Genomic DNA, 104,641 nt, shown 5'->3' with positions numbered 1-104,641 from the left:
TGATAGAAGTACTAATACTTATTTCACTGGACAAGTTGTAAAAACAGTTTTATTTATTTATTTTGGTTTTTTTTTAATTTTTTTAGTTTTTATTTTTTTGAGACGGAGTTTCACTCTGGTTGCCCAGGCTGGAGTGCAATGGCGCGATCTCGGCTCACTGCAACCTCCGCCTCCCACCTCCTGGGTTCAAGCAATTCTCCTGCCTCAGCCTCCCTAGTAGCTGGGATTACAGGCGCCTGCCACCACACCCGGCTAATTTTTTCTATTTTTAGTAGAGACAGGGTTTCACCATGTTGGCCAGGCTGGTCTTGAACTCCTGACCTCAGGTGATCTGCCCACCTCAGCTTCCCAAAGTGCTGGGATTACAGGCATGACCCACAGCGCCCGGCCTATTTATTTATTTATTTATTTTTCAGACAGAGTTTCACTCTTGTTGCCCAGGCTGGAGTGCAATGGTACAATCTCGACTCACTGCAACCTCTGCCTCCCAGATTCAAGTGATTCTCCTGCCTCAGCCTCTCAAGTAGCTGGGATTACAGGCATGTGCCACCACACCCAGCTAATTTTGTATTTTTAGTAAAGGTGGTGTTTCATTATGTTGGCCAAGCTGGTCTTGAACTCCAGACCTCAGGTGATCCACCCTCCTCGACCTCCCAAAGTGTTGGGATTACAGGCATGAGCCATGGCGTCTGGCCATAAAACAGTTTTTTGTTTTTTTTGGTTTTTTTGAGATAGAATGTCCCTCTGTTGTCCAGGCTGGAGTGCAATGGCATGATCTCAGCTCACTGCAACGTGTGCATCCCAGATTCAAGTGATTCTTCTGCCTCAGCTTCCCAAGTTGCTGGGATTACAGGCAACTGCCACCATGCCTGGCTAATATTTATATTTTTAGTAGAGATGGGGTTTCACCATGTTGGCCAGGCTGGTCTCAAACTCCTGACCTCAGGCGATCCTCCTGCCTTGGCCTCCCAAAGTGTTGGGATTACAGGCGTGAGCCACCGCGGCTGGCCAGTTTTTAAAAAAGGATTGCAGATACAATAACATTAGGCAAAGCTAACTGAATTGACTAGATTGCCTTGGTCCAAGGTGTAGCAGATTGATGACAATCAGATCCACTTCCAGTAGAAGATGGAAGTTGACCCCTTATGAAATAAATAGTCACTGGAAAGGCCTATGCACCTAATAATAGAATGTCTTGTATCTTCTGCTACTAAATACTGATATGACTAAATGCTACAAGGTTTTAATGCATTATGCCAAAGTGTATTTTCACCAGGTTAAAAAAAAACTTTCATAGTCCACTGACTGAGGACAATCAAACCTTTCACAATCTAGAACCTGGAGATCGATTGGGTCTTCTGAGGGCAACATCACAGAAAAACTGCCCTTGGCACCCACAATGCAGCAAAACTTTGAGATCCTGAACCTTGGTCTCATAATCTCACAACTCAGAAGGGCCCCCTCCAGACTCTTGGAACTGTATACTGATTGGAAACCTTAAGGTAAAGCTAACCAGGGAAGTTTCTCTCCAGAAGCAGATGGCATCCCAGATGTAGACAGCTTTTTCTCAAGATCATGGATCAAGATTGTACTATCATGATACTCTTCTCTCTCAAATTTTTTCTTGCTTGTGCCTGTATGAACAATAGAACTGAAAAAGGGATCTCATGTGTGTACTCATGGGGTATACTTTTATTTGTAGAGGATTTTGCAGCCACATGGACAGTCTTACACTTTGATAGATAGAAGATAAAAGGCCAGTGTCAGGGGAAAAAGAAAGAAAATTCTTAGAAGCACTTTATTAAGCACTTAATTTATCCCTTTTTTTTTTTTTTTTTTTTTCTGAGACAGTGTCTTACTCTGTCACCCAGGCTGGAGTGCAGTGGTGCAATCACGGCTCACTACAGCCTCTACCTCCTGGGCTCTGGCGATCCTCCCACTTCAGCCTCCCAAGTAGCTGAGACTACAGGCATGTGCCACCATGCCTGGCTAATTTTTGTATCTTTTGTAGAGACAGGGTTTCACCATGCTGCCTAGGCTAGTCTCAAACTCCTGGACTCAAGCAATCTGCCCACCTCAGCCTTCCAGAGTGCTAGGATTACAGGCATGAGCCACTGTGCCTGACCTTAATTTATCTTTAGCACCAGGATACACTAAACTTTCTGGAGCTAGGAAACAAAAGACTATTAGCTAGAAGGAAAGGAAAATTGGAATATAGTGAGTTTCTGTCCAGTTCATTAATATCTTAAGGGAATGCCTAATCAATTCTTTGAACGTAAGCTTCTTGAAGGCAAGCAGCCTACTCTGTTTTGTTTCCAAGTGTCTAGATTAATGGTTGGCACACTATACATCCTCAATAAATAATTGTTGATCAATAAACAACCACAGGAACAATTTATGAACTATAATTCTCATCCTAGGCTTTTTTTATTACTTTATGTTATTATCTAAAAACAGTACACAACCTTGAAACTAATTCACTGTACATTTTATAAGTGATAAAGACAAAATACCTAGCATATTCAAAGCCACGTGTTAGCTTATATTAATTGTGATCCAAATTTGCACACTGAGTTCAGCTCACCAATCCAGTTAATCAAAACAGATCAAAAGTCGATCAGGGAAGGCAGAGGAAAATGAAATGCAGACAGGTCCTATCTTTATTTAAAATTTTTTTTTCATCATGGCCTCTTTTTGGCATTAATTCTGACTTTTAAAAATATTGAGTTTTGGAGTGCCCCCTTAAATTTTGCACACCAAACAAGTGCCTCACTTGCCCCACAGCAGAGGCCTCAGACAACCCCACAATAAGCACCAGAGGAGGAATGCTCCTTCCGAGTCATACCAAATTAAGGTCAGAGGGCCAGGCCATTATAGCCTTGAATGACCAGCCATTGGACATAGACTGGTTTTGGCAAGGAGGCAACACCTTGTGAGAGCCAACTCGTATCTGCTGAAGGCAAAATCTGTGGAGAGGAACTTGGCTGTGAGCTATCAGCATCCAACACCCTTTCCAGCTGGGAGACATTCCTGACAGTTTGGTCCTTAAGGGGCAATATGGGAGGCACAACAACTTTTTAGTTCTGCTATTATTATTATTATTATTTTGAGACAGAGTCTCGCTCTGTTGCCCAGGCTGGAGTGCAATGACACGATCTCGGCTCACTGCAACCTCCACCTCCTGGGTTCAAGCAATTCTCCTGCCTCAGCCTCCTGAGTAGCTGGAATTATAGGCATGAGCCACCTCGCCCAGCTAATTTTTGTATTTTTAGTAGAGAGGGGTTTCACCATGTTGTCCAGGCTGGTCTCAAACTCCTGACCTCAGGTGATCCACCTGCCTTGGCCTCCCAAAGTGCTGGGATTACAGGCATGAGCCACTGCGCCCGGCCAACTTTAGACATTTCTCTACTGTTAAATTACTACAAGTGTATCAACTTTGTAATTCAACTCATTAACATATTGAGTCTCTAAACAACAACAAAGACTGGGATATGAGGTCCTGTGGACCACAGTTTTACATCCTACTGAGGTAGGAGATGACCTTTCTGAAACCCCAATCCAGCCAGTCATTTATTCCAGCTTCTATCCTATAAAAGTCCTCTCCCACCCTACAGACTGGTGAGCCTATCCCAGGGAACACAGCGCTTAGGCTGCAGATGGTGAGGGTAAGCGCCCCTCCCTCAGGTCTCTTAGGCAAAAGGGGAGTTGGTATTTAGGGTCAATGAGAGTAAAGGGCTGTTGATGAGTGTAGGAGGGTGGCTCAGACATCTCAGTTTAGAACCCCAGGCTGACTCGTTCTCATTCTTACCCTTTCTCCCTTTCCTGGGCAGGTCCTCAGATCCCTGACCCCCTAGGTGAAGTGGAGACAGCCCAAGGCAGCAACCTCTGGCCGGCATGCCTCCCAAGTGCTGCCGTGTCATCTGCACCAAGAAGGGTAAGTGGGGGTCCAGGCCGTGGGGAAACGGGCCCTGTCTTAAGTCAGCTCCGCTGCCACAACACAATACCATAGAGTGGCTGAGTTAAACAACGGAAATGATCTCTCACAGTTCTGGAGTCTGGAAGTCCAGGATCAAGGTGTTGATGGATTCAGTGTCTGGTGTGGGCCTAACTTCTGGTTCACAGACAGCGTCCTCCCTGCTGTATCCACCTGATCCATCTGCTTCTCAGTCTACATCTTGCCTGAGGTCTTCTTGAGGGACTAGGACAGAGAGCTGTGTCCTGCTCTCTGTGCTCTAGTGTTCCAGAAAGAATGGAGTCTGGCTGCTTGTTCTCACAGTCCAATAACAAGATGCAGACAGACTGGGAAAGAAGGGAGTTTATTATTTTTATTTATTTATTTTTTGAGACAGCATCTCGCGCTATTGCCTGGGCTAGAGTGCAGTAGCACGACCTCAGCTCACTGCAACCTCTGCCTCCCGGGTTCAAGCGATTCTCCAGCCTCAGCCTCCCGAGTAGCTGGGATTACAGGCACCCACCATCACGCTCGGCTAATATTTTGTATTTTTAGTAGAGACAGGGTTTCACTATGTTGGCCAGGCTGGTCTCAAACCCCTGACCTCATGATCTGCCCACCTTGGCCTCCCAAAGTGCTGGGATTACAGGCATGAGCCACCGTGCCCAGCTAATTATGCCTAAATCTTAGCAGAATCCAGAGCCCTCTCATTATTCTAACCTTGTGGGCTTTTATCAGTTTTACAAAGGCAGTTTAGTTCTGGGAAGGGCTATTATTATTCTTGCTTTAAGATTAAACTATAAACTAACTTTCTCCCAAAGTTGGCTTGGAATGACCAAGGACAGCTTGGATGTTAGAAGCAAGATGGAGTCAACTATATCAGATTTTTCTTACAGTCATAATTTTGGAAAGGTGGTTTTATCTGAAGGTAATCAGTATCTTTATCCTTCTCTGAAAATATAGGGATCTTACAATATTTCAAAAGTTCACCCTCTCATTTGAGCCCCAGAGTTCAAGGCTGCAGTGAGGTATGATCACGCCACTGCACTCAGCTTTGGTCAACAGAGCAGAACCCCATCTCTAAAAAAGGAAGAAAAACCTCTTGGCTGAGATTCTTTTGCCTCAGAAGTTAGATATCATTATACATATTGCTTTATTTATTTATTTGTTTGTTTGTTTGTTTGTTTGTTTTCTCGAGACAGAGTCTCATTCTGTTGCCCAGGCTGGAGTACAGTGGCACAATCTTGGCTCACTGCAGCCTCTGCCTCCTGAGTTCAAGTGATTCTCGTGCCTCAGCCTCCCTGAGTAGCTGAGATTACAGGCAAGCGCCTCCATGCTTGGCTAATGTTTTTGTATTTTTTTGTATTTTTAGTAAAGACAGGTTTTCACCATGTTGGTCAGGCTGGTCTCGAACTCCTGACCTCAAGGGATCCTCCCGCCACAGCCTCTCAAAGTGCTGGGATTACAGGCCCATTACATGCCCGACCTGATATCATTATACATTTTTTTATATATATAACCAATGTGTGTTTAGATTTAGCCATCCATTTACTGTTTTCTTCGCTTACCATTCATTCCTGCATGTCAGGCCTCTCTAGGTTCATGGTTTCCTTTTTCCTAAAATACATCTTTTACATGAGTATTAATGAAAATCAGTTTGTAAATTATTTCAACTTTTGATTTTTAAAAAATGTTTTAATTTTTATCCTCATTCTTGGAGTATACATCAGCTAAGCATATACTTACAGGTTGGTATTTCTTTTCTATCGCCACTTTGGAGATGTTATTTAAAAGACAAGACAGGGCCTGGCGCAGTGGCTCACACCTGTAATCCAGCACTTTGGGAGGCTTAGGCAGGCGGATCACTTGAGGCCAGGAGTTCGACACCAGCCTCGCTAACATGGTGAAACCCTGTCTCTACTAAAAATACAAAAATTAGGCCAGGTGTGGTGGTGTGTGCCTGTAATCCCAGCTACTCGGGAGGCTGAGGCAGGAGAATGACTTGAATCTGGGAGGCAGAGGTTGCAGTGAGCCGAGATGGCACCATTGCACTCCAGCCTGGGCAAAAAGAGCAAAACCCCACTCAAAAAAAAAAAACAAAAGCCAAGTGTGGTGGTATAAGGCCCAGACCCAGACCCAGATCTGAGTTGCAGCCACCCTCACCATGCTGCCCACTGCCTGCGCTCCACCACCTGCCTCTGTGGCCAGTCATGTTGGAGCATATGAGCTTGCTGCCCATACGAATAGATTACAAGGGACAAAAGCTAGTTGAACAAATGTTTCAGAGAATTATTATTTTTTCTTCAGTCATTGGATTTATCTACGGTTTTGTGGCTGAACATTGCAGATGAACTGTCTATATAGTTATAGCTGGATTTGCTTTTTCACATTTGCTGACACTTCACCCGTGGCCCATCCATCAGTGGCATCCCCTCAAGAGGTTACTTGTCCAAGACTCATCACAGACAACCAACAAGAAGCTGGGGATAGAAAAATTAAGAGGCATGCTAAAAATACTCTATTGGGGTTTTCCTGGTTTGGCTTTGCTATAGCACCTGTTTTTGTTTCATGTGAAATGGATCCAAAACATCAGATAAAAGCCACTCATGCAGGCTGGGCGCGGTGGCTCACACCTGTAATCCCAGCACTTCAGGAGGCCAAAGCGGACGGATCAAAAGGTCAGGAGATCGAGACCATCCTGGCTAACACGGTGAAACCCCATCTCTACTAAGAATACAAAAAATTAGCTGGGTGTGGTGACACACGCTTATGGTCCCAGCTACTCGGGAGGCTGAGACAGGAGAATCACTTTAACCTGGGAGGCAGAGGTTGCAGTGAGCTGAGATCGTGCCACTGCACTCCAGCCTGGGTGGCAGAGAGAGACTCCGTGCCCCCCAACCCCACCAAAAAAAACACTTCATACATCCAGGCATGGTGGCTCATGCCTCTAATCCCAGCACTCTGGATCACCTGAGGCCAGGAGTTCGAGACCAGCCTTGCCAACATGGTGAGAACCCCCCCCTCCCATCTCTACAAAAATACAAAAAAGTTTAGCCAGGCATGATGGTGGGTGCCTGTAATCCCAGCTACTAGAGAGGCTGAGATGGGAAAATTGCTTGAACCTGGGAGGCGGAGGTTGCAGTGAGCCAAGATCATACCACTGCACTCCAGCCTGGACCACAGAGACTCTGTCTTAAAAAAAAAAAAAAAAAAAAGCCACGAATGCTTTCTGGCACAGCTGTATGTAGATCTGGTTTTCTATATTTCATTTTTAATCCCATTGGGTTTTGATTTATAAATATTTTAGAGCCTCTCTTTATTATCTTGCTCTGAAATGGAGAATAGAAAATACAAGTATGCAACATTTTTTCAGGTTTTTATAAAGTTTTCATAATGAAGAATAGATGGCTTACAAATTATAATACAATTTAACTATCGAAGTGTGTGCATGTGTGTGTGTGAGACAGGGTCTGGCTCTGTTGCCCAGGCTGTAGCACAGTGGCAAGATCTTGGCTCATGTAGCCTCGACCTCCCAGGCTCAAGCGATCCTCCCACCTCAGCCTCCCTCCCTGTAGCTGGGACCACAGGTTTTGTATTTTTAGTAGATACAGGGTTTCACCATGTTGCCCAGGCTGGTGTTGAACTCCTGGGCTCAAGGGATCCACCCACCTCAGCCTCCCAAAGTGCTGGGATTACAGGGATGAGCCACTGTGCCTAGCCATTAACTATCAAAGTTTTATAATTCACTATAAGTAAACTGTTTAATATTTTCAATTAAAACTGATAGCCTCCTGAGTAGCTGGGATTACAGGCGCCTGCCACCACGCCCAGCTAATTTTTGTATTTTTAGTAGAGACGGAGTTTCACCATGTTGGCCACGCTGGTCTCGAACTCCTGACCTCAAGTGATCTGCCCACCTCAGCCTCCCAAAGTGCTGGGATTATAGATGTGAGCCACCACACCTGGCTGGCAAATTTTTAAATTTTTTTGTAGAGACAGGACTCACTATTTTACCCAGGCTGGTCTTGTACTTCTGAGCTCAAATGATCCTACCACCTTGGCCTGCCAAAGTGCTGAGATTACAGGTGTGACCCACCATGCCTGACCACACTTGCAAATTTAAAAACATACCTCTGTAAAACTCACCTCAACCTCCTGGGCTCAGTCAGTCCTCCCACTTCAGCCTCCCACGTAGCTAGGACTACAGGCACACACCATACAATGCCTGGCTAAATAATATCATTTTTATAAAGCACAAACACAGGCAAAACCAACGTATATATTGTTTAGAGCTACATATACATTTGGAAATACTTTTCTTAAAAAAAAAAACAAGAGAATGGGCCAGACGTGGTGGCTCACACATGTAATCCCAGCACTTTGGGAAGCCGAGGCGGGTGGATCACGAGGTCAAGAGTTCAAGACCAGCCTGGCCAACATGGTGAAACCTCGTCTCTACTAAAAATACAAAAATTAGCTGGGCAAGGTAGTGTGCGCCTGTAATCCCAGCTACTCAGGAGGCTGAGGCAGGAGAATTGCTTGAACCCAGGAAGCGGAGGTTGCAGTGAGCCGAGATCATGCCACTGCACTCCAGCCTGGATGACAAAGCAAGAATCCATCTCAAATAAAAAAGAAAAAAAAAAAGAGAATATCAACACAGTAGTAACCTAGGGATGGGAGAAAGGCAGGGGGGTGCCGGAACTGGCATCTGGGAGAATCACACAGGGGCTTCCAAACCATGGCAGTGTTCTGGCCCACAAATTGCACAGTAAATTCACATTTTAAAAATTGTTCTTGGCCGGGCATGGTGGCTCATGTCTGTAATCTCAGCACTTTGGGAGGCCAAGGCAGGTGGATCACCTGAGGTCAGGAGTTTGAGACCAGCCTGGCCAACATGGCAAAACCCCATCTCTACTAAAAATACAAAAGTTAGCCAGGCATGGTGGTGCATGCCTGTAATCCCAGCTACTCGGGAGGCTGAGGCAGGAGAATCACTTGAACCTGGAAGATGGAGGTTGCAGTGAGCCGAGATGGCACCATTGCACTCCAGCCTGGGCGACAGTGAGATTTCGTCTCCAGAAAAAAAAAAAAATTGTTCTTCTGCATCAATTTTTTTTGTTTTGAAGACAGAGTCTCACCCTATTGCCCAGGCTGGAGTGCAGTGGTGCAATGTCAGCTCACTGCAACCTCTGCCTCCTGGGTTAAATTAATTCTCCCTGCCTCATTCTCCTGAGTAGCTGGGATTACAGGCACCCGCCACCACACTCAGCTAATTTTTGTATTTTTAGTAGGGATGGGGTTTGGCCATGTTGGCCAGGCTGGTCTCGAACTCCTGACCTCAGATGATCTGCCCGCCTCGGCCTCCCAAAGTGCTGGGATTACAGGCATGAGCCATCACACCCGGCCGCATCAAAATATATGAGGATGTTACATCTACTCCTGTGCCAGTATCTAATAATTTTTAAAAATTGTAAGCAAATCCTGCTCAGTAAAATGTCTTAGACTAACCATCGTGTTTCTCTATGGTCCCAGCTTAGAACCTGGAGCAGTTCCCCTTATTTTCAGAGCCAGTGGCTTCACATTGAGCCTGACATTTGCCTCTTAAACTCCTGCTTCCACACATAGAAAGGCTCTGAGTTAGTCTTTACCTAGATGCTTGAGGGTCTTTGTGATTCATGGGGAAGCCATGCTGAGAAAATAAGGGACGAAGGAAAGAGAGAGGAAATAGAAGCCAAGGCAGTCTTCATAGGTTGAAAAATACTCCAGAGATTTAGAAATGTCCTTCCCAGAGACCAAGTTGTGGCCTCTCTGTGTCAGGCCCCAATCTGTCAATCTTCTTTCATGACCTTGCCTCCCAGTAGTGCCAGAAGGGTGGCTGTGGGGGTCAAGGAGCCCAAGAGGTGAACTGTAGCGACCATGTGTCACCTGGCGCCTGTCCTGAATTTAGGTCCCTTTTCTAACTGCTGCTTGATTACTTTTCAGGAGTTATATCTCCTCCAATGAATGTAATTTTTAGTGAGCAGGCAAATTTAGGTGCCTGCCTCCCATCATGGAATCTGAAGGGGACAGATCCTTCCAGTTCTGAACCAGTAAAGCTAGAAGATGGGCCTGGGACCTATGCTGGACCAGTCGAGAAGACGCGCCCTGGCTGCTAACTCATGAGGGAGTAAAGATGGTTCATCATAGCCTTAGACAGGCCTTTGCAAAAGCTTGCAAAGCTGCTCTGGTTCTAAGGGAGGAGACCACCCCTCATATTGTCTTGTGCCCAATTTCTGCCTCCAAAGAAAGAAGAAGTAAAAACTAAAAGGCAGAAATGAAATCCACAAGCAGACAGCCCAGCGCCACACCCTGGGCCTGGCAGTTAAAGATCGACCCCTGACCTAATCGGTTATTTGCATAAAAAAGGCACTGTGAAGATCCCCGTCCTGGTCGGTTCCTTTCTAATTACCGGTGTATGCAGCCCCCAGTCACATACCCGCTGCTTGCTCAATCCATCACGACCCTCTCACGTGGACCCTCTTAGAGCTGTGAGCCCTTAAAAGGGACAGGAATTGCTCACTTGGGAGCTCGGCTCTTGAGACATGAGTCTTGCTGATGCTCCCGGCCAAATAAACCCCTTCGTTCTTTAACTCGGTGTCTGAGGGGTTTTGTCTGCGGCTTGTCCTGACACATTTCTTGGTTCCCTGACCGGGAAGCGAAGTGACTGGCAGATGGTCAAGGCAGCTCCTTAGGCAGCTTTAGCCTGCCCTGTGGAACATCCCTGCGGGGGACTCCGACCAGCCCGAGCGACGCAGATTCTGAGAGCGCTCCTGGGTAGGCATTTGTCCCGGTGGGACGCCTTGCCAGAGCAGTGTGTGGCAGGCCCCCACAGAGGATCAATGCAGTGGCTGAACACCGAGAAGGAACTGGCACTTGGAGTCCGGACATCTAAAACTTGGTAAGACTAGTCTTTGGAACTTGCCCACTCCATTTGAGTGGAAGCGTGGCCTGATCACCCATGGCATGCCTTTATTGGCACTTTGGTTTTGGTTTTGACTTGGTTTGAATTGCTTGACAGGACCGGTCTTAGGAACTTGCCTCCTCCATTTAAGTGGAAGCGTGGCCTGATCATGACGTGCCTGTACCGGCACTTCGTTTTTTGTTTTTGACTTGACTTGGATTGCTTGATACTTTGGTTTTGGTTTTGACCTGGCGTGGATTTCTTGATACTCTGATTTTGGTTTTGACTCTGGTTTGGCGTAAACTGTAGAAGTGTGTGTGTGCCCTTTTTACCTGTTCTTTGTTTTGTGTGTGCGTGTGGTGTGAGCGTGGTGTTTTCTCTCGAGGAAACATGGGTGAGGCACAAAGTAAGCCCACCCCACCCACTATGTTGAAAAATTTCAACAAGGGATTTAAGGGAGACTATGGCGTACTATGACACCAGGAAAACTTAAAACTTTGTGTAAGATAGACTGGCCAGCATTAGAGGTGGGTTGGCCATCAGAAGGAAGCCTGGACAGGTCCCTTGTTTCAAAGGTATGGCACAAAGTAACCTGTAAGCCAAGGCACCCAGACCACTTCCTGTACATAGATGCTTGGTTACAGCTGGTTTTAGATCCCTCCACAGTGGTTGAAAGAACTGCAGCATAAGCGGCTGGCAGAGGCAGAGAGAGAGAGAGGCAGAGGGGAGAGAGAGAGAGGAAGAGAGGAGAGAGAGAGAGAGACAGAGAAGACAGAGAGAGAGACAGAGAGGAGAGAGGGGCAGAGAGGGGTGCAGAGGCAGAGAGTGGCCAAATGAGGCCACTGACAACCTGTAGCCTTCTATCAAAAATCCTTAACTCAGTAATCCACAGATGGCCCAGATACATTCAACCTGTAGTGGCAACTGCTTTGCTAACAGAAAAAAGTAGAAAAGTAACTTTTAGAGGAAACCTCATTGTGAGCACACCTCGTGAAGTTCAGTTCAGAACTATCCTAAATCAAAAAAAAAAAAAAGCAAAAAAAAAAAAAAAAAAGGCTATTAAAGGAAATTTATGCAAGAAATTGTTGTATAATTTAAAAGCAATTAGTTCTCCTAAATGTAAAACTATTAAAGGAACAGTTTATGTGCAAGGTATATAAGGAAAGTAAAATAAACTTTTGATAGAGGAATTATAAGGAGACATAACAATGTAAAGTTTTACCTACATTAAAAGGTTAAAAATATGTATATTTTGTTTTAAAGGTTTAATCAAGTTTTAAAATGTTAATTGGAAAGAAAATTCTGTGTGTAAACATTGGCTAAAGTTAAAGAGGTATCATCCAATTTTTCTGTAAACTGGACATTAAAATAAAAGCAGCATACCAAGGTGCAAATTCCTGATTAAAATGGATCAAATATTCCATCTGCACATTAAATAAAAGCAATTATTATGCCTGTGCACATGGCAGGCCAGAGACCCAGATTGTCCCCTTTCCACTAAGGTGGTCCTCCAGTCAACCAGGCGTAGGCTGCATGGTAGCTCTTTTCCAGGATTCTACAGCCTGGAGTAATAAGTTGTGCCAAGCTCTCTCTGCTCTATCCCAAAGTCTGGCACCCTGCGGGTCAGCCCCTGAGGGCCATCCAGCTTCCGTCTCCCAACACTAAGTTCACTTCGTGTCTCTCATGATAGGAAGGAAACTTAGCATTGCTTGGAGACCTGAAGGGATGTGATGAGCTTAAGAATTTGCAAGAGCTTATCAGTCAGCCCTTGTTCATCCCCGAGCGGATGTGTGATGGTATTGTGGACCTTTACTGGGCACTCTGCCGAATAACTGGAGTGGCACTTCTGCTTTAGTCCATTTGGCTATCTCTTTCACCCTGGCATTTCATCAACCAGAGGGAGAAAAAATAAGACATCATAAAGCAAGAGAAGCCCCTTATGGGTCTTTCAACTCTCACATCTATTTAGATGCAATTGGAGCCCCACAAGGAACACCAGATCAATTTAAAGTCCAAAATCAAATAGCTACAGGATTTAAGTCAATATTTTGATGGGTGACAGTTAATAAAAATGTAGACTGGATAAACTACATCTATTACAACCAACAGCAATGAGCTTTTCATGAGTTAAAAAAAAAAACAAAACTCATCTTGGCCCCAGCCCTGGGGCTACCTGACCTGACAAAACCTTTTACACTCTATGTGTCAGAAAGAGAAAAAATGGCAGTTGGAGTTTTAACCCAGACTGTGAGGCCCTGGCCAAGGCCAGTGGCCTATCTCTCAAAATAGGCCAGGGTTTCCAAAGGCTGGCCCCCATGTCTAAGGGCCCTGGCAGCAATGGCCTTGTTAGCACAAGAAGCAGATAAGCTAACTCTTGGGCAAAACCTAAACATAAAGCCTCCCATGCTGTGGTGACTTTAGTAAATACCAAAAGACACCGTTAGCTAACAAATGCTAGCTAACTGGATACCAAAGCTTGCTCTGAAAATCCCTGCATAACCATTGAAGTTTACAACACCCTAAACCCCACCACCTTGCTCCAGGTGTCAGAGAGCCCAGTTGAATATAACTGTGTAGAGGTATTGGACTCAGTTTATTCTAGTGGGCACAACCTTCAAGACCATCCTTAAACATCAGTAGACTGGGAGCTGTATGTGGATGGGAGCAGCTTCGCCAGCCCTTGCAAAGTGACTCTGAAGAAGACGACAAGCCCTGTTCCAGTCACACCCGGAAGCTGACTGGTCCATGCACGGCCGAAGCATGAGGAAACTCATTGCGAGACTCATTTTCCTTAAAACTTGCACTTGTATAGTAAGAACTTCAACTGACCTTCCTCAGACAGAGGACCGTTCCCAGTATATACATCAAGTCACTGAGGTAGGACAAAAGATTGCTACAGTCCTATTATTTTGTGGTTATTATAAGTGTACCAGGACTCTAAAAGAAACTTGTTTGTATAATGCTATTCTATCCAAGGTATGTAGCCCAGGAAATAACCAACCTGATGTGTGTTATGACCCATTTTAAGCCTCCCATGATCACAGTTTTTAAAATAAAATTAAGGACTGGTCATTTTCTAGGCAACACAAGTAAAGTAATAGCTAGGACAGAAGAAAGAGGGGTCCCCAAGCATATAACCCTAAAATTTAATGCTTGTGCCACTATCAATAGCAATCGGCATGGAATAGGATGCAGTTCTTTAAATCAGAAAAAAAAAAAAGTTACACAGCAGGAAATAATTATATCTGCCATGAATTAGGCTCATGTGCAAATGTGTGTAATTACTGGTCTTGTGTCATCTGGACTACTTGGAAAAAGGATGAAAAAGATCCTGTTTAGCTCCAAAAAGGAGAAGACAGCCCCTCCTGTACGAGTGGAAGCTGCAACCCCTTGAAATTAGTAATTACAAATCCCTTAAACCCCAGGTGGGAAAAAGGAGAACACGTATCTCTGGGCATCGATGGAAAAGGACTGGATCCTAAAGTAAATATCTTAGTAAAAGGAGAGGTTTGTAAACTCCGGAACCAGTATTTCAGACTTTCTATGATGAACTAAATGTGCCAGTACCAGAGACTCCAGGAAAAACCAGAAATTTGTTTTTGCAATTAGCCGAGCATGTAGCCCAGTCTCTCAATGTCACTTCATGTTATGTATGTGGAGGAACTGTAATGGGAGATCAATGGCCATGGAAAGCCCGAGAATTAGTGCCTACAGACCCAGTTCCTGATGAATTCCCAGCCCAAAAGAATCACCCTGATAATTTCTGGGTCCTAAAAGCCTCAATTATTGGACAGTATTGCATAGCTAGAGAAGGAAAAGAATTCACTCACCCCATAGGATGACTTAGTTGTCTGGGACAGAAACTGTGTCATGGTACCAAAAAACAGTCACTTGATGGAGTTCAAATCACACAGAGAGGAATCCATTTAGTAAATTCCCAAAGTTGCAAACTATGTGGACCCACCCAGAGTCCCACCAGGACTGGACAGCCCCCACTGGATTATACTGGATATGTGGGCATAGATCTTACGCCAAATTACCTGACCAGTGGGCAGGTAGTTGTGTTATTGGCACTATTAAACCATCTTTCTCCCTACTGCCCATAAAGACAGGTGAACTCCTGGACTTCCCTGTCTATGCTTCCCACGAAAAGAGAAGCATAGCTATAGGAAATTGGAAAGGTGATAAATGGCCCCCTGAGAGAATTATACAATACTATGGGCCTGCCACTTGGGCACAAGACGGCTCATGGGGATACCGGACCCCCATTTACATGCTCAACCGAATCGTACGGTTGCAAGCTGTCTTGGAGATCATCGCTAATAAAACCGGTAAAGCCTTGACTATTCTGGCCCAGCAAGAAACTCAGATGAGAAATGCTATCTATCAAAATAGATTGGCTCTCGACTACTTGCTAGCAGTTGAAGGAGGGGTCTGTGGGAAATTTAACCTTACCAATTGCTGCCTGCACATAGACAATCAGGGGCAAGTAGTTGAAGATATAAAGACATGACAAAACTGGCACATGTGCCTGTACAAGTGTGGCACGGATGTGACCCTGAGGCCATGTTTGAAAATGGTTCCCAGTGCTAGAAGGATTTAAAACTCTTTTAATAGAAATTATAGTAGTAACAGGAACCTGCTTACTGATCCCTTGTTTACTACCTGTACTCATTCAAATGGTAAAAGGTTTCATTGCTACTCTAGTTCACCAGAATGCTTCAGCACAAGTGTACTACAGAAATCACTATGGATCTGTCATGCAGGAAGACATAGGTAGTGAGGATGAAGGTGAGAACTCCCACTAATAAAATGAGTCAGAGTCTCAAAGCGGGGGAATAAGGGAGGAGACCACCCCTCGTATTGTCTTATGCCCAATTTCTGCCTCCAAAGAAAGAAGAAGTAAAAACTAAAAGGCAGAAATGAAATCCACAAGCAGACAGCCCAGCGCCACACCCTGGGCCTGGTAGTTAAAGATCGACCCCTGACCTAATTGATTATTTGCATAAAAAAGGCACTGTGAAGATCCTGTCCTGTTCAGTTCCTTTCTAATTACTGGTGTATGCAGCCCCCAGTCACGTACCCCCTGCTTGCTCAATCCATCACGACCCTCTCACATGGACCCCCTTAGAGTTGTGAGCCCTTAAAAGGGACAGGAATTGCTCACTCGGGGAGCTCGGCTCTTGAGACAGGAGTCTTGCCGATGCTCCCGGCCGAATAAACCCCTTCCTTCTTTAACTCGGTGTCTGAGGGGTTTTGTCTGTGGCTCTTACTGCTACAGTTCCTGCCTACTGATTCTGTGAGTCTGATCTTCCAGTTCTAGTTGTTGATTTTTTGAGGCACTAGTATTTTTCCAATACATATTTCCTTCCTCCTAAATTAGCCAGGATTCGTTTTCTAGATGTTCATAGCAGATAAACAATACAGTAACAGAAATTCCATACTCTAAAAGTTGGAAGTTGCCTCTTTAGGAAAATCACTATTATCAGTTTGATTTATACATTTACAAATTTTTTTTTCTGTGCACTATACATGCAGATGGGCTAAATCTCTCTTTTTTTTTTTGAGACGGAGTCTTGCTCTGTCACCCAGGCTGGAGTGCAGTGGCGCAGTCTCAGCTCACTGCAAGCTCCGCCTCCCAGGTTCACGCCATTCTCCTGCCTCAGCCTCCCAAGTAGCTGGGACTACAGGCATCCGCCACCATGCCCGGCTAATTTTTTGTATTTTTAGTAGAGACAGGGTTTCACTGTGTTAGCCAGGATGGTCTTGATCTCCTGACCTTGTGATCCACCCGCCTCTGCCTCCCAAAGTGCTGGGATTACAGGCATGAGCCACTGCTCCTGGCCAGATGGACTAAATCTCTAGATAATTTGGGGTTATGGGGAACAAAGGGATTTTTAACAAAAAATGGGTTATGTTATATATATTCTTTTTTTTGTTTGTTTGAGATGGAGTCTTGCTCTGTTGCTCAGGCTGGAGTGCAGTGGCATGATCAGCTCACTGCAGCCTCTGCCTCCCAGGTTCAAGTGATTCTCCTCCTGCCTTAGCCTCCCCAGTAGCTGGGGTCACAGGCATGCACCACCACACCCGGCTAATGTTTGTATTTTTAGTAGACACCATATTGGCCAGGCTAGCGTCAAACTCCTGATCTCAGGTGATCTGCCCACCTCAGCCTCTGAAAGTACTAGGATTACCGGCATGAGCCACCGTGCCCGGGCAAGCCACTGTGCCCAGCCTACAGTTTTGTTTTTTTGTTTTGTGTTTTTACATTTACATCTCTCCCAGACCTGGACTTTTTTTTCACATGATGATTTAAGTATTTTTTTCCTCAGGTGGTGATATGATTTGAATGCATGTGTCCCTCCAAAATTCCTATGTTGGAACTCAAACCCCAAGCTATTAAGAGGTGGGGCCTTTGGGAGGTGATTAGGCCATGCGGGCTTAGCCCTCACGGATAGGATTAATGGCACTATAAAGAAGCTCAGAGGGCTGTCTAGTTCTTCCATCTCTTCTGCCATGTGAGGACAGCGTTCGTCTCCTGAGGGACGCAGCAACAAGATGCCATCTTGGAAGCACAGAGCAGTTCTTACCAGATAGTGACCCTGCTGGCACCTCAATCATGAACTTCCCAGCTCCCAAAACTATGAGGAATACATTTGTTATTTATAAATTACCTGGTCTGTGGTATTTTGTTATAGTAGCAGGAAAAGACTAAAACAAGGGGATAGCCAACTTTACTGACTAATCTATTTTTTTCATGGATTTGAAATGCTAACTTCAAAATATACCAAGGGGGCCAGGCGTGCTGGTTCATGCCTGTAATCCCAACGCTTTGGGAGGCCAGATCACCTGAGGTCAGGGGTTCGAGACCAGCCTGGCCAACGTGGCAAAACCCTGTCTCTACTAAAAATACAAAAATTAGCTGGGCATGGTGGTGCGTGCCTGTAATCTCAGCTACTCAGGAGGCTGAGGCAGGAGAACAGCTTGAACCTGGTAGGCGGAGGTTGCAGTGAGCTGAGATCACACCATTGCACTCCAGCCTGGGAGAGTGAGACTCTAGCTCAAAAAAATAAAAATAAAAATAAAATATACCAAGGAATAGACTCTCCCTAGAAGGGTCACAAGAGGCCTCAATCAGTGCGTGTCTCCCCGTAGTAACTGCACTCCAAAGGAGGTTATTCAGTTAGCACTTCATGGACTCCTTGGGATTCTGCTAAAGACAGAAATTTTGAGGTTGAATTTAATAATGTTCAGAAGCCTGAACTCCACCGAAATAAAGGATCAGGAAGGCCACCCAAGTTGCCCTACTCAGGGCACATACCTACTGAGGGATGTGTTCTTGAAAAAGCATACCCAATCTGAAAATGTGTATACCACAAGCTATTTTTTTCCAAAGTAATAAGGGCAAAGGAAGAGGTTAAGAGAACTCCGTCACACTGAACTTCCTAGGAAAATACAGGGCATATGCATATAAGATGGGATATATTTAACTATGAAGGGTGGCTGGAGTTACTAGAGAGTTTCACAAGTGTTAAGAGGCTTATCTGGGCTGGATGCATGGCTCACACTTATAATCCCAGCACTTTGGGAGGCTGAGGCAGGATTGCTTGAGCCCAGGAGTTTGAGACCAGCCTGGGCAACATAGCCAGACCCTGTCCTTAAACAAACAAAAACAGCCAGGCACGATGGCATGCATCTGTGGTCCAGATACTCAGGAGGTTGAAGCAGGAAGATTGCTTGAGGTCAAGGCTACCGTGAGCTATGTTTGTGCCACTGCACTCCAGCTGGGGCAACAGCAAGAGCAAGACACTGTCTCCAAAATAAAAAATAAAATAAAATAAGGCTTATCTGCATTATTAGCATTAACTAACTGAGCTAACCGGCTTCAGTTGCATTAAATGAATACTGTGTCGGTATAGGTATAGGCTGAGAACCAGCGAGATCAACCTCAAGGAGCAGGAATACACCAGCTACTTAAGATGTGCTGCCATCTGCTGGCTAACCTTGTGTTGCAGTCAAACCAAAAGTACTTACAGCAAAAAATGACAGCCACACAAGCTGGACATGGTATGATAACAAAAAACAAACCAAAGCAAACGCACCTCGTGCTGCACGCTGACCTTCCCTGGTGACTAGAAGTGGTGCCTGTCTCTTGGCGGTGGCCCATGGTGGTGCCTGTCAGGCACTGCTGAGCAAGCAAATCTCAGCACTGGGGTGAGCCTAAATAGAAAATGCAAAATACACTACATGCAGATAGGCCAGCGTAAGATTATGTGCCCAGTTCCCTCACCATGTATTATAATAGAGTAGCTAGGCTCATATATGAACTCACAATGCTGCAGGTTCGTGCTTAAAAGAAGCTGGAAAAAAGCATGTCACCCAGGATAGGCTCTGGAAGATACATGACTATCATCTCACCCCTTTTCTCCACTATCCTATCTCCCATTCCCTTGCCCCCCCCTTCAGTAGTGATGATGTAAAGTACCCAGAGGCCAAGAGCCATGGTGGCTGGGGAGGGCCCCTGATGGGAGAGGAACATGTTCCATCCATCTCTCCTAAGACAAACCGAAAGACATCTGACTGAAGGTCACCAGTGGAAATGGAATGGATTAGGGAACGTCCTGTTACTATGGGTAGTGAGGTAAGGGAAAACCAAAACCAAACAGATAGAAACCTAAAACGTTAATGTGATCTTTATTATACAGCACATCTGGTATTTGTGTATCCCAACAAGTATACAGAATACTCTATAAAACCAAACCCAACCCTTCAATATTACACTAATGAAGATTAACCCAGAGTCGCATCTCTTCAAAATGCACACAATTAAGACGGTCCTGCTGTAACAATATTATGGAAAGAGCCAGGTAGCACAAGAAAGGAGAGAGGATAAAGACTGAAGTGTGTGCCAAAGTCATTGTCTTTTGTTATTGCACTTTTATTCTACACACTTAGTATCTTACACTTTTATTTAACACTGTAATAAACATTAGTCCTTTAAAACAAAGAAAAAACATTACATGAAGACAAAAGACAACAGGCTGCCCAGACCAATTTTCTTTTCAACTATCTGGGCAAGGTGGCCTCCCCAGTGCTAGATGTCCTGATGCACCTCTGAGATCACCTCAATTGGACTGGATGTTAACAAAACAGATGAAGTTAAAAATGAAACCCTTTTAGGAACAGTAGTGCTACTGGAAACCTCCAGGAGAGTTTGGAATACAAGTGTCTCAAGGCCACTCCCTCCTTACCCACTTTAACATCAAACAAGCTCTATTCATCCCACCTCCATAACTGAAGGATTAACCTTCTTTTTCTTTTTCTTTTTTTTTTTTGAGATGGAGTCTTGCTCTGCTGCCCAGGCTGGAGTGCAGTGGTGTGATCTTGGCTCAATGCAGCCTCTGTCTCCTGGGTTCAAGCAATTCTCCTACCTCAGCCTCCTGAGTAGCTGGGACTATAGGTGCCCACCACCATGCCTGGCTAATTTTATCTATTTTTAATAGAGACGGGGTTTCACCATGTTACCAGGCTGGTCTCGAACTCCTGACCTCAGGTTTTACAAAGTGGGTTACTTGATCCAGAAAATCCAAAAGCTTTGGAAATTCCAGGAAAGCAACTACTCTTTTGGCAGTGGACTCTTCCAGGGTTGTTAATCCCACTCTGACGCAATATGGATGGACTAGGGAGGCTTCCTGATTATCCAAATGGAATACCAAGCATGCCATCATCTCTCCAAAGCAAGCCCAAAGGGGGCTTTAACTTCCCAAAGTACTACTGTAATCACCAATTCCCCTGGGCCTCCCAGTGCTAAATAATAAGCCAAAGCCAAAAAATAAAGTGTCATTCAGTGCAGTTGTCACTTTGCAGCCCTGCAACCCCGAGGCACTTCTTCCATGAGGAAGAACACTTTGTGACCCTTCTTTGGCAGCTCAAGCAAAGACACAAGAATGCATTTGAGAGCTGACAGGTACTAGTCGAGAGTTCTATGAGTCCCCTATTTCTATCTGTGGTAGTAATGCATTCTTTCCTCCACTGCTTCCTTGAATTTTAGTGTTAAAAATTAGGAGAAGCTGCTGCCTAGGCTCTGTCCCCTTGAAGTTGATGGAGTCAAAAGTGACTCTCTTTGGTCTGGGAACAACCAGCACAGTCCTCCTGAAGTGCTTGCTCAGTCAATGAGCTACTCTTTGCAGAGGATCAGGGAACTAAGGTATGCCTGGGGAAACCCCACCCAAATGAGCCATGCCAGACAGCCCTTGTCATCAGCTCTCTAGGCACAGGGTCAGCCATTCCAGGGCCCCAGGCTCCACCATTTCTCCTGACTGCTCTGCAGGAAGGCCTCTCACTCATTTCTGAAACAAAATGAGAGACCAGACTTCAAGCTCTGGCCATTAAAAATGGCCAGGTCATCATTTTCATGTTGGGGTAAGCTGCCCTAATTATGTTGATTAGAAGGACAGACCACAATAAGGGTCATTCTTTCATGCCATCCTTTTTCTTCCTCCAGCCACAATCTCACCTCACCACTTGGGAACACATACAACCAAAGCTGGGAGGTAAAATCTTTAGGACTTTGGTCATGCTGAGCCCTCTATAACCCAAGTGCTGCCAGACTTCTTTGAAAACCTAGTGTCCTCCCAAGTAATATACAATACAGTACATTTCATGGCATTCCATCACTTATAATAAGAATGGATGCCAAAGAACAAAGCCAAAATTAGCTGACAATGTTATAAAACAAAAGCAAAGTATACACACTCTATACACACGTATACCTGCACTCAGCCTGCTGAGTATTTAAATAACATCCCCAAATATCCATATGTGGACTTTGGCTGGCCTAGAGACTTTCAAGAATATTTTGCACCTTTTCTCAAAATACTTTTTTTTAAAGAAAATGAACTGTAACACAACTACTCATCTCCTTACTTATATCAGTCCCTCCCTTCCACCCTCCCCACTGGGGAAAAAACTGTTGGGGAATCTGCTAGAGAACTGGTATCTGACAGCAAACTAAGCCGTGGGGTAAACTAAAAAGGGACTCTGGGTAGAGGAAAAAAATCTAACCTCCCATATGTGAATGAGAGTATGAGCTAATACTTCCCAAGAATGCTAGGAATGTGACCTTCATAATGGAAGCACAGACTTATGATTATAGTTAGAGTCAAAAGAAAACAGTCTGGAAAGGGAACTATATAAGACTTTTCCTAAAATTTCATACACAATAGACTTACAATGATTTTCCAGCAAGTAGAGAGTACTTGCCCCTCCTTTCTTGACACCTGACTCCCTTGAAGCCCCATCATAGTTCCCAGAAGGACAGTAAGTTAGTGCAGAGAATAGAGTACTTGAAGTATAGCTAAATAGGTGGTAAAAATTCTGAGAATATACTGAACATCCTACCAAAACAAGGCTAAAGCCTGCAGAGCCCAAAGACACTGAGTCAGTGACTTTATCATTTGCAAGTAAAAAGGTTATTAGCACTACATGGAATTTCTGAAAGGCTCCAAGAGTTTAGGGAGCGACTATGCTCAAACATATCATGATCAGAGCCCAGGACAGCCAAAGAGTTAAAAGTTATATGAAAGACCCATTATAGACTCCATTTATACTCCATTAATATTTAAAAGATGGTCATTCTGTCATAGACAACCCTAGAAAATCCCAGCAGCAGATGTGCGACTCATCTTTGTTTTTTGTTTTTTGGTTTTTTTTGAGATAGAGTCTCGCTCTGTTGCCCAGGCTGGAGTGCAGTGGCGTGATCTTGGCTCACCACGACCTCTGCCTCCCGGGTTCGAGTGATTCTCCTGCCTCAGCCTCCCAAGTAGCTGGGATTACTGGTGCACGCCACCATGCCCGGCTAATTTGCAACTCATCTCATACACCTACCTGGGGACCTGTTTTACAAACTCTGGGGCTGAACACAGGGGCCAGACCACAGTTATTGGGGATTAGGCAGATGGAGGGAGACTACTCACTTCCACTGTCTACTTCCTCGTCTACTTGTTTTTCGGAATCTAATGGACCAGTTTGGTTGAGGAAGGCTTGAAGTCAAGTGCATCTGAGATGCACCAATATTTAAATTGTTCCCCTTCCTCTGCCTAGAATCAGAATTTCTTTCCTCAAGCACACTTCATGAGGAACCCTCCAAAAGACCACCCACCCGCCTCCCACCTTTCAGGGAAACTTCCCAGACACTAGCACACAGGGGTGAGGGGCACACACAGAACTACCAGAGGAGGGTTTTTCTCTTTCGTCTGCTTCTTTTTTTCTTCTAACAGATTTTTAAAAAGGTAAAAAGAAGGAACAAATTGCGGGAGAAACCGTGGTTAAAAGCTCATTGATCAAGTTTTCCAAACGTCAGTGTGTTAGATTCAAACACAAAAAGAAAAATTTCTGATTGTGTTAAGTTTTAAAAACAAGCTGGTTTTCTTCCAGTATGTTTGTACATAGGCCATGGCCTCCAATCATCTCCCACCTCTCAGTTCTCACCCAAATACTTCGCATTGGGTTGGTTTTGCTTAGACACTCACTCCTAAGTACCATGTTATCTGGAGCTTTCCCCCTTTGAGATGAAAAGAGGCAAACAAAAGAAAAGACTCAAAGGTAAAAGAACAGATTCTGTTCTGGGGTTAGCAGTAACTCTAAATCCAATAACTTCTGTGTGTATGTCTATATAGATAGAGATATAGACACACACACATATATACATATACACACAAATATATGCATACACATTCTATTTTTTTTTTTTTTTTTTGAGACAGAGTCTCACTCTGTCGCCCAGGCTGGAGTGCAATGGCATGATCTCAGCTCACTGCAACCTCCGCCTCCCAGGTTCAAGCGATTCTCCTGCCTCAGCCTCCTGAGTAGCTCGGATTACAGGCATGCACCACCACGCCCGGCTAATTTTTTGTATCTTTAGTAGAGACGGGGTTTCACCATGTTGGCCAGGCTGCTCTTGAACTCTGGACCTTGTGATCCGCCCGCCTCAGCCTCCCAAAGTGCTGAGATTACAGGCGTGAGCCACCATGCCTGGCCTCTTTTTTTTTTTTTTTTCCTCTTTTCAGGGCCTCTTGGTGATGTAACAGTGAAACCCTCCCCCAGAAACCAGGGATATGTGGTCCTATAAATGTAAACACACTGGCACTATGAGGAACAGATAGCTCTGTTTCTAGCTCCCTCACTGGGACTTCTGACCATTGCAACCTGAGATCCCTGGCTGCAGACAGCAGGAACCAGACATCCACAAGTTATTGTTTTTGTCCCCATGTTTTCATAATCCCAGAACTAAGCTCAAATTTTCTGAGTCCTGACTAAACTATTCCTAGCTAGAGCCAAAAATCATGAGAATGAGATTTTTTAACACTATTGCCACTGCAGTGTCCCGCTTGCTGTCTTAGAAGTATATACAGTGAAAAGACAATGGTAACATCTGCCTCCTTTTCATTTGTGAAGCCAGAACACCACATTCCTCAGCTTTTACACATCTGAGACACTTTTTTGCTAAAGGGATAGCTTGGCGCTTCAGTGAGCTGCTGAATATGCTCAGTCATTCAACTCTTCACTGTCCAGCAGTCATCCCTGCCTGGGAAGGTTCCAAGTTTCCCAGCAAGCACCAGTTCCCTTGGGAGTGTGTCCTATAGTGAATAAATGTCAAATTCTCCCCATGGCCAAAAGGTGAGGGGGAAGGAAATAACTAGAGAGTGAAAGAGAAAGGTCTTTGCTTTCAAGTAGAATCATCTAGTCCTCTGTTTGGCTGCTCAGAATTGGACTTGCAGAGCCGATCCATGATGCCCTGGAGCATGGGCTGGACAATGCCCAAGAGAGGCCTCTTCAAGGGGTCGCCATCCCAACAGGCTTCCATCAACTGCCAGCACTCCTCATCAAACACAGGAAGACGTTCTGGGCGAGCCCCTAGAGAAAGGAGCATGGAAACAAGATCACAGTGAGAGGGACCCAGCACAACAAAGAGGCATACCAGCTCAAAGGCTGACTTCCCAGTGGGGCTCAGAATACTAAGAATGCAAGGAGTTTTGACTTGGATTGCAAACATCTAGGTTAGAACCTAACAGTAAGAGTAATTAAAAAAAAAAAAAAAAGAAAGAAAGAGAAAAGAAAAACTGGAACACATTAGCATATGAAGTTGAAGAATCGGACATTTTTTAAAAAAGACTTTTTGAGATAGTTCAATAGAGAGTTGACTTGAAGCAAAGGTTGACTTAAATATCTTTTCTGGATTCATGACAGTTTAAACGTATCTACGGCCCTGCTATGGAGTGGCCAGATGGGATGACAGGAGGCCCGGTGACATTGCCTGGGCTCAGTCTGCGCTAGCCAGGGGGACAAGGTAGTACTTGTGGCTCTTACCCCTCCGCACATTGTTCCAGAGATGGTCTTTGCTAGCACACCTCTCAAATGCCTCAGGGAGCTTGACAGAGCCTGAGCAGATATACCAGAAAAGAATTCCAAAAGCGTAGACATCCACGGAATTATCGTACTTCCCTGATGGCAAGAAAGGATGAAACGTAATGAGCCGCGGAGAGTCAGGCAGCAGCATCTACACCACCTTGCCTCGGTAGAGGGTTGGCTTTTTCCAAAGCTTTTAACATCTATTATCTCTCAATAACAACCCTGCCAGGTAGGCAGGGTACATTTATAATGCCCATTTTACAATACAATCAACTAAGACATTGGGAGGTCACAGCTCAATACTAAGAGAGCCAAGCCTAGAACTTGACAAAGGAGAAGGAAAATAAGGCCTTTCATTCTGCTAGGACAGTCAAAAAGATTAATCACAAAAGGTCATATTAGGGAAATAAAGTTGGAAATACAGGTGGGTAGGTATGTTGGAACCAGAATATAATAATTTTTAAAGTCAGGTAGAAGAGTCTGGATTCAGTGAGAAGCAGTAGGTCATTTATGTTTTAGAGTAGGAGGTGACATGAAGAATATAATATTTTAGAAAGATGATTCCGACAGCAATAGGGTGGACTGTAATAGAAACAATAAAAGAAATTTAAGTATGAAGTAGCCAAAATAGAATAATAGCAGTGGAATTAGAAAGTGTTTTTTTTTTTTTTTTTTTTTGAGATGGAGTTTGACTCTTATTGCCCAGGCTGGAGTGCAGTGGCATGATCTCGGCTCACCACAACTTCTGCCTCCTGGGCTCAAGCGATTCTCCTGCCTCAGCCTCCTGAGTAGCTGGGATTACAGGCATGTGCCACCACGCCCGGCCTATTTTGTATTTTTAGTAGAGATGGGGTTTCTCCATGTTGGTCAGGGTAGTCTTGAACTCCTGACCTCAGGCGATCCACCTGCCTTGGCTTCCCAAAGTGCTGGGATTACGACGTGAGCCACCGCACCTGGCCGAAAGTTTTTTTTTTTTTTAAGTAAATCAAGAGAAAGAAAAATGATGACTATCTACTTGGTTCAGATGTTGAGTATGACTACAGCTGTCTCACTAACACCTAATCCTTACATGTATCACCCAGTGAATGGCTGGGGGAAGACTCGTACATGAAATGAAAGAAATTTAAATATATTGCTAATTTTAACTCTTACCAATACTAATGACTGACCAGGGACTACCTTTCTATCTTCGCTGGCAATGGAACAATCATTCGCATCACTTGGGCTCAAAACCTTGGAGTCATCTTTTAGTCATTCTTTTCTGTTCACTAACCATATCAAGTTAGCACCAAAATTTTGTTCATTCTTCCTCTGAATTAATCTCAAATTTCTCACGTTTGTTTGTTTTAGCACTAACACCAGCTTAATCATGGAGGCAACCATAGAAGACCAGCTATCTAGTCTTACCTTGGTTCTTCCCAAATCATCTTTACCTAGTGTTGCTAAAGCTCATCTTCTATCAACATTTTCCTCTGTCCCCTACTCAAAAGCTCAGTAGCTCCTTAAGTCTTGCACAACAAGCCTTGATTCTTCTGTGGGAATTTCAAACTCAATGTATTTTATCTCCAACCTTGTTTGCTACTATTCCCCAAATGGATTTCTTTCCTGTCATGCTTATTTCTATTCTGTGATTTTCTTCATTATTTCCCCTTCTTTAGCCTCCAGAATTTTCTCTCCTTCATGCTACAGGGTTATACTATGGAGACAGAAAGTCCTAGACTTAAATCATAGCTCCATTACCTTTTAGCTCAATGTTTTTGGGAGTAGGTTTCTTCATCAATCTGGTCTCAATTTTATCCATTGAATGGACATAAAAATACATCATCATCACAGAATTAAACAAAATATGTGAAAAACCTACCCATACTGCTTAGGTCAAGGTATATACTTAATAAATGAGTTCCCTTCTCACCTACCAATTTCCCAAATCTGACTCAAGTTCTATTCAAAATCTCACCTCCATCACAAAACCACCAAACATTTCCACCTTCATTTATTCCTTCTCTAAACACCAACAGTACATTATATAGCACTTAATTTAGCACTTAATCATACGTTGTGTTGTACTGCTTCCTATTTTACCTCTTAATATATCTCTATGTCAACAGTAAGTTCTTTAATGATAGAGGACAACTCCTATCACACAGGAGTTATTCAATCAATACTTTATGATTAAATAATTGGCTGATTATGGCAATTATGGCACTAATAACCGAGAGAGATGTCCAAATGGTGATTCCCATTTGCACTTTTTCTTTCTTACTCCTTTACCTCTTCACTTTCCCTGCTACTTGCCTTAGGTAGGTCTCCCCTCATCTGGTTTCTCCCTTGCCTGTGCCAGACCTGCCAGTAGTGATTGTGGAAACGAGCTCAAGGGGTAGCACTCAGGATTAAAGTAGTACGCCCTGCCCAGACCCACTGCCTGCCCTCCAGCCTTACCTGTGAAAAGTTCAGGGGCCATATGGATTGGTGTCCCCACAATGCTGCCTGACATCATGGCCTCTGGCTTGCAGAATCCTAAGTCAGTGATCTTGGCACGGTTCTGCTTATCCAGCTGCCAACAAAGCAGGGCAAGAGTCACCTTGTTTCTGATCCTGCACACAGCACTGCTGCGTACCTAAGCTCAAAGGTAGGTACCTCAAGGTAGTGTCACTGGATAGGATTATGCTCTGAAAATGAGTTGTCAGGTGATTTCATCCTTGTACAAACACCAGACTGTGCTTACACCAACCCAGATGGTATACCTGCTACACACCTAGTATGGTCTTTTGCTACTAGGCTATAAACCTGTACAGCGTATTACTGTACTGAATACCATAGGCAACTGTAACACAATGGTATTTGTGTATCTAAACATACTTAAACATAGAAAAGGTACAGTAAGAATACGGTATAAAAGATAAAAAATGGTATACATGTAGAGGGCATTTACAATGAATGGAGCTCGCAGAAGTGGAAGTTGCTCTGGGTGAGTCAGTGAGTGAGTGGTGAGTGAATGTGAAGGCCTAGGACGTTACTATACACCACTGTAGGCTTTATAAACACTGTATATTTAGGCTACACTAAATTTATTTTTAAAAGCTTTTCTTCAATAATAAATCAACCTCTACTTACTGTAGTTTTACTTTATAAACTTTTTAATTTTTTAAGCTTTTTGTTTGACTCTTTTATAATAAACATTTAGCTTACAACACACATTGTATAGCTGTACAAAAATAGTGGCTTTTTGTTGTTGTTTTAAAGAGACAGGGTTGTGCTCTGTCGTCCAGGCTGGAGTGCAGTGGCACAATCATAGCTCAAGGCAGCCTTGAACTTCTAGGCTCTTCCTATCTCGGCTTCCTGACAGCTAAGACTATAGTTGTATGCCACCATGCCTGGCTAATTTTTTGATTTTTAGTAGAGATTGGGGTCTTTCTCTGTTGTCCAGGCTGGTTATAGGCTTTCTTTTTTTTTTTTTTTTTAACTTTTAAAACTTTTTTGTTAAGAACTAAAACACAGACATATTAGCCTAGGCCTGCATGGGGTCAGGATCATCTATATCACTGTCTTCCACCTCCACATTCTGTCCCACTGGAAGGTCTTCAGGGACAATAACACACATGGAGCTATAACAGCAACACCTTCTTCTGGAATTTGTCCTAAGGTCCTGCCCAAGGCTGTCCTTACTGGTTTATATATTTACTATATTATACTTTTTATTGTTAGAGTATCTAAAAGGTATGAAAAGATAAAAAGTATAGTACAGTAAATATATAAACCAGTAACAGAGCTGCTTATTATCAAATATTCTATACTGTACATAATTGTGCTATACTTTTATATCAGTAGGTTTACACGAGCATCACATGTGTATTGCACTGTGCTGCAACATTACAACAGCTATGATGTCACTAGACAATAGGAATTTTTTAGTCCATTATACTTTTTTGTTTGTTTTTGTTTTTTGAGAAGGAGTTTCGCTCTTGTTGCCCAGGCTGGAGTGCAATGGCATGATCTCGGCTCACCGCAACCTCTGCCTCCCGGGTTCAAGCGATTCTCCTGCCTCAGCCTCCCGAGCAGCTGGGATTACAGGCATGCGCCACCACACCCAGCTAATTTTGTATTTTTAGTATAGACAGGGTTTCTCCACGTTGGTCAGGTTGGTCTCGAACTCCCAACCTCAGGTGATCAGCCTGCCTCGGCCTCCCAAAGTGCTGGGATTACAGGCGTAAGCCACCGCGCCTGGCCAGTCCATTATAATCTTATCGGACTACATCGTATATGTGGTCTCACTGACCAAACTGTCATTACGCAGTGCATGACTGTACTTCATAAATCCTGCCGCCAACCTTCCTGTCTCCAGGTTCATTTCCATTACAGGTTGAGTATCCCTTATCTGAAAGGCTTGGAACCAGAAGTGTTTTGAATTTCATTTTTTTTTTCAGATTTTGGAATGTATCTATTATATTTGCTGATTCAGCACCTCTAATTAAAAATCCAAAATGCTCCAGTGAGCATTCCCTTTGAGGGTCATGTCAGTGCTCAGAAACTTTTGGATTTTGGAGCATTTTGGATTTGTAATTTTTGGATTAGGAATACTCAACCGGTACTGTCTTCCTCCCCATACTATGAGCAGCATGAGGGCAGGGATTGCTGTTTTCATCTTTGCATCCCCAGTGCTTAGCACAGTGCTTAGCCTGGTACATATGAAGATCCTAAAAAACCCTGGAAGAATGAGGAAGTACAGGTCCATGGAAGGACACCAGGGAAACACTTCAGTGCCTGACTCTCCTCCTGACCCCAGGGCAGAAAGTTGAGGTCCTCCGGTCAGCTAAGGAGAGTTTCCTAAAGTCCCTGTAGTTTCCTTTCCTAAAGGTCGAAGAGAATAAGTCTGTCTAATTTGGCTATTGATCAGCCTTTTAGGTTTCAGCTGTCAATTTTAGGGAGATCGTTCCCTTCCCCTAAATTGCTGTCATCTTTATAAATCATTTAAGTATTGTCAGAAACAACTTAATGATATGCCAGTATACTTTCAAGAGGAGTAGGTCGAAAGATTCTTTACAATTCAAATTACAGGACTGGAGGGTTCATGACCATCTCACCATTTAAGGTACACTTACCCATCTCAGCCTTCATCCTACATCTCTGATCAAACCTTAAGCAATAACAAGGCTCAGACTCCTCAAAGGCAGAAAGACTATTCTAGATTAAAGGAGACTAAAGAAACATGATAACAAAATATACTATATATTTCCTGGATTGGATCCTGTATCAAACAAACAAACATACCATATTTAGGGCAACTGAACATATTTGGGACAACTGAAAAATGTTAATATAGATTACATATTAAATAATAGTATTGTATCAATGTTAAATTTCTTGGGTATGATAATGACACTTTGATTATGTAGAACAATGTCCTTTTTCTTAGGAGATACTTAGGAATAAAATGTTTTCTGTAACTTACTTTCTTTTTGTGTGTGTGTGTGTGGCAGGGTCTCACTCTGTCACCAGGCTCCAGCCTGGTGCAGTGGTGCGATCTCGGCTTACTGCAACCTCTGCCTCCGGGGTTCAAGCGATTCTCCTGCCTCAGCCTCCTAAGTAGCTGGGACTACAGGCATGCACACGCCTGGCTAACTTTTTTTTTTTTTTTTTGTATTTCTGGTAGAGACAGGGTTTTACCATGTTGGCCAGGCTGGTCTCGAACTCCTGACCTCAGGTGATTCACCCACCTTGGCCTCCCAAAGTGCTCGGATTACAGGCATAAGCCACTGTGCCTGGCCTTGTAACTTAATTTCATATAGCTCAGTAAAAAAGTATGCACACGTGTGTGTGTGTGTGTGTGTGTGTGTGTGTGTGTGTGTGCATGTATAGAGAGAAAGAGAGAGCGTACATTTTGGAGAAAAGAATATGAATTTGGGTGAAGGGTATATGGGTCTTCATTGTACCACTCTTCCATAAGTTTAACATTTTTCAAAACAGTGTAGGGGGAAAAAACCTTACACAACATCAGCTAAGTCTATGATGAAACTCCTCCCTAAGCTTTAAGTCTCACACACCATCTTTCACCATGCTGTCAACTCTACTACTTTCTGATATGATTTGTCCCCATCCAAATTTCATCTTGAATTGTAACTCCCATAATCCCCACATGTCGTGGGAGGGACCTGATGGGAGGTAAGGGGCTTTTCCCCCCCTTCTGATCGGCACTTCTCCTTGCTGCCACCATGTGAAGAAGGACATGTTTGCTTCTTCCCCTTCCACTATGATGGTAAGCTTCCTGAGGCCTCTCCAGCCTTGCGGAACTGTGAGTCAATTAACCATTTTTCCTGTAAAAGGTACCCAGTCTCAGGTATGTCTTTATTAGCAGTGTGAGAATGGACTAACACAGTAAATTGTACCAAGAGTAGGCTGCTGCTGTACGGATACATGAAATTGTGGAAGCGACTTTGGAACTGAGTAACAGACAGAGGCTGGAACAGTTTGGAGGGCTCAGAAGAAGACAGGAAAATGTGGGAAAGTTTGGAACTTCCTAGAGACTTGTTGAATGGCTTTGACCAAAATGCTGATAGTGATATGGACAATGATGTCCAGGCTAAGGTGGTCTCAGATGGAAATGAAGAACTTGTTGGGAACTGGAATAAAGGTCACTATTGCTATGCAAGGAGACTGGAGGCATTTTGCCCCTGCCCTAGAGATCCGTGGAACTTGAACTTGAGAGAGATGACTCAGGGTATCTGGTGGAAGAAATTTATTTATTTATTTATTTAGAGACAGAGTCTCACTCTGTCACCCAGGCTGGAGTGCAGTGGCGCAATCTCAGCTCACTGCAACCTCTGCCTCCCAGGTTCAAGCAATTCTCCTGCCTCAGCCTCCCAAGTAGCTGGGACTACAGGTGTGTGCCACCACACCCAGCTAATTTTTTATTTTTAGTAGAGACAGGGTTTCACCATGTTGGCCAGGCTGGCCTCAAACTCCTGACTTTAGGTGATCCACCCACCTTGGCCTCCCAAAGTGCTGGGATTACAGGTGTGAGCCACCATACCCACCCCGGAAGAAATTTCTAAGCAGCAAAGTGTTGAAGAGGAGGCAGAGCATAATAGTTTGAAAAATTTGCAGTCTGACAATGTGATAGAAAAGAAAACCTATTTTCTCGCTGGGTGCAGTGCCTCACGCCTAAAATCCCAGCACTTTGGGAGGCCAAGGTGGGCGGATCACTTGAGGTCAGGAGTTGGAGACCAGCCTGGCCAACATGGCAAAACCCTGTCTCTACTAAAAATACAAAAATTAGCCTGGCTGCCTGTAATCCCAGCTACTTGGGAGGCTGAGGCAGGAGAATCGCTTGAACCCGGGAGGTGGAGGTTACAGTGAGTTGAGATTGCACCACTGCACTCCAGCCTGGGCAACAGAGCGAGACTCCATCTCAAAAAAATTTAAAAAAAAAGAAAAGAAAAAAAAAGAAAACCTATTTTCTGGGGAGAAATTCAAGCCTGCTGCAGAAATTTTCGTAAGTAATGAGGAGCTGAATATTAACCAGCAAGACAATGGTAAAATTTCTCCAGGGCATGTCAGAGACCTTAACAGCAGCCCCTCCTATGACAGGCCTGGAGGTCTAGGAGGGAAAAATGGTTCTGTGGGCTGGGCCCAGGGCCCCCCTGCTCTATGCAGCCTTCGAACATGGTGCCCTGCATCCCAGCTGCTTCAGTTCCAGCTGTGGCTAAAAGGGGCCACCATATAGCTCAGGCCATTGCTTCAGAGGGTGCAAGCCCCAAATCTTGGCAGCTTACATGTGGTGTTGGGCCTGCAGGTGCATAGAAATCAAGAATTGTGGTTTGGGAACCTCCACCTAGATTTCAGAGGATGTATGGAAATGCCTGGATATCCAGGCAGAAGTTTGCTGCAGGGGTGGAGCCCCCATGGAGAACCTTTGCTAGGGCAATGCAGAAGGGATATGTGGGGTTGGAGCCCCCACAGAAAGTCCCCACTGGGACACTGCCTAGTGGAGCTGTGAGAGGAAGGCCACTGTCTTCCAGAACCCAGAAGGGTAGATCCACACACAACTTGCACCGTGTGCCTAGAAAAGCCACAGACACTCAACACCAGCCCACGAAAGCAGCCAGGAGGTAGGCTGTATCCTGCAAAGCCACAGGTGTGAAGATGCCCAATGCCATGGGAGACCACCTCTTGCATGAGTGTGCCCTGGATGTAAGACATGGAGTCAAAGAAGATGATTTTGGAACTGCAGGGTTTAATGACTGCCCTATTGGATTTCAGACTTGCATGCGCCCTGTAGCACCTTTGTTTTGGCCAATTTCTCTCATTTGGAATGGGTGTATTTACCCAATGCCTGTACCCTCATAGTATGTAGAAAGTAACTAACTTGCTTTTGATTTTACAGGCTCACAGGCAGAAGGGACTTGCGTTGTCTCAGATAAAACTTTGGACTTGGACTTTTGGATTAATGCTAGAATGAGTTAAGACTTTGGGGAACTGTTGGAAAGGCATGATTGTGTTTTGAAATGTGAGGACATGAGATCTAGGAGGGGCCAGGGGCAGAATGATATGGTTTGGCTGTGTCCCCACCCAAATCTCATCTTGAATTGTAGTTCCCATAATCTGCATGTGTTGTGGGAGGGACCCAGTGAGAGGTAATTTAATCATGGGGACAGTCACCCTCATGCTTTTCTCATGACAGTGAGTTCTAATGAGATCTGATGGTTTTGTAAGGGGCTTTACCCCCTTTTGTTCAGTACTTCTCCTTGCTGCTGCCATGTGAAGAAGAATGTGTTTATTTCCCCTTCCACCATAACTAAGTTTCCTGAGGCCTCTCCAACCCTGTGGAACTGTGAGTCAATTAAACCTCTTTCTTTATAAATTACCCAGTCTTAGGTATGTCTTTACTAGCAGCGTGAGAATGGACTAATACACTTTCTGTGAGGACTTTTCTTAGGATCTAACTTACATTTACATGTACCCTCCAAAATCACTCAGCCACAGAGGTAGGGTATAATCTTGGGGAAACAGCTTTTACTTACCAGCACATTTTTCAGTTTGATATCACGATGGACAAGTCCCTGGCTGTGCAGGAAGCGGATTCCCTCCACCACATCTAGTGCTATCTGCAAACGTGTCTCCAGGGTCAGCCCAGCCTTGGGGAGACAAAAGAGCTTACTTGTCATGATAAGGCAACTCCTCAATTCAACTGACTATACTAGGGCACATGAGGACAGAAAAGTGATTTTTAAAAAGGGGAAGAGCCGGGCACAGTGGCTCATGCCTGTAACCCCAGCACTTAGGGAGGCCAAGGTCAAGAATTTCAAGACCAGCCTGGCAAACATGGTGAAATCCTGTCTCTACTAAAAATGCAAAAAAGAATTAGCTGGATGTGGTGGCAGGTGCCTGTAATCCCAGCTACCTGGGAGGCTGAGGCCAGAGAATCACTTGAACCCAGGAGGCAGAGCTTGCAGTGAGTTGAGATGGTGCCACTGCACTTCAGCCTGGGTGACAGAGCAAGACTCTGTCTCCAAAAAAAAAAAAAAAAAAAAAAGGTGGGGGGAGAAAAAGCAGTTAGGAGAGGGAAGTAGAGGAAAAGCAAGGAAGAGCAAGTTGTAAAGGAGACAAAGCCAGATAAAATCCCTTGCAGGCTGCAGTTAAGCCAAACAGATAACTTCAAATGTGACTAGCAGATAGAACCAAACAACTAAGGCATGAGCTCATTTCTAACACTTGAAAAAATTCTGGAACTGCCCTTGAGGCTCAAAGTGACTATTTCTAGGTCCCTCAGGAAGATTTATTTCCATTGCTTTACAGGCCTGGTTAGCCCAGGTTTGGTTTTATGGATTCAAATACCAAAGTCACTCATATTACTTCAATTCAGGGTCTCCTGAATACTGGAAAATGTCACATCACTCATTCAAAAGCTCAAAGGACATTCTCTAGCTCACTTGTGGAAATGCATCAGACAATGCTTAACTCCTCTGAAATGAAGAGGGAAAGCTGCTTGGAGAGTCATTTTCTTCATCATATTGATTCCTCATGACTCTGAGAAGCATTTCTAAGGTTTCCTCTGCCCTACTTCTGGAAGCCTCCATATAAACTGGTCCAAGAGGAATCTGTGAGAAGGGATCTACTCGGAGACTCTGAGGTCAGCTTTTCTCTCCTTCTACTCAGCTCCTACATAGGGAACAGACAAAAGAAACCTCTCTAATTCCCTCTTGGTGGTTTAGATAAGGGAAACTCAACATCCAACTGAGGGTTTCACCTTCACTCAAATAAAATCCTTTAGTAGCTTCTCACAGTCTATAACAGAATTCGAATTCTATGGAAATTCTTAACATTTTGGGTCTTATATAATTTGTTCCCAACATCTCTTTGCACATGATGTCTCCTGATTCCCAAAATGAACCAGCTGCTCCAATGTGCCCAGTGTCCTTACCGGCCTTCGAATGCTCTAGGCATTAAGCTGTTCCTTCCCCTTGCTATGGCCTCTTCCTTCCACTGCCCAAATTCTACCCATCATGGTATATTTGTCAAACTCAAACGCCACATCTTCCTGAAATGGTTGCTGACTACAATTCTCTTAATAGTGCCTGTCAATTATACCTTCTGATATCCTCTAATGGTGCTTAATGCTGGACCTTGTACAAAGCAGTCACTAATAAATATCTGTTGACTAAACAACAAAAACTAGCTTTATCCTCTTACAGCAAAAATGAGAAAGAAGAGCAGAGTTACAGGAAGCTATACTGCTCTTCTAAGGAGTTTAGATTTTTACTACCACCACAGGGGTCTGAGTGGTGATGACAGTATTCTGGGCATATAATGGGGTGAAAATAGGTTCTGATAAATCTTTAAAATTTATTTTTATTTTTATTTTTAGAGATAGGGTCTTGCTCTGTCACCCAGGCTAGGGTGCAGTGGCATGATCATAGCTCATTGCAGTCTCAACCTCCTAAGCGCAAGAGATCCTCCCAGCTCAGCACCCTCAAGTAGCTGGGACTACAGGTATGAGCCACCATACTCAGCTAACTTTTAATTTTTTATAGAGACGAAGTCTCCCTCTATTGCCCAGACTCGTCTCAAACTCCTGGACTCAAGTGATCCTCCCACCTTGGCCTCCCCACGTGCTGGGATTACAGGGGTGAGCCACCATGCCCAGCTGAGAAATCTTTAAGGGTTTTTGGAAATAAGTGAAATAAACCCTAATTACTCCAACAATCTCTGATGAAAGCTAAAAGCTCTTAATAAACAGGAGAGGATGAGTGGCCAGAAAGGAATCCGTGGATTTGGCTGCCAGCTGGATCTTGCTCTCTCCTTACCTTCAGCCCTGTGTAGAGATCCCGGTGTAGCCGCTCCATAATGAGGAGCACAGCAATGCTGGAGCCACCACCATAGTTGTAGTCAATGACTGAACCATGGAGATCCACCAATCGCTCATGCTTCGGCAGAGACCTGGAGGTAAGGAGAGAGATCTGGGCTACAAGGCTTGGGCTCTAATCCTGCATGCCATGCCACAATGTATGAGACAATAATTTCCAGACCATGCTTAGGACAGGTCCAGAGGTAATGGCCCTCAGTGCAGACAGAGCCCTCAGTACAGACAGAGCATGGCCTCTTCAACAAGGATGAAGAATCCTGGATTCTAAAAACTGATAAGGCTTAAGGACTAAAGAAGAAAGTTAAATGGAATGATGAGTCTGAGAAATTAGGATGGTGGGGAAAGAGCAAGCAAAGACAGTAAAGGCCTGAAAGGGAGCACATGTCTGTTAGACACAGAAAACTAAATATAGAGAGGCCATGCTGTAGCTCTTGGTACAAAATCTAAACTTCTAGATTCTTCTCTGGATTTTTCTCATAGAGATGAATGAGACCAGGACCCACCTCATATAGTGAAATTCCAAAGCCAGATCATTCCAGTGCTTCTCATCTGGAGGGACAACTGATTTGAGGGCACAAGGGAAGTGTCCTCCCCAGTTGTCACACAGGTATACCACACCATACTGGCCCCGGCCCAGTTCCTGTCCCAGTTTAGGTTTACCTATAAGGTACAGAGACAGAGATAAGGCAGGAGGAATGGGAACTTCATGGGCAACCTCTGTAAGATTCTTTTTTTTTTTTTTTGAGACAGAGTCTTGTTCTGTCACCCAAGCAGGAGCGCAGTGGCATGATCTCTGCTCACTGCAACCTCTGCCTCCTGGGTTCAAGCGATTATTCTGCCTCAGGCTCCCAAGTAGTTGGGATTACAGGCATACGCCACCACGCACAGCTAATTTTTACAGTTTTATTAGAGACGGGGTTTTGCCACATTGCCCAGGGTGGTCCCGAACTCCTGGGCTCAAGTGATCCACCCACCGTGGCCTCCCAAAGTACTGGGATTACAGGCATAAGCCACCATGCTGGCCCTGTAACATTCTTCATTGTGAACCTGCCTTTAGGGTCAGGAAGCTGTAATCAAGCCCAGGGATAAAATTCTAGTGTCATTCTAACCCAGTAGAAAGTAATCTAACTGGTTTAATTCAAATAAACTGTGGTTATGTGGTTTTTTGTTTTTTGTTTTTTTTTTTTTGGAGACAGAGTCTTGCTCTGTCACCCAGGCTGCAGTGCAGTGGTATGATCTTGGCTCACTGCAACCTCTACCTCCTGGGTTCAAGTGAATCTTCTGCCTGAGCCTCCTGAGGAGCTGGGGTTGCAAAGTGCCACCACGCCCAGCTAATTTTTTTAGTAGAGATGGGGTCTTGCCATATCGCCTAGGCTGGTCTTGAACTTCTGAGCTCAGGCAATCCACCCACCTCAGCCTCCCAAAGTACTAAGATTACAGGTGTGAGCCACCACACCTGGCCTGGTCATGTTATTTGAACTATATAAATAGCAGGAAGAGACTTTAGGAATTCAAAAACATCAGTAAGGGTTTAGGCAGCTTTGCAAAGAAGCAGCTTTAGACACTAGGATTCTCTGAGGCTGGACATAAGAATGTCAGGTATCCTGAACCATCCTCCAGTTTATCTAGAAGAAAACCAGACTCACGATGAAGCAAGACATCCTGTAAAGAACGGCTTTCCAGAGAAAGGCGGGCCAGGCGGGGAGCATGATCTTTCCGAACCCTCAGCCATAGATCTTCCGTTTTCTCTAACCGGCCTGAGTGGCCAGCTTCCAGCTGGGAGAGAAACAGAAAAAGTACATATGACTTAAGCCCCTAGCTTCAGCTTCCTCACCTGTTATACAGGGATAATAACATCTACTTCATATAGATAATTGTGAGAATTAAACAAGATACATGTAACATGTTTAGCACAGAGACTGGCACAGAGTAGACTCTCAATAAATAATAACTTTTCCTCCTGGATGCATACTCACATCTATCCACTCTCTGCCTGGACACACCCACTCCCCGCCAGTGGACAATCAGATGTCAAACAATTATGAAATAATATAGAAGTTGGAAAGTCATGTCCTTCTGTCATTTGTTCCTAAAATACTATATAAACATATAAAATTCCTACTCCTATTATCTTTCCTCACTCTGAAATGGGCAGGAATTAACTGAGCTCACTCCATTCTCCCGAGAGTTAGGAAAATATCCACATGAAAAATTTATTGAAAAAACTTCCTATAACAATCTAGAAAGAAAATATACTGATGATTTTAATATACATATGTGTGTGTGTGTATATATATGTGTATATATATGTATACACACACACACAGACACACACACACACATATATATATGAAGAGCGGAGAGCAAAATATTCCCATCTGGATGAGGCTCTTCTCTGCTTGATCCAGCTGTATCTCTTTTCCTACATACCAACCTGCCGCAAGGAGGCTGCAAAAGCCTCGTGGGAACTATTGAGCCGAGTCCGGAATTGGCTGCAAATGCTCTTAGCCAATTTGGAGGCGCTGAGGCTCTCAATGGCTTCCTGGGCCACCTTCCTCTTCCATTCCAGAGTGATGGCAGGTGGGCTCACCCATGTGATGCGCTGGATGATCTACCAGGATGAAGACAGCGAGATCACCGAGGAATGAGAGACAAGAACCACTACAAAGATCCAGTGTCCTTCCTTTTCTGGGTTACCCATTCATTAAGAGCAGGCTCATAAGATGGGAGCCATACGAAGTCCAAAGTTCCTTTCCAATTCCATCTACCACAAAATCAGGTCCTAGCCCAGAGAAAAGCATCAAAGAACACCAGGCCTAGTCTACATGCTCACAAACCCTCAATATATTACATTCAGTGCCAGGGAGTGCCTGATAATCTTTCTGAAGTCAGTAAATAACTCTACATAAGAGCCAGATCAAATTCCAGAACAGAAACCACATTCACAGCCTCTGGCAACAACAAAGCCTAGTTCTGAGAAAAGATTTAGGCTGGGAAAAAGAAATATGAAGAAGCTAGTGTGGTAGAGTCTTATGGCTCCATGAAATATCATTTATCTTTTTTTTCTATTTTTCCATTGTCCACAAAGAGCACCCAACATAAAAATCATTTAAACCCAAAACTTCTGAGAGTTCAAGGGAACAATGTTAATAATTATTTAAGAATAGGCATAAACCAGAATTCTCCCAGGCAGGCAAACCAGAACAAATGGTCACCCTACCTTAACAGAAGATCCTAGATATCTGTTTCCTACTGGGGTCACTATGATTCATTTGAGCCAACTAGGGGCTTTGAAATCTTTCTCTAAGTAATAATCCCTACCTGTTTGATTTGCTCCCATAGCATCCTTGTAACTGACGACCCTGAGTGAAACGTGACTTCAACATGATAGGCAGCATTTAAGATCTGAAAGAGACAACGCCAAAGAAAACATGCCCTCAGTAGTGTGGCTATTTCAAAAATGCAATAAATGATACTTATTTCAAGAACACAGTCCAGACTCGGGGTTTCCAAACTTACCCCTCAATATATATGCAGAGTCAACTTAAGCTGATTATTTATTTTGTGACTATCTAGCCCCTTCTACCTCATCTTTATATTCATCAACTTATTTTTTTATTTATTTTTTATTTTTTAGACAGAGTTTCGCTCTTGTCCCCCAGGCTGAAGTGCAATGGCGTGATCTTGGCTCACCGAAACCTCTGCCTCCCAGGTTCAAGCGATTCTCCTGCCTCAGCCTCCCAAGTAGCTGGGATTACAGGCATGCGCCACCACGCCCAGCTAATTTTGTATTTTTAGTAGAGATGGGATTTCTCCATGTTGGTCAGGCTGGTCTCCAACTCCCAACCTAAGGTTATCCGCCCACCTCAGCCTCCCAAAGTGCTGGGATTACAGGCGTGAGCCACTGTGCCTGGCCTATATTCATCAACTTAACTGCAGTTTTACAGCTCACCAACATCTCCCACAGGCAGTGGTCATGTGACAGGAAAACAAAATAAAATTCAAACAAGATTCGCAAGAAGCTGAAAGGGAAATTCTTGCCTAATTTGAAGTGTGGACTTGTGCAGATTTTTCATGTGCTATCTATGACATGATGTCTTAAAAATCATTCTTTGTCTACCTGTTTGAGATAATTACTGGTGATGTGAACTGAGACATCCTGAGACTTCTCCAGGCTCTGCAGACATCGTTCCAGGGTTCCGACGAAGCTTTCCCTCAGGTAATCCACTGAGCTGATCAGCTTATTAGCCACTGCCTGATTAAGTCGGGAGATGATGAGTTCCTGGATCTGTCGGATGCAGCATTTGATTTCTCTGGTGCCTACTGGTTCTCCATTCTCAGGGACAATGACGTCTATGGAGGCAGAGAAATAAGCTGAATAGTTGTGAGGAAGAAGGGGCAGACACACTAAATAAAGTCATCTCCCAAATCAGAACCATGGAACTACCGTGATGATGATGGCTGCAAAAAGACATGATTCGTTGATGATGTCTAACTCTCACAATGATCAGGGGTCACATAACCCTCAACTACTAAAGGCAGCTAAGATCCTGAGAAGAAGCAATTAAGTCCAGGTGCAGTGATTCACGCCTGTAATTCCAGCACTTTGGGAGGCTGAGGCAGGAGGATTGCTTGAGCCCAGGAGTTCAAGATGAGCTTGGGTCACAGTGAGACCTCATCTCTACAAAAAGTAAAAAGATGAGGCAGGCGGGAGGATGGCTTGAACCTAGGAAGTAGAGGCTACAATGAGCGGTGATTGTGCCACTGCACTCCTGCCTGGGTGATGGGAGTGAGACCCCGTCTCAAAAAAAAAAATAAATAAGAAGCAATAAGTCTAGAATGAGACTGTTGATTTTGTTAGCTTTTTTTTTTTTTGAGACGGAGTCTCGCTCTGTCGCCCAGGCTGGAGTGGAGTGGTGCAATCTCGGCTCACTGCAAGCTCCGCCTCCCGGGTTCAAGCCATTCTCCTGCCTCAGCCTCCCGAGTAGCTGCGACTACAGGCACCCGCCACCACGCCTGGCTGATTTTTTGTATTTTTAGTAGAGATGGGGTTTCACCATGTTGGCCAGGATGGTCTCGATCTCCTGACCTCGTGATCTGCCCACCTCGGCTTCCCAAAGTTCTGGGATTACAGGTGTGAGCCACCGTGCCCGGCAATTTTGTTAGCTTTTATGTCACATTTATAGGAGGGGAGGAACAACATTTATGAAGTGCAAACTATTTGAAAGGCACTAAAATAAGGATTTTACACATGTAATCTAATTTCATCTTCACAATAACTTTGTTAGATGGGTATTATAGATCAGGAAACAGCCTCAAAGAGAGAACAAAGTAGACATGGGAAGGGAATAGTACAGTTAGGAAGTAATACAGCCAGCTTTTGAACCCAGTGCTCATTATTCCAAATCCTATGATCTTTGCAAAATTACACACCCTAGCATATTAATGAGAAAAACCCAAGAGTCAGGAATTGTATTCTATGTTTTGTTTTGTTTTGTTTTTTTTGAGACTGAGTTTAGCTCTATCGCCTAGGCTGGAGTGCAGTGGCACGATCTCGGCTCACTGCAACCTCCGCCTTCTGGGTTCAAGTGATCTTGTGCCGCAGCCTCCCAAGTACCTAGGATTACAGGCACCCACCACCACGCCAGACTAATTTTTGTATTTAGTAGAGATGGGGTTTCACCATGTTGGCCAGGCTGGTCTTGAACTCCTGACCTCAGGTGATCCGCTCACCTTGGCCTCCCAAAGTGCTGAGATTACAGGCATGAGCCATTGCCGCCGGCCAGGAATTTTATTCTAATCAATTACTAGATAAATAAAAAGTAAAACTCAATTGTCCCCACCATGCTACACTATCTCTTAGGATTAGAACATCTATTAATATTGTAAATCAGAGGACAGAAGAACTTGAGAGAAGTCAAACTACTTGCAAAAAGATGTGCTCCTGAAAAGGCACTCTCATGTCTACTGGTGGAAACTTAAATGGGTGCCACTTCTTCAGAGGAAATTTGGCAATATCTATTAAAATGTTCAACCAACCAAGAAAAATCTACATACCCTTTGATCTAACTATTTTGCTTCTAGGAATTCTTTTTCTTGAGATATACCCTTACAAGTCCCAAGGTGTATATGTACAATGATGATTAATGCAGTACATTTTGTATTAGCGAAAGAGAAAATAAAAAATAAACAAATAAGCCTGGCCAACATGGTGAAACCCTGTCTCTACTAAATACAGGTATGATGGTGTGATGGTGCACACCTTTAGACCCAGGTGTGATGGTGCACACCTTTAGACCCAGCTACTAGGGAGGCTGAGGTGGGAGGATTCCTTGAACCCAGGAGGCGGAGGTTGTAGTGAGACTAGACCAGGCCTCTGCACTCCAGCCTGGGCGACAGAACAAGATCCTGTCTCAAAAAAAAATAAATAAAAATAAAAAACAAAAACAAACAGCTTAAATGTCCACCAATGAGAGAATAGTTCAATAAATTCAGGCATATCCATTAGAAGAAGACAAATTTGTATGAATATTTATGGAATGCCCTCTAAGATACATATTAAATGAAAAAGACAAGTGCAGAAGAACATACGGAGAAGAACTGGGTGGCTGGGGGATGGTGTCTTTATAACTCTGAGTTAAGTACTATACATATAGGTTTTATCTTAAAAATAAATTTTATAAAGTGTGAATATCATGATACCTAGCACATATGCATTGTCTTTATTTAAAAACAAACAGTAATAGTAATCTGGCTCAACGCTGGGCACGATGGCTCATACCTGTAATCCTAGCACTTTCTGGGGGCTGAAACAGGAGGATCGCTACAGGCCTGGGCAACACAGCAAGACCTCGTCTTTACAAAAAAAAAAAAAATCTGGCTCCATAGAATATGTGCTAGCTTGCTTCTAAATCTTCTTATTGTTTCAAGGATACTCAGAAAGCACTTAGAACAAGGTAAGAACAATCGAATACTTTACTGTCTGCCCAACCTAGCTGTCCTGACCTCCATTCTGTGTAATATGATGCCGGCAGTGATGCTCTGGTGTCTTTAATCAAATATTGAGAAGACTTCCTAAGATTTCCACTGCAAGTAACACTTCTCAACAACTCCTCTCGCAGTGGGGAATTAACCAAAGAGGTATCTCTGTTCATCTTTAGAATGACTATAAGAAATCAGGCAACCTATGTTTGCTAAAGTCAACCATACTTCCTTTGTATTTATAAGTGTAACTTAAACTAGATACCATCATTCACGCACTCATTGATTCTCCAAAGACGTACTGTATACAAGAGTCTGTGTTATTTGCTGCAAGGAATATGATGATGAATAAGACCCAGATCCTACCCTCTTTCAACTCTAGGATTTTAGGAAGTAGTCCGCAGTACATAAATAACTATAATAAAAGATAGAAAGTGAAATATGCCAGAAATAAGTTACAGATGGAATGCTATGGGATTTCAAATGACTGCAATTGTTATTAGCTAAGAAAATTAAAGCAGAGCTAGGTGTGGTGGCTCATGCCTATAATCCCAGCACTTTTTAGGAGGCCGAGGTGGGAGGATTGCTTGAGACCAGGAGTTCAAGACCAGCTTGGCCAACATGGTGAAACCCCTGTCTCTAAAAAAAAATACAAAAAGTTAGCTGGTGTGGTGGCATGTGCCTGTAGTCCCAGGTGTGCAGGGGGCTGAGGCAGGAGGATTGCTTGAGCCCAGGAGATTGGGGCTGCAGTGAGCCATGACTGCACTACTGCACTCCAGTCTGGATGGCAGAGCAAGAACCTGTCCCAAAAATAAAAAAAGAAGGAGAAAATTAAAGAAGACTTCATGAAAAATGGCATTTGGGAGACAGGCCCTGATGGGTAGGTAGGATTTGGAAGTTCACAGACAAATCAAAGACATTCCAGGTTTAAGGCAGGGTGTTAGCAAAGAAAAAGTAAAGGGAGCGTATGGAGGACAGAAAGAAGTTAAGACCAACTGACATAGAAAATACAGGAAAGTGCATAGTGAGGAAATAAGACTGGAAAAGTTGGTAAGGGCTAGGCTTTGGGAGGTCTTTAATACTAGGTGTAGGAGTTAAACTTAGTCTGTAGAAGTAGGGAGCCAGTAAAGGTGAACTGGAGAAAGAAGTCAGGGAGATCAGTTAGATAACAATAGTTCAGTTAGACTTAAGACAGAATAGAAAAGCACAGATAGGTATCGAATATGTAAGAAGATTAATCGAGGCCAGGTGTGGTGGCTCACGCCACCCAGCACTTCGGGAGGCCGAGGCGGGTAGATTACGAGGTCAAGAACATCCTGGCCAACATGATGAAACCCCGTCTCTACTAAAATACAAAAAAAAATTTAGCCGGGAACGGTGGCACACGCCTGTAATCCCAGTTACTCGGGAGGCTGAGGCAGGGGAATTGCTTGAACCCAGGAGGCGGAGGTTGCAGTGAGTCGAGATCACGCCACTGCACTCCAGCCTGGGCGACAGAGCAAGACTTAATCTCAAAAAAAAGAAAGATTAATCAGTACTTGGCAACTGATTAGCCAAGGGAAGACCATTCAAGACCATGCTGAGGTTTTGAAGGTGGGTACCAGGAAGAAGGTGGCATCAGTAACTGGAAACAGATTAAGAAGCAGTAATGGATGGAAATTAAGAATATGGGCTCAGGAATCAGACTGTCTGGATTCAAATCCTGCCTCTAATATTTACTAGCTGTGTGACCCTGGGCAAATTACTTACTCTTTCTAAGCCTTAGTCCCTCATCTAGAAAAAGGAAATAAGCAGAATCTACCTAGGGAGGTTATTTTTTAAAAATACTGATGCTGGGTCCCATGTCAGAAATCGTGAATAAGTCTGCAGTCATCTTTAGTGGTCTTGAGCATCTGTATTTTCAGAAAGCCTCCCGAGGGATTAGGATACTCACAACTGAGACTCTAAAGGGTAACTTGCAAACCATGTCATTTTAATCTTGCATGGAGGTTTATACAGAAGTCAGTATACAAAATCAGCAGCATCTCAGACACCCAAAGACCTGACCAATCACTTTCACCCAATTTATTAGTAGCCATTTGTGAAGAATAGGACTGTCAAAAGGCTAAAAACACAACTTTGGGAAATCCTCCTGATGTGGGCTTCAGAAGCAGCCTGAAAGGAAATTAGACCATGAGACAAAAAGAACCAATAAAGAGGCATGAGCCATACTGCAGGAGCAAAGGTTAAAGCACAATTTACTAACATTCTCCAAGCAGCTCTTCTCCAGCTCCATTAGGGGTTGAGGGGGTACAGGCAGAAAGTGGAGATTACAGAGCTATTAGGATGAATTTACCAAAAGTTGAGCTAATGTTCTTGGGAAGGAATGAGGGTGGAATCTTCCACAATGATCTTTGACAGCAAGAGAGGCCACCTTGGCTAAATAGTGGGCTCCTGCTGGTAACAGTGGGGTGGATGAAGTTACCCTGAGATTCCTTTAACCTTAGGAATTAACGTTCTTAATTTCCGGCTAGAAAATGGTTAGAGACTCCTCCCGTGCCAGCACCCCAACAAGCTCTCTGGGACCTACCTTTAAACTCCATGTTAGTAGCATCATCCAGAAGTTCCTCCTTCATGGTATTAAGTGTCTCAACAATCATATCCTTCATTTCCTCCTGCTTTCGGTTGGCAATATTCATCAATGATTCATACAACTCATTCTCCTTTTTTCGAGTATATTCCAGACGTTTGGGAGTGATCTGCAGGTCCCGTTGCATGTCAAATGCCTGGTTAATAAAGATGTCAAGGCAGTGGCAGTGCACCAGGTTCAGGGCCTTGGCTGCATCCACCAGGCGAGTCTGTAACACCTGGTGAGAAAATGTGCTCAAGTGTCTCAGCTTTTCACTCTGTTCCACCAACATGCTCTGAGCTTTAGTATCCTGGCCAGGAGCCCCACAGTTCCAGTGACTGCTGCTCAGATAGCCCAGGTCAATTAGCTGGCGATAAAGCGGTGATCTTTCGCTCTCCATTCTCTTGGTTGAGGAGTCTATTATCTCCGAGCCCAGTTTCGGCACTTTGAAAAAGAATACAGGAAAGGAGAAATACTTTCGGATTTCCTGAAGCTCTTGCTCATCCCTCTCAGAGAGTTCATCTTTGTGGAGTGCATAGGTTATCACAGGCAAGAAATCATTCACCAAGTCACCCAGAACATCCACTGTGGGCCGGAGGCCTTGGCATGGTGCTACCACAACGTCCACTTCCTGGAAGGGGAAGGGGGTCATATATCAGCGCCTCAGGGTCAGAACCAATCCCTGTCTCCCCAAAGTCCCACACTGAGACCAAAATCCTGATCTACAATGGAACAATTGGACTTCGGTACCCCAGCCATTGATCCACCTCCTTCCTCGGTTACCAACACTCCCTGGTGCAGCCTATGAAGGCAGGCACTCATCTAGAGAGAGTGAAAAAACAAAGAAGTAGAAAGGATGGCAACCCCTTTAGCCATCAGATTAAAAAAAAATTTTGGTCTCTGCCTTCCTTTATTGCTTAGACATTCCCACTGATTCCCTCTGATGAAGAATTAAGACAAATAATGGAAGAAAAAGGAATTGTAATGGAAATTATCAGACTGGGACTGAGTCGACCTGGGGCACTCCTCCCCCTCTTGCTCTCCTCTGACACCTCCATCCCTGCCATTCTGACCTGGCTAACTCCTAAGCATCCTTTAAGTTTCAATGTATATGTTATGACATATCCTTATAGAGCCTTTCCTATCACACAGTCCCAACCAAGCACACTTTACTTCCCTCTTCTTAAGGTTCAACATATTTATAATCCACTTCTTTAAAACCTTTCTTTCCCCCATGGGTCTGTAAACTCTTTGAGGGCAGGGACTGGGTCTATTTTGCTTACTATTGTAGCTCCAGTGCCTAGCATGTGGTAAGTCCTAAATACTGTTGAATTAATCAATTAAGCAGGAAACGAAAAGCCAGGTTCACCAAACATTATTACTGTCCTGTTCTGAGTCTGTAGATATCCCAAAGTCTTAGCAACCTAAGTCTAAGAAATACCTTTAGGAATATGATCGATCACTTGGTATGGCAGAGACCAAGGTTTGCCTATCCAGTATCTAGTCTCCATGTTATAAGGGAAGGCAATGTCCTTTACAGATAGGGGTATCCAATAAGTGGGTGGGGTTTCCAGGAAAGCCCTTTAGGGTACAGGGGGTGGATTCTACCAGGAAATATGTCCTTTGGCCTTGTCCTTCTTCCTGCTTGGAGCACAGATATGACAGCTAGAACAGCAGCGATCACTCAGCAGCCCTAAGGCAAACCTGATGGTGGAAGCCAGCACTAAAGATGATGACACCAAAAGAAAGAGGGAGCTTAGGTCTCTGGTGATCACAGAACTGCCACGCCAGCTCTCAGTTACCTAGCTTCAGACTTCTTTCATGTAAGGAAAAAAAAAAAAAACCCAAAAACTCTATCTTTAAGTTCCTGAGTTTTGGTTTTTTTGTTTGTTTGTTTGTTTGTTTGATGATCTGTTACAACTGAACCTAATCCTAACTGAAATACCCAAGTTTGCTAAAGTGAGTTTCGAGAATGATCTTTAAGCTCGGCACAGTGGCTCACGCCTGTAATCCCACCCCTTGGGAGTCCAACGCAGGAGGATCGCTTGAGGTCAGGAGTTTGAGATCAGCCTGGCCAAGATGGCAAAACCCCATCTGTACTAAAAATACAAAAATTATCCGGGTGTGGTGGTGGGCGCCTGTAGCCCCAGCTACTCCAGAGACTGAGGCAGGAGAATGGCTTGAACCCAGGAGGCGGAGGTTGCAGTGAGCTGAGATCGCCCCACTGCACTCCAGCTTGGGCGACAAAGCAAGACTCTGTCTCAATTTAAAAAAAAAAAAAAAAAAAAAGATCTTTGAGGTTTGAGGTTTAGAAACAAACCTTCCACAGGTCCTTTGCCTAGTCTGCACTTTCCACTTTGTGTTCTACTTCTTTCCTGTGAAGGTTCCAAACACACAAGAGCATATGTCCATCTACTGCATTTCCATCCATTGCACAGGTTGTTCCTCTGTGTCTCTAACATTGTCTACTTTGCCTGGCATTCCAAGTGTAAACGGTTAACTAGGGACTCACACATATTAATATATTACCATTGTAGGTACACAGACTCCTGATGTCTTCAAGGGTCTGCAAACTCAGAATTAATCCTCCCCAGAATTCTAGCATATTTTAGAGTTATAAAAGAACTCAACACAAATATGCTCAAGTTTGTGTCCTTAACAGTTATCAGATGTTGAATATTTACTTTGTCTGAAGTCTAAAAGATACACAATTTTGTTTCTTTCAGATGATTATGCTGTTTTTATTTCTTACCCTATCTGAGCAGCAGGTTTATTGATTGATTGATTGAGATGCAGTCTCACTCTGTCACCCATGCTGGAGTGCAATGGCACAAGCTCGGCTCACTGCAACCTCTGCCTCCTGGGTTCAAGTGAATTCTCCTGCCTCAGCCTCCCGAGTAACTGGGATTACAGGCACGCACCACCACGCCCGGCTAATTTTTGTATTTTTAGTAGAGATGGGGTTTCACCACGTTGGCCGGGCTGGTCTTGAACTGCTGACCTCAAGTGATCCACCTGCCTCAGACTCCCAAAGTGCTGGGATTACAGGTGTGAGTCACCACACCCAGCATGAGCAGTAGGTATTTTTGATAAAAGTTTTTCTGTTTGTTTGTGGTTTTTTTTTTTTGAGACAAGGTCTTGTGCTGTTGCCCAGCCTGGAGTGCAGTGGTGCAATTAAGGTTCACTGTAGTCTCAACCTCCCAGGCTCAAGTGGTCCTCCCACCTCAGCCAGCCAAGTAGCTGATACTACAGGTGTTAGCCACTACGCCCAGCTAATTTTCATTCTTTTTTGGGTTTTTTTTTTTGGTAGAGATGGGGTTTTGCCATGTTGCCCAGGTTGGTCTTGAACTCCTGAGCTCAAGCGATCTGCGCCTCAGCCTCCCAAAGTGCTGAGATTACAGGTGTGAACCACTGTGCCCAGCCTTGTTTGAGTTTTTAAAATCTTTTTTATTTCCAACAAAGCACAAATATCTCACTTTCTTTTCTCACAAAGAACTATGCTATATTCTCAGATAGGTCACATAACTTTAATTTGCCTGGCCACTTTGAACTCCCTAAAGCTCAAAGTGCTTTTAGCATCTCACCATTTGTCATTTTAGCAAACACTACATAAGTCAATCTACCCTTTATCCAACCCCAAGCCAAGAAGAAATTTGCTGTTTCATCTGTGTCTCAAGTTGCATGGAATGTTTTCTGGTTGGAAGACTAGTCTGATGCTCATCTTGCTATTCAAAACAAACCCCCTTTCACTACCCTGAGTCACACATGCTACAGTATGAATCATTTCAGTCAGGCATATTCAAAAAGTTGGTAAGTAACAAATTTTAAGGTTTAAAATAGAACATACAACTGCATAAATGACAACATTATAATCAAATATAACAATGAGATAAAGACTAAAAGGAAAGGAAAACAGTTACATTAGGCTGGGTGTGGTGGCTCACACTTGTAATCCCAGCACTTTGGGAGGCTGGGGTGGGCAGATCGTTTGAGGTCAGGAGTTCAAGACCAGCCTGGCCAATATGGGGAGACCCTGTCTCTACTGAAAATACAAAAATTAGCCGGACATGCTGGTGCACACCTATAATTCCAGCTACTCAGGAGGCTGAGGCAGGAGAATTGCTTGAACCGAGGAGACGGAGGCTGCAGTGAACTGAGATCCATGCACTCCAACCTGGGTGACAGAATGAGACTGTCTCAAAAAAAACAAAAAAAAAAAAAAAAGAAAAGAAAACAGTTACATTAAAGTAAAGAATTATAGGTGGAAATATTTTTTATATTACAAAGCTGCCCTAAAGACATATTTTTTAAAAGATATAAATCAACCAATCAAATTTATGAAAGGAAAGCCTAAATATTCAAAACCAAAGTATTGTTTAGAAATTTCAGGAAGAATTTTGTTTGTTTTTTCTGATGGATTATCTTAAAATTCTAGAATAAATTTTCAGGTTTTCCTTAAAGGACCATTTTGTGTGCACAACAGAAACATCAGCCAAAGCTGCCAAGTCCATTTGTAAGACAAATACGGTTGTTTTTTTTTTGGGGGGGGGATGGAGTTTCGCTCTTGTCACCCAGGCTGGAGCGCAGTGGTGCGATCTTGGCTCACTGCAACCTCTGCCTCCTGGGTTCAAGTGATTCTCCTGCCTCAGCTTCCTGAGTAGCTGGGATTACAAGGCATGTGCCACCGTGCCCAGCTAATTTTTGTATTTTTTGGTAGAGATGGGTTTTGCCATGTTAGCAAGGCTGATCTTGAACTCCTAACCTCAGGTGATCTGCCTGCCCCAGCCTCCCAAAGTGCTGGGATTATAGGCGTGAGCCACCATGCCTGGCCCAATACTGTTTTTAAGAGACCAGTTGACTTTATTTGCTCATAGGTGTAAATTCATTATTAAAGAAATGAATTTTGGAAGTCAGGCACAGTGGCTCATGCCTGTAATCCCAGCACTCTGGGAGGTTGAGGTGGGCAGATTGCTTGAGGCCAGGAGTTCGGGACCAGCCTGGCCAACATGGCCAAAACCAGTCTCTATTAAAAATACAAAAATTAGGCTGGGCACAGTGGCTCACACCTGTAATCCCAGCACTTTGGGAGGCCGAGGCAGGTGAATCACGAAGTCAGGAGTTCAAGATCAGCTTGGCCAATATGGTGAAACCCCGTCTCTACTAAAAATACAAAAATTAGCCGGGTGTGGTGGCACAAGCCTATAGTCCCAGCTACTCAGGAGGCTGAGGCAGAAGAATCACTTGAACCCAGAAGGAGGAGGTTGCAGTGAGCCGAGATCATGCCATTGTACTCCAGAATGGGTGACAGAGTGAGACTCCATCTCAAAACAAAACAAAAAAAAATTAGCTGGGCATGGTGGCATATGCCTGTAGTCTCAGCTACTTGGGAGGCTGAGGAATGAGAATCACTTGAACCTGGGAGGTGGAGGTTGCAGTGAGCTGAGATCACACCACTGCACTCTAGCCTGGGCAACAGAGTGAGATACTGTCCAAAAAAAAAATTAATTAATTAATTAATTTAAAAAAAGGGATTTCAGGCTTTATTTTTAATTTCTTTTTTTTTTTTGAGACGGAGTTTCACTCTTGTTGCCCAGGCTGGAGTGCAATGGCACAATCTTGGCTCACTGCAACCTCCGCCTCCCAGGTTCAAGCGGTTCTCCTGCCTCAGCCTCTCGAGTAGCTGGGATTACAGGCATGCGCCACCACGCCGGGCTAATTTTTTCAGTAGAGATGGGATTTCTCCATGTTGGTCAGGCTGGTCTCAAACTCCCAACCTCAGGTGATCCACTCACCTTGGTCTCCCAAAGTGCAGGGATTACAGGCACCAGCCACCGTGCCCTGCCATGGATTTCGGGCTTTCTAATGGTAGAGTATGGCCTGATATATTGGCACCCACAAAGAAGCTGCCCTTTTTTTTTTTTTTTTTTTGAGACGGAGTCTCGCTCTGTTGCCCAGGCTGGAGTGCAGTGGCGCGATCTTGGCTCATGCAAGCTCCGCCTCCCAGGTTCACGCCATTCTCCTGCCTCAGCCTCCCATGTTGCTGGGACTACAGGCGCACGCCTGGCAATTTTTTTGTATTTTTAGTGGAGTCAGGGTTTCACCACGTTATCCAGGATGGTCTCGATCTCCTGACCTCGTGATCCGCCTGCCTCAGCCTCCCAAAGTGCTGGGATTACAGGCGTGAGCCACCGTGCCCAGCCAGAAGCTGCCTATTCCTAAATATACCTTGTACTAAACAAAAATGGATAGAAAACAGATATCATGCTCTGTCTTCTCCCTTCCCCAGTTAACCAACATGTGCAGTTGGTCTCACTGCTCTGAGTATCATGATTGTCAGAAGATAGGCAAAGAGCTGCTGGCAGAGACCCTGGCAGCAGTACGAATTAGGCTGGAATGTGATATGCGATTCTGCAATACTCAGTGAAGGGATGACTCATGCTTGACGGTTATAAACAAAAAAGGACGCCAACACTGTTTCCTGGAGACAGGGAGTGAAAAAAAAAAAATTAATATAAAGAGGATGAGCCAGAGCTGTTATGGGCCTTAGCATGGCCACCTGAGAGGGAAGTCTGACCTCAGACTGTTTCATGGATGGCTATATACCTTCTTAGCACCTAGAACAGTGCCTGGCACTTAGTAAGCATCCAATAAATAAACATAGAATGAATTAATGAAGAAATGATGCTCAAAGCCACTTTCAATCGGCATATGTAAACTCTTCTATCTTTCAACTCCCATCCCACACATTTTATCCCACACATTTATCTGAAATTGCATTTGCCTCTACTCCAAGAATAAAGCAATGAGTAAGCATTTTGCTCCTAACTCAATCAAGTAAAAAGAATCTCAAGGAATCATGACAGTAACCCATAATTCCTATATTGAGTCACAGTGAATTCCTAAAGAGATTTCTCTTGTAGAATGCATTCTGCATAAATCTGTGGAGTTTACAGAAGTTGATCTGTTACCACCCATTTTCTTGGCATGATTAAGAAATGCAATAGAGGCCGGGTGCAGTGATTCACGCCTGTAATCCCAGCATTTAGGGAGGCCGAGACAGGCGGATCACCTGAGGTTGGGAGTTCAAGACCAGCCTGATCAACATGGAGAAACCCCATCTCTGCTGAAAACACAAAATTAGCCGGGGTGGTGGCGTATGCCTGTAATCCCAGCTACTCGGGAGGCTGAGGCAGGAGAATTGCTTGAACCCAGGAGGCGGAGGTTGCGGTGAGCCGAGATCATGCCATAGCACTCCAGCCTGGGCAACAAGAGTGAAACTCCCTCTTAAAAAAAAAAAAGAAATGCAATAGAAAGGAGCTTGCTACTCTACAAACACCAGAATATACTTCTTTGGTTTTGTTTTGGGTATAAAGTGTAAAATGACAGTATTTTATTTATTTTTAAATTTTTTGTAGAGACAAAGTCTCACTAAGTTGCCCAGGCTGGTCTTAAAACTCCTGAGCTCAAGCGATCCTCCTGCCTCTGCCTCCCAAAGTGCTAGGATTATAGGCATGTGCCACTGTGCCCAGCCAGTGACGCTATTTTAAATGCCAAGAGGTAATCACTCAATCACTGACGAAGGCTGACCCCTTCCTAAGAATACTGACTCTTATAGGTAAAGAATCCTTACTCTGTAGCTCATGGCACATTACTAAAACTCTATTATAACAAAGGATGATTATACTAACTGATAATTCAAACAGAAAACAGTGGCCTGACACAGTGTCTCACGCCTGTAATCCCAGCACTTTGGAAGGCTGAGGCTGGAAGATCCCCTTGAGCCCAGGAGTTCGAGACCAGCCTGGGCAATATGGCGAGACTCCATCTCTACAAAAAATAAAATAAATTAGCCGGGTATGGTGACATCCACCTATAGTCCCAGCTACTCAGGAGGCTGAGGCAGGAAGATCCCTTGAGCCTAGGAAGTTGAGGTTACAGTGAGCCGTGATCACGTCACTGCACTCTAGCCTGAACAACAGAGTGAGACCCTATTTCTAAAATATAAACAAACATACAAACAAAAAGCCAGAAAACAGTTATGTACGCAGGCTAAAGTTGGTAGGTAGCAGATGTCTTTGCTTTCTCTAGAGTTCTGAAGCCTCAGGTTCACACACAACTATATATTAGTAATCGTCCTGCCCTTGGACAGCCTTGACCTCTATCCTTGTCCCCATATTCTAGCTACTTTACTTCCAATTCTCCTCTCGTGACATTCTCATGGGGCATTTGAAAGGTTTCTCCTGTTTGTTTTCACACAGGGCTGATTCTTTTTCATTTCTAAATAGTTCCCTGAACCATCACTCTTAAATATTAATTACATATTAAGTAAAATACCTCCCTATTTTTGTTATTGTATAGAAAATACCTTGACTTGGCTGGGTGTGGTGGCTCATGCCTGTAATCCCAGCACTTTGGGAGGCCAAGGCGGGTGAATCACTTAAGGTCAGGAGTTTGAGACCAGCCTGGCCAACATACTGAAACCTTATCTCTACTAAAAATACAAAAATTAGCCAGGCATGGTGGCAGGCACTTGTAATCCCAGTTACTCAGGAGGCTGAGGCAGGAGAATCGCTTGAACCCAGGAGGCGGAGGTTGCAGTGAGCCAAGATCGTGCCACTGCACTCCAGCCTGGGCGACAGAGCGAGACTTCATCTCAAAAAAAAAAAAAAAGAAAAAGAAAATACCTTGACTCTTGTTGGTACATATACTTTCCAAGGGGGACCTGCAACCAAACAGGCTATAACATGTTTCTAGGTTATAATATGCCTCAAAGAAACTGGGATCAATGTGAAGGCAAACCAGAGTTTTATCCCAGTAGTCAACATTGAATGGATACGAGCTCATCTCTCTACCTAGTAAAAGCGTCAGTGTGTAACTCAGGCCAGATATAAGACTTAGAAAAAACAGAATCACAGTCATAGCCCTCAGTAGCCATAGAAAGCATGAGACCATCATGCTAAAAGTAGAAGAATATTTATAATCCCAAACACCCCAAAGGAAAGGCTTTAGCTCTGATTCTCAACTCATAAGCATGAAGACTTTAAGGATCTCAACTCTCTTCTATCTCAAATGACAATGGATTAGGTAACCGACAAGTTGATAAGAATATATTGAATGGTCTCTATGCATTCTACCTAATGGACAGTCAAACACCCAGGTATCTACTGATGCAGATAACAGTAGAAATCTGAATTTTATTCTCTTGCCACTTACTAGATTGAGAGAGAGAGACAAAATATTTTGTCTAGAATGGAGAAGAGGGAAATAGAAAGGAGGGAAAACTTTACCTTTCAACTTTTATATACTTCTGTATTATTAACCTTTTATAACAGCTTTCTCCTTTCATTTTATTACAAAAATAAGCCATAATGAATTATGAAGAACGTTCTCTCTAATAAGAGTAGAAGAATAACTATAAGTAAGTTGGAACAAGAAGCCTTAAGTTTTGAGAGGAGTTCCAATGTGGATGATTGTCAGGGAAAGGATGGGTGACTGAGAGAGCAGGAAATCTTCTCAAGGACACTGATTTATTCAAAAGCAGGAGGAAATGGGCTTACTATGTGCCAGACACTGTGATAGGTGCTTTCAACACATTCTCTCACTTTAGCCTCATACCAATTCTAAAAGATAGGAATTATAGGCCGGGCACACTGACTCATGTTTGTAATCCCAGCACTTTGGGAGGCTGACGCAGGCAGACTGCTTCAGCCTAGAAGACCAGCCTGGGCAACATGGCAAAACCCCATTTCTACAAAAAAATACAAATATTAGCCAGGCATAGTAGCATGCACCTGTAGTCCCAGGCACTCAGGGGCTGAGGTGAGAGGATCACTTGAGCCTGGGAGGTTGAGGCTGCAGTGAGCCAAGATCTTGCTACCGCACTCCAGCCTGGGCGACAAAGTGAGACACTGTCTCAAAAAAAAAAAAAAAAAAAAGACAGGAATTATAGCCCCATCTTACAAATGAGAGAACAAAGTGACACAGCTAAGTGACAAAACCAGGATATAAATCCAGGTCCATGTAGCTACAAAGACAATGTTTAAACAGTCATTGAAGGCCCACTGTGTGTCAAGCACTGTCTGATTTGGTGTTTGGGAAGTTATGAAAGTAGAATAAAAGATAGACTAGATGCGGCCGGGCGTGGTGGCTCATGCCTGTACTCCCAGCACTTTGGGAGGCCGATGTGGGTGGATCTTGAGGTCAGGAGATCACGAGCATCCTGGCTAACGCGGTTAAATCCCATCTCTACTAAAAATACAAAAAAATTAGCCGGGCGTGGTGGTGGGCACCTGTAGTCCCAGCTATTTGGGAGGCTGAGGCAGGAGAATGGTGTGAACCCGGGAGGCAGAGCTTGCAGTGAGCCGAGATCGCGCCACTGCACTCCAGCCTGGGCGACAGAGTGAGAGTCCGTCTCAAAAAAAAAAAAAAGATAGACTAGATGCTTTCAGGGGTCCTAACAATTCTAGCTAGGGTTCTGTATTAAGAAGTATATGCTGGTTACAAAGTAAAGGCTTTGTTATCAAACAAGATAATATCCTCTATGGATTGGCTGAGACATCACAATAGCAGTCAAAAAGAAAATATTGTTAATAGTCCTAACAACAGTTTCTGCCCGTTGACAATACTTTTCAATCTCTGAGTCTCTGAATTAGGGAAGATTCCCTACCCCATCCATCCTCTACTCAGAAGGAAACAAACAAATATCTGAGATAGTAAAAACAGAAAGGAAGCCATTTGGTGCAGGAAAGAGGTAGAATCCTAGCAAAGGCAGAAGACAAAAGAAGAAGATTAAGACTGTGACTGCTGTCAGATTTTTGCCTCAAGAGCTAACCCTGGAAGGCCAGAGATGAATCACTGACAGTGAATTGAGAAAATACAGCCTCAGCTTCAGGATGTTATTTTGTTTTGTTTTTTTTTCACTTTAAGTTCTGGGATACATGTGGGGAACGTGCAGGTTTGTTACATAGGTATGGTTTGCTGCACCTATCAACCCGTCATCTAGGTTTCAAGCTCCACCTGAATTAGGTATTTGTCCTAATACTCTCCCTCCCCTTTCCCCCCAGGCCCCGACAGGCCCCCGTGTGTGATGCTCCCCTCCTTGTGTCCATGTGTTCTCATTGTTCAACTCCCACTTATGAGTGAGAACATGCAGTGTTTGGTTTTCTGTTCCTGTGTTAGTTTGCTAAGAATGATGGCTTCCAGCTTCATCCATGTCCCTGCAAAGGACATGAACTCATTCTTTTTTATGGCCACACAGGATGTTTTTATTTAGTTAGTTATTTTTTGAGACAGAGACCCAGGCTGGAATGCAATGGCGTGGTCTCAGCTTACCGCAACCTCCACTTCCCAGGCTCAAGTGGTCTTCCTGCCTCAGCCTCCCGAGTAGCTGGGACTACAGGCATGTGCTACCACACCCAGCTAATTTTTGTATTTTTTATAGAAAGAGGTTTTGCCTTGTTGCCCAGGCTGGTCTCAAACTCCTGAACTCAAGCGCTCTGCCTGCCTCGGCCTCCCAAAGTGCTGGCATTACAGGCGTGAGCCACTGTGCCCAGCCAGGCTGTTCTTTCAAGAGATATCAAGGTTACTATAGTGAGCATAGGGATTAAAAAAAATTATTGCCTCTGAATCACACATATCCTTCATAGGTATATTAGCCTATAACAGGAACTCCCAGGTTTTTTGGTAAAGAGCAATGTATGCAGGATGGTTAGATTTTACTATGTATGCTAGTGCATGCTAGGGTAAAGGTGAGAGAGATATTAAAAACAAAATAGGATTACTGCCATAAAGAATTTATAATTTAGCATTTACCTGAACTTTCCACATCCTTTTTAAATATATCACTTCAGTTTCCTTTTTTTGCCACATAAAATAAGAGTTTTTAAAATTTTAATTATACCTCTAGAATATCATTTCTTGTTTCTCTGTCCTGTACATATAAATGATCCTTGTTTCTTTTCCCTTGGAGTTGACCATTTTTTGGCCCAATTCCATAGACTCCCTCCTCCAACAGTATCTTCTTGCCCTGAGGATCTCACTCAGCAGTCTTTCCTACCTTTTACCTATCAACTTTTATCTTTTAACCTAGATATACTCAAGAGACAATATGGTATCTAACTAAAGGTAAGTAATATATAACAAATGTTGGGTTTGTTTTTTTTGAGACAGAGTTTCACTCTTGTTGCCCAGGCTGGAGTGCAGTGGCATGATCTCGGCTCACTGCAACCTCTGCCTCCCTGGTTCAAGTGATTCTCCTGCCTCAGCCTCCTGAGTAGCTGGGATTACAGGTGCCTGCCACCATGCCCAGCTAATTTTTGTATTTTTAATAGTGACAGGGTTTTACCATGTTGGCCAGGCTGGTCTCAAACTTCTGACCTCAGGCGATCCGCCCACCTCAGCCTCCCAAAGTGCTGGGACCACAGATGTGAGCCACAGATGTTGGGGTTTGTGTGTGTGTGTGTGTGTGTGTGGCGGGGCGGGGGTGTGGTTTTTTTTGAGATAGGGTCTCACTCTGTCACCCAAGATGCAATGCAGCCTCGACCTCCTGGGCTCAAGTGATCCTCCTGCCTCTGCCTCCTATGTAGCTTGGACAGGTGTACACCTCCACACCTGGCTAATTTTTTGTAGAGACGAGGTCTCACTTTGTTGCCCAGTCTGGTCTTGAAATGCCAATACCTAGACAAGAATTGAGAGAAGCCAGTTTTCTAGCAACAAACAGTGTTTAGTAAATTTGGGGTTAAAATTTTATGTAAACTTGTCATTTTAAGATCCTTTATAATGCTTATGAGTTGTAAAAGCATTAATTACTGAAAAATTTAAAATACCAATACCTGTTTATTAAAAACAGGTTAGCAAAACAGACGAACAAACAAACAAAAACAATTAGTGGCCAGGCGTGGTGGCTCATCCCTGTAATCCCAGCACTTTGGGAGGCCGAGGCAGGCGGATTGCTTGAGCTCAAGTGTTCGGGACCAGCCTGGTCAACACGGTGAAACCCTGTCTCTACAAAAAACACAAAAATTAGTCAGGCATGGTGACGCACGCCTGTAGTCCCAGCTACTTGGGAGGAGGCAGGACAATCACTTGAGCCAGAGGTTGCAGTGAGCCAAGGTCGTACCACTGTACCCCCAGCCTGGACAACAGAGTGAGACCCTGTCTCAAAAATTAAAAAGCCAAAACAAACCAAAACAAAAAAACAGATTAGCTATTAGTTGAGGACTATAAAGATAAAACTTTACTACTCCCATTGGTTAGAGTTAAAAACGGTTAAAAAAAAAAAAAAAAAAAAAGGCCAGGCGCTGTGGGCTGTGGCTCACGCCTGTAATCCCGGCACTTTGGGAGGCCGAGGTGGGCGGATCACCTGAGGTCAGGAGTTCGAGACCAGCCTGGCCAACATGGCGAAACCCCATCTCTACCAAAAGTACAAAAATTAGCCAGGCATGGTGGCAGGCACCTGTGATCCCAGCTACTCGGGAGGCTGAGGCAGGAGAATCGCTTGAACCTGGGAGGCAGAGGTTGCAGTGAGCCGAGATCGCGCCATTGCATTCCAGCCCGGGTGACAAGAGTAAGACTCTGTCTCAAAAAAAAAAAAAAGTTCCCCGAAGTAAACCCCAACAGATAACACCATGAGCCAAAAACCAAGTCAGTATGTGGAAGCCCAAAGGGCCAAAAGCACCTGGTGGGGATAAACAGGCTACTGATCAGAGCAGATCAACTGAAGCTATGTAACTGCCACAGTAAATGAAACGCCACCTCCAGGCTGCAGGAATCCCATCTTAGGCTGAGCAAGTTTAATCACTTCTGCTGCTGCTTCTTCCTTTTCTTATAGGTGTTCACAGGAAGAAAAAAAAAAAAAAAAAACCACACACACACACACACAGAGATATATGAGATTGAGCAACTCTAAGGCAGACAACTGTTCCATCAGATTTGTAAGAAGAAAGAAAAAGAAAAGGAGGTGTCAGATATACATGCTTGAAGGAAAGGCAGGAGGGTGGGGAAGGGGGAGTACTTTTGTATACAAAGACACAACTAGTGAATATGGTGAATGGTGAAATGTGCTGCCAATTGGAAAGTGACTATATTTGAACACTAAATGAGGTTTCAGATACTAATGGCTTGACGGTCTTCCTCTATTCTTGAATTATGAACTGAGAATCTCAGGGGATCCAGAATTAAAAAGGTGGAATACCAAGCAGTGTGGGTCCATGTGAGTTGGCCTATTCTGGAACAAACTGAAAATGGCTAATTTATGAGGACTTTAAAATAACGTATTAGAAGAATGACCATTGTATAAGAGGGCAGGGGAAATTCTGCTTTGATAATTTGACAGTTCAAAATGAACATTGCATTTCCCCTAATTCAATCTTGATTTCCTTTAGCTAAATGTTTCCTTTCTTTACTATCCTCTTCACAAATCAGATGGAAGGGCTGTTTAGAGCTAACTCACTGGTCCTAAAAATAACTGGAGCTAAACAAAAAGCTCATTCTTGCTGGCATGAACAGTCTTCCAGGTAGCTGCTGTACAATGCCCCCAGCAGTAAGCTGAGCATTGCTGATGTATCTAACAGAGACAGGAGCCGGGCTGCAGTGAGAGGGCAGTGCTTGGATTCCACAAAGGTTGCAAGACCCTCTGAGACTCAACATCAAAGGGTTCTAAACTTAGAACTACAGGGATCTGGTATGAGGCCTACATCAAAACCACTGGAGAATAAAGCAGATCTTGAGAAACACTGGCCAAGGAAGCCTCACAAACCACATGAAACAACATGAGAGGCTAGAGAATTCCTCAAGAAAAGAGAAGAGAGAATATATTTTTTTAACTATGCTGAGAGAAAGCTGATTTGGTAACTCAACATCCCATCCAAGTAGTCTCCTCAGTTGTTTCCTCTGTCTGCATGCTTAGCACACACCAGGAGCAGGCCCTGGGAGCTCTCAGTGGGAAGACACATGCTCAGATACGTGCTTGGGGGGATGGCTCATACTTTCCTTTTTGTGACTTTCTTATATCACCTCAATTTATGGAACAAAAGTAAATGAGCATTAGAAATTAAAAAAAAAATTTAGGGCCAGGCATAGTGGCTCACGCCTGTAATCCCAGCACTTTGGGAGGGTGAGGGGGGCGGATCACTTGAGGTCAGTAGTTCCAGACCAGCTGGCCAACATAGTGAAACTCCATCTCTACTAAAAATATAAAAATTAGTCGAGTGTGGTGGCAGGCGCCTATAATCCCAGCTACTTGGGAGGCTAAGGAAAGAGAATCGCTTGAACCCGGGAGGCAGAGGCTGCAGTGAGTCAAAATCACTCCACTGCACTCCAGCCTAGGCAACAGAGTGAGACTCCATCTCAAAAACACAAACAAACAAAAAAGCCCACAAAGTAATGAAGAGAAAGATCTTTAAAAAAATTTTTTTGAGACAGGGTCTCATTCTATTGCCCAAGTGTTGTACAGTGCTACGATCACAGCTGACCACTGCCTCCACTGGTTGAAGGATCACTTGATCCCCCAACCCCAGCCTTTCAAGTGGCTCAGACCACAGGTGTGTACACAGGATCTCACTAGGTTGCCCAGGCTGGTGTTGAATGTTTGGGCTCAAGCTATCCTCCTCCCTCAGTCTCCCAAAGTGTTGGGATTACAGGCACAAGTCACTGTGCTCAGACAAGCATTAGAAATTTAAACCAATAAAATGAAGGGACCGGGTATGGTGGCTCATGCCTGTAATCCCAGCACTTTGCAAGGTTGAGAGGCGGGAGGATCACTTATGGTCAGGAGGTTGAGACCAGCCTGGCCAACATGGCGAAACCCCATCTCTACTAAAAATACAAAAATTAGCTGGGCGTGGTGGCACACACCTGTAATCCCAGCTACTTGGGAGGCTGAGGCAGTAGAATTGCTTGAATCTGGAAGGCGGAGGTTGCAGTGAGCCAAGACTGCGCTACTGTACTCCAGCCTGGGCCACAGAGCAAGACTCTCTCTCAAAAATAAAAAAATAAATAATAATAATAGTAATTTAAAAAAATAAAATGAAGGGACTAAGAGAAAAAAGTCAAATGATTTGCCTCTCCTGCAGATGGCTTTGTCACATTCCAGGATTGTTATTAAAGGCAAGAATGGGGAAAATCACCACCTGACTCACAGCAGTCATTTCTGCTATTTAACAGTATTATTATTTTTTTTTTTAGAGACAGGGTCTCACTATGTTGCCCAGGCTGGATACAACTTCTTAGGTTCAAGCAATCCTCATGCCTCAGTCTCCCCAGTAGCTGGGACTACAAGTGTGTGCCACTGAGCCCAACAGTGTTTTTTAAGCTACAGGTTATAATCTATCAGGTCATAGCATCAACTTAGTGGGTTGCTACTAACATTTTCAAAAAATGAAGTCGAGAGAAGAAATTATCAGTATGTATTGCAGAAAGCAAAAGTAATATTTCATGAAACTTATATTTCAAATGTATATGTGTATATATGTACTGGGTCCTGAAAGAAAATGTATGTCTTACAGTGAATTAAAATATAAAAAAGTAGCCAGGCGTGGTGGCTCACGCCTGTAATCCCAGCACTTTGGGAGGTCGAGGTGGGTGGATCACTGAGGTAAGGAGTTCTAGGCCACCCTGGCAAACATGGTGAAACCCTGTCTCTACTAAAATTACAAAAATTAGCCAGGTGTGATGGTGGGTGCCTGTAGTCCCAGCTACTCTGTAGGCTCAGGCAGGAGAACCACTTGAACCCAGGAAGCAGAGATTGCAGTGAACGGAGATTGCACCATTGCACTCCTGCCTGGGCAACAGAGAGAGACTCCATCTCAAAAAAGAAAAAAAGAAAAGAAAAAAATATATATATAAGTTTGAAAACCATTTAGCTATTGGAAGCTTGAAGGGACTAGACCAAGACTGTATACTACAGAGAGACTGTGTATGGATGGATAAAATACTTGTGAATTGTGAAGAAGTTCATGGGTCAACTGAACATGCCACAGTTAATATACAAAGATTACTGCCAGAGTTACTATCAGAGCTATTCAAAAACCCTCACATTATCCTGGAGCTAGGAAATGTGAACTCTCAGTTTGAAAACACAGGAAACCACCACTGAAACTGAGCTGAGAGAGAATGGGGGCTTGTTACATAGCCCCCTGTGGCATTTATCAAGATGAAAGAAATATGGACTGTGGAAGGAAATGAGATGACAATTTTTACTTCTAGAGTGTCACAGGCCATGGCCACAACCAAAGGACTCATTCATTGACTGAGAAACTAAGCTTCTTAGAAGTGGGGTAGATGAAGTGGTTATAAGAAAGAAGGAAAGAAGAAACCACTCTTTCAGGTCCTGCCAAACTAGCCCATCCTTCCTGGCACAGTTAACCAAGAGTAAAACTCTGAGTATGGCTGAATTATTTTATCCCTACCCACTCCTGACCCTGCCATAGTCACATCCCCATTTGGTCTAATTAAATAGCCTGGTCCTAACTATCCAGTAGGAAAGGAAACGCAGACCAAGACAGAAGTATTTCCTAAGTGATAATGTATAAAGTCTTAGACAATATGATATCTTACGAGATGGCACAGATCTGTGCTCTCTTTGGGAGTTTATGAGAGAAACTAAGATACTCTTCAAATAACAGGATCTCCGCGTCTCCTTACATTGAGCCAGACCTGTCCTCACATTCCCATGTTCCTTATAAAGTAGGAGAAACGATCTATCCTCTGTACTACTTAGTAAATTAATGGTTAGATCTAAGGAAGAACCCACAAAATTCTTCACTTGGTCTCAATTCCAATAAGAACAATACTCATCCATCATCTATCATTCCTTTTAGAAAGAGGTAACTAGAGACAATTCAAGCAATATCTTCCTGTTAAGAAATGAGAAAGGATTTCTAACTTTGATTACAATTATTCTGTAAAAGCATGCTAAGATACAAGTATCACATATTCCTTTCATTTCAGAAACAGAGATAAGGAAGTGAGGAGACAAGCAAACTACTCAGGGCCTTGCAGCATGGTAAGGAGAGGCAGGAATGGGTATTGCTACAGCCTTGTTTGTTTTTCAACTTCCCAGATTATGTTCCTCTGACTCCACTAGCCACTGCTGCTCAGAGTTCAGACTATATATCATCGAATTACTTTTTTAGAAAGTCAAAATAAAAGGAAAGCTGGTATATATGTATACAATTGGTATAGAAGTATGAGATTGGTACCTGTAAGAGAGCATGGTGCATCGTTACCTCCAGTTCCGCTAAAACATGAGCAGCATCCTCATTGTTCTCTTGGACCTCCAGATCCTCCTCAGGGATGGTCTCCCAGTTGCCCTGATGAGCAACCAGCGTGTGCACTAGTTCATACTGTCCAGGGAGTGCCAGGCTGACCCGAGTCTGAGTCCCATAGGTGAAGCGGAGGCGCCGAAGCTTACAGCTCTCCTCACTGCCCAGCTTGGTGGTGGGAAGCACCTGCACCCCCAACAGCAGATTCAACAGCTGGCACTTGACGTTACAATCCTGGCCGAGGATCAGTATGCAAGGGAGGCAGTCCACAATCTGCTGGAGGTACTTCTCTTCCTTAGGTGGGAAGGAAATGCAGCTCAGTTGGCCTGGTTGGGGAAGGGGAGAGTGGAGGAAGAGAAAGGAGTAGAGAGAGAGGAGTGAGGAAGGGGAGAGAGAGAGACTCACACAGAAATCCCATGAGGATGACAAGGTCCTAGAGGAGAAATTTCTAGGAACCTTGGTTGAAGGACATATCAGGGAAAAAACCCCAGTGAGAAAAGGCTCTTCACATATCAAACAGAATTCCTTTCCCCAGCTCACCCCCTAGGAACAAACTGTTATTTCTACCCAGAAATGTGGGAGTGACCTGATCTTCCCGCCCCGCTCCTTTTTCATTCAGTGGAGGGACAGCCTAAGGAGTTTATAAGGACTCCATCACAAACACCAAGATTATTAAAATAACAAAGCCAGAAAAAAACTACACTAGTTGGGATGTGAGCCCAAGGAGAAACATAACTGAATGTGTCAAAATTAAACCCTTCCTTCTGACAGAAGACCTAATACTTGAACACAGATTACAGTCATGTGTTGCTTAACAACAGGCATACATTCTGGGAAATGCATCATCAGGCAATTTTGTCATTGTGTAAACATCAGAGTGTACTTACACAAACTTAGGTGGTATGGGTATAGCCTACTACACACCTAGGCTATAGGGTGTAGCCTATTGCTCCTAGGCTACAAACTTGTACAGCATGTTACTGTACTGAATACTATAGACAGCTGTAACACAGTGGTAAGTATTTGTGTATCTAAACATATCTAAACATAGAAAACGTATGCTAAAAATACTGTATCTTTGTTGACCAAGATGCCATCATGCAGCACATAATATAGCACCATGGAGCCCTTTTAAATTATCTACCATATGCAGTTTTAGCTTATGTTCTTCATTGTGACATATTTTACTACTAAATGTATGAGCTATAAATGTATAAAATGTATAAATGTATAAAATGAAATGTTATTCAAGTTTGCATAAGCTCTAGAATCTTTTCCAGTTCGTCTTTCTGATAGCTGGTGACAACGTCCCAGCTGCCAAGTCATCTGTTTCCTTAAAACACTGGGTGCTCAATTAACATCAATACCTCCTAATCAAATCACATTCCTTCTGTTTATGGGAGACAAGACCCTAAATAGGACAAAGGGAAAGAACTGCCTATTAGGATAAAATCCAGGCAAATCTAGAAAGAGATGTGATTTATTTCAAAAACATTCTCCTTGATGGACATCCCAATTACCCTGATTTGACCATTACCACATTGTTACCCACATATCGAAATACCACATGTATCCTATAAATATGTACAATTACTATGTGTCAATTAAAAAAATCTATTTTTCACCACCCTTATGTTTTGTACAAAAAATAATAGAAAATAAAAATCTAAAAAAAAAAAAACAAAAAAAAAACTTCTCCTTTCAAGGCAACTACTACTAATCTAAATGGATAACTTCCCCAAACACGTTCAAATAATGTTCAAGACAGAACAAGCTTCCTAAAGAATGAGAATCTGTGTTTGAGAAAAATAACCCGAAATTAGTTCACTGAAACTCTCAGCCTGAACTATATCACTTCCTTATTCCTTCAGTATCAGTGTCTGCCTATCTCTAAGATTCAGGCAATTCCTGCATTTGTTCAGAAAAGCACAGACACAGTTCTTAGGCTGCAAAAGGGCCAATCCTTAAGCCAAACACATCCATCATAACTGAAATTTTGAGTGGCACTAACTGAAACAGTATTTGCTTTAGTCACTTAACCATAAGCTGCATTAAATTATTTGTAGGCCATTTATTTTGTTTGTTTCCAGAATTGGAAGCAAAAGAGGCCTGAATCAATTAAGAGGTGGTTCTACTTCAGAGTGAACCTACCTAGCTACGATTTCAAATCCCCAAGCATCCTTCTCTTCCACAAACAGTAACACCAAAAGGGTTAAAGAGGTCTGTGTTCACGCAGATCCCTCTATGCATTTCATTAGGGCCCTTCTTTTCATGTCTGTCTATAAGGATATCAGCCTGGCTCGCACATATACATCAGCAACACCAGACACTGAAACAAGCAAATCTACTCTCCTGGGAAAGAGATGAGTGCCTTTCAAAAACCAACAGAGTTAACTAAGTATATAATTCTGTGCAAGGGTATTTACTAAATACAAGAGTGTAACACCAGACCACTAGTCTACTCTTTTGATCTACAACCTAAAAGCAAGAGGACACAGCCAATTGCTTGTGTGGCCACTTAACAAGTAGCAACAGGCCAGTCCTGAGTCCCTTCATACCTTATTCTCAACTGCAGAACACCTACCATGCTTTATTCTAATTATCTGTTTATAATCATCTAAAGCAGGAAGAACCATCCTATTTCATCCTCAACACCCAACACAATGCCTGACACTTACCAAGGGCTTAATGTCATAGATTTGTTTGTTTTGTTTGAGAATCCATTTAGTGGGGACAGCTACCTATAGAAAGCTGTAAGCAAACCCACTGAGTACTTTGAAAAGTCCAGTATCATGATGAATAGTTTAAGAGCAACCATCACTTCTAAAAACCTCCTTCATGTGGATAAAAGAATAGGACCCTTCGGCCACGTGCAGTGGCTCACACCTGTAATCCCAGCAGTTTGAGAGGCGGAGGTGGGCAGATCACCTGAGGTCAGGAGTTCGAAACCAGCCTGGCCAACATGGCGAAACCCTGATTCTATTAAAAATACAAAAAATCAGCCAGGCGTGGTGGTAATCCCAGCTATTCGGGAGACTGAGGCAGGAGAATCGCTTGAACCCGGGAAGCGGAGGTTGCAGTGAGCCAAGATCACGCCATTGCACTCCAGCCTGGGCAACAGAGCGAGACTCCATCTCAAAAAAAAAAAAAAAAAAAAAAAAAAAACAAGAGTAGGACCCTTCCATTCATCTTGTGGAATTTAACTACCATAGTCTCAGCTCCAGCAGTGAGAAGTCCAGCTAGACTGTTTTCACCTCATCTACACTTCCTAGCTTTCTTCTATTCCCTGTCCTCCCCAGATTTTCACATAAGTGTCTACGTGTGAATGCATACTGACAACCTTTAAATTCCTATAATAAAAATGGTTTCATCACAAAAAGACCAACAAACCTAAATAACCTTTGTTACTGCTACTACCAGGAGAGTGGATAATAGAGAAGAAAACCAACTAAATCACTTTTCAGGACGAGAGGGAGAGAGCCTCTGCACCTCTGAAACAAAGTGTCAACTATAGGACAGCCAATGAAACAGGCTGCATCAGCCAAAACCAGAGCAGACACACCCCATTATTCATCTGACCCAAATGAACACTTCCCCCCTCCATCTTTCCTACAAAAAGTCACCACAAATAAACTTGCTACTGTCAAAACGACCAAAGACCAGCGCAGTAGGAAAGGGTGCTGAAGTTGATCCCAGTACACTGTTAGAAGTCCATGGCAAACATCACCGTCTTTGTTTTCCAACATGTCACTATCCAAGCTCTTTGCTTCTCCCACTAAATCTTTAGCTTTTTCATCCATTTGACATCTCTACCAGATTTGAACAAGGGCATGGAGAGAAATGAAGTTGAAAGCAGATGGTTTTACTCCTGGATTCTTGCACACTGCTCAGTGATGTGGTGGAATGCAATATGGAAGCGGGAACAGCACGAGAATGAAGGCAGGCTTTGCCACTCTGACTAGCTCTGTGACCTTGGCAATCCACTCGATCTTTCTGAGCCTTGAAATGCTCGTAGGTAAATGGAGGGGGGTGGAGTTGGATTAGATAATCTTTAACATGCTTTCCAGTTCTAAAATGCCAGGTTTTAACTGCTGAAAGACCAATGATGTGAGGGGGATGGGTGGTTGGTGTGGTGGTTTTTATTTTATTTTAAATTATATGTGAATTTAATTACGCAAGCACCCCTTGGACCACTATAACTGCAGAACAAAAAGTAGACTGAACTAGCCAGGGGCTCTGAGGACCTACAGTGCAGTCTTAGCAGTTCTCTAAAGAAGAGATTAAAAGCTGTAGACTGACAGTAGGAGGGAGGAAGAAAACCTGTTTCAGAGCTGGAGCAGCTGCCTCACTGACAGTTAAAGGACTTCAAGTTAATCGAGTTTTCTTTTGTAATTAATACAACAGCATCTGCATATGGGCTGCCAGAAGGTAACAGCATGGCTTCTCAGCTGGCTCACATTAACCCTGCCAACTCTGGCTGGAGGAAAAATCATATCAAATTGTCTTAAGTGCAAACCAAGGCTTTTGTTGTTGTTGTTGTTCTTGGTGGTTGTTCTTAAATACAGATTTTGATTTTTGTTTACTTCTAAACAAAAGTTTCAAGCTAGATGGAAGAGAAGAACAACTAAAGCAGCAACCTATTTTGGTTTTTGTTTTACATAACATTTATTGAGCCCTTTCTATGTATTGATCACTTTATTTGCTTCATTTCATTTAATGCTCACAATTCTACAAGACAAGGACTATTATTAACTCCATTTAAAAATGAAGAAATGGACCAGGCATGGTGGCTCACGCCTGTAATCCCAGCACTTTGGGAGGCCGACATGGATGGATGGATGCATGGAGCTCAGAAGTGCGAGACCAGCCTGGGCAACAAAGGGAGCAACCCCCGCCGTGCCAGCCTGGGCAACAAAGGGAGCAACCCCCGCCGTGCCTTTGTTTCTACTAAAAATTTTTAAAAATCAGCTAGGCATTGTGGTGTGCTACTCAGGAGGCTGAGGTGTGAAGACTGCTTGACCCTGGGGAGATCAAGGCTGCAGTGATCTGTGATCACGCTACTGTGAGACTCTCCTGGGTGAGTCACCTGCCTCAAAAAAAAATAATAATAAAGATGAGGAAATGGATGCTCAAAAAACCAAATCAGGCTGGGCGCAGTGGTTCATGCCTGTAATCTCAGCACTTTGGGAGGCCAAGGCGGGTGGATCACCTGAGGTCAGGAGTTCGAGACCAGCCTAGCCAATATGGTGAAACCCCATCTCTACTAAAAATATAAAAACTAGCCAAGCATGGTGGCCGACGCCTGTAATCCCAGCTATTCGGGAGGCTGAGGCAGGAGAATTGCTTGAACCCGGGAGGCAGAGGTTGTAGTGAGCCGAGATAACGCCATTGCACTCCAGTCTGAGTGACAAGAGCGAAACTCCATCTCAAAAAGAAAAAACAAGAAACAGCTCAGGTTTCTCCATTTCTCTCAGCAGCGAACTGCAGAGCTCTGGGGGCCAGTAGACAATGACCCCTATGCCACATTGTTTTCCAGTCTGGGGTCAAATGCAATTTAGTGACTGTAGGACCTCAATGTAAAGCAGACTGATACAATCCCGATGCAAGTTGCCCCAAACCATGAGGAATAAAGCATATGGAGAAAACCGCAGCATTACCACTGGCTGGTACACACTTTCAAAAAATGTTATTCTACCTGAGATCTCTAAAGTCTCTTTGCTAAAAGAAACAGTAGGCTCTTTTCAGAGAAATTCTTAGTGCTCTGCTCAACAGTCAGTGTGTATTACTGTTTGGGTGACTACTCTGAAAAGAGAAGATGGGAGGGAGGAAATACTCGTGACCTGTTTCTGTTGCTAGTGACTCTTTAGGATAGATACTTTATTTAAATTGTTTTTGGGGTAATGGCAATCGATTTGTAGCAACACACTCTCCTCCTTGCCTATTTTCCATCCCATCAGGCTCAGAAAACAATACCCCAAAGTATGGTGCTTTGGCATGCTGAGCACTTTGAACTAAAGGAGATTGGAAGGCTTCAGAAGCAAGGTTGCTCTCTGACCTTCTCCTGGCCTCCTGTCTGCCTCCCCTTTTTCTCCCCTTAAGGTACTCACAGAAACCAGAATTCCTCTTCCTCAAGACCATAGAAACTAGAAACCCTGGCTGGGCACAGTGGCTCACGCCTGTAATCCCAACACTTTGGGAGGCCCAGGTGGGTGGATCACTTGAGGTCAGGAGTTCGAGACCAGCCTGGCCAACATGGTAAAACCCCACCTCTACTAAAAATACAAAAATTAGCCAGGCGTGGTAGCATGTGCCTATAGTCCCAACTAGTTGGGAGGCTAAGGCAGGAGAATCGCTTGAACCTGGGAGGTAGGGGCTGCAGTGAGCCGAGATAGTGCCACTGCACTCCAGCCTGGGCAACAGAGTGAGACTCCATCTCAAAAAAAAAAAAAAAAGGAACTAACTAGCAAGCCTCTTCTCTGAAGCAAGCCATAAAACTAGAAAGGTTGCTCTCTTGTCCTCTGAAGACCCTCATTCCAGAGAGGACCTGCCACATCCCACACCCTGGGGGAAGGAATGCACATAAAGAGCCCAAGAATAACCTGAGCAGACCAGCCTTGCTGGGTTTCTCAGTCTATTACCATTAGATCATGTCCTACTGTCCAATCACTTTCTACAAAGCAGTCAATTCTTCATCAAACCTAAGCATAAAAACAGTTTTCCCTGGGTCTTTGTGACTTCATTTCTAAAGGCTCCCGTGTCACATAAATTTGTTATGCTTTTCTCTTGTTAAACTTTCTTTTGTTAGAGAAGTGTTGGCCATGACCCTCAAGATGAGTGAGGAAAACTATCACATCTTTCAGCCACTACCAATCAATAATACATACTCGTGAAAGGTAACTGAAGGCTCTTAAGGTACAGTCTATGTCCAAGGTAGGGAAGGCACTACAAAAGTTGGTGAAATAGAAAATGCTTTTGCTTTATTATACTCCTGCAGCTCATAAAGTTAACATGGACTTCAAAGTTAATTCAGGTCTCAACAGAGTTATTACTGCAATACTTGTTCCTGGTACCCAAGGATTTCCCTCCTTCAGTAGTTTTTAAAATCTCACTTTTTTTTTTTAAATAGAGATGGGGTCTCACTATGTTGCCCAGGCTGGTCTCAAACTCCTGGGTTCAAGCGACTCTCCCACCTCAGCCTCCCAAAGTGCTAGGATTATAGGCATGAGCCACCGTTCCTGGCCTAAAAAAAAAAAGACAGAGACAGAGCTCAAAAAAAGAAAACTCCAGCTCTGTCGCCCAGGCTGGAGTGCAGTGGCATGATTTTGGGTCATAGCAACCTCCACCTCCCTGGTTCAAGCAATTCCTGCGCCTTAGCCTCCCAAGTAGCTGGGACTACAGGCGTGTGCCAAAATTCCAGCTCTGTTGCCCAGGCTGGAGTGTAGTGGCATGATCTCGGGTCAGGGCAACTTCTGCCTCCCAGGTTCAAGTGATTCTCGTGCCTCAGCCTCCCGAGTAGCAGGGACTACAGGCAAGTGCCACTAATTTTTTTTTTTTTTTTTTTTTTTTGTATAGACAGGATTTTACCATGTTGGCCAGGCTGATCTCAAACTCCTGACCTCAGGTGATCCGCCTGCCTCAGCCTCCCAAAGTGCTGAGATTACAGGTGTGAGCCACCATGCCTGGCCAAAAATATCACTTCTAACATTGAATTTTCCATGCTTTTATGGGAAGTCAACTTAAGTCCCCTCTGAAAGTGAATGAAAAACAAAGGATTTTTATAGTTAACTGAGGCAACCAGTGACACAAAGATGCATTTCCACAAATAGGTAGTGATGTTTTATTTCTTACTATCTATACCAAAAGTAGAGAAAAGAACAAATCCTAAATTGAGAAAGTAATCTTATACAGTCTTTCTACTACAGTCAATTCTACCACAAGCTTCAAAGTACTAAGCTACAAAAATTCCAGGGACTGAGACAGAAAAAAATTCAGTCTAGAAATATTTATTTATCCTTCCTAAACAAGCTCTCTGACCTTCAGCTAAATTTTAAAGACGGACACAGAAGGCACCCTCATTTAAGGAAAACAGATGCTTAGGTAGTCTGGCTTTCAGAATCTTCAGGACCAAGTAGTACACACTATTTCTTTGGAAGGGGATGGTTATAGAAGATTAGAGACTGAAATGCACTCTAGTAGGCAAAGCTCTTGCTGGAATCGGAAAAGTCAAGTTGGCAGAAGTCTCTCTAAAGTTATTCTATGTCAGGACCATGTTAAGATCTCTCACAGCTTTTAAGAAGCAGATAGTATTGGCACCGGGGGAGAGGAGACCGCCTCCCTAGGGGCTGATACTCCCTGGGAGCCATGTGAAATGGGAACGCACTCAGCAGCATGCTGAACAAGCTCCTTTCTGGGTGAAACTGCTCCTGAGACTGCTCACACTACCGAGGGAACAGAATCACAGCTGGCAGTTGAAGTTTTAACGTATGGGACGCAGAGATGGAAGTAGTTCCTTGAAGGAAGCCGACCCCATGCTTTACAGAGGGCTTAGTTTCTGGCATTTGGAACGCAGTGTATAACAGTTTATAAGCATTACCAATGATCCAAAGGTGGGAATATGTCAAAAGGACACAGGAACCAGCTTGAAGGGAAACTCACTCACCAAAGTGGGGATAATTTATGCATAAAAAGTGATAGGAAGATATTACAATCCATTGAAAAAATTCACAAGTCTACACTGATTAAATAAACAAGAGAAAAGGAAAGCTCTTCTTTACAGTAGACTACAACTAATACATATAGAACGAATGATGGATATAAAAATCACCATTGGGCTGCACACGGTCACTCATGCCTGTAGTCCTAGCACTTTGGGAGGCTGAGGCAGGAGGATCGCTTGAGCCTAGAAGTTCAAAACCAACCTGGACAACATAGTGAGACTCCATCTCTACAAAAAATTTAAAAATTAGCTAGGCACGGTGGCATGTGCCTGTAGTCCCAGATACTAGGGAGGCTGAGGCAGGATTTCTTGAGCCCAGGAGATTAAGGCTGCAGTGAGCTATGATCACACCACTGCGCTCCATCCAGCCTGGGTAACAGAGCAAGACCTTGCCTGTAAAAAGAAAACAACAAAAAAAAAACCCCATCACTGAGACAGGTGGGAGTTGTCAGGGAATGCTAGGTCTACTGGAAGGAGGTTTTTTGAGAAACAGGGTATCAGTGAAATACAAGAACACCTCTCCACAAACTAATCAATTGCAAAGGAAAAAATGGTGAATTCACAAACTAATCAATTGCAAAGCAAAAAATGGTGAATTTTTTTTTTTTTTTTGAGATGGAGTTTCGTTCTTGTTGCCCAAGCTGGAGTGCAATGGCATGATCTCGGCTCACTGCAGCCTTCCGGGTTCGAGCAATTCTCCTGCCTCAGCCTCCCAAGTAGCAGGGATTACAAGCATGCACCACCATGCCTGGCTAATTTTTTTTTTTTGTATTTTTAGTAGAGATGGGGTTTCACCATAGTGGCCAGGCTGGTCTTGAACTCCTGATTTCAGGTGATCCACCCGCCATGGCCTCCCAAAGTGCTGGGATTACAGGCATGAGCCACTGCGCCTGGCCCTAAAACTGGTGAATTTAAGGTGGAGAAAACATCTCCAGGGATGGGTTGATGTCATATACCCTGTGATGAAAGGAAAAAAAAAAAAAAAAGAGAGACATTGTTGGGACAGTTGGCAAAACCTGAACAGGGTCTGTGGACTGGATGGTAGTACTGAACCCATGTTAATTTCTTGATTTGGCGAGCTGTATGGTGATCATAGAAGCACATCCTTGTTTGGGAGGAATGCATACTGGAGTGTTTAGAGGAGATGAGAAAACCTAACTGCACTCAGCTCTCAAAAGGTTCAGAAAAAGACTACATCTAATATGGATCAGGAAGGAGAGAGACTGGGTGATGGAACAAATCCATGAAAATGTTAACAACTAGAAAATTTGCATGAAGCAGGTATTGGAACTCTTTTATTGTTCTCGCAACACTTACGTATGTTTGAAATTATTTCAAAATAATTTTTTTAGGATCCAAATATATACCTAGCAAAGCGTATCCAGCTCTTGATCTCAGAGGAAAGAGATCAAGAGATAGGATTTTACTTGACAAGAAAAACCAGCCGGAAAAAAAAAAAATACATCAAATACAGCAATAACAGGATTTGAACAACAACAGTTTCTTCACTGTCTCCACTTTTGCCCTGCACATTACCTTCCATCCCATCAATCTTCCTGTGATGTTTACTATTGCTTGTTCAGAGTCTGGGGAGTTCAAGGCACTGATCTAAGCAAGTAGTTTAGGATCAGACTTAGAATCCAAATCCACAAGTCTGAGCAGTATAGACCAACATGATGCTCCAGTATAGAACAGTCTGATGAAAGTTACCTGTAACCATCAGGTTCATTAAATAAGAAACCACCAAGGCCGGGCATGATGGCTCATGCCTGTAATCCCAGCACTTTGGGAGGCTGAGGCGGGCGGATCACCTGAGGTCGGGAGTTTGAGACCAGCCTGACCATCATGGAGAAACCCCGTCTCTATTAAAAATACAGAATTAGCTGGGCGTGGTGGCACATGCCTGTAATCCCAGCTACTCGGTAGGCTGAGGCAGAAGAATCGCTTGAACCCGGGAGGTGGAGGCTGCGGTGAGCCAAGATCATGCCATTGTACTCCAGCCTCGGCAACAAGAGTGAAACTCCGTCTCAAAAAAAGAGAAAGAAAGAAAGAAAGAAAGAAACCAACAGAGAAAGCTTGACTTTGATTTTGCACTGCCTGTAGTGGCCCCTTATGTTTATTAGTGGTAGAGACTATATTGCCATTATACACTAACTACTTTTATCCTATACCAACAAACCACTTTTCCAAGTTAAAGCAGCAAAACTTTTCCAATTCTCTCCATGGGACAGAACCAGAAGAGCACGTCAGTTGTTCAATCAGGAGAAAGTGAAAGAGGTTTCCTCAGTGGGGTTCTTATATACTAAAAAATAAGAATGACTTTTCTTCTACTAGCTATATTCCCCCACATTCCTCCTTGCACCTAGATATCGCCATAATATTAAACGTTAAGGCTAGAGTATATCATATGGAATATTCCTAAAACGTAAACTCCATACTGGTTCATTCTCACTGTCCCTCTCATTTGAATAGAAAGAGCTTTTATTTAAAATAGTCTTGTAACCTAGCTGCATTTGTGATAGGGCTTTAGTCTTTGCTCTGGCAAGTTTGACTTGATTTAAAAAAAAAAAAAAACAAAAAACCCTGGGAAATTCTCTCCCCATTAAATAGACTAGAAAATATTTAAAAAAAGATCTAAACTGAAATTTGTCTGGCATAAATAAGGCACTAAAGCTTTTTTTTTTTTTTTTTTTTGAGATGGAGCCTCGTTCTGTCACCAGGCTGGAGTGTGGTGGCGCGATCTCGACTCACTTCAATCTCTGCCTCCCGGGTTCAGGCGATTCTTCTGCCTCAGCCTCCCAGGCACTAAAGCTCTTAATCTGATGAAACTAAAGTTAGACACTTTGAGGATGAAAGTACTTTTTTAAAATAAGTGGAATTTTTTTAAAAAATCAAAGGCTTTTATAAATATATAACCTAGACATAATTATTTGGGACAATTCTGATGTATCATTAGTTAGACAAGTGAAAAGCAAAACAATCCTCAAGTCCTACTCCCATCATCCTGCCCAGAGCACACCACCTCAGGGAATGGAAGCATGTTATAATAAAGCCCAACTCCAAAGAAAGCGGTGGTCAAAAGGTTCCCACAGCCACGTGGCACACAGCTGGGGAATACATCCAAACTGCTCACACTGCCTAGAGAAGAAAATAGAAAAACACACTGCCTGTGACGGGCACTTCAACCAGAACCCGCAGGGGATACTGATGAGTCTCCATGCTCTGACCAACTTTCCCTCCAAGAGTTTTGGTTTGGACTTTGGAGGAACATTACGCATAAGGGAACTTTCTCAGAGAGTCTCATTTATAGCTCAAAGCAAAGGAGACACATATCTTAAGCATTTCTACATCTGTTCTCCTCTGGTCATGTAAGTGTCAAGTTCCAGGTTCCACAGGATCACCAAACTCCCTGTGTGGCAAAGAACTGAATCAACCTCCAAGCCTGGGAATGGCCTATACTGAGACTGGACGTCCTCCCACGGCACTCCAGTCAGAGCTCTGCGAGGTAAAATAGAAAAACTGCACCCCCACATGGACTCGCCCTCTGTAGTCTTGTTATGAATGACACTACTCAGATTCCCTGCACCACGTAGGAAGCAAACCCCGTCATCCCTAGAGGCTATTTTCCTGTAAGAAGGAGCAAATTAACCTTAGGTTTTACAACCATAACCAAAAAAACCACATCCACCCATAGCTCGTACTTTTCCTACCGGCTTCTCTGTAACTTCTAAGAAAGACAGAAATGAAAGAAGCTCTAACAGTAATCTTCATAAATGCATTCTGCATTTGAACCACAAAAACGAGATGATATAATTTTTCCATCAAAGAGAAAATAGGCTGATTTTCCTCTACTGTCAGAAAGTGGGCAGAACATTTCAACTCTTATTCTTTTTTTTAATGAGACAGAGTCTCGCTCTGTCACCTTGGCTGGAGTGCAGTGGTGCAATCTCGGCTGGTTGCAAACTTCGCCTCCTGGGTTCAAGAGATCCTCCTGCCTCACCCTCCCAAGAAGCTGGGATTACAGGTGCCTACCACCGCGCCCAGATAATTTTTTGTATTTTTAGTAGGGACAGGGTTTCACCATGTTGGCCAGGCTAGTCTTGAACTCCTAACCTCAGGTGATCCACCTACCTTGGCCTCCCAAAGTGCTGGGATTATAGGCATGAGCTACCACACCCAGCCAATTTTTTGTATTTTTAATCGAGATGGGGTTTCGCCATGTTGGCCAGGTTGGTCTTGAACTCCTCACCTCAGGTGATCTGCCCACTTCGGCCTCCCAAAGTGCTGGGATTACAGGTGTGAGCCACTGCGTCCGGCCTCAACTCCTATTCTTATCAATGCCATTTAATCTTACAATTTTCCATATGCCCTACACTCCTACCCACTCAAAGACAACTAATGATTAAGTAGGTAACCAATTTGTAGAAAATCCTCTGGGAGAGACATGATGAAACACTAATCCTTTTTTCCTTCATAACATCAATTTGGAATTAATAATCTCAGTTAGTTGGACAGAGTGGTTCACCAATGCGTGTCCTGTGCCTAGTACAGAGTCAGGCATTAAATAAAGATTTGCTGAGTGAATGAATATTAAGAATTTACTTCCCATATCATGGTGAAGCTCAGGTCTACTGGTATTGCATGCAAGTCATTCTTTGGAACATGAAAATAATTCTTTGGGATACTGGCACAGAATGCAACTGCACCTACTACTTGATAGCACAACAGGGTGACTATAGTCAATAATAATTTAATTTTTTTTTTTTTTTGAGACAGAGTTTCACTCTTGTTGCCCAGGCTGGAGTGCAATGGTGCAATCTTGGCTCACTGCAATCTCCACCTCCCAGGTTCAGGCGATTTTCCTGCCTCAGCCTCCTGAGTAGCTGGGATTACAGGCACGTGCCACCATACCCAGCTAGTTTTGTATTTTCAGTAGAGATGGGGTTTCGCTATGTTGGTCAGGCTGTTCTCGAACTCCTGACCTCATGTTATCCACCCGCCTTGGCCTCCCAAAGTGCTGGGATTACAGGCATGAGCCACCATGACGGCCCAATTGTATATTTTTAAATAACTTAAGGAAAGTAATTAGATTGTTTGTAACTTAAAGAATAAATGTTTAAGGGGATGGGTACCCCATTCTCCATGATGTGTTTATTCACATTGCATGCCTGTATCAAAACATCTCAGGTATCCCATAAATATATAAACCTACTATGTACACACAAAATTAAAAACAAAATTTTTTTAATGAAAAAAAAAAAAGAATGCAACTGCAGCCTAACTAGTCACCTATGAAATGTATATCATTGTTCTTTTTTAGGGGCCCAGAGAGTAAAATGTGTGTGAATTTACAAAAATCCTTATGTTCTATGGGGCCAAAAAAAACGCCCTTCCAAGGAAGGAATTAAATTGCATTTAATTTCAAAACATCATTCCAATATCCACCAGCTGTGGAAATAATTTAACAGATATTTATTTGCCCATTATGTACAAAGCACTATGGTAGGCACTACAGGGGCTACAAAATGAGTAAAACATACTCTTTACCCTTAGGGGTACACAATCTTGTCAGCAGGCTAAGACAAACATACTCACAGCTATCATACAAAAGAAAAGGCTGGGCGCAGTGGTTCACACCGGTAATGCCAGCACTTTGGGAAGCCAAGACGGGAGGATCACCTGAGGTCAGGAATTCGAGACCAGCCTGACCAACATGGTGAAACCCTGTCTCTACTAAAAATACAAAATTAGCCGGTCGTGGTGGTGCATGCCTGTGATCCCAGCTACTCAGGAAGGCTGAGGCAGGAGAATTGCTTGAACTTGGGAGGCAGAGGTTGCAGTGAGCCAAGATTGCGCCACTGCACTCCAGCCTGGGCATCAGGAAAGGAAATGTGGGAAACTCGGGAAGGGGAGGGGGGAAAGGGAGAAGGGGAAGGGAGAAGGGGAAGGGAGAGGGGGAAGGGAAGGGAAGGGGAAGGGGAAGGGGAAGGGGCTTCTTCCCCTACGTGGCCTGAGGTAATCTGTGAAAATGGTTCGCTATTCACTTGACCCAGAGAACCCCACAAAATCATGCAAATCAAGAGGTTCAAATCTTCGTGTTCACTTTATGAATACTCATGACACTTCTCAGGCCATCAAGGGTATGCATATACGAAAAGCCACGAAGTATCTGAAAGCTACCACTTTACAGAAACAGCATGTACCATTCCAACATTACAATGGTTGCGTTGGTTGGTGTGCCCAGGCCAAGCAGTGGGGCTGGACAAGGTCAGTGGCCCAAAAAGCTTGCTGAATTTTTGCTGCACATGCTTAAAAATGCAGAGAGTAATGCTGAACTTAAGGGTTTAGGTGTAGATTCTCTGGTCGTTGGGCATATCAAAGTGAACAAAGCACCTAAGATGCGCCGCTGGACCTGCAGAGCTCATGGTCGGATTAACCCATATGTGAGCTCTCTCTGCCACATTGAGATGATCCTTACTGAAAAGGAACAGATTGTTCCTAAATCAGAAGAGGAGGTTGCCCAGAAGAAAAAGTTATCCCAGAAGAAACTGAAGAAACAAAAACTTATGACACAGGAGTAAATTCAGCATTAAAGTAAATACAATTAAATATTTTTTTAAAAAAAGGAAAGAAAAGAAAGTAAATAAAGGCATAATCTGTATGAGCAGAGCCTATATTAACTGAGTAACAGGTATAAGGTAAAATTCATATTCCCCTTTATTTCTGTAACTTTTTTTTAGGTTTTATTCTGAAAGGATTGTTTTTGAGAAGTGCATTTATTGGAGAAAGATTCCCTGTTCTCTTAACCTAGTAAAACAGAGAACAGAAGCATGGAGAAAGAAAAGGAGAAAGTAGACAGAGCAAAACAAAATATAAAAACCAGATTGGATTTTTATTTAAATCCATGCCTTCTGTAAAAACTACTTGCAAGGCTGAAGAACTAACCATACTGAAATCAGTAATGACTTTTAAGACTAAACATATTGCAAATTATAATAAGCTTAAAGGCAATAATATTTTCTCTTTTAAAAGCAGGCAGGATGGGCATGGGAGCTCACGCCTGTAATCCCAGCACTTTGGGAGGCCAAGGTGGCCAGATCACTTGAGGCCAGGAGCTCAACATCAGCCTGGCCAAAACGGTGAAACCCCGTCTCTACCAAAAAAAAAAAATAGCCAGGTGTGGTTCGCACGTGCCTGCAGTCCCAGCTACTTGGGAGGCTGAGGTAGGAGAATCACTTTTATCCAGGAGGCAGAGGTTGCAGTGAGCCAAGATCCAGCCTGGGCGACAAGAGTGAGACTGTCTCAAAAAATAAAATAAGAAAAGGAGAGGGGAGGGGAGGGGTAGGGTAGGGAAGGGGAGGGGGGGGAGGGGAGGGAAGGGGAGAGGAGGGGAGGGGAGGGGAGGGGAGGGGAGGGGGCAGAATTTCCCAGTCTTTTTTAATAGCAAGCTGACCAGCTGGGCAAGGTGGCTCATGCCTATAATCCCAGCGCTTTGGGAGGCCGAGGCAGGCGGATCACCTGAGGTCAGGAGTTCCAGACCAGCCTGACCAATATGGTGAAACCCTGACTCTACTAAAAATACAAAAATTATCTGGGCATGGTGGTGTGTGCCTGTAGCCCCAGCTACTTGGGAGGTTGAGACAGGAGAAATGCTTGAACCGGGAGGCAGAGGTTGCAGTGAGCTAAGATCGTGCCACTGCACTCCAGCCTGGGCAACAGAGCGAGACTCTGTCTCAAAACAACAACAACAAAAACAGCAGGCAGACCTGTACCATGGGAAACAGATTACCCCCCGGAAAGGAAGATTCGGAAGGAGAAAGGCCAGAAAGGGAAAGGGTGCAAAGAGCCACTGTGGTTAGGGAGGCCATTTCCTCCCAGGGAGCAGGAGATAGCAAGATCAGCAACAAGGGGCCTGATGCCCTAAATGTCAGGGAGTGGAAACTAGAATAAGAGCCTGAGTAGGTAGTGCCACATTATACTCATTCAATCAGATAGTCTCCCACTCAGTAAATGACAGTTCCATACAAGCTGTGGAGCCTGGGTGATGACTCATTTGTAACAGAGTCTCTTTACTGCCAGGGTGTATTTTGTATTCCCATGGCCAGGTCAGAAAAGAACAAAGGAAGAGCCGCAGAAGCAGAATTGGACTGGGAGCCTAGAGACTCGGGCCTAAATCTGCCTCTAGCTCAAAACTGTTCTGTCCCACATTCCATCTTTCTGTTCCTCTCATTCTTCTGCCAACCCCATGTTCCAACTTTCTAAATCAATGCTCACCATACACACACACACACACACACACACACACACACACATCACTCAAACAGCCATATATATTTAGCATTAATTATATGCCTGTGCTTTAAGGTATATTATCTCCAAATGTCACAACTTTGTAAGGCAGGTATTATCACTCCCATTTTATTTATTTATTGAGATATAATTCACCCCTTTTAAGTGTACAATTCAGTGGCTTTTAGAATGTTCACAAAGTTGTACAAGTATCATCACTATTTAATTCCAGAGCACTCTCATCTCCTCCCAGAAAAATCCCATACCCATTAGCAGTCACCCCTTATTTGCTCATTTTCTTCTCCCCACATCTCCTAGCAACCACTAATCTACTTTCTATCTCTATGAGTTTGCCTATTTTGGATATTTCATATCAATGGAATCATACAATATGTGGCATTGTGTATTACTCCCATTATATATATGAAGAACCCAAGATTCAAATAGGTTAAGTAACTTGCCCCAAGTCACACAGTTAAAAAGAGAATGCACTAGAATAGGAACCCAGGTTTCATTCAAATGCTATGCTTGCTTTTGGCCACTGAATGCTGCCTCCATGAGGGAAGAAAATTAAGAAAGAAAGACCAAGTTTTGGATATACTTGGAAAAATGGGATTTTGTTAATCTAAGGTATTACCTTAGAATAGATTATCTTTTATTAAAAGTAATAACCAAAACTATAGCACTATCTTTACTGAGCTTATGTTGAAATGCACTGGCAACTCTTCTAAACAGATGATAGCAAACTACCACAGAGTACACCCATCCCAGTCGCAGCACTGCTGTCACTGTGCTCCACCCCACAATCCCAGCTTCTCCCCACCCCTAAGCCCCATAAAGATGACAGCTCTATAAAATGAAGCTCTAAAGAATCTCCTCTTTCCCAACTTTTCATCCCTTCCCCAAATGTCACTCTGCCACTTAAACTTTCTTATCATACAAATTTCTAAGATGACCAAGGAAAATGCCTATTTATTTTATTTTATTTATTTTTTTTTTTTTGAGACACCATCTCACTCTATCACCCAAGCTGGAATGCACTGGCATGATCTCAGCTCACTGCAATCTCTGCCTCCTGGGTTCCAGCGATTCTCCTGCCTCAGCCTCCTGAGCAGCTGGGATTATAGGCCCGCACCGCCATGCCCAGCTAATTTTTTGTATTTTAGTGGAGACGATGTTTCACCATGCTGGCCAGGCTAGTCTCGAGCTCCTGACCTCAGGTGATCCACCTGCCTTAGCCTCCCAAAGTGCTGGAATTACATGAGTGAGCCACCGCGCCCAGCCGAAAATGCCTATTTTAAATAAGTACACTAGTGCTTTTCCCCTTCTTTTAAATGCTGGCACATTTAAAAGGTGTGACAAAAAGAAGGTGAAGAATGTTGGAGAAACATAGCTGTAAGCTCACCAAAGGAAAAGAGCTATAAAAAAACCCTGAGAATTATAACTCATATAAAATGCTTATAACCTCCCTTAGCATTCTGCTTTTTTATGTACGTGTTTTATGTGTTGCACACGTATATGGTTTAGATTAGATTATACCTTTCTAGAGGACCAAGTTCAGGTCTTCTTAGACCTTTTTAATCCATCATCCAACATAAATGATTATTGATGATAATTATAATTATTTTTTCTTTCTTAAAAGTATAGAAGGGAAAGACTGATCTTCACTGGCCTAAGGCCAAGGCCAATGTCTTTATTTGACTCTTTATCCCCCATACGCAGCACATTGCTCAGTACATACCAGGCACTCAGGTATTTATTGAATAATAGCTAATACTTACATAGCACCTTAGCAGGCACTGGGTTTTTTTGGGTTTTTTTTTTAGTTTTTTTTTTGAGACGGAGTCTCGCTCTGTCGCCCAGGCTAGAGTGCAATGGTGCAATCTCGGCTCACCAAAACCTCCGCCTCCCGGGTTCAAGCGATTCTCCTGCCTCAGCCTCCTGAGTAGCTGGGATTACAGGCATGCATCACCATGCCCGGCTAATTTTATATTTTTAGTAGACATGGGGTTTCTCCATGTTGGTCAGGCTCGTCTCAACCTCTTGACCTCAGGTGATCCACCCGCCTCAGCCTGCCAAAGTGTTGGGATTACAGGCGTGAGCCACCGCACCTGGCCTGTTCTTTTTTTTTTTTTTTTTTAAAGACAGAGTCTTGCTTTGTCGCCCAGGCTGGAGCACAGTGGGGCAATCTCGACTCACTGCAACCTCCGCCTCCCAGATTCAAGCGATTCTCCTGCCTCAGCCTCCTGAGTAGCTGGCATACAGGCACCTGCCACCCTGCCCGGCTAATTTTTGTATTTTTAGTAGAGATAGGGTCAGGCTGGTCTCAAACTCCTGACCTCAAGTGATCCGCCCTCCTTGGCCTCCCAAAGTGCTGGGATTACAGGCATGAGCCACCGCTCCTGGCCCAGGTCCTGTTCTTAACATGCACATAGATTCACTCCCAAGAACTCTAGAGATCAGTACTGTTATAATCCCTATTTCCAGATGAGGAAATAAAGGCGCAGCACAGTTGTGATTTGCCCAAGATCATTTGGTTAGTAAGAGGTGAAACCAGGATTCAAAGAAGGCACCACAGACCACAGAACTCCAACAACACATATTTAAGTCACTCCAATATCTTTTTTTTTTTTTTTGAGACAGAGTCTTGCTGCGACACCCAGGCTGGAGTGCAATGGCTCGATCTCGACTCACTGCAACCTCCGCCTCCTGGATTCAAGCGATTCTCCTGCCTCAGCCTCCCGAGTAGCTGGGGTTACAGGCACGCGCCATCATGCCTGGCTATTTTTTGTACTTTTAGTAGAGATGGGGTTTCACCACGTTGGCCAGGCTGGTCTCGAACTCCTGACCTTGAGTGATCCACCTGCCTTGGCCTCCCAAAGTGCTGGAATTACAGGCGTGAGCCACCGCACCCGGCCCACTCCAATTTCTTAAAATTGAGAGGCTTATGACAAATTGCAACAGCTAGGAACTTTACTGGATCATAAAACAAGAAAAATACTTTCCCATGCCGGGCACAGTGGCTCATGCCTGTAATCCCAGCACTTTGGGAGGCCAAGGCAGGCAGATCGCTTGAGGTCAGGAGTTTGAGACCAGCCTGGCCAACATGGTAAAACCCTGTCTCTACTAAAAATACAAAAACAAAATTAGCTGGGCCTGGTGGCAGGCGCCTATAGTCCCAGCTACTCAGGACGCTGAAGCAGGAGAATCACGTGAACATGGGAGGTGAAGGTTGCAGTGAGCCAAGATCACGCCACTGCACTCCAGCCTGGGCAACACAGAGAGACTCTGTCTCAAAAAAAAAAAAAAAAAAAGAAAGAAAAAAATACTTTTCCCTCTGCTACTCTTAATACTCCACCCTGCCTTTCCTCAGAAGTGCTCAAAGCCTTTATTTATTTATTTATTTATTTATTTATTTATTTATTTATTTTTTTGAGACAGAGTTTCGCTCTTCTTGCCCAGGCTGGAGTGCAATGGCGTGATTTCGGCTCACCACAACCTCCACCTCCCACATTCAAGTGATTCTCCTGCCTCAGCCTTCCCCAGCAGCTGGGATTACAGGCATGTGCCACCATGCCTAGCTAATTTTTTTGGATTTTTAATAGAGACGGGGTTTCTCCATGTTGGCCAGGCTGGTCTCCAACTCCCAACCTCAGGTGATCCACCCACCTCAGCCTCCCAAAGTGCTGGGATTACAGGTGTGAGCCACCGCACCCAGCCTTACTTTTTAAATTCTAAAATATCATGTACATTACATATTCTCTACACTGACCCCAGTGAATTCAGAACTATAAAATGTTAGAGGCAAATATTATTTTGGGGTCCTTTACTCTTTTGTGGGTGAAAGTGAGACAATAAAAATTTTTGGTATCATATGGCATTACAAATGGTATATAGACATGAAAATTGTTTTACTATTGTTACCATACTTATACTCCAATCATTTCAAATTTAGAGTTAATCCCTGGTCTTCTTTCAGTTGCTCAGATACCATACTACATCAACCTAGAGGCACAGTTCCATTCTGAAATGATGCTTAAAACCTACAGGTTTGTTAGGGTAAGAATTGAGTGTTCCTTCAACACCCAAGTTCCTATTAATCAGAGACTAACATTCATAAAAGAAAGTTGAGGGCTGGGTGTGGTGGCTGATTACTGTAATTCCAGCACTTCGGGAGGTTGAGGTGGAAGGATCGTTTGAGGCCATGAGTTTGAGACCAGCCTGGGCAACAAAGTGAGACCCCATCTTTACAAAAAATTTAAAAAAGAAAGTTGAGACAGTCTCTGAATAACTTGACCTTACAAAGATGGCCTATAAATGGGGAGAACAAGAGCTAGTTGTCTTTTTAGGAGTGATTTCTACTTTCTGACATGACCACCTAAACAGCTAGGAAAATGCATCCCTCAAATATACATATTAAGTGTCCCTTCGCTAACTTTCCTTGGTGCATTTTTACCCCCAAACTCTCCATGCTGAAAGGAAGAAAAGCATTTTATGGAACAAAACCAAATTGCTCCCACTCCTGCCATCTGCACCCTCCCAGGTTTTTATCTGGGATGGACAGACTCCCGATGGTGAAGAGAGTTAAATACGCAAAGATCAGTTCATGATGCAGTCAACTGGAAAAGCCAATGAAGCGAAATGCAAAAGTATATTTGTATGTCTTAAGTTGTTTTTTAAAGAATAAAAACAAGAGCCAACCAAAGTGCCTTGAAAACCTCCATCTCTCTGAGGTTAATCAATTCTCTTTGTTTTAGAAGCAAGTCTAAAATAAATAGTTGTTTTAAAATAAAAACAGCAATAAAGGGCTTTTTAAGATAAGCTGTGAGGGAAACTTCCAAGCAGGAGACACCTCTGGAAAGCACTGTTATGGGAGCGGGTGAAAGTACACATTCTGGGGATCATCTCAGAAAACATTAGCCCTTCCCATCAGCTGTTTTCTGGTAGCCTCACAGATACTAGTTCTCTCTACAAGTCCATCCCAGGACAGTATATTTCTGGACGTAAGATGTCAAAGACACAACTTCAGAAAAACTAGTCATCCCCTTCCTTTTATGTTACAAGGTAAAATAAGGCTTTTTAAATTCCTATCCAAACCAACTAAATGGAACGGTATCATTTAGGACCCTGTCATGATCTTAGTATCTTATTTTTATCACCATTTCTGGATTCCCAGTCGGATGTAGGATATTAAGCGCAAAACTTTGGGAATATAAGACCTAACACGCAAAGTCAGAACAATTCATCCAGTTCTAAGCCTTGTGTTCAAATTTGCTATGAGCATCTAAATTCGTGGTTCTGAAAGTACTTTAACAGACCACCTACATCACCTTCCCCAGTATCTTTTATTATTACTATTATTATTATTATTGAGACAGAGTCTTGCTCTGTCGCACAGGGTGGAGTGCAGTGGCACAATCTCTGCTCACTGCAACCTCCGCCGCCTGGTTTCAAGCGATTCTCCTGCCTCAGTCTCCCCAGTGGCTGAGATTACAGGCCTCAACCACCACACCTGGCTAGTTTCTTATATTTTTGGTGGAGACGGGGTTTCACCATGTTGGCCAGGCTGGTCCCGAATTCCTGACCTCAAGTGATCCGCCCTGCCTCTGCCTCCCAAAGTGCTGGGATTACAGACGTGAGCCACCGCGCCCGGCCTCTTCAGGGTCTTTTCATGTTAAATTAGATTCTTAGGACCCACTTCACACACCTATTCAATAGGAATTTATGAGCTAGAGCATGAGACATGGCATTTTTAATATGCCCCTGGGGTGAGTTTAATACACACTTTAGTTTGAGAATCACTAAATTAAACCCACAGACTTCTTTGCTGTTTTGTCCCCAAGATATCTATCTACGTGGAATGTCAGTCCCTTCTCCCTTCCAATCTAAATTTATTTCCTAATTAGACGCAGTAGTTAACAAATCCTCCAGTTCCCCACCAACAGCAGTTTAAAAGGAAGCAAGACGTTAGGAAAGATTAAAGACTGCACGATTTTAAGTGTTTGGGGGCCTCTGGCACATCCTAGAAAGAATCATGCAAGAAAGAACAAGAGTAGCTAGTTCTCCATTGGCTCAGGACCAAAATGATCCCTTCCCTCTCTTCTTCACCATAAGCATGAGCAACATCTCTGGCAATTCCGTGGCACCCATCAGATATGATTTCCTCTGCGACCCCCAACCCTATTTAGAGAATGTCCCCTCTTCACAGAGCTGCCTCATGATTGGTGTGAATACATTTCACATACATCATCAAACCCACACACCCGACTACAGTCCCATGGCCTCCTCGGACTCCCGGGACTCGCTGCCGCCTCTGCTCCATCTCTAAACTGGGGCTCTGACCCACAACTGCGCACCCGCCCGCCCCCAACTCAGAGCAACTTTCCCCACTCCTCGGATTAACTGCTACCCTCTCCGAACGCCGGCCCGCCCCAGGTCCGTCAGCGCACACCCCGGTCCCCGGGGTCCTGCTCCGGGAACTCCGGCCCTCGGTTGCCCCTGGCTCCCAGTCCCCCAGCCGGGCCCTCAGCGGGCCCCTTCCTCCCCTCCTCAGAAGGATGCCCTCCCAAGGTATCCCAGATCCGGCCGGCCCAGGCCCGGGGACCCGGCCACACGACACGACTGCCCCTTTCCGCCAGCCCGAGAAGACTCGGGCTTGTTTTGCAGGGCAGGGGTGCGGTCCGTCCTCCGATGTGCCTCTCCTGCCCTCTCTCCCTCCGGGCTGCCCTCCTTACCCGCCTGCAGCCCGGTTTCGGCGACATCGCCTGCAGGGCCGCGCTCGGCCCCGCCGCCGCCCGTGAGGGAGGAGAGACAAGTGTGGTTGTGGGAGCACTTGATGTCGCGGAAGAACTTCTGGGTCTCGCGCAGGTTCTGTCGCAGCCGTCCCAGGTAGCGGCGGTAGCGGCCGAAGCCCCGGCACAGCTCGCGGATCGTTCCGCCGCCGCCGGGGCCGGGACCCGAGACGGGCTCGCTGCCCCATGGCACCCCGTCGCCCTCCATCGCCTCTGCCCGCTCTGTCTTTGCGGCTCGGTCCCCGGCCGCTGGCCCGGCCTCCCTCCTCCCCGCCCCCCGGTGCCGAAGGGAGGAGGAATCCGCCTCCTGACGCCCCCGCCTGCAGTCAGCCTGGCTCCCAACCTCCGTCACTGCCGTTGCAAACAAACCAAACCGCAGTGCGCCGCTATCGGAACCTTTCTCTCCACTATCCAGAAGCGTGAGGGAAGGATCGCTGGAGGACACCCTCGCCGCGGGGTCTCCTGGGACTTGCAGTCCGGGCTGGGACCAAACGCCAAAACCTCAAGGCTGGAGAAGGGGAGGCTGTGGATGGGACTGATCCCTTTTGGAGAAAACCCTCACTCGTTCTTGTGTTTTCGCGCTCTCTTCATTTTAAAAAGTGTTGCCAATCCCTCTATGAGCGTCCCTGAGGAGAGGGAGGAGCTGCAGAACCTGAGTGCCAGCAGAAGTGGGGGGGCCTTACCGAAATCGTAGCGAAAGATGTTAATAGTAGAGAAAAGGAAGGAAACAAGGCTGAAGACAGTCATATCTCCATGGCTACCCTAAGTGGCTCTCTAGTGTTTCGGATACAGTAGATACTGGGGAATCGGCTGAAAGTACCCTGGAAATCGGCTGAAAGTACCCTGGAAATAGGGAAATCTCTTATGTTTGCATTTCGTTCCCCTTTTCCAACTTTCCTTCTCCAGACTTGGAAAGGAAGGGTGTGAAAGGATCAACAAGAGCTGTAAGCTGAACTTCAGTGGGTTCCTGAAGTAGGGAGGCCGGACTGGGTAAGGGGAAGTTGAGGTTTGTAGCCTTCCAAACTATTTCTGATTATCTTAACTTGGCTTCTGCTAATATGGAGGACTTCCATTGACACACACAGTCACAGACTCCTGGACACAATTACAAAGGGGGCAAAACTTGACGTCACCTCTTTTGTGCTTCCTGAATTATCTCTCCCCTCTTCACCAGGCACAGAGCCCATCTGTATCTTTCTTGCTATAGAAAGACACCGTCTTTTACCTAGGCCAGACCTCTTCTCTGGTAGGCTACATGATGTAGTTCCTTGACTGAAATTAAGAGGAGATTTGAGTTTGGATCTGGACTCTCCCTATACCTTGCATTGTGATCTCGGGCAAGACCCCGTTTCATCTTCTATAAAGTAAGGGTTTAGAATGGCAGATCTTTAAGCCCTTTTGGTTTTAAATTTTTGTGAGTCCTGCTTCAGAAATTTTACTTCTCCTAACCTCTCATCGCAGAACACGCAGGTGTTCTTAGCCAAATGATGTCGTGATATTTGGATTAATTGTTGTAAGATGTGAAGGCCTTACCTTTCCAGGGGCATTAGCATTTTATAAAAAGGGGTCACTAATTCAAATGAATCTGTATTTGATAAATGTCTGTGAGGGCTGACTGCAAGGAGGGAGCCTCATGCTCCTTCCCATTTACCCACTCCCCCTTCTGCCTTTTACTTGGTCACGTATTTTCCATCAGCCATTCTTCTTTTGCAAGATTATATTCCCCATGCAATCCCCAAAGGTTCAGTAAAATAGAAATGAAAATTAAAAATGGGAATTTTAATACAAAGTAGATACCATTTTTAAAATAGAAGAGCTGTAAGAAAGCAATGTGTAATGATTTGCCACACACACGAATTTCTAGCACAGGAGATCAGATAAGAGCACTCAAGCTGGAGTTATCCAGAAAAGGAATCTATCTTGAAGAAGGGGCAAAATTTAGATAGGTGGAAGTAATCAGAGAGGGCATTATTTCAGGTAAATATCACAAAGCCCACCCTTTTAAAAACTATTCCTTAGTACTTTGCATTTATTTTCAAAATAAGTAATACACGAATGTGGTATAAAATTCAAATGGTGCAAAGGATATATAAGGAAAAACTAAGTCTTCCTTAGTTTTTCTGTTCACCTCCCAGTCACCTAGTTCCCCTCCCAGGAGGCAACCACTGTTGTAGATATAAATCATGTATAAATAGATCCTATATATGTATTTATATATGTATGTGTATGCATGTATTTTAAATACAAATGATAGCATACGTAATACATATTTGATTATGGCCTTGCAGACTTCTGCACCAAAACATAAAGGTCTGTTTCATTCTTTTTAACTGTGTAACATACTACCACATGGATTGGCATGTTTTATTTAACAAGTCCTCTATTGGCGGACCTTTAGGTTTTTTGCAGTCTTTTGATATTACAAACAATACTGCAAGAACTAATCTATGTACATCATTTTGAATATGTGTAAGTATATCTCATACCTATTTTTGATCTGTTGAGAAAAGCAATAATTTTTTGCTATTTAAAATCTTAAAAAATGCAAGTGACAATGAGCCCTTCGTAAATCATAATAACTTACCAATTAAAATACATATTTTCTTCAAATATCTAATTCAAAGGACAAATGGAGAAAATAAAGTTTTGAACGGTAAGAAGAGAGGGTTTAAGTTGGTATAGAAAAGTATTTCCTGGCCGGGCACAGTGGCTTACACCTGTAAACCCAGCACTTTGGGAGGCCAAGGCGGGCGGATCATGAGGTCAAGAGTTCGAGACCATCCTGGCCAACATAATGAAATCCCGTCTCTACTAAAAATACAAAAATTAGCTGGACGTGGTGACGCATGCCTGTTGTCCCAGCTACTCGGGAGGCTGAGGCAGGAGAATCGCTCGGGCTTGGGAGGCGGAGGTTGCAGTGAGCTGAGATTGCACCACTGTACTCCAGCCTGGCGACAGAGCGAGACTCTGTCTCAAAAAAACAAAAAACAAACAAAAGAAAAGTATTTCCTGGCCACGTGCAGTGGCTCATGCCTGTAATCCCAGCACTTTGGGAGGCTGAGGCGGGTGGATCATCTGAGGTCAGGAGTCCGAGACCAGCCTGGCCAACAGGGCAAAACCCTGTCTCTACTAAAAATACAAAAATTAGCTGGATGTGGTGGCATGCACCTGTAGTCCTAGCTACTAGGGAGGCTGAGGCAGGAGAATTGCTTGAACCCAGGAGGTGGAGGTTGCAGTGAGCCGAGATCATGACACTGCACTCCAACCTGGGCAACAGAGTCAGACTCTGTCTCAAAAAGAAAGAAAAGTATTTCCTGAACGTGTCGAGAGTTAAACAATTAATGAAGATGAACACACAGATCTACTTTTGTTCCCTCCTAGAACACCATTAAAATGACAGTAATGGGATTTTTTAAGGCACAAAGCCAGGATAATGAGGAGTTGGTAGCAAAAAAGAAAGTGGAAGATGAAAAGCAAATGGGCAAGTTTTAACTAAGAAACCTGAATCCTAAACCTAAAGTAATAAAGTTGAGATCCAACCTGATATATATTGAAGAATCCCCTAAGTCTTAGAAACTGGTGACAATAGGTCCCCCCACTGCCTATTGTGGAAGTATAGTTGTTTAAGAGCGGTTAAATCCTGAGGTCACTTCCTCATCTTCAACTTCCACCCCACCCTCCAAAAAACAAGACTAAAGTATTTATTCTCCAGAGACGGTTAAATAGCTCTCTGCATAAACAGGGAGATAAGTGAATGTATGGATATTGGATACCCTCTTCATTCAATTCCTAGATCTTTGGCTACCAGCTGTTTACCCTGCAAAGATAAAACTTAAAGTGTCATCATGAAGGAATATGAGCAGCCTAAGAGGAAAGACCCAAGTTACTGACATCAGAACTGAGATTTTTGTCTGGCTGTTTGTTTCACTGCTGTATCTCCAGCACCTAGAATGGTGCCTGTCACTTAGTAGGTACTCGTTAGATATTTGTTGAGTGACTGAGTGTTCACTGTAGATTGATTGATTGATTAAGTAGAGATAGGGTTTTGGGGTTTGCCATGTTGTCCAGACTGATCTCAAACTCCTGGACTCAAGTGATACACACCTGCCTTGGCTTCCCAAAATACTGGGATTACAGGCGTGAGCCATCATGCCCAGCCAACATTTTTTAACATTCAGGAAATCACAAAAGAGAAAGTAAAAACCACTCACACTTTTACTATCCAGAAAAAAACAGTAGGTTATATTGGTATCCATTAATGTTGTCATTGGAGGAAACGGGATAGGTGAGAAATATTCTTTCTAACTTTACTTTTCTATTACAAGTTCCTCTTGGTTTGATGATTTCTGGAGAGATTCTGAAGCATTGATTTTCCTGTTCATGTAGGTGGAAATCATTTTTTTAGAACACCATAAAACATTAACACTTAATTCCTCCATATGAATTAAGAACAGTTTACTAAGAGAAAGTATGACTATTTTCTGTTATGCAACATAAAATCAGAATCACAAATCCAAGAATTTTAAAAATCTACAAATTGAAGGAAAAAATAAAACAAAGAATTACATATTATTGAGTTTTATTATATTATATTGAAAAATTATATTGAGAAATATAAGTATTTCTTTACTACTTGTTTGCTTATTATCATCTTCTAAAGTTACCAGCAGGTAGGTAATATTTAGGTCCAAAAAAGGAAAGGACAAATTATGGAAGAAAAGATGAAAAATACAACCCATTAACCCAATTTTTTTCTATGAATTGGGAAAAGTCACCATTGTCGAATTTAACAACCAAACATACTTTCTTGAATCTCAATACTGATTCCCAAGGGAACATGTTTGAGAATCCCTGGTTCTAGACAATCTTGCCCTCTTCCCTGCCTATAGTGTATAATGCTGGCAGTGTTGCAGAACAGTGCTTCTGAAACTTCAGTGTGCTCATGAATCATGTGGAGATCTTGTTAAAATGCACTTCTGATTTAGTAAATCTAGGGTGGTGCTTGGGATTCTGCATTTATTTTATTATTATTATTAATTTTTTTTTTTGAGATGGAGTTTTGCTCTTGTTGCCCAGGCTGGAGTGCAGTGGCACGATCTCAGCTCACTGCAACCTCCGCCTCCTGGGTTCAAGCAATTCTCCTGCCTCAGCCTCCTGAGTAGCTGGGATTACAGACACACGCCACCACGCCCAGCTAATTTTTTGTATTTTTAGTAGAGATGGGGTTTCATCATGTTGGCCAGGCTGGTCTCAAACTCCTGACCTCAGGTGATCCACCCACCTTGGCCTCCCAAAGTGCAGGGATTACAAGCATGAGCCACTGCGCCCAGCCTATCTTATTTTATTCTATTTATTTTATTTATTTATTTATTTGTGAAGCGGAGTCTTGCCCTCTGTCACCTAGGCTGGAGTGGAATGGCACAATCTCGGCTCACAGCAACCTCTACCTCCCAGGCTGGAGGTAAGTGAAAGTGCTTTGAAATGGAAATCGGCCAGGTGTAGTAACTCAGGCCTGTAAATCCCAGCACTTTGGGAGCCCAAGGCAGGAGGATTGCTTGACCCCAGGAGTTGGAGACCAACCTGGGCAACATGGTGAAACTCCATCTCTACAAAAAACTTAAAAATTAGCCAGGTGTGGTGGCACACGCCTGTAGTCCCAGCCACTTGGAAGGCTGAGGTGGGAGGATCACCTGAGCCTGGGGAGGTTGAGGCTGCAGTGAGCCATGATCATGCTGCTGCACTGCAGCCTGGGCAAGAGAGTGAGACCATGTCTCAAAAAAAAAAAAAAAAAAAAAAGAAATCCTGTAAAAATGTAGGGAAAAGCAAGGGAATCAGAGAGAATCTAACCTGAGTTTCCAGTCCTGGCCATGCTGCTTACTTATTTCATGATCGTAAGCAAATTACTTAGAGCCTCATTCACTTCATCTGTACAGGAGAACTAATACCCAACTCACAGGGTTGTGAAGATTAAATGACATAATGTTGAAAGCAGTTAGCACCTTACTTTGCACACAGACATGCTTAGGAAATGTTTTCTGTCTGTAGTAACTATTCACATTCAGGATTATGTATTTTTACAAGGGGGATAGCATTTCCAAGAATATTTTATGAGATTCTCTACATGAAGTTTTATTAACTTGAAGATTAAAACTCTATAAAATTGAACTGCTAAATGCTATTTAATTATACATCAAATATCATTCCAATGCTGAATATTTCATCAGTGCCATGCCTGGCTGTTAGGATGTAGAGCATTGGAGGGAAACAATCAAAGAGAATTTGGTATAACTCTAAACAGAGATCATCTTTGTTTCACTGCCAAGTAGAAGAACAAGGTTTTCCAGAAATGTTTTAGAGTAACTGATCCAAAGCTTTCCAGAAGCCCTGAACATAGTTTTGTCACAATTCATTTTTCATCAGTAAGACAGTAGATCGGCATTGCTTTTCTTTTTCTTTTCTTTTTTGAGACGGAATTTCGCTCTTGTCACCCAGGCTGGAGTGCAATGGCGCAATCTTGGCTCACTACAACCTCCGCTTCCTGGGTTGAAGGGATTCTCCTGCCTCAGCCTCCCGAGTAGCTGGGATTACAGGAATGCACCACCATGCTCAGCTAATTTTGTATTTTTAGTAGAGACAGGGTTTCTCCATGTTGGTCAGGCTGGTCTCGAACTCCTGACCTCGGGTGATCCACCCGCCTCAGCCTCCCAAAGTGCTGGGATTACAGGCATGAGCCACCGGGCCCATCCCCATTATTGCTTTTCTAAGTCTAAATGGCTGTGATCCTTTCTCCACTATGTTATCTGACAGTTCAGTGGAACCCATATTTGGTTTATTTCCCTACCTACCTGGAATAACACCTTATAATTGGTTATATTCTTATCTCTGGGCTGATCCTAGGTGGATAAAGATAGATAAACACCTACCAGTACCCTTTTCTATGTCAATGTCATTTATTTATTTATTTATTTATTTATTTTTGAGATGGGGTCTCTCTCTCTCTCTCTCTCTCTGTCGCCCAGGCTGGGGATGAAGTGGCGCAATCTCAGCTCACTGCAGCCTCAACTACACAGGGTCAAGCGGTTCTACCACCTAAGCCTCTTGAGTAGCTGGGACCACCATGCCCGGCTAATTTTTTTTTCATAGAGTCTCACTATGCTGCCCAGGCTTGTCAACATTATTTTGATAGAGGTTTTCTAGAAGATTCTGAAGCCCAATTTCTGAAACATATTCCATCCAGCTTAGTCTGTATCTATCCACATATGCCAAGCCCAATGCCTGAAACAAAGAGTATACTCAATATATATTATCTGAAAGAAAATATTTCCTTTCATTCCCCTGCCTGCGCCCTTTCTCATAAATCCAGCCACCTCTCCAGGGAGGTGGTTTGATGGAAGTGACGGTTAGGATTCTGAAGCAAAGGTGGAAGGCATTTTGGTCAAGAGAACATTCTCTATTCCCAAATTTCAGAGGAAAGAGGGACCTTCACCTATCGAGCTTCACGTGAGCCTCCAAGTGCTTGGAAGAAAGTTCCCGGCACCTGGTTGAGCCACCATCACATATCTCTGTGTTGACAGGGTCCTACCATTTTCCTAGAGCTGATTTCAGAAGCACCAGTCTAGGCACTTTCTCAAAATAAGGCTTAGGGATCCATTTAGGCAAGTTTCCAGTTTACATGCACAAATTTCTTCCATAGGGAATATGACAAATTTTAAGGATGTGGAGGAATAAAGAGTAAAAAATAGTATTTAAAACATTATAAAAATAAATCAATTTTACATAACATTTTAACAGTCTCACATTCTAGCATAAAATTTAGGATTATTTCTTAGCACTGCCTCCCATATTTATCCATGACTTACCCAAAATGTATCAATATAGTTTATATCATGTTTCTTTTTTTTTTTTTGAGATGGAGTCTCGCTCTGTCGTCCAGGCTGGAGTGCAGTGGCGCAGTCTCGGCTCACTACAAGCTCCGTCTCCCAGGTTCACGCCATTCTCCTGCCTCAGCCTCCTAAGTAGCTGGAACCACAGGCGCCCACCACCACGCCCAGCTAATTTTTTTTTGTATTTTTAGTAGAGACGGGGTTTCACCATGTTAACCAGGATGGTCTCGATCTCCTGACCTCATGATCCGCTCGCCTCGGCCTCCTAAAGTGCTGGGATTACAAGCATGAGCCACCGCGCCCGGCCCAACATATTTAATTCTTACAACAACCCCAGATAGTTTTATCCTTATTTTACAGATGAGGAAATTGAGACTAAGGCTGTGATTTTTCTAAGTCCATATAGCTAATAACACAGATTTGTTTGACTCCAAAGCCCTAATTCTTCTAGCTCTACACAATTTTGCATTCTAATGCTTTCATTTTATATTACTTAAAGGCGGCTTTTAATATTTCTATATATTCATCATATTATCCCTTTTAATAGCAGCACAATGTTCCGTTCCATTATATTGTTGTGCCTTGTTCCTCATCCATTCCCTATTCTTGAGACATTTCGGTAGTTTCAGGTTTTTCATTATTATTATTATTTTTGAGATGGAGTCTCACTCTGTTGCCCAGGCTGGAGTGCAAATTGTGTGATCTCAGCTCACTGCAACCTCCACCTCCTGGGTTCAAGCAGTTCTCGTGCCTCACCCTCCTGAATAGCTGGGACTACCAGTGCCCGCCACCATGCCCAGCTAATTTTTGTATTTTTTATAGAGACAGGGTTTCATCATGTTGACCAGGCTGATCTTGAACTCCTGACCTCAGGTGATCTGCCTGCCTCGGCCTTCCAAAGTGTTAGGATTACAGGCGTGAGCCACTGCGCTCCGCCAGGTTTTTCATTATTATAAACAATGCTGCAATAAACTTTTTTTGTCATTGTTCATGTAGCTTGTTTTCTTCTTTTGAATTATTTCCTGGAGATCAATTCCCAGGAGGGTATTACTGAGTAAAAGAGTATAAACCTCTATATGGCTGTAGCTCTATGGTACTAAACTGCCATCTGATAGAACTGCACTGTGTCATTGCCTTTTGAAACAGAGTAATATCTTCTTTCACCACACCCTGTGAGAGATATAAGACAAGCCTGGGTGGTCTCATTAATGAAAACGCCTTTTGTCCCTATGTCTGCTTGGGTATGTCCCAGAGCCATATGAGCTGCCTGAAAATGGCTTATGACATAAGGATACATAGTCCAGAATAGTATCTCACATGGATGATGTGATTCCCCTTCTCACGAGAGACTTCCTTAAGTGGTCTTTTTGAAGTCACAAGATCAGCAGAAGGTTTTTCAAACAACTAACATTTTCCTCTTAATTCAGAGCAACTCTCCATTCCCATGTTGGAAAAAAGTGTGGTGCCCGTTAGAACTGAAGCCTAGACTTCAGTTAGAATGGCTCATTGTTTACCATTCCAATCTCAGTGTAAAAGGGTTGGGACATTTAGGTAGTTTCAGGTTTTTCATTATTATTATTATTATTATTATTATTATTATTATTATTATTGAGATGGAGTTTCACTCTGTTGCCCAGGCTGGAGTGCAAATGGCATGATCTTGGCTCACTGCAACCTCCACCTCCCGGGTTCAGGCGATTCTCCCACCTCGGTGGGTCCTTCCAGGACACCAAGGAAAGGAAGTCCTGACAGAGCTGAAAAGGTTTGAGGAACTGTCAGGAAGAAGCGAAAGTAAGGAAAAGTCATACTAAAATAAGAAAGCTCTATTCCAACTGATGGAAGGTGATATTGAGATTATATATTAATATGGCTCTGTCTTAGTTATCTTACATGGCAAGAATATCACTTGAGGCTGTTGAAAGTTTTAGATCTAAATTAGATGGCACATTCTTAGGAACTCAAATGATAGTTGTTATTATTAGTCTATAATTAGACTATACATAGTCTAGGTTAACAGTACAGTAGGCATTATAGAAAAAGTATGGACATTGAAAGGAAGTAGAAGTGGTTTGGCTGTCTCTTTCTAGCCAGGTTACCTAAGGCAAGTTTTATATCTTCTTTGAGCCTCAGTTTCATTATCTGTAAAATGATACTTAACCTACAAAGTTTTTTATTTTTGGCCAAGTGCAGTGGCTCATGCCTGCAATCCCAGCACTTTGGGAGGCCAAGGCGGGCAGATCACGAGGTCAGGAGATCGAGACCATCCTGGCTAACACGGTGAAACCCCGTCTCTACTAAAAATACAAAAAAACTTAGCCGGGCGTGGTGGCAGGCGCCTGTAGTCCCAGCTACTCGGGAGGCTGAGGCAGGAGAATCGCTTGAACCCGGGAGGCAAAGATTGCAGCGAGCCGAGATCGCGCCACCGCACTCCAGCCTGGCGACAGAGTGAGACTCTGTCTCAAAAAAAAAACAAGAAACTTTTTTTTTTTTTTTTTTGAGACAGAGTCTCGCTCTGTTGCCCAGGCTGGAGTGCGGTGGCACGATCTCGGCTCACTGCAAGCTCTGCCTCCCGGGTTCAAGCGATTCTCCTGCCTCAGCCTCTCGAGTAGATGGGATTACAGGCGCACACCACCACGCCCAGCTAATTTTTGTATTTTTAGTAGAGACGGGGTTTCACCGTGTTGGCCAGGATGGTCTTGATCTCTTGACCTCGTGATCCACCCGCCTCGGCCTCCCAAAGTGCTGGGATTACAGGCGTGAGCCACTGTGCCTGGCCACAAAGTTTGTTTTATGGACTAAATGGGAAGGTGTGTTATGCATATAGTAAGTGCTCAACTAATTAATAAATCTATCAACAAATGTAATCAAACAAGTCTTCCCCTACATCAGTGGTTCTCAAACTTCAATGTACATATCACTTAGGAAACTTGTCTAAAAAGCAGAGTTTCAGGCTCCACCCCCAGAAATTCGGTTTCTATCAGGTTGCAATGGGACCTGGGAATCTGCATATATAACTAAATTTCAAGGTGATTATGTTGCTGGTAGTCCATGAACCATACTTTCAGAAACACTACCCTACAGTCTCAGAGAACAAAGAGAAGAAAAATAATTCTGTTTTAATATGCCATACAACTCTATAGCATGCAGATATAAAATTAAGGAGATCCAAATATTGAATGTTCTGTTTTCAAGATGATATTTAGTTCTTCCTTACTTAAAAGAATTAGAATCATCCTAAAGCAATATTTTATCCTTTTAACCTTCATGATATGGATGAATGTGTGAAAACATCTCTTTTTGGAGTCATCTTGATCCCTCATAGAGATCTCTCTCTCCTCCAGACCTTGGTACTTAATTAGCTCCCCTTGGAGTGTTGGCAGGCTTTACCATTTCAATCTTGTGTTGTTAATTGACATTTCATCTGTATCTCACCTCCCCAACTGGACTTTAAGGCAGGGACGAATGTCTTTTATTGTTCTATATCCTCCACAAGCATATTGTAAAGCCTTTGTACATGATATGTGTTTCATAAATATATGTGAACGAATGTAGAGATATTGAATTGCAGACTAATATTAATTAGAGTATTACCATAAAGTGACTCAAAATTATAGTTGTGAAAAGGTGAGCTATTAGGCTTTTAAGCTTAGAGTAGGGGTGTCCAGTCTTTTGGCTTCCCTGGGCTACACTTGAAGAAGAAGAATTGTCTTGGGCCACACATAAAATACACTAACGATAGCTGATAAGCTTAAAAAAAAAAGGAAAAATGTAATAGAGAAACATGTAATAATGTTCAAAATGCTTCTGAGTACATGATGGTTTTTTGTTTTGTTTTGTTTTTGTTTTTGAGACAGAGTTTTGCTCTTGTTGCCCAGGCTGGAGCCAGGCCACATGATGTTTTAAGAAACATGGAGCCAGGCCACATGATGTTTTAAGAAAGTTTACAGGCCCAGAGCGGTGGCTCACGCCTGTAATCCCAGCACTTTGGGAGGCCAAGGCAGGCAGATCACCTGAGGTCGGGAGTTTGAGACCAGCCTGATCAACATGGAGAAACCCGGTCTCTACTAAAAATACAAAATTAGCCAGGCGTGGTGGCGTGTGCCTGTAATCCCAGCTACTTGGGAGGCTGAGACAGCAGAATCGCTTGAACCCGGGAGGCGGAGGTTGCGGTGAGCCAAGATCGCACCATTGCACTCCAGCCTGGGCAACAAGAGCAAAACTCTGTCTCAAAAAAAAAAAAAAGAAAGAAAGAAGGTTTACAAATTTGTGTTGGGCCTCATTCAAAGCCGTCCTGGGCTGCATGCGGCCTTTGGGCTGGGGGTTGAACATGCTTGCTTTAGAGTCAGACGGAGCTGAGCACAGATCTTGGACCTATTTTTAAGTGCTGTAACTTCTCTAAGCCTATTTCTCATTTGTAGAGTGGTAATAACACACCTTGTAGGGTTGTTTCAGGAGAGTGTTCACAAGGTTCCTAGCAAAATGTCAAACACCTGTGGATCTCTTTAAATGGTGGACTTTTACTATTACTATTATATCTAAAAGTACCACATATGATTATAGATAGAACTGCCCACAGATATTTATTTTCAGATGTAAAATAATAAACAATCGATTCTCTCTGAGCAAAGCTGATATTTTCTCTTTCTTTTTAAGGTCTAGAATTTTCAGCTTTAAGTAACAGATTGTCCAGAGGTTTGTATGGATTCCCTATAGAGATGGGAAAGGGCACAAAGCAGCCATTTTACCAGTCCCAGGCTTTCACACATAGTAGTACAATCAGGGTTTAAGTTTATGCTTCACAGTCCTCCTCTGTTCATGGCCATGATTATCATTTTTTTCTCCCATTACAGAGGAGAAACCAGAATAAAGAATATGCATCCTACCTGAAATGAGAAGCAGGAACTTCTGGCTTTTTCATATTACAGATAGGAGATTCACCCACCCCAGGAATGAAACAGACATTGGAATCTCCTGTGTAAGTCTTAGGGATGCTGTGAGAGAAATGCTCACAAAGTTAGTAATCTGGGTTTGCTTACTCCTTTAAAACATTGCCAGTTTGGGCCAGGCGCCGTGGCTCACACCTGTAATCCCAGCACTTTGGGAGGCCGAGGTGGGCGGATCACCTGAGATCAGGCATTCAAGACCACCCTGGCCAACATGGAAAACCATTTTTAGTCTCTACTAAAAATTAGTCCGCAAAAAATTAATCAGGCTTGGTGGCAGATGCCTGTAATCCCAGCTACTCGGGAGGCTGAGGCAGGAGAATTGCTTGAACCCAGGAGGCAGAGGTTGCAGTGAGCCGAGATCACGCCACTGCTCTCCAGCCTGGGTGACAGAGCGAGACTCCATTTCAAAAAAAAAAGAAAAAAATTGCCAGTTTGGTGTCAGAGATTCTGTGTTTTGAATGAAATAATGTATACAATTTCTGCATAAATATAGTAATGGCAGCTTTATTTCTAAAGGCAAAAAATAGAGAAAATTATGTCAAAGAATAAAGTGGATAGTATGTTAAACCATGATATCTTCAGTTGACAGAACATTAAGCAGTCATTTAAAATGTTTACTTAAACATATGGAATACGGCTAATAATATATGGAATAATATGGGAAAATGTAATAATGTTGAAAATGCTGCTGAGTACATTTCAAGTAAAAAATAGGATAAAATTTAGTTTAGGCTAATAAGAGCTTTCTCCAATCAGGAGTGATATAGAGCCTTCCTGGTCCTCTCTTCCTTTTACAATAGCCAATAAAAAGCCTGTACTTAGGTGGTGGGATTGTGACAACATCAACAATCCAGACAATCTTCCTAAGGATTATTTGCATAGTTTACTCTTCCTAATCCAACAGAACTCAATTTCTTTTAAGGAGTGCATTGCGTGGAAGTGGTCATCTCCAACAAAAAGGGAAGAGAATTACATTAACAAAGGAGTATATGCAATGATATTGGTATCAAAATTCAGTGACCAAAATTATTATATCTAGTCCCTCTAGAGAGTACTTTTACCTTTGAATCACTCTACTCAGTATGTTAAATCTTAAAATAGCGCACTGACAACCACTTATCCATTTGATGTTTAAATGTTTTTTTAAGTATTGCTATGGAATAGGACATAGAATTGCCTTGGATAATCTGCAAGCTTCTTACTATTGGCAAAAAGAGAAGCCTTTTATTTTTCAGACCTAATTGCTTTTACAAAAAGAAAGAAAACAAAACAAAACCCTACTCTACACTTTGTTGATCTTGGCACCTTATCCTCTATAATGAAAGCTTCAACCATTTATCAAACTAAATGAACTGGGTGTTGACAAGAGAGCAGGATTCCATAATTCTGCCCTTTATACTCCTTGTGTGTATACTTATTGGTTTAGCAAATTTGATACTACCAGAGTGCTCCCTTTCATTAGTTTAACTGGGATTTCTGTTCACAAAAAGCATTCAGCTTATTGGGATAATTCTCTTTCTCATATGGTATATGGGGGGCTTGGACAAGTTAATTATTTTTGTTTCACTTAGTTTTACTGCACATATACCATGTGTCAAGCATTTTCACATGCATTATCTACCTTCATCCTCACAATAACCAGTGAAGATAGATAGTATTAGCCCTGGTTTATAGATGAGAAAACCAAGGGTGAAAGAGGTTAAGCTCACAAGAAGTAACGGAACTAGAATGCTTACATGAATTTTCTGACACCAAGACCAATGTTCTTCCCACTAAATCATGTTATTTCCTTGTAATTAACTAGGTGTGCCAAAACAGAATGGAAATGCTACTCCTACATAGAAAATATAATCACTTGCATTGTGTATCTGCAAACTTTTGTCTAATCTTGAATATCAAAACATAATTTGTGCCTATATTTTCCCAAAGAAACGTAGAATGATAGAATAATCTAATGCTGTAAACAAAATTTCAACCAACCAAAGTACTTTCAAGTTCTGATTTTCTTAGGTGCTCAAGAATTTGCTGCGGCTAATGAAAATTTGCCATTGGCTTCAAACTGGTGGTTATAGGTCACTCAGGTCTCTACACAGACTTCTCAGCCAAACTTCTTTGGCAGTAGCACACTTATTCCATAATATGACACTCAGTGAAAGTCAGAAATTGGTGGGACACATTTGAACTCCTGAAGATAGAAGCATTGGAGTGAAATGTGCAACACTTCTGAAACTGGATGACATCTGTGGTTATAGCTATGGCCCTCATTCTTTGCTAGGCAATGTCCAAGTGCTTTACATATATTACCCAACACCCTGTATGGTAGGTACTGTCATTATCCCTACTTCCAAATAATTCGGAAACTGGAGCATGAAGAGGTTAGATAACGTGTCCCCACTCACATGGTCAGTGAAGAGCAGAGCTAGGATTTGTCCCCTATCTGGCCATAGAGCCTGAGCTCTTAACCATTATGCTATGATGCCTCTCCAAAATGGAATGTAAAGTATTAGCTGATTTTATGAAACACACCACAGACTTTTTTGCTGACCTGAATCACACCTTGCAAATATGACCACAAGTAGAAAATGTGGCTGTCATGCTGTATGTATATGATAATATAAAAATCAAACTTAAGACCAACTTTTATCTAGTATAGAAATGAGGCATAATTCAAAATTATAATGCTCTCTGCTTCCTTAAACGAAACCAAATCCCTTCCTTAAACCAAATCCCTTCACTTTCCTTCGGCTTCGAGTCAGGTCATGAACATGTGTCAATGCATGCTCACCATTTGCTGGCCACCGCGTGCCCCTCAAGACTTGCTCAGGGTCTTTGGGGCCGCTGCACTTATCTGGGCCAAGTCAGGCAGGGAGCAGTATATTCCTCTGCTTGAAACCTTGCACCATGGGAACCTGCCCCCACCGGTTCTGTCTAGTCCTGCCCACGGTCTACACTGGCATCCTGCCATCCCCTCACCATTGAAAATGCTAAATAAAGGCTTATAGCTTTGTGTTTCCACATTGTGCTCGATTCTTTGTGGTAGATGTGGGGGGTGGTTCCACATTCCCAGCCCATCCTAAATTCCTATCTTCTAAAAGTGGAGCTGCCTAGTTTAGAAAGTAGCTGCTTGGCTGAAGTAAATTCTTAACAAATTAGTCTCTTCTAGGATACACATTAAAATGAGTGGTTGGAATGGGAAGAAGACAGAACAGAAAGTCAAGAAACTCCGACTAGTGAGACTGAAGTGAGGCTACAATGGCATGATGGGTGCGAAAGAGATTGGTAAACTGTTAAAATCCTTTAGAGACCGTGTGGCCCCTTCACTGTCTAGGCCAGTGGTTCTCAAAGGGTAGTGTGTGTCAGAATTACCTGGACGGCTTGTCAAAACACAGATTTCTTGGTTCACTACTTCTGATTCTGTAGGTCTGGCTGGTGGCCAAGAATTTGCATTTCTATCAAGTTCCCGGGTGATGCTGAAGCTGCTAGTCCAAGGATCACAATTTGTGAACC

At 43.5% G+C, this 104,641-nt stretch overlaps 1 protein-coding gene and 1 pseudogene across 2 annotated transcripts; one reads left to right on the top strand and one right to left on the bottom strand.

Moving 5' to 3' along the window:
- Positions 1-19,569: 19,569 nt before the first annotated feature.
- DSTYK (dual serine/threonine and tyrosine protein kinase) lies at positions 19,570-91,473 on the bottom strand. 2 transcript variants are annotated; one of them, XM_034944927.3, is made up of 13 exons: positions 88,249-91,473; positions 64,474-64,835; positions 46,211-46,880; positions 40,781-41,013; positions 39,982-40,065; positions 39,095-39,271; positions 38,307-38,436; positions 37,164-37,320; positions 36,602-36,734; positions 34,319-34,432; positions 27,741-27,855; positions 25,260-25,394; positions 19,570-24,806 (listed from the first exon to the last, which is right to left on the bottom strand). In XM_034944927.3, exons 1-13 carry the CDS (start codon positions 88,511-88,513, stop codon positions 24,619-24,621), a joined length of 2,763 nt encoding a protein of 920 aa, XP_034800818.3. In that variant the 5' UTR covers positions 88,514-91,473; the 3' UTR covers positions 19,570-24,618. The 2 variants fall into 2 exon arrangements, with proteins under 2 accessions (XP_034800818.3, XP_003823003.3); XM_003822955.7 differs by having other exon boundaries at positions 64,447-64,835; positions 88,249-91,469.
- On the top strand, positions 69,433-79,806 carry LOC129397310 (large ribosomal subunit protein uL22-like; annotated as a pseudogene).
- Positions 91,474-104,641: the final 13,168 nt, after the last annotated feature.

The sequence above is a fragment of the Pan paniscus genome, chromosome 1, assembly GCF_029289425.2.
Source record: "Pan paniscus chromosome 1, NHGRI_mPanPan1-v2.0_pri, whole genome shotgun sequence".
Lineage (NCBI taxonomy): Eukaryota > Metazoa > Chordata > Mammalia > Primates > Hominidae > Pan > Pan paniscus.
The sequence above is the reverse complement of the archived record's forward strand: the minus strand, read 5'-3'. Positions and strand labels throughout refer to the sequence as shown.

Excerpts from the sequence above, each read along its gene's own strand:
- DSTYK (XM_003822955.7), bottom strand. The coding sequence starts at position 88,513 with ATGGAGGGCGACGGGGTGCCATGGGGCAGCGAGCCCGTCTCGGGTCCC. Across the intron at positions 46,881-64,446 it reads TGCACCATGCTCTCTTACAG|GAAGTGGACGTTGTGGTAGC; the intron begins GTACCAATCTCA and ends TTCCCCTTCCAG. Across the intron at positions 37,321-38,306 it reads ACAGGATGTCTTGCTTCATC|GTAAACCTAAACTGGGACAG; the intron begins GTGAGTCTGGTT and ends TGTACCTTATAG.